General features: G+C 45.7%; 1 protein-coding gene across 5 annotated transcripts; it reads right to left on the reverse strand.

Annotated features, from left to right (window-relative positions):
• Positions 1–1,102: 1,102 nt before the first annotated feature.
• Positions 1,103–90,760, reverse strand: als2a (alsin Rho guanine nucleotide exchange factor ALS2 a). 5 transcript variants are annotated; one of them, XM_090216342.1, is made up of 34 exons: positions 90,683–90,760; positions 90,096–90,244; positions 89,562–89,827; positions 87,365–87,535; positions 82,921–84,172; positions 74,727–74,980; positions 74,334–74,411; positions 72,178–72,285; positions 68,123–68,236; positions 62,029–62,200; positions 56,321–56,510; positions 55,917–55,982; positions 50,585–50,747; positions 50,292–50,423; positions 49,380–49,508; positions 41,561–41,628; positions 40,573–40,639; positions 39,965–40,137; positions 39,505–39,570; positions 39,285–39,383; positions 37,569–37,733; positions 36,130–36,241; positions 35,658–35,735; positions 34,004–34,140; positions 32,756–32,914; positions 30,357–30,474; positions 29,334–29,491; positions 15,256–15,336; positions 14,065–14,241; positions 7,412–7,457; positions 6,707–6,768; positions 4,721–4,870; positions 2,495–2,591; positions 1,103–2,334 (listed from the first exon to the last, which is right to left on the reverse strand). In XM_090216342.1, the coding sequence occupies exons 1-34, from the start codon at positions 90,700–90,702 to the stop codon at positions 2,296–2,298; spliced, it is 5,316 nt and encodes a 1,771-aa protein (XP_090072468.1). In that variant the 5' UTR covers positions 90,703–90,760; the 3' UTR covers positions 1,103–2,295. The 5 variants fall into 5 exon arrangements, 4 of the variants coding, with proteins under 4 accessions (XP_090072468.1, XP_090072467.1, XP_090072469.1 ...); XM_090216341.1 differs by having other exon boundaries at positions 2,252–2,591; XR_016490705.1 differs by lacking the exons at positions 1,103–2,334; positions 2,495–2,591; positions 4,721–4,870; ... (7 more) ...; positions 34,004–34,140; positions 35,658–35,735 and having other exon boundaries at positions 36,133–36,241; positions 41,561–41,788.
• Between the last annotated feature and the right edge of the window lie 53,419 nt (positions 90,761–144,179).

Below are 144,179 nucleotides of genomic sequence, written 5' to 3' on the forward strand. Positions count from 1 at the left end.
CAACTCCTGGACAGTCTGTGGTGGATGGAGCGAGACATGATGTCCCAGATGTGCTCAATTGGATTCAGGTCTGGGGAAAGAGCGCGCCAGTCCATAGCATCAAAGCCTTCCTCTTGCAGGAATTGCTGACACACTCCAGCCACATGAGGTCTAGCATTGTCTTGCATTAGGAGGAACCCAGGGCCAACCGCACCAGGATATGGTCTCACAAGGGGTCTGAGGATCTCATCTCGGTACCTAATGGCAGTCAGGCTACCTCTGGCGAGCACATGGAGGGCTGTGCGGCCCCCCCAATGAAATGCCACCCCACACCATGACTGATCCACCGCCAAACCGGTCATGCTGAAGGATGTTGCAGGCAGCAGAACGTTCTCCACGGTGTCTCCAGACTCTGTCACGTGCTCAGTGTGAACCTGCTTTCATCTGTGAAGAGCACAGGGCGCCAGTGGCGAATTTGCCAATCTTGGTCTTCTCTGGCAAATGCCAAACGTCCTGCACGGTGTTGGGCTGTACATGCACATTTGTGGCCTGCTGGAGGTCATTTTGCAAGGCTCTGGCAGTGCTCCTCCTGCTCCTCCTTGCACAAAGGCGGAGGTAGCAGTCCTGCTGCTGGGTTGTTGCCCTCCTACGGCCTCCTCCACATCTCCTGATGTACTGGCCTGTCTCCTGGTAGCGCCTCCATGCTCTGGACACTACGCTGACAGACACAGCAAACCTTCTTGCCACAGCTCGCATTGATGTGCCATCCTGGATGAGCTGCACTACCTGAGCCACTTGTGTGGGTTGTAGATTCCGTATCATGCTACCACTAGAGTGAAAGCACCGCCAGCATTCAAAAGTGACCAAAACATCGGCCAGGAAGCATAGGAACTGAGAAGTGGTCTGTGGTCACCAACTGCAGAACCACTCCTTTATTGGGGGTGTCTTGCTAATTGCCTATAATTTCCACCTGTTGTCTATTCCATTTGCACAACAGCATGTGAAATGTATTGTCAATCAGTGTTGCTTCCTAAGTGGACAGTTTGATTTCACAGAAGTGTGATTGACTTGGAGTCACATTGTGTTGTTTAAATGCTCCCTTTATTTTTTTGAGCAGTGTATATTTTTTCTATTGGAAGAATTTAATCATTTGCAAAAATGTCTACTTATGATAAGGTAAAAGGTTTCTGTTTCTGTCTCCATATATGGTAAATATAGCCAACGCAAAAATAATCTACATTGAAATGGTATTAATATAAATTTGCATATATTTTCATTAATTCCCATATTTTCCCGTTAATTCCCACGTGAAGTTTCCACCTCTGAATATTCCCCAAAAAGTGCAACCCTAATCAGGATTAAAGTTAGTCAGGATTAAAGTTAGTCAGGCTTAAAGATAGTCAGGATTAAAGATAGTCAGTCAGGATTAAAGATAGTCAGTCAGGATTAAAGATAGTCAGTCAGGATTAAAGTTAGTCAGGATTAAAGTTAGTCAGGCTTAAAGATAGTTAGTCAGGCTTAAAGATAGTCAGGATTAAAGATAGTCAGTCAGGATTAAAGATAGTCAGTCAGGATTAAAGATAGTCAGTCAGGATTAAACATAGTCAGGATTAAACAGTCAGGCTTAAAGATAGTCAGTCAGGATTAAAGATAGTCAGTCAGGTTTAAAGATAGTCAGTCAGGATTAAACATAGTCAGGATTAAACAGTCAGGCTTAAAGATAGTCAGTCAGGATTAAAGATAGTCAGTCAGGATTAAAGATAGTCAGTCAGGATTAAACATAGTCAGGATTAAACAGTCAGGATTAAAGATAGTCAGTCAGGATTAAAGATAGTCAGTCAGGATTAAAGATAGTCAGTCAGGATTAAAGATAGTCAGTCAGGATTAAAGATAGTCAGGATTAAAGATAGTCAGGATAAAACACAAAAAGGCAGTGATTCTTCAATCTTCTCAGGGTGGTTGCATAAAAGTTCCCTTTGTCATAAAGCAGCAGTACCTGAAATCTAGAAATCTCTTAAACCTTTAGTATATATTTTTCTAATTGTATTTCTCATGCGCCGGCCTTTGATTGTTATAAGTGTTTCACAAATTCCCTTTGTGTACTTTTTATTGTTTTGTTACTTTTTGTGAAGCAGGGTTCCCTTGCAAAAGAGACGTCGGTCTCAATGGGACTTCCCTGTATAAATAATGGTAAAAAAATAATAATGTCTTTAGCCAGGGGATAATCCATCTATAGACGGTCAGGTCGTCTGGAGTCGACGGTATGAAAAATGGGACCCTCCGTCGACCTCCATTGTAGAAGGCACCTCCTCTTCCCTATGTGGTCTTCTCCTGTTGGATCTGAAAACAGCAAGCCTAGACAAGGACATGTCGAGAAAATCAATCAATCAATGGATCCCTCATAACAAATTCAGAAACGCTAATCAATAAATCCACTTTCCAAACTAGAAAAGGAATATGTTCTTGAAGAAAAATTGTTTGTTTGCTTCAGCTGCGGGAAAGTACTGAGTGTTACCTTGAGTGTGGTGAACATGAGTCCCAGCTCTCCGTGCTGCAGAGAGGGGTCCATTAGATCTTCTATAAAACTAACCTCAGCAGCCAGGTTCCTCATCCTAAAACAGGGACAAAGCTATCTGCACCTTGACTGGGACTGCAATGTAGGAAACTAGCTTTAAAACATAGAAATGTTGTCTCTGCAGCCTGTTGTCAGTAGGAGTAATGACTCCTGTCCTCAGTAGTAATGCCTCCTGTCCTCAGTAGTAATGCCTCCTGTCCTCAGTAGTAATGCCTCCTGTCCTCAGTAGTAACAGTAGTAATGCCTCCTGTCCTCAGTAGTAATGCCTCCTGTCCTCAGTAGTAATGCCTCCTGTCCTCAGTAGTAATGCCTCCTGTCCTCAGTAGTAAGGCCTCCTGTCCTCAGTAGTAAGGCCTCCTGTCCTCAGTAGTAACAGTAGTAATGTCTCCTGCCCTCAGTAGTAATGCCTCCTGTCCTCAGTAGTTACAGTAGTAATGTCTCCTGTCCTCAGTAGTAATGCCTCCTGTCCTCAGTAGTAATGCCTCCTGTCCTCAGTAGTAATGCCTCCTGTCCTCAGTAGTAACAGTAGTAATGCCGCCTGTCCTCAGTAGTAATGCCTCCTGTCCTCAGTAGTAATGCCTCCTGTCCTCAGTAGTAATGCCTCCTGTCCTCAGTAGTAACAGTAGTAATGCCTCCTGTCCTCAGTAGTAATGCCTCCTGTCCTCAGTAGTAATGCCTCCTGTCCTCAGTAGTAATGCCTCCTGTCCTCAGTAGTAATGCCTCCTGTCCTCAGTAGTAATGCATCCTGTCCTCAGTAGTAACGGTAGTAATGCCTCCTGTCCTCAGTAGTAACAGTAGTAATGCATCCTGTCCTCAGTAGTAACGGTAGTAATGCATCCTGTCCTCAGTAGTAACAGTAGTAATGCATCCTGTCCTCAGTAGTAACAGTAGTAATGCATCCTGTCCTCAGTAGTAATACCTCCTGTCCTCAGTAGTAACGGTAGTAATGCCTCCTGTCCTCAGTAGTAACAGTAGTAATGCATCCTGTCCTCAGTAGTAACGGTAGTAATGCCTCCTGTCCTCAGTAGTAACGGTAGTAATGCCTCCTGTCCTCAGTAGTAACAGTAGTAATGCATCCTGTCCTCAGTAGTAACGGTAGTAATGCATCCTGTCCTCAGTAGTAACAGTAGTAATGCATCCTGTCCTCAGTAGTAACAGTAGTAATGCATCCTGTCCTCAGTAGTAATACCTCCTGTCCTCAGTAGTAACGGTAGTAATGCCTCCTGTCCTCAGTAGTAACAGTAGTAATGCCTCCTGTCCTCAGTAGTAACGGTAGTAATACCTCCTGTCCTCAGTAGTAACAGTAGTAATGCCTCCTGTCCTCAGTAGTAACGGTAGTAATACCTCCTGTCCTCAGTAGTAACAGTAGTAATGCCTCCTGTCCTCAGTAGTAACGGTAGTAATACCTCCTGTCCTCAGTAGTAACGGTAGTAATGCCTCCTGTCCTCAGTAGTAACGGTAGTAATGCCTCCTGTCCTCAGTAGTAACAGTAGTAATGCCTCCTGTCCTCAGTAGTAACGGTAGTAATGCCTCCTGTCCTCAGTAGTAACAGTAGTAATGCCTCCTGTCCTCAGTAGTAACGGTAGTAATGCATCCTGTCCTCAGTAGTAATGCCTCCTGTCCTCAGTAGTAACAGTAGTAATGCCTCCTGTCCTCAGTAGTAACAGTAGTAATGCCTCCTGTCCTCAGTAGTAATTGTAGTAATGGTAGTAACGGTAGTAACGGTAATAATGGTAGTAATGGCAATAATGGCAGTAATGGTAGTAATGGTAGTAATGGTAGTAATGCCTCCTGTCCTCAGTAGTAACGGTAGTAATGCCTCCTGTCCTCAGTAGTAACGGTAGTAATGCCTCCTGTCCTCAGTAGTAACGGTAGTAATGCCTCCTGTCCTCAGTAGTAACAGTAGTAATGCCTCCTGTCCTCAGTAGTAACAGTAGTAATACCTCCTGTCCTCAGTAGTAACAGTAGTAATGCCTCCTGTCCTCAGTAGTAATTGTAGTAATGGTAGTAACGGTAGTAACGGTAATAATGGTAGTAATGGCAATAATGGCAGTAATGGTAGTAATGGTAGTAATGGTAGTAATGGTAGTAACGGTAGTAACGGTAGTAACGGTAATAACGGTAATAATGGTAGTAATGGTAGTAACGGTAGTAATGCCTCCTTACCGTGCTCTAAGCACCACGTAGAGAAACAGAGGTAAGAGGTCATCCATGGACAACAGGAAGTTCCCCTCTAGCAGGGCTTGTACTTCCTGGTTCAGCTCCTCAAAGGTACGCTGGATCACCTGCAGCTTGTCTGATGGGGTGAAGGTGTTGCTGCGAGAGGTAAACAAACAAACATACAAACACACACAAATCAAAGTTTATTTGTCACGTGCGCCAAATACAACAGGTGTAGTAGACCTCACAGTGAAATGCTGAATACAACAGGTGTAGTAGACCTGACAGTGAAATGCCAAATACAACAGGTGTAGTAGACCTTACAGTGAAATGCTGAATACAACAGGTGTAGTAGACCTTACAGTGAAATGCTGAATACAACAGGTGTAGTAGACCTTACAGTGAAATGCCAAATACAACAGGTGTAGTAGACCTCACAGTGAAATGCTGAATACAACAGGTGTAGTAGACCTCACAGTGAAATGCTGAATAGAACAGGTGTTGTAGACCTCACAGTGAAATGCTGAATACAACAGGTGTAGTAGACCTCACAGTGAAATGCTGAATACAACAGGTGTAGTAGACCTCACAGTGAAATGCTGAATACAACAGGTGTAGGTAGACCTTACAGTGAAATGCTGAATACAACAGGTGTAGTAGACCTCAGTGAAATGCTGAATACAACAGGTGTAGTAGACCTTACAGTGAAATGCTGAATACAACAGGTGTAGTAGACCTCACAGTGAAATGCTGAATACAACAGGTGTAGTAGACCTCACAGTGAAATGCTGAATACAACAGGTGTAGTAGACCTTACAGTGAAATGCCGAATACAACAGGTGTAGTAGACCTTACAGTGAAATGCTGAATACAACAGGTGTAGTAGACCTCACAGTGAAATGCTGAATAAAACAGGTGTAGTAGACCTTACAGTGAAATGCTGAATACAACAGGTGTAGTAGACCTTACAGTGAAATGCTGAATACAACAGGTGTAGTAGACCTTACAGTGAAATGCTGAATACAACAGGTGTAGTAGACCTTACAGTGAAATGCTGAATACAACAGGTGTAGTAGACCTCAGTGAAATGCTGAATACAACAGGTGTAGTAGACCTTACAGTGAAATGCTGAATACAACAGGTGTAGTAGACCTCACAGTGAAATGCTGAATACAACAGGTGTAGTAGACCTCACAGTGAAATGCTGAATACAACAGGTGTAGTAGACCTTACAGTGAAATGCCGAATACAACAGGTGTAGTAGACCTTACAGTGAAATGCTGAATACAACAGGTGTAGTAGACCTCACAGTGAAATGCTGAATAAAACAGGTGTAGTAGACCTTACAGTGAAATGCTGAATACAACAGGTGTAGTAGACCTTACAGTGAAATGCTGAATACAACAGGTGTAGTAGACCTTACAGTGAAATGCTGAATACAACAGGTGTAGTAGACCTTACAGTGAAATGCTGAATACAACAGGTGTAGTAGACCTGACAGTGAAATGCTGAATACAACAGGTGCAGTAGACCTTACAGTGAAATGCTTACTTACAGGCTCTAACCAATAGTGCCCAAAAAAAAGTATGTGTCTGGGTAAGTAAAGAAATAAAACAACAGTACAAAGATTTGAAAATAAGAGTAGCGAGGCTATATACAGACACCTGTTAGTCAGGCTGATTGAGGTAGTATGTACATGTAGATATGGTTAAAGTGACTGTGCGTATATGATGAACAGAGAGTAGCAGCAGCGTAAAAGAGGGGTTGGCGGGTGGTGGGACACAATGCAGATAGCCCGGTTAGCCACTGTACGGGAGCACTGGTTGGTCGGCCCAATGAAAGAGAGAAAAGACATGCATGATACAAGACTATATCTGCCTCCCAAATGGGCCCCGGATCAAAAGCAGTCACCTATAAAGGGAATGAGGGTCCATTTGGGAGGTTGCCTGAGGGATATGACACTGTAATACATGACACTGGAGCATCCCTTACCTGATCTGTTGTAAAGTCTTCACTGCAGAAGCAAAGCAGGCATTTTTGGTGCTGGGAAGGACCTAATCGCAGAAATATATCAGAGGTTTGAGTAACAGATATTTATCAAGTGGACGACATTGATGGAAAAAGGTATAGGACATGAAATATCAAGAGGAGGAAAAGTCTCTGGGGGAAAATAGGGTACTATAACATCCCCTGTAGTAATACCGTAACAAGGTTTGTTTGATATTAATCTCATGAAATCAAGCTGCCCCGGGGGGTTCAAGCTACCTCGGGAGAGCCAAGCTACCTCGGGAGAGCCAAGCTACCTCGGGAGAGCCAAGCTACCTCGGGAGAGCCAAGCTACCTCGGGAGATCCAAGCTACCTCGGGAGATCCAAGCTACCTCGGGAGATCCAAGCTACCTCGGGAGATCCAAGCTACCTCGGGAGATCCAAGCTACCTCAGGAGATCCAAGCTACCAAGCTACCTCAGGAGATCCAAGCTACCTCAGGAGATCCAAGCTACCTCAGGAGATCAAAGATCACAGATTTCCTAGAAGAGCTAAAGAGGGTCAACTGCATGAGGACAAAGGCTACATAGTACAGAAAGAGTTACATATACATACAAAGCAAGATGGATTCTAAGATATGGCTCAAAAGACCGGAGAGAAGCAGGAAAGACCTGTCACATAAGAAGAAGAGAGTAGATATCTAGAGCCCACCTGCTGCTTCTCTCCCAACACGGAGACGGAGACCGGCCAGAACTTCCTGAGAGGTAATCACAGAGGGTCGACATTAATAATCACAGAGGGTCGACATGAATAATAGAGGGTCGACATTAATAATCACAGAGGGTCGACATTAATAATCCCAGAGGGTCGACATTAATAATCCCAGAGGGTCGACATTAATAATCCCAGAGGGTCGACATTAATAATCCCAGAGGGTTCAGATAATCACAGAGGGTCGACATTAATAATCACAGAAAGTAGGCAGAACACATCAGAGTAGGATTCTATTGTGCACTACTCAGCCCGTACTCTACACAGACGGTGCGGCATATGCAAATAGACCATTGCCATATATGGATCTGCCCCATTCACTTTGAACTGGACTGTGTTTACAGCATGAGCGGCCGTGAGTAGAAGAACTGGACTGTGTTTACAGCATGAGCGGTCGTGAGTAGAAGAACTTGTTTTGAGATCAAAGCAAGTGCTGCATGTAGCCAAGCGTGAACATTTGTTCATATCCTTTACTAGTTATTGAGTTATCTATTACTGGGATAATTATTTGTAGTCAACAATGGGGGAGTGATTGCTCCCTACAAGAGCACAAAATGTGTACATTTCTAGACATCTTTGAAAAGTGAAGCAGGCAAATAGCTTTTTTTTTTTTGTCTTAAAGTGGCAGTGTTGTATTTTGAGACAGGCTTGAATAAGCTCAGTAGCCAATAGGCAGGGGGGAGCATAACTTGTCTGATTCTCTGTAATATTGGTATTGGAATAATAATACATTTTTATTTTGTAAAGTGGTTTCTTTACATCAAACAACACAACAACATGTTCAGTGGATAAACAGGTTAATGTCAAGCATGTTTGTTTCTCATGGAATGTAGACCTACAGTGCCTTGCGAAAGTATTCGGCCCCCTTGAACTTTGCGACCTTTTGCCACATTTCAGGCTTCAAACATAAAGATGTCAAGATATAAAACTGTATTTTTTTGTGAAAAATCAACAACAAGTGGGACACAATCATGAAGTGGAACGAACGTTTTTTAACAAATCAAAAACTGAAAAATTGGGCGTGCAAAATTATTCAGCCCCCTTAAGTTAATACTTTGTAGCGCCACCTTTTGCTGTGATTACAGCTGTAAGTCGCTTGGGGTATGTCTCTATCAGTTTTGCACATCGAGAGACTGACATTTTTTCCCATTCCTCCTTGCAAAACAGCTCGAGCTCAGTGAGGTTGGATGGAGAGCATTTGTGAACAGCAGTTTTCAGTTCTTTCCACAGATTCTCGATTGGATTCAAGTCTGGACTTTGACTTGGCCATTCTAACACCTGTTTATTTTTGAACCATTCCATTGTAGATTTTGCTTTATGTTTTGGATTATTGTCTTGTTGGAAGACAAATCTCCGTCCCAGTCTCATTCTTCCAGAATGGTCCTGTATTTGGCTCCCCATCAATTTTAACCATCTTCCCTGTCCCTGCTGAAGAAAAGCAGGCCCAAACCATGATGCTGCCACCACCATGTTTGACAGTGGGGATGGTCTGTGTTGCTTTTACGCCAAACATAACGTTTTGCATTGTTGCCAAAAAGTTCAATTTTGGTTTCATCTGACCAGAGCACCTCCCACCTTCCAACTTCCTGATGAACTCAGTCACCGTATCAGTGTATACATCAATGTTGTGTTGTTCTCAGAGGCAACCCGGAACATCCCAGTCCGCGTGATCAAAACAATCTTGAAACATGGATTCCGATTGGTCAGACCAGCGTTGAACAGTCCTTACCACAGGTATTTCCTCTTTGAGTTTCTCCGGCGGTAAAGCGGACGGCACTCAATTTGTTTTTCTACAAGCACTGACTTTGTTGATAACTTTTGTGATGTATTGATAACACGATGTATTGATAATACGATTGTGATGTATTGTTGTCTCACCTAGCTATCTGTAGATGAACGCACTAATTGTAAGTCGCTCTGGATAAGAGTGTTAGAGAGCTAAATGACTAAAATGTATTCGGAAAGAATTGAGACCCTTTGCAATGAGACTCTAAATTGAGCTCAGGTGCATCCTGTTTCCATTGATCATCCTTGAGATGTTTCTACAACTTGATTGGAGTCCACCTGTGGTAAATTAAATTGATTGGACATGATTTAGAAAGGCACACACCTGTCTATATTAGGTCCCACAGTTGACAGTGCATGTCAGGCCAAAAACCAAGCCATGAGGTCAAAGGAATTGTCCGTAGAGCTCCGAGACAGGATTGTGTTGAGGCACAGATCTGGGGAAGGGTACCAAAACATTTCTGAAGCATTGAAGGTCCCCAAGAACACAGTGGCCTCCATCATTCTTAACCTGTTGAGTGTAGGGGGCAGTATTTTAATGTTTGGATGAAAAATGTACCCAAATTAAACTGCCTATTTCTCAGGCCCAGAATCTAGAATATGGATATAATTGTCAGATTAGGATAGAAAACACTGATATTGCAGGGGAAAACATGAGGAAAATCCAACCCGGCAGTGCTGTTTTTCCTGAAAGCTCTCTGTTCCATTGCCTGCCTTCGCTCCATTTAAAGGGATATCATTTAAAGGGATATCAACCAGATTCATTTTCCTATGGCTTTCCCATGGTGTGAACAGTCTTTAGACATAGTTTCAGTCTTTTATTTTGAAAAATGAGCGAGAAAGATCACATTGCGTCAGTGGATGGCTGGGTGAAGCAGAGTTTTGTTTGCGCAACAGCTTGGAGCAGACATTTTCTCTCTCTCTCCTATTGAAGAAGCTACAGTCCCGGTTGAAATATTATAGATTATATGTTGTAAAAAACAACCCGAGGATTGATTATAAAAAAGGTTTGACATGTTTCTACGAACTTTACGGATACTATTTGGAATTTTCGTCTGCGATGTCGTGACCGCTCGAGCCTGTGGATTTTCTGAATGCGCCAACCAAATGGAGGTATTTTGGATATGAAAATAATCTTTATGGAACAAAAGGAACATTTATTGTGTAACTGGGAGTCTCGTGAGTGCAAACATCCGAAGATCATCAAAGGTAAGCAATTTAATTTATTGCTTTTCTGACTTTCGTGACCAATCTACTTGGCTGCTAGCTGTTTGTAATGTTTTGTATGCTGAGAGAGATGTCCTTCCATAAACACTTGGTATGCTTTCACCGAAAAGCTTTATTGAAATCTGACACACCAGGTGGATGAACAACAAGCTAAGCTGTGTTTTGCTATATTGCACTTGTGATTTCATGAAAAATAAATATTTGTAGTAATTTAATTTGAATTTGGCGCTCTGCAATTTGAAAATGATCAGTGCGCCAAGAAGTTAAACGGAAAAAGTTTGGAACCACTATGGTGGAAATTACAACATTATTCTCTACTCTACTCTACTCTAGTCTACTCTAGTCTACTAGAATAGCAGCATACCACCCTGCATCCCATACCACATTGATTTATATTAGAATGTATTCTTAATTGTACTTATTAGTAGTATTTATAGCCAGCACCATACCACCCTGCATCCCACTGCTGGCTTGCTTCTGAAGCTAAGCAGGGTTGGTCCTGTTCAGTCACTGGATGGGAGACCAGATGCTGCTGGAAGTGGCGTTGGAGGGCCAGTAGGAGGCTCTCTTCCCTCTGGTCGAAAAAAAATATCCCAATGCCCCAGGGCAGTGATTAGGGATATTGCCCTGTGTTGGATGCTGTCTTTCAGATGGGACGTTAAACGGGTGTCCTGACTCTCTGTGGTCACTAAAGACCCCATGGCACTTATCGTAATAGCAACAGTTGATTGAGACAATGGTGATAAAACCTAAAGACTGAAGTGTTGGCCTGTCTGCCAGTCCCTCCAGTTTATTTCTCCCACATCGCAGAGTGAACACTGGGCTTTATCATTTTGAGGAAAGGACCTAGTTGGTATTTCTGGATAACGAAGTAGTAATTTGGCACCATGTACATCTTGCTGTCTGTTGCGTGACCCTTTTATGATATTACATATCTGTTCTTTGTCACAGGGTTAACTCTAAAAAGAAGGCAACCTAACCCTGCTTGTTTGAGCTCTCTGCATCACACTTCAGAATGTGGTGGGGGGGGGGTCGACCAGCTTCATTATTGCAATAATTAATCGATATTAAAGTATGAATATTTGAAGAAATCTAAAAGTCTCTTTCCTTTGAATCAGAAATATTCCACGACACCCCCCGAGACTCTTCCTAGAGCCGTCCGGCCAAACTGAACAATCAGGAGAGAAGGGCCTCAGGGAGGTGACCAAGAACCTGATGGTCACTCTGACAGAGCGCAGGAGTTCCTCCGTGGAGATGGGAGAACCTTCCAGAAGGACAACCATCTCTGCAGCACTTCACCAATCAGCGTCACCTGGCACTATCCCTACGGTGAAGCATGGTGGTGGCAGCATCATGCTGTGGTGATGTAGAATGGAACAAAGTACAGAGAGATCCTTAATGAAAACCTGCTCCAGAGCGCTCAGGACCTCAGACTGGGGTGAAGTTTCACCTTCCAACAGGACAACGACCCTAAGCACACAGCCAAGACAACGCAGGAGTGGCTTTGGGACAAGTCTCTGAATGTCTTTGAGTGGCCCAGCCAGAACCTGGACTTGAACCTGATCGAACATCTCTGGAGAGACCTGACAAAAGCTGTGCAGCGATGCTCCCCATCCAACCTGACAGAGCTTGAGAGGATCTGCAGAGAAGAATGGGAGAAACTCCCCAAAATACAGATTTGCCAAGCGTGTAGCGTCATACCCAAGAAGACTCGAGGCTGTAATCGCTGCCAAATGTGCTTCAACAAAGTACTGAGTAAAGGGTCTGAATGTTTATATAAATGTTATATTTCAGTATTTTTTATTTATTTGCAAAAATGTCTAAAAACCTGTTTTTGCTTTGTTATTATGGGGTATTGTGATGTCATTATGGGCTTTTTTGTGATGTCATTATGGGGTATTGTGATGTCATTATGGGGTATTGTGATGTCATTATGGGCTTTTTTGTGATGTCATTATGGGGTATTGTGATGTCATTATGGGGTATTGTGATGTCATTATGGGGTATTGTGATGTCATTATGTGGTATTGTGATGTCATTATGGGGTATTGTGTTGTCATTATGGGGTATTGTGATGTCATTATGGGGTATTGTGATGTCATTATGGGGTATTGTGATGTCATTATGGGCTTTTTTGTGATGTCATTATGGGGTATTGTGATGTCATTATGGGGTATTGTGATGTCATTATGGGCTTTTTTGTGATGTCATTATGGGGTATTGTGATGTCATTATGGGGTATTGTGATGTCGTTATGGGGTATTGTGATGTCATTATGGGGTATTGTGATGTCATTATGGGGTATTGTGTTGTCATTATGGGGTATTGTGATGTCATTATGGGGTATTGTGATGTCATTATGGGGTATTGTGATGTCATTATGGGGTATTGTGATGTCATTATGGGGTATTGTGATGTCATTATGGGGTATTGTGATGTCATTATGGGCTTTTTTGTGATGTCATTATGGGGTATTGTGATGTCATTATGGGGTATTGTGATGTCATTATGGGCTTTTTTGTGATGTCATTATGGGGTATTGTGATGTCATTATGGGGTATTGTGATGTCATTATGGGGTATTGTGATGTCATTATGGGCTTTTTTGTGATGTCATTATGGGGTATTGTGATGTCATTATGGGGTATTGTGTTGTCATTATGGGGTATTGTGATGTCATTATGGGGTATTGTGATGTCATTATGGGGTATTGTGATGTCATTATGGGGTATTGTGATGTCATTATGGGGTATTGTGATGTCATTATGGGGTATTGTGATGTCATTATGGGGTATTGTGATGTCATTATGGGGTATTGTGATGTCATTATGGGGTTTTGTGATGTCATTATGGGGTATTGTGATGTCATTATGGGGTATTGTGTTGTCATTATGGGGTATTGTGATGTCATTATGGGGTATTGTGTTGTCATTATGGGGTATTGTGATGTCATTATGGGGTATTGTGTGTAGATTGATGAGGGGGAAAAAAAACAATGTAATCCATTTTAGAATAAGGCTGTAACATAACAAAATGTGTAAAAAGTCAAGGGGTCTGAATACTTTCCAAATGTAAATTTAAACTGGCGAACTACGGTAAACTTCATAATGTAAAAGAATGTGAAAGGTGACATGAAGAACGTGCTCTGCTTTATCTCCTTCACCACCATGGTCTATTTATTGCCTTACTTCTCTTATCTCACCTCATTTGCACTCACTGTATATAGACTTTTTCTACTGTGTTATTGACTGTATGTTTGTTTATTTCATGTGTAACTCTGTTTGTGTCGCGCTGCTTTGCTTTATCTTGGCCAGATCGCAGTTGTGAAATGAGAACTTGTTCTCAACTGGCCTACCTGGTTAAATAAAGGTGAAATAAAAAATGAAAATAAATCATGAATTGCACAAGTTGACTCCAGGAATTAACTTAAAAAGCAGATACAAATATTAACATGTATTGAAAAACTTCAGATAAATAGTTTCAACGATATTGAAAAAACATCCAGTTTCCAAATACCCCGGTATATACGGTATACCGCCCAAGCCTAGTGTGTCTGTGTGTGTGCCTCCGTATTTAACTTACTGTAGGACCCCCAGGAAGGCCAACAGGCCCAGGTCAGGCTGTTTGTTGAGCCTCAGGACACAGTCCCAGTACACCTCCTCCTCCCTCTCCTTGTCCAGGGCATACAGGGTGAACAGAGGAGGGTACAGCCTGGGCAGCAGGACTGGTAGTAGGAGAGTGGAGCTACTCACCATCAAGCTACCATAAAGGACAGGAGGTAGGGAGTGACACACAACGCAGACAGACAGAAACACAGACAGACACGCAGACAGACAGGCAGACAGGCAGACAGACAGACAGACAGGCATACAGGCCGACAGGCAGACACACACGCAGACAGACAGACAGGCAGACAGACACGCAGACAGACAAGCAGACAGATACGCAGACAGACATGCAGACAGGCACACAGACAGACACACAGACAGACACACACACACAGACAGACAGACAGACAGACAGACAGACAGACAGACAGACAGACAGACGGTGGAAAGGAGGGATTCACACAGAGGAAGGGGACTAATTATATTATATTAATATACAGAAGTAAAAAGTCTGAATACAGGAAGCTGATCTGATCAAGGCAGGCTGATCTGACCAAGGCAGACTCAACTGACCAAGGCAGACTCATCTGATCAAGGCAGGCTGATCTGACCAAGGCAGGCTGATCTGACCAAGGCAGGCTGATCTGACCAAGGCAGACTGATCTGACCAAGGCAGACTGATCTGACCAAGACAGACTCATCTGATCAAGGCAGGCTGATCTGACCAAGGAAGGCTGATCTGAAGGCTGATCTGACCAAGGCAGGCTGATCTGACCAAGACAGACTGATCTGACCAAGACAGACTGATCTGACCAAGACAGACTGATCTGACCAAGACAGACTGATCTGACCAAGACAGACTAACCTGACCAAGACAGACTAATCTGACCAAGACCCCAGGCAGACTGATCTGACTAATGCAGACTGATCTGACAAAGACAGACTGATCTGACCAAGACAGACACCCTATTCTAGCCAGTCACGCCCAACATGGTGTTTGATGGAACTTTGATGGTCCAAAAATATTACTGTGTGTGTGACAATAAACACTAACAAAGCCCTGCACTATATACAGTAATATAACGTCTATCATGTTGGAATGCAGTACCATGACTGGGACTGTAGAGGGCGTATGAAGTATATAAAGTATAAAGTGTAGACTCACCCTTGCTGGTCTGTTTCTGAGGATCCTTTGGGGTCAGGGTGAATAATACCTCCCTCGTCAGGGAGGTCAGGGAACAGAAACCTGGACAACACAGAGAGGATGAGGTGAGACAGAAATCTGGACAACACCGAGAGGATGAGGGGAGACAGAAACCTAGACAACAGAGAGAGGATGAGGTGAGACAGAAATCTGGACAACACCGAGAGGATGAGGGGAGACAGAAATCTGGACAACACCGAGAGGATGAGGGGAGACAGAAACCTAGACAACAGAGAGAGGATGAGGTGAGACAGAAATCTGGACAACACCGAGAGGATGAGGGGAGACAGAAACCTAGACAACAGAGAGAGGATGAGGTGAGACAGAAATCTGGACAACACCGAGAGGATGAGGGGAGACAGAAACCTGGACAACACAGAGAGGATGAGGTGAGACAGAAATCTGGACAACACCGAGAGGATGAGGGGAGACAGAAACCTAGACAACAGAGAGAGGATGAGGGGAGACAGAAATCTGGACAACACCGAGAGGATGAGGGGAGACAGAAACCTGGACAACAGAGAGGATGAGGTGAGACAGAAATCTGGACAACACCGAGAGGATGAGGGGAGACAGAAACCTGGACAACAGAGAGGATGAGGTGAGACAGAAACCTGGACAACACAGAGAGGATGAGGGGAGACAGAAACCTGGACAACACAGAGAGGATGAGGGGAGACAGAAACCTGGACAACACAGAGAGGATGAGGGGAGACAGAAACCTGGACAACACAGAGAGGATGAGGTGAGACAGAAACCTGGACAACAGAGAGGATGAGGGGGGACAGAAACCTGGACAACAGAGAGGATGAGGGGAGAGAGAAACCTGGACAACACAGAGAGAATGAGGGGAGACAGAAACCTGGACAACACAGAGAGGATGAGGGGAGACAGAAACCTGGACAACAGAGAGGATGAGGGGGGACAGAAACCTGGACAACACAGAGAGGATGAGGTGAGACAGAAACCTGGACAACAGAGAGGATGAGGGGGGACAGAAACCTGGACAACAGAGAGGATGAGGGGAGAGAGAAACCTGGACAACAGAGAGGATGAGGGGAGACAGAAACCTGGACAACACAGAGAGGATGAGGGGAGAGAGAAACCTGGACAACAGAGAGGATGAGGGGAGACAGAAACCTGGACAACACAGAGAGGATGAGGTGAGACAGAAACCTGGACAACAGAGAGGATGAGGGGGGACAGAAACCTGGACAACAGAGAGGATGAGGGGAGAGAGAAACCTGGACAACAGAGAGGATGAGGGGAGAGAGAAACCTGGACAACAGAGAGGATGAGGGGAGAACATGTCACTCAGGTGCTGTGGAACATATCCCTGTAATTAGACAACAGGTGCTGTGGAACATATCCCTGTAATTAGACAACAGGTGCTGTGGAACATATCCCTGTAATTAGACAACAGGTGTTGTGGAACATATCCCTGTAATTAGACAACAGGTGCTGTGGAACATATCCCTGTAATTAGACAACAGGTGCTGTGGAACATATCCCTGTAATTAGACAACAGGTGCTGTGGAACATATCCCTGTAATTAGACAACAGGTGCTGTGGAACATATCCCTGTAATTAGACAACAGGTGCTGTGGAACATATCCCTGTAATTAGACAACAGGTGCTGTGGAACATATCCCTGTAATTAGACAACAGGTGCTGTGGAACATATCCCTGTAATTAGACAACAGGTGCTGTGGAACATATCCCTGTAATTAGACAACAGGTGCTGTGGAACATATCCCTGTAATTAGACAACAGGTGCTGTGGAACATATCCCTGTAATTAGACAACAGGTGCTGTGGAACATATCCCTGTAATTAGACAACAGGTGCTGTGGAACATATCCCTGTAATTAGACAACAGGTGCTGTGGAACATATCCCTGTAATTAGACAACAGGTGCTGTGGAACATATCCCTGTAATTAGACAACAGGTGCTGTGGAACATATCCCTGTAATTAGACAACAGGTGCTGTGGAACATATCCCTGTAATTAGACAACAGGTGCTGTGGAACATATCCCTGTAATTAGACAACAGGTGCTGTGGAACATATCCCTGTAATTAGACAACAGGTGCTGTGGAACATATCCCTGTAATTAGACAACAGGTGCTGTGGAACATATCCCTGTAATTAGACAACAGGTGCTGTGGAACATATCCCTGTAATTAGACAACAGGTGCTGTGGAACATATCCCTGTAATTAGACAACAGGTGCTGTGGAACATATCCCTGTAATTAGACAACAGGTGCTGTGGAACATATCCCTGTAAATAGACAACAGGTGTTGTGGAACATATCCCTGTAATTAGACAGCAGGTGCTGTGGAACATATCCCTGTAATTAGACAACAGGTGCTGTGGAACATATCCCTGTAATTAGACAACAGGTGCTGTGGAACATATCCCTGTAATTAGACAACAGGTGCTGTGGAACATATCCCTGTAATTAGACAACAGGTGCTGTGGAACATATCCCTGTAATTAGACAACAGGTGCTGTGGAACATATCCCTGTAATTAGACAACAGGTGCTGTGGAACATATCCCTGTAATTAGACAACAGGTGCTGTGGAACATATCCCTGTAATTAGACAACAGGTGCTGTGGAACATATCCCTGTAATTAGACAACAGGTGCTGTGGAACATATCCCTGTAATTAGACAACAGGTGCTGTGGAACATATCCCTGTAATTAGACAACAGGTGCTGTGGAACATATCCCTGTAATTAGACAACAGGTGCTGTGGAACATATCCCTGTAATTAGACAACAGGTGCTGTGGAACATATCCCTGTAATTAGACAACAGGTGCTGTGGAACATATCCCTGTAATTAGACAACAGGTGCTGTGGAACATATCCCTGTAATTAGACAACAGGTGCTGTGGAACATATCCCTGTAATTAGACAACAGGTGCTGTGGAACATATCCCTGTAATTAGACAACAGGTGCTGTGGAACATATCCCTGTAATTAGACAACAGGTGCTGTGGAACATATCCCTGTAATTAGACAACAGGTGCTGTGGAACATATCCCTGTAATTAGACAACAGGTGTTGTGGAACATATCCCTGTAATTAGACAACAGGTGCTGTGGAACATATCCCTGTAATTAGACAACAGGTGTTGTGGAACATATCCCTGTAATTAGACAACAGGTGCTGTGGAACATATCCCTGTAATTAGACAACAGGTGTTGTGGAACATATCCCTGTAATTAGACAACAGGTGCTGTGGAACATATCCCTGTAATTAGACAACAGGTGTTGTGGAACATATCCCTGTAATTAGACAACAGGTGCTGTGGAACATATCCCTGTAATTAGACAACAGGTGTTGTGGAACATATCCCTGTAATTAGACAACAGGTGCTGTGGAACATATCCCTGTAATTAGACAACAGGTGCTGTGGAACATATCCCTGTAATTAGACAACAGGTGCTGTGGAACATATCCCTGTAATTAGACAACAGGTGCTGTGGAACATATCCCTGTAATTAGACAACAGGTGCTGTGGAACATATCCCTGTAATTAGACAACAGGTGCTGTGGAACATATCCCTGTAATTAGACAACAGGTGCTGTGGAACATATCCCTGTAATTAGACAACAGGTGTTGTGGAACATATCCCTGTAATTAGACAACAGGTGCTGTGGAACATATCCCTGTAATTAGACAACAGGTGCTGTGGAACATATCCCTGTAATTAGACAACAGGTGCTGTGGAACATATCCCTGTAATTAGACAACAGGTGCTGTGGAACATATCCCTGTAATTAGACAACAGGTGCTGTGGAACATATCCCTGTAATTAGACAACAGGTGCTGTGGAACATATCCCTGTAATTAGACAACAGGTGCTGTGGAACATATCCCTGTAATTAGACAACAGGTGCTGTGGAACATATCCCTGTAATTAGACAACAGGTGTTGTGGAACATATCCCTGTAATTAGACAACAGGTGCTGTGGAACATATCCCTGTAATTAGACAACAGGTGCTGTGGAACATATCCCTGTAATTAGACAACAGGTGCTGTGGAACATATCCCTGTAATTAGACAACAGGTGCTGTGGAACATATCCCTGTAATTAGACAACAGGTGCTGTGGAACATATCCCTGTAATTAGACAACAGGTGTTGTGGAACATATCCCTGTAATTAGACAACAGGTGCTGTGGAACATATCCCTGTAATTAGACAACAGGTGCTGTGGAACATATCCCTGTAATTAGACAACAGGTGCTGTGGAACATATCCCTGTAATTAGACAACAGGTGCTGTGGAACATATCCCTGTAATTAGACAACAGGTGCTGTGGAACATATCCCTGTAATTAGACAACAGGTGCTGTGGAACATATCCCTGTAATTAGACAACAGGTGCTGTGGAACATATCCCTGTAATTAGACAACAGGTGCTGTGGAACATATCCCTGTAATTAGACAACAGGTGTTGTGGAACATATCCCTGTAATTAGACAACAGGTGCTGTGGAACATATCCCTGTAATTAGACAACAGGTGTTGTGGAACATATCCCTGTAATTAGACAACAGGTGCTGTGGAACATATCCCTGTAATTAGACAACAGGTGTTGTGGAACATATCCCTGTAATTAGACAACAGGTGCTGTGGAACATATCCCTGTAATTAGACAACAGGTGTTGTGGAACATATCCCTGTAATTAGACAACAGGTGCTGTGGAACATATCCCTGTAATTAGACAACAGGTGCTGTGGAACATATCCCTGTAATTAGACAACAGGTGCTGTGGAACATATCCCTGTAATTAGACAACAGGTGCTGTGGAACATATCCCTGTAATTAGACAACAGGTGCTGTGGAACATATCCCTGTAATTAGACAACAGGTGCTGTGGAACATATCCCTGTAATTAGACAACAGGTGCTGTGGAACATATCCCTGTAATTAGACAACAGGTGTTGTGGAACATATCCCTGTAATTAGACAACAGGTGCTGTGGAACATATCCCTGTAATTAGACAACAGGTGCTGTGGAACATATCCCTGTAATTAGACAACAGGTGCTGTGGAACATATCCCTGTAATTAGACAACAGGTGCTGTGGAACATATCCCTGTAATTAGACAACAGGTGCTGTGGAACATATCCCTGTAATTAGACAACAGGTGCTGTGGAACATATCCCTGTAATTAGACAACAGGTGCTGTGGAACATATCCCTGTAATTAGACAACAGGTGCTGTGGAACATATCCCTGTAATTAGACAACAGGTGTTGTGGAACATATCCCTGTAATTAGACAACAGGTGCTGTGGAACATATCCCTGTAATTAGACAACAGGTGCTGTGGAACATATCCCTGTAATTAGACAACAGGTGCTGTGGAACATATCCCTGTAATTAGACAACAGGTGCTGTGGAACATATCCCTGTAATTAGACAACAGGTGCTGTGGAACATATCCCTGTAATTAGACAACAGGTGTTGTGGAACATATCCCTGTAATTAGACAACAGGTGCTGTGGAACATATCCCTGTAATTAGACAACAGGTGCTGTGGAACATATCCCTGTAATTAGACAACAGGTGCTGTGGAACATATCCCTGTAATTAGACAACAGGTGCTGTGGAACATATCCCTGTAATTAGACAACAGGTGCTGTGGAACATATCCCTGTAATTAGACAACAGGTGCTGTGGAACATATCCCTGTAATTAGACAACAGGTGCTGTGGAACATATCCCTGTAATTAGACAACAGGTGCTGTGGAACATATCCCTGTAATTAGAGAACAGGTGCTGTGGAACATATCCCTGTAATTAGACAACAGGTGCTGTGGAACATATCCCTGTAATTAGACAACAGGTGCTGTGGAACATATCCCTGTAATTAGACAACAGGTGCTGTGGAACATATCCCTGTAATTAGACAACAGGTGCTGTGGAACATATCCCTGTAATTAGACAACAGGTGTTGTGGAATATATCCCTGTAATTAGACAACAGGTGTTGTGGAACATATCCCTGTAATTAGACAACAGGTGCTGTGGAACATATCCCTGTAATTAGAGAACAGGTGCTGTGGAACATATCCCTGTAATTAGACAACAGGTGCTGTGGAACATATCCCTGTAATTAGACAACAGGTGTTGTGGAACATATCCCTGTAATTAGACAACAGGTGCTGTGGAACATATCCCTGTAATTAGACAACAGGTGTTGTGGAACATATCCCTGTAATTAGACAACAGGTGCTGTGGAACATATCCCTGTAATTAGACAACAGGTGTTGTGGAACATATCCCTGTAATTAGACAACAGGTGCTGTGGAACATATCCCTGTAATTAGACAACAGGTGTTGTGGAACATATCCCTGTAATTAGACAACAGGTGCTGTGGAACATATCCCTGTAATTAGACAACAGGTGCTGTGGAACATATCCCTGTAATTAGACAACAGGTGCTGTGGAACATATCCCTGTAATTAGACAACAGGTGCTGTGGAACATATCCCTGTAATTAGACAACAGGTGCTGTGGAACATATCCCTGTAATTAGACAACAGGTGCTGTGGAACATATCCCTGTAATTAGACAACAGGTGCTGTGGAACATATCCCTGTAATTAGACAACAGGTGCTGTGGAACATATCCCTGTAATTAGACAACAGGTGCTGTGGAACATATCCCTGTAATTAGACAACAGGTGCTGTGGAACATATCCCTGTAATTAGACAACAGGTGTTGTGGAACATATCCCTGTAATTAGACAACAGGTGCTGTGGAACATATCCCTGTAATTAGACAACAGGTGCTGTGGAACATATCCCTGTAATTAGACAACAGGTGCTGTGGAACATATCCCTGTAATTAGACAACAGGTGCTGTGGAACATATCCCTGTAATTAGACAACAGGTGCTGTGGAACATATCCCTGTAATTAGACAACAGGTGCTGTGGAACATATCCCTGTAATTAGACAACAGGTGCTGTGGAACATATCCCTGTAATTAGACAACAGGTGCTGTGGAACATATCCCTGTAATTAGACAACAGGTGCTGTGGAACATATCCCTGTAATTAGACAACAGGTGCTGTGGAACATATCCCTGTAATTAGACAACAGGTGCTGTGGAACATATCCCTGTAATTAGACAACAGGTGCTGTGGAACATATCCCTGTAATTAGACAACAGGTGCTGTGGAACATATCCCTGTAATTAGACAACAGGTTCTGTGGAACATATCCCTGTAATTAGACAACAGGTGTTGTGGAATATATCCCTGTAATTAGACAACAGGTGCTGTGGAACATATCCCTGTAATTAGACAACAGGTGCTGTGGAACATATCCCTGTAATTAGACAACAGGTGCTGTGGAACATATCCCTGTAATTAGACAACAGGTGCTGTGGAACATATCCCTGTAATTAGACAACAGGTGCTGTGGAACATATCCCTGTAATTAGAGAACAGGTGTTGTGGAACATATCCCTGTAATTAGACAACAGGTGCTGTGGAACATATCCCTGTAATTAGACAACAGGTGCTGTGGAACATATCCCTGTAATTAGACAACAGGTGCTGTGGAACATATCCCTGTAATTAGACAACAGGTGCTGTGGAACATATCCCTGTAATTAGACAACAGGTGCTGTGGAACATATCCCTGTAATTAGACAACAGGTGCTGTGGAACATATCCCTGTAATTAGACAACAGGTGCTGTGGAACATATCCCTGTAATTAGACAACAGGTGCTGTGGAACATATCCCTGTAATTAGACAACAGGTGCTGTGGAACATATCCCTGTAATTAGACAACAGGTGCTGTGGAACATATCCCTGTAATTAGACAACAGGTGTTGTGGAACATATCCCTGTAATTAGACAACAGGTGCTGTGGAACATATCCCTGTAATTAGACAACAGGTGCTGTGGAACATATCCCTGTAATTAGACAACAGGTGCTGTGGAACATATCCCTGTAATTAGACAACAGGTGCTGTGGAACATATCCCTGTAATTAGACAACAGGTGCTGTGGAACATATCCCTGTAATTAGACAACAGGTGCTGTGGAACATATCCCTGTAATTAGACAACAGGTGCTGTGGAACATATCCCTGTAATTAGACAACAGGTGTTGTGGAACATATCCCTGTAATTAGACAACAGGTGCTGTGGAACATATCCCTGTAATTAGACAACAGGTGCTGTGGAACATATCCCTGTAATTAGACAACAGGTGCTGTGGAACATATCCCTGTAATTAGACAACAGGTGCTGTGGAACATATCCCTGTAATTAGACAACAGGTGCTGTGGAACATATCCCTGTAATTAGACAACAGGTGCTGTGGAACATATCCCTGTAATTAGACAACAGGTGCTGTGGAACATATCCCTGTAATTAGACAACAGGTGCTGTGGAACATATCCCTGTAATTAGACAACAGGTGCTGTGGAACATATCCCTGTAATTAGACAACAGGTGCTGTGGAACATATCCCTGTAATTAGACAACAGGTGCTGTGGAACATATCCCTGTAATTAGACAACAGGTGCTGTGGAACATATCCCTGTAATTAGACAACAGGTGCTGTGGAACATATCCCTGTAATTAGACAACAGGTGCTGTATCTCTACATCTAGTGTACTGTACCTGTACCTGTAGTATCTCTACATCTAGTGTACTGTACCTGTACCTGTAGCATCTCTACATCTAGTGTACTGTACCTGTACCTGTAGTATCTCTAGATCTAGTGTACTGTACCTGTAGCATCTCTACATCTAGTGTACTGTACCTGTAGCATCTCTACATCTAGTGTACTGTACCTGTACCTGTAGTATCTCTACATCTAGTGTACTGTACCTGTACCTGTAGTATCTCTACATCTAGTGTACTGTACCTGTACCTGTAGTATCTCTACATCTAGTGTACTGTACCTGTAGCATCTCTACATCTAGTGTACTGTACCTGTAGCATCTCTACATCTAGTGTACTGTACTGTACCTGTAGCATCTCTACATCTAGTGTACTGTACTGTACCTGTAGCATCTCTACATCTAGTGTACTGTACCTGTACCTGTAGCATCTCTACATCTAGTGTACTGTACCTGTAGCATCTCTACATCTAGTGTCCTGTGCCTGTAGCATCTCTACATCTAGTGTCCTGTACCTGTAGCATCTCTACATCTAGTGTCCTGTACCTGTAGCATCTCTACATCTAGTGTACTGTACCTGTACCTGTAGCATCTCTACATCTAGTGTACTGTACCTGTAGTATCTCTACATCTAGTGTACTGTACCTGTAGCATCTCTACATCTAGTGTACTGTACCTGTACCTGTAGCATCTCTACATCTAGTGTACTGTACCTGTAGCATCTCTACATCTAGTGTACTGTACCTGTACTATCTCTACATCTAGTGTACTGTACCTGTAGTATCTCTACATCTAGTGTACTGTACCTGTAGCATCTCTACATCTAGTGTACTGTACCTGTAGTATCTCTACATCTAGTGTACTGTACCTGTAGTATCTCTACATCTAGTGTACTGTACCTGTAGTATCTCTACATCTAGTGTACTGTACCTGTAGCATCTCTACATCTAGTGTCCTGTACCTGTAGTATCTCTACATCTAGTGTACTGTACCTGTAGTATCTCTACATCTAGTGTACTGTACCTGTAGTATCTCTACATCTAGTGTACTGTACCTGTAGCATCTCTACATCTAGTGTACTGTACCTGTACCTGTAGCATCTCTACATCTAGTGTACTGTACCTGTAGTATCTCTACATCTAGTGTACTGTACCTGTAGCATCTCTACATCTAGTGTACTGTACCTGTACCTGTAGCATCTCTACATCTAGTGTCCTGTACCTGTAGTATCTCTACATCTAGTGTCCTGTACCTGTAGTATCTGTACATCTAGTGTACTGTACCTGTAGTATCTCTACATCTAGGGTCCTGTACCTGTAGCATCTCTACATCTAGTGTACTGTACCTGTAGTATCTCTACATCTAGTGTACTGTACCTGTAGTATCTCTACATCTAGTGTCCTGTACCTGTAGTATCTCTACATCTAGTGTACTGTACCTGTAGTATCTCTACATCTAGTGTCCTGTACCTGTAGTATCTCTACATCTAGTGTACTGTACCTGTAGTATCTCTACATCTAGTGTCCTGTACCTGTAGTATCTCTACATCTAGTGTACTGTACCTGTAGTATCTCTACATCTAGTGTCCTGTACCTGTAGCATCTCTACATCTAGTGTACTGTACCTGTAGTATCTCTACATCTAGTGTACTGTACCTGTACCTGTAGCATCTCTACATCTAGTGTACTGTACCTGTAGTATCTCTACATCTAGTGTACTGTACCTGTACCTGTAGCATCTCTACATCTAGTGTACTGTACCTGTAGTATCTCTGCATCTAGTGTACTGTACCTGTAGTATCTCTACATCTAGTGTACTGTACCTGTACCTGTAGCATCTCTACATCTAGTGTACTGTACCTGTAGTATCTCTGCATCTAGTGTCCTGTACCTGTAGTATCTCTACATCTAGTGTACTGTACCTGTAGTATCTCTACATCTAGTGTCCTGTACCTGTAGCATCTCTACATCTAGTGTACTGTACCTGTAGTATCTCTACATCTAGTGTACTGTACCTGTACCTGTAGCATCTCTACATCTAGTGTACTGTACCTGTAGTATCTCTGCATCTAGTGTCCTGTACCTGTAGTATCTCTACATCTAGTGTACTGTACCTGTAGTATCTCTACATCTAGTGTCCTGTACCTGTAGCATCTCTACATCTAGTGTACTGTACCTGTAGTATCTCTACATCTAGTGTACTGTACCTGTACCTGTAGCATCTCTACATCTAGTGTAATGTAGCTGTAGCATCTCTACATCTAGTGTACTGTACCTGTACCTGTAGTATCTCTACATCTAGTGTACTGTACCTGTAGCATCCCTGCATCTAGTGTACTGTACCTGTAGTATCTCTACATCTAGTGTACTGTACCTGTACCTGTAGTATCTCTACATCTAGTGTCCTGTACCTGTAGTATCTCTACATCTAGTGTACTGTACCTGTAGTATCTCTACATCTAGTGTACTGTACCTGTAGCATCCCTACATCTAGTGTACTGTACCTGTACCTGTAGTATCTCTACATCTAGTGTACTGTACCTGTAGTATCTCTACATCTAGTGTACTGTACCTGTACCTGTAGCATCTCTACATCTAGTGTACTGTACCTGTACCTGTAGCATCTCTACATCTAGTGTCCTGTACCTGTAGCATCTCTACATCTAGTGTACTGTACCTGTACCTGTAGCATCTCTACATCTAGTGTACTGTACCTGTACCTGTAGTATCTCTACATCTTGTGTCCTGTACCTGAAGCATCTCTACATCTAGTGTACTGTACCTGTAGCATCTCTACATCTAGTGTACTGTACCTGTACCTGTAGCATCTCTACATCTAGTGTACTGTACCTGTACCTGTAGCATCTCTACATCTAGTGTACTGTACCTGTAGCATCTCTACATCTAGTGTACTGTACCTGTAGTATCTCTACATCTAGTGTCCTGTACCTGTAGTATCTCTACATCTAGTGTACTGTACTGTACCTGTACCTGTAGTATCTCTACATCTAGTGTCCTGTACCTGTAGTATCTCTACATCTAGTGTCCTGTACCTGTACCTGTAGTATCTTTACATCTAGTGTACTGTACCTGTACCTGTAGTATCTCTACATCTAGTGTCCTGTACCTGTACCTGTGGCATCTCTACATCTTGTGTCCTGTACCTGTACCTGTAGTATCTTTACATCTAGTGTACTGTACCTGTACCTGTAGTATCTCTACATCTAGTGTCCTGTACCTGTAGCATCTCTACATCTAGTGTCCTGTACCTGTAGTATCTCTACATCTAGTGTCCTGTACCTGTAGTATCTCTACATCTAGTGTACTGTACTGTACCTGTACCTGTAGTATCTCTGCATATAGTGTCCTGTACCTGTAGTATCTCTACATCTAGTGTACTGTACCTGTAGTATCTCTACATCTAGTGTACTGTACCTGTAGTATCTCTACATCTAGTGTACTGTACCTGTAGTATCTCTACATCTAGTGTATTGTACCTGTACCTGTAGCATCTCTACATCTAGTGTACTGTACCTGTAGTATCTCTACATCTAGTGTCCTGTACCTGTAGTATCTCTACATCTAGTGTACTGTACCTGTAGCATCTCTACATCTAGTGTACTGTACCTGTAGCATCTCTACATCTAGTGAACTGTACCTGTACCTGTAGTATCTCTACATCTAGTGTACTGTACCTGTAGTATCTCTACATCTAGTGTACTGTACCTGTACCTGTAGTATCTCTACATCTAGTGTACTGTACCTGTAGCATCCCTACATCTAGTGTACTGTACCTGTACCTGTAGCATCTCTACATCTAGTGTACTGTACCTGTAGTATCTCTACATCTAGTGTACTGTACCTGTACCTGTAGTATCTCTACATCTAGTGTACTGTACCTGTACCTGTAGCATCCCTACATCTAGTGTACTGTACCTGTACCTGTAGTATCTCTACATCTAATGTACTGTACCTGTAGTATCTCTACATCTAGTGTACTGTACCTGTAGTATCTCTACATCTAGTGTACTGTACCTGTAGCATCTCTACATCTAGTGTACTGTACCTGTAGTATCTCTACATCTAGTGTACTGTACCTGTACCTGTAGTATCTCTACATCTAGTGTACTGTACCTGTACCTGTAGCATCCCTACATCTAGTGTACTGTACCTGTACCTGTAGCATCTCTACATCTAATGTACTGTACCTGTAGTATCTCTACATCTAGTGTACTGTACCTGTAGCATCTCTACATCTAGTGTACTGTACCTGTAGTATCTCTACATCTAGTGTACTGTACCTGTAGTATCTCTACATCTAGTGTACTGTACCTGTACCTGTAGCATCTCTACATCTAGTGTCCTGTACCTGTACCTGTAGCATCTCTAAATCTAATGTACTGTACCTGTACCTGTAGCATCTCTACATCTAGTGTACTGTACCTGTAGTATCTCTACATCTAGTGTCCTGTACCTGTAGCATCTCTACATCTAGTGTACTGTACCTGTACCTGTAGCATCTCTACATCTAGTGTACTGTACCTGTAGTATCTCTACATCTAGTGTACTGTACCTGTAGCATCTCTACATCTAGTGTACTGTACCTGTAGCATCTCTACATCTAGTGTACTGTACCTGTAGCATCTCTACATCTAGTGTACTGTACCTGTAGCATCTCTACATCTAGTGTACTGTACCTGTAGCATCTCTACATCTAGTGTACTGTACCTGTAGCATCTCTACATCTAGTGTACAGTACCTGTAGTATCTCTACATCTAGTGTACTGTACCTGTACCTGTAGTATCTCTACATCTAGTGTACTGTACCTGTAGTATCTCTGCATCTAGTGTACAGTACCTGTAGTATCTCTACATCTAGTGTACTGTACCTGTACCTGTAGTATCTCTACATCTAGTGTACTGTACCTGTAGTATCTCTGCATCTAGTGTACTGTACCTGTAGCATCTCTACATCTAGTGTACTGTACCTGTAGCATCTCTACATCTAGTGTACAGTACCTGTAGTATCTCTACATCTAGTGTACTGTACCTGTACCTGTAGCATCTCTACATCTAGTGTCCTGTACCTGTAGTATCTCTACATCTAGTGTACTGTACCTGTAGCATCTCTACATCTAGTGTACTGTACCTGTAGCATCTCTACATCTAGTGTACTGTACCTGTAGCATCTCTACATCTAGTGTACAGTACCTGTAGTATCTCTACATCTAGTGTACTGTACCTGTACCTGTAGTATCTCTACATCTAGTGTACTGTACCTGTAGCATCTCTACATCTAGTGTACTGTACCTGTAGCATCTCTCTATACTGGGGCATCAGTTTAGACAGTGGTACAACATCTAGTGTACTGTACCTGACCAGCTGGAAGATCCGTATGAGGTAGGACCTGATCTCTTCCACAGCCTGTTGTAGCAACCTTCTGTTAGATCCTACCCCTATATAGGTAATCCTGTACACAGTCACTAGGGTCTCCAGTAACCCCCCCAAAGGGTGGAGGGGTGTTTCGCAGGCCTGGAGAAGGACAGGGGAGGGTGAGGGGAGGAGGAGGATGATGATGGAGAAGAGATGTGCAATGAGGGGAAGAAGAAGAATCATCTACAGACAAATCATCTAGCAAGCACAAAGTCTTACGCAACAACAGCCCCAATCTGTTAGCGTATCATGTCGAAACACAACTAGGTATACTGGGAATATCAGTCTGCTATCAGTCTGCTACCCTTGACAGTTGTTGACCCTATCAGTCTGCTACCCTTGACAGCTGTTGATCTTATCAGTCTGCTACCCTTGACAGCTGTTGATCATATCAGTCTGCTACCCTTGACAACTGTTGATCATATCAGTCTGCTACCCTTGACAGTTGTTGACCCTATCAGTCTGCTACCCTTGACAGTTGTTGACCCTATCAGTCTGCTACCCTTGACAGTTGTTGACCCTATCAATCTGCTACCCTTGGCAGTTGTTGACCATATCAGTCTGCTATCCTTGACAGCTGTTGACCATATCAGTCTGCTACCCTTGACAGCTGTTGACCATATCAGTCTGCTACCCTTGACAGCTGTTGATCATACCAGTCTGCTACTCCTGACAGTTGTTGACCCCATCAGTCTGCTACCCTTGACAGCTGTTGATCATATCAGTCTGCTACCCTTGACAGTTGTTGACCCCATCAGTCTTCTACCCTTGACAGCTGTTGACCATATCAGTCTGCTACCCTTGACAGCTGTTGACCCTATCAGTCTGCTACCCTGTTGACCTTATCAGTCTGCTACCCTGTTGACCCTATCAGTCTGCTACTCTGTTGACCCTATCAGTCTGCTACTCTGTCGACCCGATCAGTCTGCTACCCTGTTGACCTACAGTACGGTGTGTTATTCACCTTGGTGAGGTATCGTCGGATGCCGTCATACACCCCAGCAGTAACTGGACCTGTGTGTTGAGGAATCACCTCCAGCTTCTCCAGGACTCGACTCTGAGACCTGCTCAGCAGCTCTGGACTGGAGACAGACATCATACATCCATCACTATAGAAACCAGTCATCGTGAGTGTTTGTTCAGGTGTATATCCAGGTGTGTAAATTAACATAATACAAAAATCCCCATAAAGCAAGAGGCATATTTTTTTGCATGGTCTGGGTGGTCTCGGTCCACCGCATCCGCAGATGTCGCACTTTCACATTTGAGGTGAAAGGTGACCGAGTTAGAGAGGTGTTTGTCAGACCAGGAGACATCCCATCTGAGGTGAAAGGTAACAGAACTAGAGAGGTGTTTATCAGACCAGGAGACATCCCATCTGAGGTGAAAGGTGACAGAACTAGAGAGGTGTTTATCAGACCAGGAGACATCCCATCTGAGGTGAAAGGTGATAGAACTAGAGAGGTGTTTATCAGACCAGGAGACATCCCATCTGAGGTGAAAGGTGACAGAACTAGAGAGGTGTTTGTCAGACCAGGAGACTTCCCATCTGAGGTGAAAGGTGACAGAGCTAGAGAGGTGTTTGTCAGACCAGGAGACATCCCATCTGAGGTGAAAGGTGACAGAACTAGAATGGTGTTTGTCAGACCAGGAGACTTCCCATCTGAGGTGAAAGGTGACAGAGCTAGAGAGGTGTTTGTCAGACCAGGAGACTTCCCATCTGAGGTGAAAGGTGACCGAGTTAGAGAGGTGTTTGTCAGACCAGGAGACATCCCATCTGAGGTGAAAGGTGACAGAACTAGAGAGGTGTTTATCAGACCAGGAGACATCCCATCTGAGGTGAAAGGTGATAGAACTAGAGAGGTGTTTATCAGACCAGGAGACATCCCATCTGAGGTGAAAGGTGACAGAACTAGAGAGGTGTTTGTCAGACCAGGAGACTTCCCATCTGAGGTGAAAGGTGACAGAGCTAGAGAGGTGTTTGTCAGACCAGGAGACATCCCATCTGAGGTGAAAGGTGACAGAACTAGAATGGTGTTTGTCAGACCAGGAGACTTCCCATCTGAGGTGAAAGGTGACAGAGCTAGAGAGGTGTTTGTCAGACCAGGAGACAGCTTGGCCTACAAACTATTAGACAGGTCCTCACCCCGGGGTTAGACAGGTCCTCACCCCGGGGTTAGACAGGTCCTCACCCCGGGGTTAGACAGGTCCTCACCCCGGGGTTAGACAGGTCCTCACCCCGGGGTTAGACAGGTCCTCACCCCGGGGTTAGACAGGTCCTCACCCCGGGGTTAGACAGGGCCTTACCCCGGGGTTAGACAGGGCCTTACCCCGGGGTTAGACAGGTCATTACCCCGGGGTTAGACAGGTCATTACCCCGGGGTTGGACAGGTCATTACCCCGGGGTTAGACAGGTCATTACCCCGGGGTTAGACAGGGCCTTACCCCGGGGTTAGACAGGTCATTACCCTAAGACTACTAAGAACAGCCGATCTGCCAACTTCTGTCTGTCGGGTCCCAACAGTTCAGGCTACGCACTAATATGACCCCTCTGTGGAAAGGTGAGACTCTCACGAACACGTTCATGTTGGTTGTTTTGCTTTAGGATCCCAACAGGACTTACAAAGACTCGTCTGATTGGTACCCGTTAAAACATTCTATGAAAGTATAATGAACAAAAAATATAAAAAGTCACATGTAAAGTGTATATAACACAACAGATGTGTCAAGTTATGAGGTTGTGTGCAATTGGCTTGCTTGACTGCAGGAATGTCCACCAGAGCTGTTGGGCGGAGAATGTAATGTTCATTTCTCTACCATAAGCCGCCTCCAACGTCATTTTAGATAATTTGTCAGTACGTCCAACCGGCCTCAAAACCACAGACCAGGTGTAACTATGTCAGCCCTACAGACCACATTTAGCCATGCCAGCCCAAGACCTCCACATCTGGCTTCTTCACCTGAGGGATCGTCTGAGACCAGCCACCCGGACAGCTGATGTAACTGAGGAGTATTTCTGTCTGTAATAAAGCCCTTTTGTGGGGAAAAACTCATTCTGATTGGCTGGGCCTGGCTCCCCAGTGGGTGGGCCCATGCCTTCCCAGGCCCACCTATGGCTGAGCCCCTGCCCAGTCATGTGAAATCCATAGATTAGGGCCTAATGAATTTATTTCAATTGACTGATTTCCTTAAATGAACTGGAACTCAGTAAACTCTTTGAAAATGTTTATATTTTTGTTCAGTATATATAAAATTGCAGTTTAAACGTTAAGCAAAATTGTCAAGGTGTGTGTGTGTGTGTGTGTGTGTGTGTGTGTGTGTGTGTGTGTGTGTGTGTGTGTGTGTGTGTGTGTGTGTGTGTACCTGTCTCTGCGTCCTGTGGTGAGTGTAACAGCGATGTTTTCCCAGGCCCTCGTTCTCTCCTCAGGCTGTCCCGGGGCCTCACAGCCCAGCCTGCTCCAACACTCTGAGAACACTGCCTTCCACTTCTGCTCTGGGGATACGGCTAGACGGCCCAACTCACTGTAGAGAAACACAGACAGCCTCACTGTAGAGAAACACAGACAGCCTCACTGTAGAGAAAACACAGACAGCCTCACTGTAGAGAAACACAGACAGCCTCACTGTAGAGAAACACAGACAGCCCACCTCACTGTAGAGAAACACAGACAGCCCACCTCACTGTAGAGAAAACACAGACAGCCTAATTGTAGAGAAAACACAGACAGCCTCACTGTAGAGAAACACAGACAGACAGGCAGAGAGACACACACAGACAGTCAGAGAGACACAGACAGACAAGCACAGACAGACAGGCAGAGAGGCACAGACAGACAGGTAGAGAGACACAGACAGGCAGACAGACAGGCAGAGAGACACAGACAGACAGACAGACAGGCAGAGAGACACAGACAGACAGACAGACAGGCAGAGAGACACAGACAGACAGACAGACAGGCAGAGAGACACAGACAGACAGACAGACAGGCAGAGAGACACAGACAGACAGACAGACAGGCAGAGAGACACAGACAGACAGACAGGCAGAGAGACACAGACAGACAGACAGGCAGAGAGACACAGACAGACAGACAGGCAGAGAGACACAGACAGACAGGCAGAGAGACACAGACAGACAGACAGACAGACAGGCAGAGAGACACAGACAGACAGACAGGCAGAGAGACACAGACAGACAGACAGACAGACAGGCAGAGAGACACAGACAGACAGACAGGCAGAGAGACACAGACAGACAGACAGGCAGAGAGACACAGACAGACAGGCAGAGAGACACAGACAGACAGGCAGAGAGACACAGACAGACAGGCAGAGAGACACAGACAGACAGGCAGAGAGCCACAGACAGACAGGCAGAGAGACACAGACAGACAGGCAGAGAGACACAGACAGACAGGCAGAGAGACACAGACAGACAGGCAGAGAGACACAGACAGACAGGCAGAGAGCCACAGACAGACAGGCAGAGAGCCACAGACAGACAGGCAGAGAGCCACAGACAGACAGTCAGAGAGAGAGACGCGCAGGAAGAGATGAAAGCTCACACCAAATGATATTAGATTTCTAGAGTATAAAGAAGACCATCCTTACAGCACCCTGGTTGATTGCGTCTTGTCAGGTTCATAGAGGTTAGGCTTCATGTAGGTTCCCGTGATCTTCAGCCCCGAGGTCCACTCTCCACTAAACAGACCCTCTATGGAGTCTCCATTGGACATGGACAGGTAACCCTGTGGACAGACGGCAACACAAGATGAGTGTTGAATGCAGTGTCTTCTGACAGAGGGCGTCAATTCTGACGACTAACGTCTCACGTAATTGGTCAGCTGCTCGAAAAGTGATCTAACGAGGCTAGTCAGTTAAGAACAAATTCTTATTTTCTATGACGGCCTAGGAACAGTGGGTTAACTGGTCTAGGAACAGTGGGTTAACTGGTCTAGGAACAGTGGGTTAACTGGTCTAGGAACAGTGGGTTAACTGGCCTAGGAACAGTGGGTTAACTGGTCTAGGAACAGTGGGTTAACTGGTCTAGGAACAGTGGGTTAACTGGTCTAGGAACAGTGGGTTAACTGGTCTAGGAACAGTGGGTTAACTGGCCTAGGAACAGTGGGTTAACTGGTCTAGGAACAGTGGGTTAACTGGTCTAGGAACAGTGGGTTAACTGGTCTAGGAACAGTGGGTTAACTGGTCTAGGAACAGTGGGTTAACTGGCCTAGGAACAGTGGGTTAACTGGTCTAGGAACAGTGGGTTAACTGGTCTAGGAACAGTGGGTTAACTGGCCTAGGAACAGTGGGTTAACTGGTCTAGGAACAGTGGGTTAACTGGTCTAGGAACAGTGGGTTAACTGGTCTAGGAACAGTGGGTTAACTGGCCTAGGAACAGTGGGTTAACTGGTCTAGGAACAGTGGGTTAACTGGTCTAGGAACAGTGGGTTAACTGGTCTAGGAACAGTGGGTTAACTGGTCTAGGAACAGTGGGTTAACTGGCCTAGGAACAGTGGGTTAACTGGTCTAGGAACAGTGGGTTAACTGGTCTAGGAACAGTGGGTTAACTGGCCTAGGAACAGTGGGTTAACTGGTCTAGGAACAGTGGGTTAACTGGCCTAGGAACAGTGGGTTAACTGGTCTAGGAACAGTGGGTTAACTGGTCTAGGAACAGTGGGTTAACTGGTCTAGGAACAGTGGGTTAACTGGTCTAGGAACAGTGGGTTAACTGGTCTAGGAACAGTGGGTTAACTGGCCTAGGAACAGTGGGTTAACTGGTCTAGGAACAGTGGGTTAACTGGTCTAGGAACATTGGGTTAACTGGTCTAGGAAAAGTGGGTTAACTGGCCTAGGAACAGTGGGTTAACTGGCCTAGGAACAGTGCGTTAACTGGTCTAGGAACAGTGGGTTAACTGGTCTAGGAACAGTGGGTTAACTGGCCTAGGAACAGTGGGTTAACTGGCCTAGGAACAGTGGGTTAACTGGTCTAGGAACAGTGGGGTTAACTGGTCTAGGAACAGTGGGTTAACTGGCCTAGGAACAGTGGGTTAACTGGTCTAGGAACAGTGGGTTAACTGGTCTAGGAACAGTGGGTTAACTGGTCTAGGAACAGTGGTTTAACTGCCTTGTTCAGGGGGCAGAAGGACAGATTTTTTACCTTGTCAGCTCAGGGATTCGAGCCACCAACCTTTCGGTTACTGGCCCAACACTCTAACCACTAGGCTACCCTGCTGCCCCGCATCCCTCTCTATCTATACCTTACCTTGCCATTAGGGGTCCAGTCTTCTGAGAACTCTCCCTCAAAGGCTGTGTCATCATCAGATACTAGCAGACCAGTACCCTAACAGAGAAAATATTACATTCAACATTGAGATCAAGTTAGATAGGAAGGGTTGAGGGTAGCTGAAGAATGGAATTAAAAACAAACATATAACTCTGGTAAACTAGGTTGTGACAGTAAAATGTATATAGTATGTATAAACAGGAAGTAGAAGCCCAAGTGTTGTTGTTTATTAGTTTACTCCAATTAGGAGAGGGATGGTAGGGTTAAGGGACAATAATAAAGGAACATATATTTACATATATATACAGTATATTTATATATATTTACCCACCCCCCCCCCCCCAAATATATATGAGGGATTGGAAATAATGCAGATAATTACATTGATAGAAATCACAATCCATTTGCAATATTAAAGCTGATCTACAGCCTAAAAGATTTAATGACTCACCACCATCTTGTTGTTGCTGAAGGTCCCTTCATAGTAAAGGCCAAACTGAGTGACTACCACACCACTGCCCTGTCGCTGGTCATCAGTCCACAGGCCCATGTACTTCTCTCCTCTGAAACGAGACAGACACATAGACTGGAGCAAAGCAGAGCAGCAACCACAGATCTGAGACCAGGCTATTCAACCACAGATCTGAGACCAGGCTATTCAACCACAGACCTGAGACCAAGCTATTCAACCACAGACCTGAGACCAGGCTATTCAACCACAGACCTGAGACCAAGCTATTCAACCACAGATCTGAGAACAGGCTATTCAACCACAGATCTGAGACCAGGCTATTCAACCACAGATCTGAGACCAGTCTATTCAACCACAGAACTGAGAACTTTTCAACTACAGCTGTACGTTTGTATCAACAGATCTGAGACCAGGCTATTCAACCACAGACCAGGCTATTCATCCACAGATCTGAGAACAGGCTATTCAACCACAGATCTGAGACCAGTCTATTCAACCACAGAACTGAGAACTTTTCAACTACAGCTGTACGTTTGTATCAACAGATCTGAGACCAGGCTAAGAAACCACAGATTAACGTTTTCATCAACCACAGACCAGGCTATTCAACCACAGATCTGAGACCAGGCTATTCAACCACAGATCTGAGACCAGGCTATTCAACCACAGATCTGAGACCAGGCTATTCAACCACAGATCTGAGACCAAGCTATTCAACCACAGATCTGAGACCAGGCTATTCAACCACAGATGAACGTTTTCATCAACCACAGACCAGTCTATTCAACCACAGATCTGAGACCAGGCTATTCAACCACAGATCTGAGAACATGCTATTCAACCACAGATCTGAGACCAGTCTATTCAACCACAGAACTGAGAACTTTTCAACTACAGCTGTACGTTTGTATCAACAGATCTGAGACCAGGCTATTCAACCACAGATTAACGTTTTCATCAACCACAGACCAGGCTATTCAACCACAGATCTGAGACCAGGCTATTCAACCACAGATCTGAGACCAGGCTATTCAACCACAGATCTGAGACCAGGCTATTCAACCACAGATCTGAGACCAAGCTATTCAACCACAGATCTGAGACCAGGCTATTCAACCACAGATGAACGTTTTCATCAACCACAGACCAGTCTATTCAACCACAGATCTGAGACCAGGCTATTCAACCACAGATCTGAGACCAGGCTATTCAACCACAGATCTGAGACCAGGCTATTCAACCACAGATCTGAGAACAGGCTATTCAACCACAGATCTGAGACCAGTCTATTCAACCACAGAACTGAGAACTTTTCAACTACAGCTGTACGTTTGTATCAACAGATCTGAGACCAGGCTAAGAAACCACAGATGTACGTTTTCGATGACAAATCAAGTCAATCAAGGGCTGTACTATACCTAGTGATGTCATCAAACACTCCATATCCCATCTTCTTGTCTTGAAGCCACTGGCCAACGAACACACTGGAAGAAGAGCCAAGCAGCTTCCCAGAGCTCAGCATCCCATGGCCCTGACGGATGTTCTCATGGAAGGATCCCTCATACACCTGACCTGTAGCATACCTGGAGAGAACTACAATCATACCTGGAGAGAACTACAATCATACCTGGAGAGTACTACAATCATACCTGGAGAGAGCTACAATCATACCTCGAGAGAACTACAATCATACCTTGAGAGAACTACAATCATTCACCTGTAACATACCTGGAGAGAACTACAATCATTCACCTGTAACATACCTGGAGAGAACTACAATCATTCACCTGCAACAAACCTGGAGAGAACTACAATCATACACCTGACCTGTAGCATACCTGGAGAAAACTACAATCATACCTGGAGAGAACTACAATCATACACCTGACCTGTAGCATACCTGGAGAAAACTACAATCATACCTGGAGAGAACTACAATCATTCACCTGTAACATACCTGGAGAGAACTACAATCATTCACCTGTAACATACCTGGAGAGAACTACAATCATTCACCTGTAACAAACCTGGAGAGAACTACAATCATACACCTGACCTGTAGCATACCTGGAGAGAACTACAATCATTCACCTGTAGCATACCTGGAGAGAACTACAATCATACACCTGTAGCATACCTAGAGAGAACTACAATCATACACCTGTAGCATACCTAGAGAGAACTACAATCATACACCTGACCTGTAGCATACCTGGAGAGAACTACAATCATTCACCTGTAGCATACCTAGAGAGAACTACAATCATACACCTGACCTGTAGCATACCTGGAGAGAACTACAATCATTCACCTGTAGCATACCTGGAGAGAACTACAATCATACACCTGTAGCATACCTAGAGAGAACTACAATCATACACCTGTAGCATACCTAGAGAGAACTATAATCATACACCTGACCTGTAGCATACCTGGAGAGAACTACAATCATACCTGGAGAGAACTACAATCATACACCTGACCTGTAGCATACCTGGAGAGAACTACAATCATACCTGGAGAGAACTACAATCATACACCTGTAGCATACCTGGAGATAACTACAATCATACACCTGACCTGAACACAGTAACTCCCTTACTGTAGTATATACAGGTGAACACAGTAACTCCCTTACTGTAGTATATACAGGTGAACACAGTAACTCCCTTACTGTAGTATATACAGGTGAACACAGTAACTCCCTTACTGTAGTATATACAGGTGAACACAGTAACTCCCTTACTGTAGTATATACAGGTGAACACAGTAACTCCCTTACTGTAGTATATACAGGTGAACACAGTAACTCCCTTACTGTAGTATATACAGGTGAACACAGTAACTCCCTTACTGTAGTATATACAGGTGAACACAGTAACTCCCTTACTGTAGTATATACAGGTGAACACAGTAACTCCCTTACTGTAGTATATACAGGTGAACACAGTAACTCCCTTACTGTAGTATATACAGGTGAACACAGTAACTCCCTTACTGTAGTATATACAGGTGAACACAGTAACTCCCTTACTGTAGTATATACAGGTGAACACAGTAACTCCCTTACTGTAGTATATACAGGTAAACACAGTAACTCCCTGTAGTATATACAGGTGAACACAGTAACTCACCTGTATGTCCCAAAGCCATGCATCTTCCCATCTTTCCAGTGGCCCTGGTAACGATCACTATTGTTGAGGATCTTGTTTGGCATTATACAGTCTCCATAGCTACAGGCACAAGAGACAAAAACACAGTGGTTACAACATCTGCATGTTGACCATGCCTCTCACACTGCCTGGTTTAACCACTGTGAACTCTGAACTCTGCATTAATCGGGCTAACACTGACCCGTCCTCCAGTCCTTGTTTAAAGGTCCCCGTGAACTTTCTTCCATCTGGCCATTTCATGATCCCTCTGTTCGAAAAAGAAGAAGACAATCTGTCAACACAAACAAAACAAAAAAAGTGTACTTTGGCCTTATTATACAATAGTGCAGAATTGTATGTTAAGGATAGACCTACTAGAAAGTGTAAATAATCTAGCTAATACAAACGACTGGTCTTAGAACACCTTCAGTTCCCTGTTTTCTGTAAAGTGTTCTGTAAAGTTCTCTGTAAAGTTATCTGTAAAGTTATCTGTAAAGTTATCTGTAAAGTTCAACGTAAAGTTTCCTGTAAAGTTCTATGTAAAGTTTCCTGTAAAGTTCGTTGTAAAGTTATATGTAAAGTTATCTGTGAAGTTATACGTAAAGTTCTCTGTAAAGTTCTCTGTAAAGTTCTCTGCAAACCCGTCCCTCCTTTAGACTCACTTGCCGTGGGGTTTGCCAGACAGCCAGCGGCCTGAGTAGGAGGCATCCTTCAGACGTAGGTCTTTGTAGAAGATGTAGGAGGCGGTACGAGAGACAGCGGGGACCCCAGGACCGCTCCCCTCTCCGGTCAACACCGCCTCCACGGCCTGGTTAATAGCCCTCAGCCACTTAGCCTAGAGGGACAGAGGGAAACAGTGGGATAACACGTCAACCTTAAGAGTCAAAGACAGCTGTGGTTAGTCTGATGTGGATATCCTGGGAGAGTTGGGATTATGAGGTGTGTCAACCAGACTGAGAGCTGTACCTTCTCCTGAGGAGAGGATGCTATCAGAGTTGGGATTATGAGGTGTGTCAACCAGACACTGGACTGAGAGCTGTACCTTCTCCTGAGGAGAGGATGCTATCAGAGTTGGGATTATGAGGTGTGTCAACCAGACACTAGACTGAGAGCTGTACCTTCTCCTGAGTTGAGGATGCTATCAGAGTTGGGATTATGAGGTGTGTCAACCAGACACTACACTGAGAGCTGTACCTTCTCCTGAGCTGAGGATGCTATCAGAGTTGGGATTATGAGGTGTGTCAACCAGACACTAGACTGAGAGCTGTACCTTCTCCTGAGCTGAGGATGCTATCAGAGTGAAGCTCTCCTCTGGAGTTGTCACCTTAATTCCATACCTGGGGGCAGAAGAAGACAACATTAAATAGAACAGTAGGAGATTTAAAAACAAGCTTTCTAGGGGTGTTGGTCGGATTCGCGTTTATCGTCAAAGGAATGAGCATTTCACCGAGGCCTGTACTCTGGAGCGGGATCGATTTGGAGGTGGAGGGTCCGTCATGGTCTGGGGCTGTGTGTCACAGCATCATCGGACTGAGCCTGTTGTCATTGCAGGCAATCTCAACGCTGTGCGTTACAGGGAAGACATCCTCCTCCCTCATGTGGTACCCTTCCTGCAGGCTCATCCTGACATGACCCTCCAGCATGACAATGCCACCAGCCATACTGCTCGTTCTGTGCGTGATTTCTTGCATGTCAGGAATGTCAGTGTTCTGCCATGGCCAGTGACGAGCCCGGATCTCAATCCCATTGAGCACGTTTGGGACCTGTTGGATCGGAGGGTGAGGGCTAGGGCCATTCCCCCCAGAAATGTCTGGGAACTTGCAGGTGCCTTGGTGGAACAGTGGGGTAACATCTCACAGCAAGAACCGGCAAATCTGGTGCAGTCCATGAGGAGGAGATGCACTGCAGTACTTAATGCAGCTGGTGGCCACACCAGATACTGACTGTTAGTTTAGATTTTGACCCCCCCCCCCTTTTGTTCAGGGACACATTCAATTTCTGTTAGTCACATGTTTGTGTAAGTTGTTCAGTTTATGTCTCAGTTGTTGAATCTTGTTATGTTCATACAAATATTTACACATGTTAAGTCTGCTGAATATAAACTCAGTTGACAGTGAAAGGACGTTTATTTTTTAGCTGAGTTTACATTAGTTATTGATTAGTCTGGTGTTACCAGACCTCAACCCCATACTCTCCCTTGCTAGAACAGGCTAGTCAGTTATTGGTTGACAGAAGGATAGCAGGTAGACTAAACTTACAGGTTTCTGCTGGCAGTGATGGGTTCCACCCAGAGAGTGGCCAGGGAGTAGACATGATGAGATGAGAACTGAAGGGAGACAGAACAGTGATGTCAGTGATTGGTTCCACCCAGAGAGTAGCCAGGGAGTAGACATGATGAGATGAGAACTGAAGGGAGACAGAACAGTGATGTCAGTGATTGGTTCCACCCAGAGAGTGGCCAGGGAGTAGACATGATGAGATGAGAACTGAAGGGAGACAGAACAGTGATGTCAGTGATTGGTTCCACCCAGAGAGTAGCCAGGGAGTAGACATGATGAGATGAGAACTGAAGGGAGACAGAACAGTGATGTTAGTGATGGGTTCCACCCAGAGAGTAGCCAGGGAGTAGACATGATGAGATGAGAACTGAAGGGAGACAGAACAGTGATGAACAAGCAGAACAAGCAGAACAAGTAGAACAAGCAGAACAAGCAGAAGTCAAGCAGAACAAGCAGAAGTCAAGCAGAAGTCAAGCAGAACAAGCAGAATTCAAGCAGAAGTCAAGCAGAACAAGCAGAAGTCAAGCAGAACAAGCAGAAGTCAAGCAGAAGTCAAGCAGAACAAGCAGAAGTCAAGCAGAAGTCAAGCAGAACAAGCAGAAGTCAAGCAGAAGTCAAGCAGAACAAGCAGAAGTCAAGCAGAACAAGCAGAATTCCACGTGTTACAGGATGACTTGCCTCTGGTAACACAAAACTACACTGAGTGCACAAAACATTAGGAACACCTTCATAATATTGAGTTGCACCCCCTTTTCCCCCCTTTTCCCCTAAGAACAGCCTCAATTCGTCGGGGACATGGACTCTACAAGGTGTCTACAGCGTTCCACAGGGATGCTGGTCCATGTTGACTCTACAAGGTGTCTAAAGCGTTCCACAGGGATGCTGGTCCATGTTGACTCTACAAGGTGTCTAAAGCGTTCCACAGGGATGCTGGTCCATGTTGACTCTACAAGGTGTCTAAAGCGTTCCACAGGGATGCTGGTCCATGTTGACTCTACAAGGTGTTGAAAGCGTTCCACAGGGATGCTGGTCCATGTTGACTCTACAAGGTGTCTAAAGCGTTCCACAGGGATGCTGGTCCATGTTGACTCTACAAGGTGTCTAAAGCGTTCCACAGGGATGCTGGTCCATGTTGACTCTACAAGGTGTCTAAAAGCGTTCCACAGGGATGCTGGTCCATGTTGACTCTACAAGGTGTCTAAAGCGTTCCACAGGGATGCTGGTCCATGTTGACTCTACAAGGTGTTGAAAGCGTTCCACAGGGATGCTGGTCCATGTTGACTCTACAAGGTGTCTAAAGCGTTCCACAGGGATGCTGGTCCATGTTGACTCTACAAGGTGTGGAACGACCTCCACAGGGATGCTGGTCCATGTTGACTCTACAAGGTGTCTAAAGCGTTCCACAGGGATGCTGGTCCATGTTGACTCTACAAGGTGTCTAAAGCGTTCCACAGGGATGCTGGTCCATGTTGACTCTACAAGGTGTCTAAAGCGTTCCACAGGGATGCTGGTCCATGTTGACTCTACAAGGTGTCTAAAGCGTTCCACAGGGATGCTGGTCCATGTTGACTCTACAAGGTGTTGAAAGCGTTCCACAGGGATGCTGGTCCATGTTGACTCTACAAGGTGTCTAAAGCGTTCCACAGGGATGCTGGTCCATGTTGTCTCTACAAGGTGTCTAAAAGCGTTCCACAGGGATGCTGGTCCATGTTGACTCTACAAGGTGTCTAAAAGCGTTCCACAGGGATGCTGGCCCATGTTGACTCTACAAGGTGTCTAAAAGCGTTCCACAGGGATGCTGGTCCATGTTGACTTCACAAGGTGTTGAAAACGTTCCACAGGGATGCTGGTCCATGTTGACTCCGATGCTTCCCACAGTTGTGTCCAGTTGGCTGGATGTCCTTTGGGTGGTGGACCGTTCACAAAGGAAACTGTTGAACGTTAAAAACCCAGCAGCGTTGTAGTTCTTTGACACAAACCTCCCCTTCATCTACACTGATTGATGACATCAATAAGGGATCATATCTTTCACCTGGATTCACCTGGTCAGTCAGTCACTGTCATGGAAAGAGCAGGTGTTCCTAATGTTTTGTACACTCAGTGTACATTGTAGATATTATTTTTAACCACGTTATGCAACTTTAAAATAAATGTCATTGTTTATATTGTGAGAATTTATAGATTGTTTCATTTCTGTATTTCTTCGGTTTATGTTACTGTACATGTAGAGTCATTTTTCAGTATCTGCTGAATCAATAGCTTTCTGGACGAGTCTCTTCCCCTTCTGCAGTGTGTGTGTGTGTGTGTGTGTGTGTGTGTGTGTGTGTGTGTGTGTGTGTGTGTGTGTGTGTGTGTGTGTGTGTGTGTGTGTGTGTGTGTGTGTGTGTGTGATCAAGAGACAAAGAGGAGAAGGACATTCTGGGAACTCTAATGACACCGTCAAAAAGTCAAATGAGAGAAAATGACAAAACACACAGAGAGCAGTAGTCTATAGCAGTCACCACAGCTCCAACAGAGAGAGCAGTAGTCTATAGCAGTCACCACAGCTCCAACAGAGAGAGCAGTAGCCTATAGCAGTCACCACAGCTCCAACAGAGAGAGCAGTAGCCTATAGCAGTCACCACAGCTCCAACAGAGAGAGCAGTAGCCTATAGCAGTCACCACAGCTCCAACAGAGAGAGCAGTAGTCTATAGCAGTCACCACAGCTCCAACAGAGAGAGCAGTAGTCTATAGCAGTCACCACAGCTCCAACAGAGAGAGCAGTAGTCTATAGCAGTCACCACAGCTCCAACAGAGAGAGCAGTAGTCTATAGCAGTCACCACAGCTCCAACAGAGAGAGCAGTAGCCTATAGCAGTCACCACAGCTCCAACAGAGAGAGCAGTAGCCTATAGCAGTCACCACAGCTCCAACAGAGAGAGCAGTAGCCTATAGCAGTCACCACACCTCCAACAGAGAGAGCAGTAGCCAATAGCAGTCACCACAGCTCCAACAGAGAGAGCAGTAGCCAATAGCAGTCACCACAGCTCCAACAGAGAGAGCAGTAGCCTATAGCAGCTCCAACAGAGAGAGCAGTAGCCTATAGCAGCTCCAACAGAGAGAGCAGTAGCCTATAGCAGCTCCAACATAGGCAGTTCATCAACTGTCAACAAACCAGAATAAAGGACAACAGTGTTCATTGAAAATGACCTTCTCAAAGGACAGTGTTGCAATGTTATAGCCAGGTTACAACAGGGTAAGTTGTACTGTAAGTCACTGCTGATAAGGCTCTGTGCTGTGTAAATACAACAGGAGGACAAGGCCTGGTGTCCCTCCAGGACACCTACACCACCCGATGTCACAGGAAGGCCATAAAGATCATCAAGGACATCAACCACCCGAGCCACTGCCTGTTCACCCCGCTATCATCCAGAAGGCGAGGTCAGTACAGGTGCATCAAAGCTGGGACCGAGAGACTGAAAAACAGCTTCTATCTCAAGGCCATCAGACTGTTAAACAGCCACCACTAACATTGAGTGGCTGCTGCCAACACACTGACACTGACTCAACTCCAGCCACTTTAATAATGGGAATTGATGGGAAATGATGTAAATATATCACTAGCCACTTTAAACAATGCTACCTTATATAAATGTTACTTACCCTACATTATTCATCTCATACGCATACGTATATACTGTACTCTATATCATCGACGGTATCCTTATGTAATACATGTATCACTAGCCACTTTATACTATACTATGCCACTTTGTTTACATACTCATCTCATTTGTACATACTGTACCCGATACCATCTACTGTATCTTGCCTATGCTGCTCTGTACCATCACTCATTCATATATCCTTATGTACATATTCTTTATCCCCTTACACTGTGTACAAGACAGTAGTTTGGAATTGTTAGTTAGATTACTTGTTATTACTGCATTGTCGGAACTAGAAGCACAAGCATTTCGCTACACTCGCATTAACATCTGCTAACCATGTGTATGTGACAAATAAAATTTGATTTGATTTGATTTGATTTGATTTGAAATCTCCTAACCCAGGCCATTGTTCCACAATCACACCCAAAACAGACATACAGGCAGCCAAGGACAGCCCCTGGCCTGGGAGTCTCAGTTCAGTAGCTTGTATGTATGACAAGCTTTCTCAAGCAGAGCCACAAGAACCCAGGAGATACAATACCAGGAGAGGACAGGTTCAATCCCAAGACAACAGCACACAGTGTATACTTACAAAGCTCTTAGAGGGGATGGTACCCTGATGGAATAAAGACACAATATCAGCCTTATAGAATCAAATCTTACCAACACATTCATTGGTTTCAATAGTCCCTTACCAACTCTTTCATTGGTTTCAATAGTTCCTTACCAACTCTTTCATTGGTTTCAATAGTTCCTTACCAACTCTTTCATTGGTTTCAATAGTTCCTTGCCAACTCTTTCATTGGTTTCAATAGTCCCTTACCAACTCTTTCATTGGTTTCAATAGTCCATTACCAACTCTTTCATTGGTTTCAATAGTCCCTTGCCAACTCTTTCATTGGTTTCATTAGTCCCTTACCAACTCTTTCATTGGTTTCAATAGTCCCTTACCAACTCTTTCATTGGTTTCAATAGTCCCTTACCAACTCTTTCATTGGTTTCAATAGTCCCTTACCAACTCTTTCATTGGTTTCAATAGTTCCTTACCCACTCTTTCATTGGTTTCAATAGTTCCTTACCAACTATGTCATTGGAGTTTCAATAGTTCCTTACCAACTCTTTCATTGGGGTTTCAATAGCTGTTTAGTAAAGGCCTTTGCGGCCTGTGTGATTATAGCCATCTTATGCCACGATTTTGCCCAGACAGTAATCCCCAGTTCAGTGTAACAGGGTCTAGGGCTGCTGATTCAGTACCACTAGGTCTTGGCTGGTTCAGTGAGACAGGGTCTAGTTCTGTTGGTTCAGTGAGACAGGGTCTAGGTCTGCTGATTCAGTGAGACAGGGTCTAGGTCTGCTGATTCAGTGAGACAGGGTCTAGGTCTGCTGATTCAGTGAGACAGGGTCTAGGTCTGTTGATTCAGTGAGACAGGGTCTAGGTCTGTTGATTCAGTGAGACAGGGTCTAGGTCTGTTGGTTCAGTGAGACAGGGTCTAGGTCTGTTGGTTCAGTGAGACATGGTCTAGGTCTGCTGATTCAGTGAGACAGGGTCTAGGTCTGTTGGTTCAGTGAGACAGGGTCTAGGTCTGCTGGTTCAGTGAGACAGGGTCTAGGTCTGCTGATTCAGTGAGACAGGGTCTAGGTCTGCTGATTCAGTGAGACAGGGTCTAGGTCTGCTGGTTCAGTGAGACAGGGTCTAGTTCTGTTGGTTCAGTGAGACAGGGTCTAGGTCTGCTGATTCAGTGAGACAGGGTCTAGGTCTGCTGATTCAGTGAGACAGGGTCTAGGTCTGCTGGTTCAGTGAGACAAGGTCTAGGTCTGTTGATTCAGTGAGGTGAGACAGGGTCTAGTTCTGTTGGTTCAGTGAGACAGATCTAGGTCTGCTGATTCAGTGAGACAGGGTCTAGGTCTGTTGATTCAGTGAGACAGGGTCTAGGTCTGTTGATTCAGTGAGACAGGGTCTAGGTCTGTTGGTTCAGTGAGACAGGGTCTAGGTCTGTTGGTTCAGTGAGACAGGGTCTAGGTCTGTTGATTCAGTGAGACAGGGTCTAGGTCCGCTGATTCAGTGTAACAGGGTCTAGATCTGCTGAGATCGTCGACTCAGATCAGACCTCTACAGTCGATGTGGCCTACGTCGACTCAGATCAGACCTCTACAGTCGATGTGGCCTACGTCGGCACAGATCAAACCTCTACAGTAGATGTGGCCTACGTCGGCTCAGATCAGACCTCTACAGTAGATGTGGCCTACGTCGGCTCAGATCAGACCTCTACAGTAGATGTGGCCTACGTCGACTCAGATCAAACCTCTACAGTCGATGTGGCCTACGTCGGCACAGATCAAACCTCTACAGTCGATGTGGCCTACGTCGACTCAGATCAGACCTCTACAGTCGATGTGGCCTACGTCGGCACAGATCAAACCTCTACAGTAGATGTGGCCTACGTCGGCTCAGATCAGACCTCTACAGTCGATGTGGCCTACGTCGGCTCAGATCAGACCTCTACAGTAGATGTGGCCTACGTCGGCTCAGATCAGACCTCTACAGTAGATGTGGCCTACGTCGGCACAGATCAGACCTCTACAGTCGATGTGGCCTACGTCGGCTCAGATCAAACCTCTACAGTCGATGTGGCCTACGTCGGCTCAGATCAAACCTCTACAGTCGATGTGGCCTACGTCGGCTCAGATCAAACCTCTACAGTCGATGTGGCCTACGTCGGCACAGATCAGACCTCTACAGTCGATGTGGCCTACGTCGGCTCAGATCAAACCTCTACAGTCGATGTGGCCTACGTCGACTCAGATCAGACCTCTACAGTCGATGTGGCCTACGTCGGCTCAGATCAAACCTCTACAGTCGATGTGGCCTACGTCGGCTCAGATCAAACCTCTACAGTCGATGTGGCCTACGTCGGCACAGATCAGACCTCTACAGTCGATGTGGCCTACGTCGACTCAGATCAGACCTCTACAGTCGATGTGGCCTACGTCGGCTCAGATCAGACCTCTACAGTCGATGTGGCCTACGTCGACTCAGATCAGACCTCTACAGTCGATGTGGCCTACGTCGACTCAGATCAGACCTCTACAGTAGATGTGGCCTACGTCGGCTCAGATCAAACCTCTACAGTAGATGTGGCCTACGTCGGCTCAGATCAAACCTCTACAGTAGATGTGGCCTACGTCGACTCAGATCAGACCTCTACAGTAGATGTGGCCTACGTCGACTCAGATCAAACCTCTACAGTCGATGTGGCCTACGTCGGCACAGATCAAACCTCTACAGTCGATGTGGCCTACGTCGGCTCAGATCAGACCTCTACAGTCGATGTGGCCTACGTCGACTCAGATCAGACCTCTACAGTAGATGTGGCCTACGTCGGCTCAGATCAAACCTCTACAGTAGATGTGGCCTACGTCGGCTCAGATCAAACCTCTACAGTAGATGTGGCCTACGTCGACTCAGATCAGACCTCTACAGTAGATGTGGCCTACGTCGACTCAGATCAAACCTCTACAGTCGATGTGGCCTACGTCGGCACAGATCAAACCTCTACAGTAGATGTGGCCTACGTCGGCACAGATCAAACCTCTACAGTCGATGTGGCCTACGTCGACTCAGATCAAACCTCTACAGTCGATGTGGCCTACGTCGACTCAGATCAAACCTCTACAGTCGATGTGGCCTACGTCGACTCAGATCAAACCTCTACAGTCGATGTGGCCTACGTCGACTCAGATCAAACCTCTACAGTAGATGTGGCCTACGTCGGCACAGATCAAACCTCTACAGTCGATGTGGCCTACGTCGACTCAGATCAAACCTCTACAGTCGATGTGGCCTACGTCGACTCAGATCAGACCTCTACAGTTGATGTGGCCTACGTCGGCTGACGTAGCCTCGCAAGCCAATCGTAGAATGCGACGACGAAACTGAAGCAAATCGTACAATCTGGCCAGGTTGATATCAATATTTTAAATCTGGTAACATCGCACAGTGTGACGTGATAATTGTAACAGATTAGTCTGCTAAAGGCCTTAAATGCCTGATTCAGAGTCGAGATCAACGTGTGCTACCCAGCCCTTCACTAGCCTTATCGATGTTGATGTGTGCCTACTGTTTACAGATTATGGTTATAGACTCTTACCTGTGCATGAATCAGAGCGTCGTTGAACAGGATGAACCAGTTAACAGAGAACCTCCTGGCGTTCTGGAGGGTCAGGCTCTTGTTGCTACTCTCATACACCAGCCTGCGCTGGGGATTACGGAGGACATCCTGGGAGCAGAGCAGAGCACTACTGTATTTAGAGAGTAACTTATTCTCTACACAGCAGCCTGGGGCTTCTGAAGGAAATCCTGCAGACTAGCAGGACCTAACACAGTATAAACACATCTGAGACCAGTACTAGATCTATAGACAGGATAACTAGTGAGATCTACAGACAGGATAACTAGTGGGATCTATAGACAGGGTAACTAGTGAGATCTACAGACAGGATAACTAGTGAGATCTACAGACAGGATAACTCGTGGGATCTACAGACAGGATAACTAGTGAGATCTACAGACAGGATAACTAGTGAGATCTACAGACAGGATAACTAGTGAGATCTACAGACAGGATAACTAGTGAGATCTACAGACAGGATAACTAGTGGGATCTATAGACAGGATAACTAGTGAGATCTACAGACAGGATAACTAGTGGGATCTATAGACAGGATAACTAGTGAGATCTACAGACAGGATAACTAGTGGGATCTACAGACAGGATAACTAGTGGGATCTACAGACAGGATAACTAGTGGGATCTACAGACAGGATAACTCGTGGGATCTACAGACAGGATAACTAGTGAGATCTACAGACAGGATAACTCGTGGGATCTACAGACAGGATAACTAGTGAGATCTACAGACAGGATAACTAGTGGGATCTACAGACAGGATAACTAGTGGGATCTACAGACAGGATAACTAGTGAGATCTACAGACAGGATAACTAGCACAACAAAATGTCTCTGGTTCTGTAACATCTGTAACAGGACCACTCTACTCACAGTAGTTTTCCCAGAATATGTCCTCCAGAATTGGTTCGTTGTCTCTGCCTCCTTCCTCTTCCTCCCCAGGCTGAGAGACAGTGCCTCATACTTGGAGCAGCCCTCCTGCAGCCTCTGGTATTCCACTGTACTCTGAGATTACCAGGAGAAAGGCTTTAAATGTGATTGATTGATTGATTGATTGATTGATTGATTGATTGAGAAGAAAAGAGAAGAGAAGCGAAGATATAGTGACAACATTCCACAAAGACTTCAGAACCTGTTAGAAGTACTGATAGATGGAAGGTACGTACCACATCGAAACAGGTGGCCAGTTTGAGCAGCAGCCTGGCGTACTCGTGGATGTGTTGCATAGGAGAGTAGAACAGCAACACCAACAAGTCCAACAGAGGAACCTTGTCTTCACTGGACTCTGACAGCTGACGCAAAACCTCAAACTTCTTACCAAAACACTCCCTGGAGAGGACATCAAGGGGAGTTGTATTGGGAATGTGAATGTACTATGAAGCCTATATGAACTCAGCAAAAAAAATTATAATAAACGTCCTCTCACTGAGTTTATATTCAGCAAACTTGACATGTGTAAATATTTCTATGAACATAACAAGATTCAACAACTGAGACGTAAACTGAACAAATTCCACAGACATGTGACTAACAGAAATTGAATAATGTGTCCCTGAACAAAGGGAGGGGGTCAAAATCAAAAGTAACAGTCAGTATCTGGTGTGGCCACCAGCTGCATTAAGTACTGCCGTGCATCTCCTCCTCATGGACTGCATCAGATTTGCCAGTTCTTGCTGTGAGATGTTAACCCACTCTTCCACCAAGGCACCTGCAATTTCCTGGACATTTCTGGGGGGGATTGGCCCAAACCCTAGATCAGTTCCTCCGATCACCAGTCAGTTCCACTGATCACCAGTCAGTTCCTCCGTTCACCAGCCGGTTCCACTGATCACCAGTCTGTTCCTCCGATCACCAAATCCGTTCACCAGCCGGTTCCTCCGATCACCAGCCGGTTCCTCCATTCACCAGTCAGTTCCTCCGTTCACCAGTCCGTTCACCAGACGGTTCCTCCATTCACCAGTCAGTTCCTCCGTTCACCAGTCCGTTCACCAGCCGGTTCCTCCGTTCACCAGCCGGTTCCTCCGATCACCAGCCGGTTCCTCCGTTCACCAGTCAGTTCCTCCGATCACCAGCCAGTTCCTCCGATCACCAGCCAGTTCCTCCGATCACCAGTCCGTTCACCAGCCGGTTCCTCCGATCACCAGCCGGTTCCTCCGTTCACCAGCCGGTTCCTCCATTCACCAGCCGGTTCCTCCATTCACCAGTCGGTTCCTCCATTCACCAGTCAGTTCCTCCGTTCACCAGTCCGATCACCAGCCGGTTCCTCCGTTCACCAGCCAGTTCCTCCGTTCACCAGCCGGTTCCTCCGTTCACCAGTCAGTTCCTCCGATCACCAGCCAGTTCCTCCGATCACCAGCCAGTTCCTCCGATCACCAGTCCGTTCACCAGCCGGTTCCTCCGATCACCAGCCGGTTCCTCCGTTCACCAGCCGGTTCCTCCATTCACCAGCCGGTTCCTCCATTCACCAGCCGGTTCCTCCATTCACCAGTCAGTTCCTCCGTTCACCAGTCCGATCACCTGCCGGTTCCTCCGTTCACCAGCCAGTTCCTCTGTTCACCAGTCGGTTCCTCCGATCACCAGGCGGTTCCTCCGATCACCAGGCGGTTCCTCCGATCACCAGGCGGTTCCTCCGATCACCAGCCAGTTCTTCCGAGCACCAGTCCGTTCACCCGCCGGTTCCTCCGATCACCAGTCGGTTCTTCCGTTCACCAGTCCGTTCCTCCGATCACCAGTCCGTTCCTCCGATCACCAGTCCGTTCCTCCGATCACCAGTCCGTTCCTCCGTTCACCAGTCAGTTCCTCCGATCACCAGTCAGTTCCTCCGATCACCAGTCCGTTCACCAGCCGGTTCCTCCGATCACCAGCCAGTTCCTCCGATCACCAGCCAGTTCCTCCGATCACCAGTCAGTTCCTCGGTTCACCAGTCCGTTCACCAGCCGGTTCCTCCGATCACCAGCCGTTCCTCCGATCACCAGTCGGTTCCTCCGTTCACCAGTCCGTTCCTCCGTTCACCAGTCCGTTCACCAGTCCGTTCCTCCGATCACCAGTCCGTTCCTCCGATCAGCAGTCCGTTCCTCCGATCACCAGTCCGTTCCTCCGATCACCAGTCCGTTCCTCCGATCACCAGTCCGTTCCTCCGATCACCAGTCCGATCACCAGTCCGATCACCAGTCCGATCACCAGTCCGTTCCTCCGATCACCAGTCCGATCACCAGTCCGATCACCAGTCCGATCACCAGTCCGATCACCAGTCCGATCACCAGTCCGTTCCTCTGATCACCAGTCCGATCACCAGTCCGATCACCAGTCCGTTCACCAGTCCGATCACCAGTCCGATCACCAGTCCGATCACCAGTCCGATCACCAGTCCGATCACCAGTCCGGTCACCAGTCCGGTCACCAGTCGGTTCCTCCGGTCACCAGTCGGTTCCTCCGGTCACCAGTCCGTTCCTCCGATCACCAGTCCGTTCCTCTGATCACCAGTCCGGTCACCAGTCCGTTCCTCCGGTCACCAGTCCGTTCCTCCGGTCACCAGTCCGTTCCTCCGATCACCAGTCCGTTCCTCCGATCACCAGTCCGTTCCTCCGATCACCAGTCGTTCCTCCGATCACCAGTCGGTTCCTCCGTTCACCAGTCCGTTCCTCCGTTCACCAGTCCGTTCCTCCGTTCACCAGTCCGTTCACCAGTCCGTTCCTCCGATCACCAGTCCGTTCCTCCGATCACCAGTCCGTTCCTCCGATCACCAGTCCGTTCCTCCGATCACCAGTCCGTTCCTCCGATCACCAGTCCGTTCCTCCGATCACCAGTCCGTTCACCAGTCCGTTCCTCCGTTCACCAGTCCGTTCACCAGTCAGTTCCTCCGATCACCAGTCAGTTCCTCCGATCACCAGTCCGTTCACCAGCCGGTTCCTCCGATCACCAGCCGGTTCCTCCGTTCACCAGCCAGTTCCTCCGATCACCAGCCAGTTCCTCCGATCACCAGCCAGTTCCTCTGTTCACGAGTCCGTTCACCAGCCGGTTCCTCCGATCACCAGCCGGTTCCTCCGATCACCAGCCGGTTCCTCCGATCACCAGCCGGTTCCTCCGTTTACCAGTCCGTTCCTCCGATCACCAGTCCGTTCACCAGTCCCTTCCTCCGATCACCAGCCAGTTCCTCCGATCACCAGCCAGTTCCTCTGTTCACGAGTCCGTTCACCAGCCGGTTCCTCCGATCACCAGCCAGTTCCTCCGATCACCAGCCGGTTCCTCCGATCACCAGCCGGTTCCTCCGTTTACCAGTCCGTTCCTCCGATCACCAGTCCGTTCACCAGTCCCTTCCTCCGATCACCAGTCCGTTCCTCCGATCACCAGTCCGGTCACCAGTCCGTTCCTCCGATCCCCAGTCGGTTCCTCCGTTCACCAGTCCGTTCCTCCGATCACCAGTCCGTTCCTCCGATCACCAGTCCGTTCCTCCGTTCACCAGTCCGATCACCAGTCCAATCACCAGTCCGATCACCAGTCCGTTCCTCCGATCACCAGTCCGTTCCTCCGATCACCAGTCCGTTCCTCCGATCACAAGTCCGTTCCTCCGATCACCAGTCGGTTCCTCCGATCACCAGTCCGTTCCTCCGATCACCAGTCCGTTCCTCCGATCACCAGTCCGTTCCTCCGGTCACCAGTCCGTTCCTCCGGTCACCAGTCCGTTCCTCCGGTCACCAGTCCGTTCCTCCAGTCACCAGTCCGTTCCTCCAGTCACCAGTCCCGTCACCAGTCGGTTCCTCCGGTCACCAGTCGGTTCCTCCGGTCACCAGTCGGTTCCTCCGGTCACCAGTCGGTTCCTCCGATCACCAGTCGGTTCCTCCGATCACCAGTCCTTTCCTCCGATCACCAGTCCTTTCCTCCGATCACCAGTCCTTTCCTCCGATCACCAGTCCGTTCACCAGTCCGTTCCTCCGATCACCAGTCAGTTCCTCCGTTCACCAGTCAATTCCTCCGATCACCAGTCCGTTCCTCCAATCACCAGTCAGTTCCTCCGATCACCAGTCCGTTCACCAGTCAATTCCTCCGATCACCAGTCAATTCCTCCGATCACCAGTCAGTTCCTCCGATCACCAGTCAATTCCTCCGATCACCAGTCAGTTCCTCCGATCACCAGTCCGTTCACCAGTCGGTTCCTCCGATCACCAGTCGGTTCCTCCAATCACCAGTCCGTTCACCAGTCGGTTCCTCCGTTCACCAGTCGGTTCCTCCGTTCACCAGTCGGTTCCTCCGTTCACCAGTCGGTTCCTCCGATCACCAGTCGGTTCCTCCGATCACCAGTCGGTTCCTCCGATCACCAGTCAGTTCCTCCAATCACCAGTCAGTTCCTCCAATCACCAATCCGTTCCTCTGATCACCAGTCCGTTCACCAGTCCGTTCCTCCGATCACCAGTCCGTTCCTCCGATCACCAGTCCGTTCCTCCGATCACCAGTCCGTTCCTCCGATCACCAGTCAGTTCCTCCGATCACCAGTCCGTTCCTCTGATCACCAGTCTAGCGGTGATAGAGCTGCCAACGGAGCTAATGCAGTCACTCTACAGCTGAAGGTGGGGGACCAGGTCTTCATACGCCCAATGGCTAACATACCTGTATGGGACTCCGTGAACCTCCGTGAACCTCACGGTCCTCTACAGGTCAGTTGGTAGAGCATGGTGCTTGCTACCGGCAGCATAGTGGGTTTGATTCCAGGGACCACATGGCAATAAGTGGATTTGGATAAAAACCATCTGCTAAATTGCATATTACTATTTGTTAATATTATTTTTGTAAACAGTGACTCTTTCCCACATAACTGGAACACCTGTATTGGATGCATCCAGATGGGCATCGTTGGGAGAAATACATTGGTTGGCTAGCTGTCCTCTACTGTCTAGGTAGAGTCACATTACCACGTTATCTTGTCGTTACACTCTTGCTCAACACCAAGACAAATTTCTCTCACCACTGCTGCACATTGCAAAAGCAATGCATTCTTTAAGAGAAGTAGAGTTTCTACCTGATCAATACACAGTTAGTGATGAGGAAGTCAATATGGTTAGTGATGAGGAAGTCAATATGGTTAGTGATGAGGAAGTCAATGTGGTTAGTGTAACTGGGGTGAGTTACAGTACAATACACAGTTAGTGATGAGGAAGTCAATGTGGTTAGTGATGAGGAAGTCAATGTGGTTAGTGATGAGGAAGTCAATGTGGTTAGTGATGAGGAAGTCAATGTGGTTAGTGATGAGGAAGGAAGTCAATGTGGTTAGTGATGAGGAAGTCAATGTAGTTAGTGATGAGGAAGTCAATGTGGTTAGTGATGAGGAAGTCAATGTAGTTAGTGATGAGGAAGTCAATGTGGTTAGTGATGAGGAAGTCAATGTGGTTAGTGATGAGGAAGTCAATGTGGTTAATGTAACTGGAGTGATGTACAGTACAATAGACAGTAAGAGTTTACACAAAAGATAGTGTAACTGGGATAAGGTAAAATAGAAGGACTTACACAGAGGGCTTCATGAGGGCTTGGAATCCCCCCATAACCAGGAAATTACCCACTGAGCCACAGTACCTGCAGAGAGAGAGAGCGAGAGCTTGAGAAAACAGATGGTGAGAACACTTGGGCGGGGGAGGAGGGAACACTCGGGCGGGGGAGAAGGGAACACTCGGGCGGGGGAGAAGGGAACACTCGGGCGGGGGAGAAGGGAACACTCGGGCGGGGGAGAAGGGAACACTCGGGCGGGGGAGAAGGGAACACTCAGGAGGGGGAGAAGGGAACACTCAGGAGGGGGAGAAGGGAACACCCAGGTGGAGGACAAGGGAACACTCAGGCAGAGGCCATTTGACAGTGTAACTACTACAGAAGAAACAACACTAAAACAGACATCTCCCTAGTAATTGTGTACTTGCTCTTTATACATGTCCAGGAAGGTGTTAGCGTGTTTCAGGATGACCAGTCCCTTGACGTCCCGGTCAGTATGGAGGAAGGCTGTAAGGGAGACGGAGTGTTGTCCTGTCAGGTGGCAGAGCCTGCTGTAGCTACTAGCCAGGGACTGGAACAGCAGGCTGGACGTCTGGCCCAACACCGTGCACAAAGACTCTAGAGGAAACACAGAGAGTACACAGATCAATTCACCACCCTCTCTACAACACATAGATCAGCCAGAAGAGGACTGGCCACCCCTCATAGCCTGGTTCCTCTCTAGGTTTCTTTGTAGTTTCCTGCCTTTCTATTGAGTTTTTCCTAGCCACCGTGCTTCTACACCTGCATTGCTTGCTGTTTGGGGTTTTAGGCTGGGTTTCTGTACAGCACTTTGTGACATCAGCTGATGTAAGAAGGGCTTTATAAATACATTTGGTTGATTGATTGAGATCAGTCCACCACACTCTTTACCACTGTTGTGTCATCAGCAAACTTAATGATTGAGTTGGAGACGTGCGTGGCCACACAGTCATGGGTGAACAGGGAGTATAGGAGGGGGCTGGGCACCCACCCCTGTGGGGCCCCTGTGTTGAGGACAAGTGTGGCGGAGGTGTTGTTGCATACAACACAGGGAATGTCAGTGAAGACATTCACCACCTGGGGTAGACCCGTCAGGAAGCTTAGTGATGAGCATGGAGGGCACTATGGTGTTGAAGGCTGTGCTTTAGTCCATTAACAACATTTTTACCAAAGTATTTATCTAGTCCAGCTGGGAAAGGGCAGTGTGCAGTCAAATCAAATGTTATTTGTCACATATGCCGAATAAAACAGGTGTAGACCGTGGAACTTACAAGCTCTTAACCAACAATGCAATTAAGAAAATATTTACTTAATAAAATAAAGTAAAAACATTTAAATAAACAATAAAGAGGTGGGGGGTTACAGGTCATTTGTGGGGGGGGGGGGGGGGGGGTCGTTGCAATTAGTCTGGGTGGCCATTTGATTAAATGTTCAGCAGTCTCATGGCTTGGGGGTAGAAGCTGTTAAGGAGCTTTTTGGACCTAGACTTGGCGCTCAGGTACCGCTTGCCGTGCGGTAGCAGAGAGAACAGTCTATGACTTGGGTGGCTGGCGTATTTGACAAATTTTTAGGGATTCCCCTGACACCGCCTGGTATAGAGGTCCTGGATGGCAGGAAACTTGGCCCCAGTGATGTACTGGGCAGTACACAATACCCTCTGTAGTGCCTTATGGTCGGATGCTGAGCAGTTGCCATACCAGGTGGTGATGCAACCAGTCAGGATGTTCGATGGTGGAGCTGTAGAACCTTTTGAGGATCTGAGGACCAATGCCACATCTTTTTAGTTTCCTGAGGGGGAATAGGTTTTGTCGTGCCCTCTTCACGACTGTCTTGGTGTGTTCGGACCATTCTAGTTTGTTGGTGATGTGGACACCAAGAACTTGAAGCTCTCAACTTGTTCCACTACAGCCCTGTCCATGTGAATGGGGGTGTGCTTGGCCCTCCTTTTCCTGTAGTGAACGATCATCTCCTTTGTCTTGCTCACGTTGAGGGAGATGTTGTTTTCCTGGTACCACACTGCCAGGTCTCTGACCTCCTCCCTATAGGCGGTCTCATCATTGTTGATCAGGTCTACCACCATTGTATCGTCAGCAGCTTAATGATGGTGTTGGAGTCGTGCTTGGCCACGCAGTCGTGGGTGAACAGGGAGTACAGGAGGGGCCTAAGCACACACCCCTGAGGGGCCCCTGTGTTGAGTATCAATGTGGCAGATGTTTTTGCCATTTAGGCAGGTTACCTTCTCTTTCAGGGACTATGGTGGTCTGCTTGAAACATGTAAGTATTAAAGACTCGGTCAGGGAGCGGTTGAAAATGTCAGTGAAGATACTTGCCAGTTGGTCCGAGCATGCTCTGAGTACACGTCCTGGTAGTCCGTCTGGCCCTACGGCCTTGTGAATGTTGACCGGTTTAAAGATCTTGCTCACATTGGCTACAGAGAGCGTGATCACACAGTTGTCCAGAACAGCTGGTGCTCTCATGCATGCTTCAGTGTTGCTTGCCTTGAAGCAAACATAAAAAAAGCATTTAGCCCGTCTGGTAGGCTCGCATCACTGGGCAGCTCACGGCTGGGTTTCCCTTTGTAGTAATTAACCGTTTGCAAGCTCTGCCACATCCGACGACTGTCAGAGCCGGTGTAGTAGGATTCAAACTTAGTCCTGTATTGACGCTTTGCCTGTTTGATAGTTCGTCTGAGGGCATAGCGAGATTTATAAACGTCCATTTTAGTGTCCCGCTCCTTGAAAGAGGCAGCCCCTGCCTTTAGCTCAGTGTGGATGTTTCTTGTAATCCATGGCTTCTGGTTAGGATATGTACGTATGGTCACTGTGGGGACGACGTTGTTGATACACTTATTGATGAAGCCGGTGACTGAGGTGGTATACTCCTCAATGCCTTGGGTGAATCACGGAACATATTCCAGTCTGTGCTGGAGTTTTTGCTTGTAAGCATGAATCAGGAGGATAGAATTATGGACAGATTTAACAAATGGAGGGTGGGGGAGAGCATTGTACGTGTCTCTGTGTGTGGAGTAAAGGTGGTCTATATTTATTTTCCTCAGGTTGCACATGATACATGCTGATAGAAATGAGGTAAAACGGATTTAAGTTTGCCTGCATTAAAGTCCCCGGCCACTAGGAGCGCTGCTTCTGGATGAGCACTTTCTTGTTTGCTTAAGGCCTATTACAGCTCGTTGAGTGGCCTTATACAGCTCGCTGAGTGGCCTTATACAGATTGTTGAGTGCGGTCTTAGTGCCAGCATCGGTCTGTGGTGGTAAATAGACGGCTACGAATAATATAGACGAGAACTCTCTTGGTAGATAGTGTGGTCTACAGTTTATCATGAGGCACTCTACCTCAGACGAGCAATACCTTGAGATGACCTTAATATTAGACATTGCGCATCAGCTGTTATTGACAAATAGACCTATTATCAGCTGTTATTGACAAACCTCCACCTCTCCTCTTGCCGGACATAGCTGTTCTGTCCTGCCGATGCACGGAAAACCCAGCCAACTGTATGGGTTAGGGTTAGGGAAAACCAACTGTATATTATCCATGTCGTAGTTCAGCCACGACTTGGTGAAACATAAGATATCACAGGTTTTGATGTCACGTTGGTAGGATAGTCTTAAACGGAGAACATCCAGTTTATTCAAAATCAAATCAATGTTTATTGGTCACATACACATGGTTAGCAGATGTTAATGTGAGTGTAGCGAAATGCTTGTGCTTCTAGTTCTGACAGTGCAGTAATATCTAACAAGTAATCTAACACTTTCACAACAACTACCTAATACACACATCTAAAGGGGGGAATGAGAATATGTACATATAAATATATGGATGACTGAGTGGCATAGGCAAGGTGCAATAGATGGTAAAAAATATAGTATATACATGTGATATGAGTAATGTAAGATGTGTAAACTAGAGGTTGACCGATTAATCGGAATGGCCGATTAATTAGGGCCGATTTCAAGTTTTCATAACAATCGGAAATCTGTATTTTTGGGAGACGATTTTCAATTTTTTTTAAATATATTTTTTTACACCTTTATTTAATCTTTATTTAACTAGGCAAGTCAGTTAAGAACACATTCTTATTTTCAACGACGGCCTAGGAACAGTGGGTTAACTGCCTGTTCAGGGGAAGAAAGACAGATTTTTACCTTGTCAGCTCGGGGGATCCAATCTTGCAACCTTACAGTTAACTAGTCCCACGCAATAACGACCTGCCTCTCTCTCGTTGCACTCCACAAGGGACTGCCTGTTACGCAAATGCAGTAAGCCAAGTTAAGTTCCTAGCTAGCATTAAACTTATCTTATAAAAAACGATCAATTATAATCACTAGTTAACTACACATGGTTGATGATATTATCTAGCGTGTCCTGTGTTGCATATAATCTGACTGAGCATACAAGTATCTAAGTATCTGTCTGAGCGGTGGTAGGCAGAACCAGGCGCGTAAACATTCATTCAAACAACACTTTCGTGCGTTTTGCCAGCAGCTCTTCGTTGTGCGTCAAGCATTGCACTGTTTATGACTTCAAACCTATCAACTCCCGAGATGAGGCTGGTGTGACCGAAGTGAAATGGCTGGCTAGTTAGCGCGCCCTAATAGTGTTTCAAACTTCACTCGCTCTGAGCCTTGGGGTGGTTGTTTCCCTTGCTCTGCATGGGTAACGCTGCTTACGGAGGCTATACTGTTACACTGGCAATACTAAAGTGCCTATAAGTACATCCAATAGTCAAAGGTTAATGAAATTGTATAAAGGGAAATTGTATAGAGGGAAATAGTCCTATAATAACTACAACCGAAAACTTCTTACCTGGGAATATTGAAGACTCATGTTAAAAGGAACCACCAGCTTTCATATGTTCTCATGTTCTGAGCAAGGAACTGAAACGTTATCTTTCTTACATAGCACATATTGCACTTTTACGTTCTTGACAATGATCCCAAACACACCGCCCGGGCAACGAAGGAGTGGCTTCGTAAGAAGGATTTCAAGGTCCTGGAGTGGCCTAGCCAGTCTCCATAGAAAATCTTTGGAGGGAGTTGAAAGTCTGTGTTGCCCAGCAACAGCCCCAAAACATCACTGTTCTAGAGGAGATCTGCATGGAGGAATGGACCAAAATACCAGCAACAGTGTGTGAACCTTGTGAAGACTTACAGAAAACGTTTGACCTCTGTCATTGCCAACAAAGGGTATATAACAAAGTATTGAGATAAACTTTTGTTATTGACCAAATACTTATTTTCCACCATAATTTGCAAATAAATTCATAAAAAATCCTACAATGTGATTTTCTGGATTTTTTTTCTCATTTTGTCTGTCACAGTTGAATTGTACCTATGACAAAAATTACAGGCCTCTCTCATCTTTTTAAGTGGGAGAACTTGCACAAATGGTGTCTGACTAAATACTTTTTTCCCCCACTGTATGTTGAACACACATCCTCAGCCTTTGCCACCTTCTATAGGAATTGAACGACTGCATAGGGCTATGTTCAGTCAGGTCAGTCAGTCAGGACAGTCAGTCAGGTTCAGTCAGTCAGGTTTAGTCAGGCCAGTCAGTCAGATGTTGAACACACATCCTCCGCCTTTGCCACCTTCTATAGGAATTGAACGACTGCATAGGGCTATGTTCAGTCAGGTCAGTCAGTCAGGACAGTCAGTCAGGTTCAGTCAGTCAGGTTTAGTCAGGCCAGTCAGTCAGATGTTGAACACACATCCTCCGCCTTTGCCACCTTCTATAGGAATTTAACGACTGCATAGGGCTATGTTCAGTCAGGTCAGTCAGTCAGGACAGTCAGTCAGGTTCAGTCAGTCAGGTTTAGTCAGGCCAGTCAGTCAGATGTTGAACACACATCCTCCGCCTTTGCCACCTTCTATAGGAATTGAACGACTGCATAGGGCTATGTTCAGTCAGGTCAGTCAGTCAGGTCAGTCAGTCAGGCCAGTCAGTCAGGTTCAGTCAGTCAGGTTCTAGGGCTGTGTTTTGGCTGCAAATGTTTATTGAATTGTTTTATTTCTGCCTTTTCTATTCCAGACATTCTGAAGCATCCCACGTATGTAACTTTAGTCTTTCACTTTCCGTTTGTCTTTCGTCTCACCTTTCCTCAGTAGAGGGCTGACCACCCGCTTGTTGACGTCTCTGAGCCTGCAGTAATACTTCCTGTCTGCTGCAGCCAGCTCGTGAAGAGCAGAGATGAACCCCATCACGTTGAGGTCAGCCTGGGCTAGACAGGACTGTCCTCCGCCATACACACTGCTGATGTAGCCCATCTAGACGGGAAGACACCAACACATTACATAGCAATATTTTATGTGGCATGTTATGATATTGCCCAGATACATGACTGTAGGCTCTTACGGAGTTAGCCTACGAATCTACAGTCAAGTCTCAGGGGACAAGTTACTGGTAGGAGTCTACAGCCAAGTCTCAGGGACAAGTTACTGGTAGGAGTCTACAGTCAAGTCTCAGGGGACAAGTTACTGGTAGGAGTCTACAGTCAAGTCTCAGGGGACAAGTTACTGGTAGGAGTCTACAGCCAAGTCTCAGGGACAAGTTACTGGTAGGAGTCTACAGCCAAGTCTCAGGGGACAAGTTACTGGTAGGAGTCTACAGTCAAGTCTCAGGGACAAGTTACTGGTAGGAGTCTACAGTCAAGTCTCAGGGGACAAGTTACTGGTAGGAGTCTACAGTCAAGTCTCAGGGGACAAGTTACTGGTAGGAGTCTACAGCCAAGTCTCAGGGACAAGTTACTGGTAGGAGTCTACAGTCAAGTCTCAGGGGACAGGTTATTGGTAGGAGTCTACAGCCAAGTCTCAGGGACAAGTTACTGGTAGGAGTCTACAGCCAAGTCTCAGGGACAAGTTACTGGTAGGAGTCTACAGCCAAGTCTCCTACCAGTCCAAGATGGCGTAGCAGTAGGACGTGTCGTGTTGTCGTGTCCCTTGTATATATCGTTTGTTTTCGTTTCGTTTTCGGTTTTTTTCTTCACATATCTTTAAAACTTTTTGCTGAACCTCAACTTCTTCTAAATACTCTCCTGCAACCCGCCTCACCCAACGTAGCTTTTTTCCTAAAGTATTTATATTTACTTCGGATCTGGAACCCTTCAACTGAAGCTAGCCAACTAGCCAACTAACTACCAGCTTCAGCAAAACATTGCTAGCGGTCTTCAGCTAACCGGTCATCAGCTAACCTTTAGCTCGGAAAGCTCTCGCCAGTTCGAACAACGCGACTCTAACCAGAGCATAACGGACCTATCTATTATTTTATTTTTATTTTTCACCCCCGGATTCCCATCGCAAACGGAACATTTTGAGCTCCTGGGCTACAATATCCAGACCCACGACCGGGCCATTGATGTCACCGCATGAAGAGGAATAAACAGACTCCCCCCATCGCGACGTCCCCAAAGGCTAACTCTCTAGCCCTTGCTATCGCCTTGCTTGCAAATTCGGCCTGCTAACTGCTAGCTTGTTTAGCCCGGTCCGCTAACTGCTACCGTGTTTAGCACCGTCTACTAACTGTTAGCTTGTTAGCACAGGCCTGCTAACCATCTGAATCGCCGCGTCCCAAACACTCACTGAACCCATATTTACTTTCTATCCCTTTTCGATTTTTAATTTGTTTATACCTTCCGGTAACCTGCCTCACCCAATGTGATACGGAACCGCTATTATCTTTACATTTTTAGAACACACTCAAGAACCTTCAGAAGCTAACCAGCTAACTGGCTACAAGCTATTTAGTCATTGTTAGTTTTCTAACCTGGATAACACTCGCCAGTCCAGCTTCCCTGCCCCATCCACCGCTGCCCCTTGGACACTGATCACTTGGCTACATAGCTGATGCATGCTGGACTGTCCATTAATTCACGGTAATCCATTCTGCTTGTTTATGTTTTATCTGTCGGCCCCAGCCGCACTTAGGCTCTGTGTGTAGTTAATCCGACCCTCTGCCTAATCAATCGCCATTCTACCTGCTGTTGTTGTGCTAGCTGATTAGCTGTTGTTGTCTCACCTACTGTTTTAGCTAGCTCTCCCAATTCAACACCTGTGATTACTGTATGCCTTGCTGTATGTCTCTCTCAAATGTCAATACGCCTTGTATACTGTTGTGCAGGTTAGTTATCATTGTTTTAGTTTACAATGGAGCCCCTAGTTCCACTCTTTATACCCCTGATACCTCCTTTGTCCCACCCCCCACACATGCGGTGACCTCACCCATTACAACCAGCATGTCCAGAGATACAACCTCTCTCATCATCACCCAGTGCCTGGGCTTACCTCCGCTGTACCCGCACCCCACCATACCCCTGTTTGCGCATTATGCCCTGAATATATTCTACCATGCCCAGAAACCTGCTCCTCTTATTCTCTGTCCCCAACGCCCTAGGCGACCAGTTTTGATAGCCTTCAGCCGCACCCTCATACTACTCCTTCTCTGTTCCGCGGGTGATGTGGAGGTAAACCCAGGCCCTGCATGTCCCCAGGCACCCTCATTTGTTGACTTCTGTGATCGAAAAAGCCTTGGTTTCATGCATGTCAACATCAGAAGCCTCCTCCCTAAGTGTGTCTTACTCACTGCTCTAGCACACTCTGCTAACCCTGATGTCCTTGCCGTGTCTGAATCCTGGCTCAGGAAGGCCACCAAAAATTCTGAGATTTCCATACCCAAGTATAACATCTTCCGTCAAGATAGAACTGCCAAAGGGGGAGGAGTTGCAGTCTACTGCAGAGATAGCCTGCAAAGTAATGTCATACTCTCCAGGTCCATACCCAAACAGTTCGAACTACTAATTTTGAAAATTACTCTCTCCAGAAATAAGTCTCTCACTGTTGCCGCCTGCTACCGACCCCCCTCAGCTCCCAGCTGTGCCCTGGACACCATTTGTGAATTGATCGCCCCCCATCTAGCTTCAGAGTTTGTTCTGTTAGGTGACCTAAACTGGGATATGCTTAACACCCCGGCAGTCCTACAATCTAAGCTAGATGCCCTCAATCTCACTCAAATCATCAAGGAACCCACCAGGTACAACCCTAACTCTGTAAACAAGGGCACCCTCATTGACGTCATCCTGACCAACTGGCCCTCCAAATACACCTCCGCTGTCTACAACCAGGATCTCAGCGATCACTGCCTCATTGCCTGTATCCGCTACGGAGCCGCAGTCAAACGACCACCCCTCATCACTGTCAAACGCTCCCTAAAACACTTCTGTGAGCAGGCCTTTCTAATCGACCTGGCCCGGGTATCCTGGAAGGACATTGACCTCATCCCGTCAGTTGAGGATGCCTGGTCTTTCTTTAAAAGTAACTTCCTCACCATTTTAGATAAGCATGCTCCGTTCAAAAAATGCAGAACTAAGAACAGAGATAGCCCCTGGTTCACTCCAGACCTGACTGCCCTCGACCAGCACAAAAACATCCTGTGGCGGACTGCGCTAACATCGAATAGTCCCCGCGATATGCAACTGTTCAGGGAAGTCAGGAACCAATACACACAGTCAGTCAGGAAAGCTAAAGCCAACTTCTTCAGGCAGAAGTTTGCATCCTGTAGCTCCAACTCCAAAAAGTTCTGGGACACTGTGAAGTCCATGGAGAACAAGAGCACCTCCTCCCAGCTGCCCACTGCACTGAGACTAGGTAACATGGTCACCACCGATAAATCCATGATTATCGAAAACTTCAACAAGCATTTCTCAACGGCTGGCCATGCCTTCCGCCTGGCTACTCCAACCTCGGACAACAGCTCCCCCCCCCCCGCAGCTACTCGCCCAAGCCTCTCCAGGTTCTCCTTTACCCAAATCCAGATAGCAGATGTCCTGAAAGAGCTGCAAAACCTGGACCCGTACAAATCAGCTGGGCTGGACAATCTGGACCCTCTATTCCTGAAACTATCCGCCGCCATTGTCGCAACCCCTATTACCAGCCTGTTCAACCTCTCTTTCATATCGTCTGAGATCCCCAAGGATTGGAAAGCTGCCGCAGTCATCCCCCTCTTCAAAGGGGGCGACACCCTGGACCCAAACTGTTACAGACCTATATCCATCCTGCCCTGCCTAGCTAAGGTCTTCGAAAGCCAAGTCAACAAACAGGTCACTGACCATCTTGAATCCCACCGTACCTTCTCCGCTGTGCAATCTGGTTTCCGAGCCGGTCACGGGTGTACCTCAGCCACGCTCAAGGTACTAAACGATATCATAACCGCCATCGATAAAAGACAGTACTGTGCAGCGGTCTTCATAGACCTTGCCAAGGCTTTCGACTCTGTCAATCACCGTACTCTTATCGGCAGACTCAGTAGCCTCGGTTTTTCGGATGACTGCCTTGCCTGGTTCACCAATTACTTTGCAGACAGAGTTCAGTGTGTCAAATCGGAGGGCATGCTGTCCGGTCCTCTGGCAGTCTCTATGGGGGTGCCACAGGGTTCAATTCTCGGGCCGACTCTTTTCTCTGTATATATCAATGATGTTTCTCATGCTGCGGGCGATTCCCTGATCCACCTCTATGCAGACGACACCATTCTATATACTTCCGGCCCGTCCTTGGACACTGTGCTATCTAACCTCCAAACGAGCTTCAATGCCATACAGCACTCCTTCCGTGGCCTCCAACTGCTCTTAAACGCTAGTAAAACCAAATACATGCTTTTCAACCGTTCGCTGCCTGCACCCGCACGCCTGACCAGCATCACCACCCTGGATGGTTCCGACCTTGAATATGTGGACATCTATAAGTACCTAGGTGTCTGGCTAGACTCTAAACTCTCCTTCCAGACCCATATCAAACATCTCCAATCGAAAATCAAATCAAGAGTCGGCTTTCTATTCCGCAACAAAGCCTCCTTCACTCACGCCGCCAAACTTACCCTAGTAAAACTGACTATCCTACCGATCCTCGACTTCGGCGACGTCATCTACAAAATTGCTTCCAACACTCTACTCAGCAAACTGGATGCAGTTTATCACAGTGCCATCCGCTTTGTCACTAAAGCACCTTATACCACCCACCACTGCGACTTGTATGCTCTAGTCGGCTGGCCCTCGCTACATATTCGTCGCCAGACCCACTGGCTCCAGGTCATCTACAAGTCCATGCTAGGTAAAGCTCCGCCTTATCTCAGTTCACTGGTTACGATGGCAACACCCATCCGTAGCACGCGCTCCAGCAGGTGTATCTCACTGATCATCCCTAAAGCCAACACCTCATTTGGCCGCCTTTCGTTCCAGTTCTCTGCTGCCTGTGACTGGAACGAATTGCAAAAATCGCTGAAGTTGGAGACTTTTATCTCCCTCACCAACTTCAAACATCTGCTATCTGAGCAGCTAACCGATCGCTGCAGCTGTACATAGTCTATTGGTAAATAGCCCACCCATTTTCACCTACCTCATCCCCATACTGTTTTTATTTATTTATTTTTATTTTTCTGCTCTTTTGCACACCAATATCTCTACCTGTACATAACCATCTGATCATTTATCACTCCAGTGTTAATCTGCATAATTGTAATTATTTGCCTACCTTCTCATGCCTTTTGCACACAATGTATATATAGACTCCCCTTTTTTCTACTGTGTTATTGACTTGCTAATTGTTTACTTCATGTGTAACTCTGTGTTGTCTGTTCACACTGCTATGCCTTATCTTGGCCAGGTCGCAGTTGTAAATGAGAACTTGTTCTCAACTAGCCTACCTGGTTAAATAAAGGTGAAATAAAAAAAATAAATAAAAAAGGGACAAGTTACTGGTAGGAGTCTACAGCCAAGTCTCAGGGGACAGGTTACTGGTAGGAGTCTACAGCCAAGTCTCAGGGACAAGTTACTGGTAGGAGTCTACAGCCAAGTCTCAGGGGACAAGTTACTGGTAGGAGTCTACAGCCAAGTCTCAGGGGACAAGTTACTGGTATGTTTAAGAAGTTATAATAAATTATAAAATCAAGAAAAAGTAGCACTCTGTTTCCGCATAGATGTGATTGATTTATTAACAGGGGAAACTAACAGACAGTATCTAAACAGAGTGCTCTTTTTCCACTCTCCTGGATAGTCACCTGTCGAAGTGTTCTGGGGTAAAGGAATGTTGTGGGATTTTACTCAGTTCCTCAGTCGAGGACCCTTTCGTTCAAGCTGGGCCGAAGCGCGTTTGGGTAAAAACGTTCTTCCTACATATTATAGAGAGGCATTATGTTCTACTCACATTCATACAGAAGGGCAGTAGGACAGGTCTGAGGGTGTACGTGTCAGTTCTAGAGGGAGAGCTCTCAGTTGACCCTGTCCCAGGTATGTGGTTCTCGGGTGTGGTCTCCATCACCTGAATTAATTCATTAATACTTTATTGTTCCATAGGGAAATTTGTTCACCAACTATAAAGGCATTCCTGTCATACATTCACTGACTATACAAACACACACACACACACACACGCACGCACACACTGCAGAAGGGGAAGAGACTCCTCCAGAAAGCTATTGATTCAGCAGATACTGAAAAATGACTCTACATGTACAGTAACATAAACTGAAGAAATACAGAAATGAAACAATCTATAAGTTCTCACAATATAAACAACGACAGGTTGCGTAACATGTTTAAAAAATATATCTTTACGCTCGACAGTTTCCCGTGTCAAGAATGATCCACCACCCAAAGGACATCCAGTCAACTGGACACAACTGTGGGAAGCATTGGAGTCAAGATGGACCAGCATCCCTGTGGAACGCTTTCAACACCTTGTAGAGTCAACATGGACCAGCATCCCTGTGGAACGCTTTCAACACCTTGTAGAGTCAACATGGGGCCAGCATCCCTGTGGAACGCTTTAGACACCTTGTAGAGTCAACATGGACCAGCATCCCTGTGGAACTCTTTAGACACCTTGTAGAGTCAACATGGACCAGCATCCCTGTGGAACGCTTTCAACACCTTGTAGAGTCAACATGGACCAGCATCCCTGTGGAACGCTTTCAACACCTTGTAGAGTCAACATGGACCAGCATCCCTGTGGAACGCTTTCAACACCTTGTAGAGTCAACATGGACCAGCATCCCTGTGGAACGCTTTCAACACCTTGTAGAGTCAACATGGACCAGCATCCCTGTGGAACGCTTTCAACACCTTGTAGAGTCAACATGGACCAGCATCCCTGTGGAGGTCGTTCAACACCTTGTAGAGTCCATGACCCCGACGAATTGAGGCTGTTCTGAACACCTTCCTAACTCAATATTAGAAAGATGCTCCTAATGTTTTGTACACTCAGTGTATTTAGCATCACAAGACACAACACATAACTTATACAGTACACAACACATGTAAAATCCGGTTCAGATGCATTAGCCAACATAAGACGAGACACAAAACTATCCCGTTTTAGAATTTGGGGTTGTAGAACAGCTGACTAAAGACCAGGCATTCACATTAATTTTGTTTTATTTTATTAATTTAACCTTTATTTCACTAGGTAAGTCAGTTAAGAACAAATTATTTTTTACAATGACGGCCTACCCCGGCCAAACCTGGACGACGCTCGGCCAATTGTGCGCCACCTTATGGGACTCCCAATTATGGCCCGGTCGTGATACAGCCTGGAATCGAACCAGGGTGTCTGTAGTGACGCCTCTATCACTGAGATGCAGTGCCTTAGACCGCTGCGCCTCTCGGGAGCCCAGAGTAAGAAGACCAGCTGTGCAGTTGAGACCGTTTCCACAGTAACGGTGCCTCTGTGATGACAGTTTGAAACAAAGCTATCCTATGTTGTAACAAACTGAATACATGCACTTTGTAGTGAAATATCAGCAAGCTAGGCTAGCTACTACTGCAGCTATACAGCTAGCTAGGTGTCCGCTTGGCTAGCTACTACTGCAGCTATACAGCTAGCTAGGTGTCCGCTTGGCTAGCTACTACTGCAGCTATACAGCTAGCTAGGTGTCCGCTTGGCTAGCTACTACTGCAGCTATACAGCTAGCTAGGTGTCCGCTTGGCTAGCTACTACTGCAGCTATACAGCTAGCTAGGTGTTCGCTTGGCTAGCTACTACTACAGCAATACAGCTAGCTAGGTGTTCGCTTGGCTAGCTACTACTGCAGCAATACAGCTAGCTAGGTGTTCGCTTGGCTAGCTACTACTGCAGCTATACAGCTAGCTAGATGAACGCTTGGCTAGCTACTACTGCAGCTATACAGCTAGCTAGATGTCCGCTTGGCTAGCTACTACTGCAGCTATACAGCTAGCTAGGTGAACACTTGGCTAGCTACTACTACAGCAATACAGCTAGCTAGGTGTCCGCTTGGCTAGCTACTACTGCAGCTATACAGCTAGCTAGGTGAACACTTGGCTAGCTACTACTACAGCAATACAGCTAGCTAGGTGTCCGCTTGGCTAGCTACTACTACAGCTAGCTAGGTGTCCGCTTGGCTAGCTACTACTGCAGCTATACAGCTAGCTAGGTGTCCGCTAGGCTAGCTACTACTGCAGCTATACAGCTAGCTAGGTGTCCGCTTGGCTAGCTACTACTGCAGCTATACAGCTAGCTAGGTGTCCGCTTGGCTAGCTACTACTGCAGCTATACAGCTAGCTAGGTGTCCGCTTGGCTAGCTACTACTACAGCTAGCTAGGTGTCCGCTTGGCTAGCTACTACTACAGCTAGCTAGGTGTCCGCTTGGCTAGCTACTACTGCAGCTATACAGCTAGCTAGGTGTCCGCTAGGCTAGCTACTACTGCAGCTATACAGCTAGCTAGGTGTCCGCTTGGCTAGCTACTACTGCAGCAATACAGCTAGCTAGGTGTCCGCTTGGCTAGCTACTACTGCAGCAATACAGCTAGCTAGGTGTTCGCTTGGCTAGCTACTACTGCAGCTATACAGCTAGCTAGATGAACGCTTGGCTAGCTACTACTGCAGCTATACAGCTAGCTAGGTGTCCGCTTGGCTAGCTACTACTGCAGCTATACAGCTAGCTAGATGTCCGCTTGGCTAGCTACTACTGCAGCTATACAGCTAGCTAGGTGAACGCTTGGCTAGCTACTACTGCAGCAATACAGCTAGCTAGGTGTCCGCTTGGCTAGCTACTACTGCAGCTATACAGCTAGCTAGGTGAACACTTGGCTAGCTACTACTACAGCAATACAGCTAGCTAGGTGTCCGCTTGGCTAGCTACTACTACAGCTAGCTAGGTGTCCGCTTGGCTAGCTACTACTGCAGCTATACAGCTAGCTAGGTGTCCGCTTGGCTATCTACTACTGCAGCAATACAGCTAGCTAGGTGTCCGCTTGGCTAGCTACTACTGCAGCAATACAGCTAGCTAGGTGTCCGCTTGGCTAGCTACTACTGCAGCTATACAGCTAGCTAGGTGTCCGCTTGGCTAGCTAGCAAGCTAGCTGCTTGGCTGAACACAGAACGTCAGCGCGCTGTTCTCTGATTGGCCAAAGGGACCCGTCTCGCCGTAAGTCTTCGGTCAAGATTTGACAAAGGGCGGCAGATAGCATAGTGTTTAAGAGTGTTGGGCCAAAAACCGAATGATCGCTGGTTCAAACCCCGGGCCGACTAGGTGAAAAATATGTCGATGTACCCCTGAGCAGGGCACTTACCTCTAATTGCTCCTGTAAGTCTGCAAAATTACTCAAATGTAATACTGTATTTTGGAAACTTCAGCAGCCGACGTGAGACGTTCTAAAACGACATCGTTCAGACGAAGCAAACTGTTGTAGAACGAACTCATTACGAACGTTGTGTCACGTCTCGTCTACTGTATCTGAACTGGGCTTTACAGGACATACTGACCTGTTGACCTCTGTAGCAGGGGACATTCTGACCTGTTGACCTCTGTAGCAGGGGACATACTGACCTGTTGACCTCTGTAACAGAGGACATACTGACCTGTTGACCTCTGTAACAGAGGACATACTGACCTGTTGACCTCTGTAACAGAGGACATACTGACCTGTTGACCTCTGTAACAGAGGACATACTGACCTGTTGACCTCTGTAACAGAGGACATACTGACCTGTTGACCTCTGTAGCAGGGGACATACTGACCTGTTGACCTCTGTAGCAGGGGACATACTGACCTGTTGACCTCTGTAGCAGGGGACATACTGACCTGTTGACCTCTGTAGCAGGGGACATACTGACCTGTTGACCTCTGTAGCAGGGGACATACTGACCTGTTGACCTCTGTAGCAGGGGACATACTGACCTGTTGACCTCTGTAGCAGGGGACATACTGACCTGTTGACCTCTGTAGCAGGGGACATACTGACCTGTTGACCGCTGTAACAGAGGATGGGCTGGCAGCAGTCACCATCAGCCAGGAAAACACTGTGGCTCTGCCCAGCTGCCAGGTCCCACACACGCAGACCCTCTGACATCTGAGAGGAGATCAAAACACACACACACACAAACAAACACAGATCAGCAAGGAACACACTGTGGCTCTGCCCTACCACCAGGTCCCACAAAAACAGACGCTCTGACATATGAGTGTGATTTGACAGGCCAAATATAATGCATGACAACAACAGTAGTAATTGGCTTTACAGCAGATAACAGATCTGGGACCACCAAGCTAGACCTGCAGGCTAGACCACCAGACCAGCAGGCTAGACCACCAGACCAGCAGGCTAGACCACCAGACCTGCAGGCTAGACCACCAGACCTGCAGGCTAGACCACCAGACCTGCAGGCTAGACCACCAGACCTGCAGGCTAGACCACCAGACCAGCAGCGCAGTATAACCATGAAGAACTAAAGACAAGGACATACAGTGCCTTGCGAAAGTATTCAGCCCCCTTGAACTTTGCAACCTTTTGCCACATTTCAGGCTTCAAACATAAAGATATAAAACTGTATTTTTTTGTGAAGAATCAACAACAAGTGGGACACAATCATGAAGTGGAACGACATTTATTGGATATTTCAAACTTTTTTAACAAATCAAAAACTGAAAAATTGGGCGTGCAAAATTATTCAGCCCCTTTACTTTCAGTGCAGCAAACTCTCTCCAGAAGTTCAGTGAGGATCTCTGAATGACCCAATGTTGACCTAAATGACTAATGATGATAAATACAATCCACCTGTGTGTAATCAAGTCTCCGTATAAATGCACCTGCACTGTGATAGTCTCAGAGGTCCGTTAAAAGCGCAGAGGGCATCATGAAGAACAAGGAACACACCAGGCAGGTCCGAGATACTGTTGTGAAGAAGTTTAAAGCCGGATTTGGATACAAAAAGATTTCCCAAGCTTTAAACATCCCAAGGAGCACTGTGCAAGCGATAATATTGAAATGGAAGGAGTATCAGACCACTGCAAATCTACCAAGACCTGGCCGTCCCTCTAAACTTTCAGCTCATACAAGGAGAAGACTGATCAGAGATGCAGCCAAGAGGCCCATGATCACTCTGGATGAACTGCAGATATCTACAGCTGAGGTGGGAGACTCTGTCCATAGGACAACAATCAGTCGTATATTGCACAAATCTGGCCTTTATGGAAGAGTGGCAAGAAGAAAGCCATTTCTTAAAGATATCCATAAAAAGTGTTGTTTAAAGTTTGCCACAAACCACCTGGGAGACACACCAAACATGTGGAAGAAGGTGCTCTGGTCAGATGAAACCAAAATTGAACTTTTTGGCAACAATGCAAGACGTTATGTTTGGCGTAAAAGCAACACAGCTCATCACCCTGAACACACCATCCCCACTGTCAAACATGGTGGTGGCAGCATCATGGTTTGGGCCTGCTTTTCTTCACCAGGGACAGGGAAGATGGTTAAAATTGGATGGAGCCAAATACAGGGCCATTCTGGAAGAAAACCTGATGGAGTCTGCAAAAGACCTGAGACTGGGACGGAGATTTGTCTTCCAACAAGACAATGATCCAAAACATAAAGCAAAATATACAATGGAATGGTTCAAAAATAAACATATCCAGGTGTTAGAATGGCCAAGTCAAAGTCCAGACCTGAATCCAATCGAGAATCTGTGGAAAGAACTGAAAACTGCTGTTCACAAATGCTCTCCATCCAACCTCACTGAGCTCGAGCTGTTTTGCAAGGAGGAATGGGAAAAAATTTCAGTCTCTCGATGTGCAAAACTGATAGAGACATACCCCAAGCGACTTACAGCTGTAATCGCAGCAAAAGGTGGCGCTACAAAGTATTAACTTAAGGGGGCTGAATAATTTTGCACGCCCAATTTTTCAGTTTTTGATTTGTTAAAAAAGTTTGAAATATCCAATAAATGTCGTTCCACTTCATGATTGTGTCCCACTTGTTGTTGATTCTTCACAAAAAAATACAGTTTTATATCTTTATGTTTGAAGCCTGAAATGTGGCAAAAGGTCGCAAAGTTCAAGGGGGCCGAATACTTTCGCAAGGCACTGTATGCCCTCCATAGTAGGTAAATGTAGGTAGAGTACCTTGGCCTGTTGAGGCATGGTAGTGGGGCTGTTCATGTGTCCCAACTGGCCGGATCTGTTGCTGCCCCACGAAAACACCTGGGGTGATAGAGCCGGGTTATATTACACACCAGTCTCTCCATTTATAGGACGCTACAATATTAGCTATGTTGCGCTACATTTGCTCACACCATAACAACTTCTTAACAGTCTCTCCTCTAAATTCAAAAGAAGCGAGGCAATCAAATAAATACAATGCTAAAATGGCTAATGACTTTGCAATAGGATAAGGCGATAGGATAGGGCGATGGGATAGGGCGATGGGATAGGGCGATGGGATAAGGCGATGGGATAAGGCGATGGGATAAGGATAGGATAAGGGTACTGTGAGTGTGATGGGGACTGTGTTTTTACCTGACACTGTGCAGAAAGGGCCAGAGAGTGGTGTGTTCCTGCCACTACCTTCACTACCTCCTCTCCATTCAGGCTCTTGATACACAGCGGCTGGAGCCTGGGTAGCTGGTCTCCGTGGCCCAGCTGTCCCTCTTGCCCCCGTCCCCAGCTCCACACCTCTGTGTTCAGGGAGGGCAGAGACTCCACTACCTCCTCCTTCCTTGGCACATTGGGCCTGGAGCGGGAGCTCCTCCTGCCGGGAAACTCAGGGGATGCTGGAAGGAAAAACAAAAGGCACCAAAATGTTATTTGACATATGACTTACCGTATAATGAGTAATATAAATGAGTTAGAATTGAGTTATAGAGAGAGGGGGTGCTGGAAAACCCAGCTTCGGACATACAACATAGTTGATACAGCTATTTCAACACGGTTCTAATCTCAAGGGTCTTTCTGGGTTAAATAAAGGACGGATCGCACATTATAATATGAAAGTGCTGTAAAAACCAGCAGACAATATGACAGAAATAGAAACTGCTGGAATGCAATTTTAAACTTCTAAAAAACCAGAAGTCTATCAGGGTTGACCATGGGACTGAACACATCCCTCTGCAACTGGATCCTGGACTGGCAAGGGGACTGGGAATATGGTTGAACACAAACAGTCCAGTTATGTCCACCGTAAGGCAATCCAACACGCTGTCAGTACATCTCCAAAGTGGAGATGAAATTCAACGACTCAGACACAAGACGTATGTGGCAGGGTCTACAGACAATCACGTCGCTGACACCGATGTCTTGCTCCCGGACAAGCTAAACACCTTCTTCACCGGCTTTGAAGATAACACAGTGCCATGGAAGCAGGCTGCTCCCGAGTACCGTGGGCTCTCGTTCTCCGTGACCGACGTAAGACATTTAAGCATGTTAACCCTTGCAAGGCTGTCGGCCCATACGTCAACCCTAGCCACGCCCAGCTGGCTGGTGTGTTTACGGACGTTTTCAATCTCTCCCTATCCCAGTCTGCTGTCCCCACTTGCTTCAAGATGGACACCATTGTTCATGTACCCAAGAAAGCGAAGGTAACTTAACTAAATGACTATCACCCAGAAGCACTCACTTCTGTCATCATAAAGTGCTTTGAGAGACTAGGATCAAGGATCATATCACCTCTACCTTACATGACACCCTAAACCAAAGGGGGGCAAAGCACGGCCCGTGGGCCATAACCGGCCCGTCGGGCACTTCAACGAGACATTTTACCCATTTTTATCTCCCCAATTTCATGGTATCCAATTGGTAGTTACAGTCTTGTTCCCTCAACTGCAACTCCCGTAAGGAGTCAGGAGAGGCAAAAGTCGAGAGCCGTGCGTCCCCCGAAACACGACCCAACCAGGCCGCACTGCTTCTTGACACAATGCCCGCTTAACCCGGAAGCCAGTCGCGCCAATGTGTCAGAGGAAACACTGTACACCTGGCGACCGTGTCAGCGTACATGCTCCTGGCCTGCCACAGGAGTCGCTAGAGCGCGACGGGACAAGGAAATTTCGGCCCGCCAAACCCTCTCCTAACCCAGACGACGCTGGGCCCATTGTGCGCAGTCTCGGGGGTCTCCCAGTCACGGCCAGCTGTGACACAGCCACAGGTCTGTAGTGACGCCTCAAGCACTGCGATGCCTTACACCGCTGCGCCACTCGGGAAGCCCCCGCAAATTGATTTTACCAAACAATTGGTTGCCCAAAAAATGCATCCCTCAGTTGAATGACAAAATCCCGATGTGGCCCTCGAGCCAAAAGGTATGCCCACATCTGCCCTACACCCACTTCAGTTTGCAAACCGCCACAATAGTTCCACAGACGATACAATCGCCATCTCACCTGGACAAGAGGAAGAATGCTGTTCATTGACTACAGAACAGCCTTCAACACCATAACCCTCCAAGCTCATCATTAAGCTCGGGAACCTGGGTCTGTACCCCGCCCTGTCCAACTGGGTCTTGGACCCCAGGTGGTGAAGGTAGGAAACAACACCTCCACTATGCTGATCCTCAACACATGGGCACCACAAGGGTGCGTGCTCAGCCCCCTCCTGTACTCCCTGTTCACCCATGACTGCGTGGCCACGCAAGCCTCCAACTCAATCATGAAGTTTGTAGACGACCCAACAGTAGTAGGCCTGATTACCAACAATGACAAGACAGCCTACAGGGAGGAGGTGAGGGCACTCGGAGTGTGGTGTCAGGAAAACAACCTCTCACTCAACGTCAACACAACAAAGGAGATGATCGGGGACTACAGGAGAGAGCAGACGCCCCCTACCCTACAGGAGACGCCCCCTACCCACATTGACGGGACCGCAATGGAGAAAGTGAAAAGCTTCAAGATCCTCGGCGTACACATCACTGACAATCTGAAATGATCCACCCACAGAGATGCAACAGCTCCTCTTCAACCTCAGGAGGCTGAAGAAATTTGTCTTGGCCCCTAAGACCCTCACCTTTTACAGATGCACAATTGAGAGCATCCTGTCAGGCTGTATCACCGCCTGGTACGACAACTGCACCGGCAGCAACCACAGGGCTCTCTAGACAGTGGTGCGTTCTGCCCAACGGATCACCAGCGGGCACACTGCCTGCCCTCCAAGATAACCTACAGCACCCAATGTCACAGGAAGGCCAAAAAGGTCATCATGGACATCAACAACCTGAGCCAATGCCTGTTCACCCCGCGACCATCCAGAAGGCGAGGTCAGTACAGGTGCATCAAAGCTGGGGCCGAGAGACTAAAAAACAGCTTCTATCTCAAGGCCATCAGACTGTTAAATAGACATCACTAGCCGGCCTCCACCCAGTACCCTACCCTGAACTTAGTCACTGTCCCTAGCCGGCTACCACCTGGTGCTCTACCCTGAACTTAGTCACTGTCACTAGCCGGCTACCACCTGGTGCTCTACCCTGAACTTAGTCACTGTCCCTAGCCGGCTACCACCTGGTGCTCTACCATGAACTTAGTCACGGTCACTAGCCGGCTACCACCTGGTGCTCTACCCTGAACTTAGTCACTTTCACTAGCCGGCCTCCAACCAGTACCCTACCCTGAACTTAGTCACTGTCCCTAGCCGGCTACCACCTGGTGCTCTACCCTGAACTTAGTCACTGTCACTAGCCGGCTACCACCTGGTGCTCTACCCTGAACTTAGTCACTGTCCCTAGCCGGCTACCACCTGGTGCTCTACCCTGAACTTAGTCACTGTCACTAGCCGGCTACCACCTGGTGCTCTACCCTGAACTTAGTCACTGTCACTAGCCGGCTACCACCTGGTGCTCTACCCTGAACTTAGTCACTGTCACTAGCCGGCTACCACCTGGTGCTCTACCCTGAACTTAGTCACTGTCACTAGCCGGCTACCACCTGGTGCTCTACCCTGAACTTAGTCACTGTCCCTAGCTGGCTACCACCTGGTGCTCTACCCTGCACCTTAGAGGCTGCTGCCCCTAGCCGGCTACCACCTGGTGCTCTACCCTGCACCTTAGAGGCTGCTGCCCCTAGCCGGCTACCACCTGGTGCTCTACCCTGCACCTTAGAGGCTGCTGCCCCTAGCCGGCTACCACCTGGTGCTCTACCCTGCACCTTAGAGGCTGCTGCCCCTAGCCGGCTACCACCTGGTGCTCTACCCTGCACCTTAGAGGCTGCTGCCCCTAGCCGGCTACCACCTGGTGCTCTACCCTGCACCTTAGAGGCTGCTGCCCCTAGCCGGCTACCACCTGGTGCTCTACCCTGAACTTAGAGGCTGCTGCCCCTAGCCGGCTACCACCTGGTGCTCTACCCTGCACCTGAGAGGCTGCTGCCCCTAGCCGGCTACCACCTGGTGCTCTACCCTGCACCTTAGAGGCTGCTGCCCCTAGCCGGCTACCACCTGGTGCTCTACCCTGCACCTTAGAGTCTGCTGCCCCTAGCCGGCTACCACCTGGTGCTCTACCCTGCACCTTAGAGGCTGCTGCCCCTAGCCGGCTACCACCTGGTGCTCTACCCTGCACCTTAGAGGCTGCTGCCCCTAGCCGGCTACCACCTGGTGCTCTACCCTGCACCTTAGAGGCTGCTGCCCCTAGCCGGCTACCACCTGGTGCTCTACCCTGCACCTTAGAGGCTGCTGCCCCTAGCCGGCTACCACCTGGTGCTCTACCCTGCACCTTAGAGGCTGCTGCCCCTAGCCGGCTACCACCTGGTGCTCTACCCTGCACCTTAGAGGCTGCTGCCCCTAGCCGGCTACCACCTGGTGCTCTACCCTGCACCTTAGAGGCTGCTGCCCCTAGCCGGCTACCACCTGGTGCTCTACCCTGCACCTTAGAGGCTGCTGCCCCTAGCCGGCTACCACCTGGTGCTCTACCCTGCACCTTAGAGTCTGCTGCCCCTAGCCGGCTACCACCTGGTGCTCTACCCTGCACCTTAGAGGCTGCTGCCCCTAGCCGGCTACCACCTGGTGCTCTACCCTGCACCTTAGAGGCTGCTGCCCCTAGCCGGCTACCACCTGGTGCTCTACCCTGCACCTTAGAGGCTGCTGCCCCTAGCCGGCTACCACCTGGTGCTCTACCCTGAACTTAGTCACTGTCACTAGCCGGCTACCACCTGGTGCTCTACCCTGAACTTAGTCACTGTCCCTAGCTGGCTACCACCTGGTGCTCTACCCTGCACCTTAGAGGCTGCTGCCCCTAGCCGGCTACCACCTGGTGCTCTACCCTGCACCTTAGAGGCTGCTGCCCCTAGCCGGCTACCACCTGGTGCTCTACCCTGCACCTTAGAGGCTGCTGCCCCTAGCCGGCTACCACCTGGTGCTCTACCCTGCACCTTAGAGGCTGCTGCCCCTAGCCGGCTACCACCTGGTGCTCTACCCTGCACCTTAGAGGCTGCTGCCCCTAGCCGGCTACCACCTGGTGCTCTACCCTGCACCTTAGAGGCTGCTGCCCCTAGCCGGCTACCACCTGGTGCTCTACCCTGCACCTTAGAGGCTGCTGCCCTATATACATCACTGGTTACTTTAATAATGGAACATTATTTAATAACGTTTACATACTGTTTTACTCATTTTATATGTATTTGCTGTATTCTAGTCAATTACCATCCTATTCAACTATAGCTCTATATACTATTCTACCCTACGTATTCTACAGATATACCTCATATTCTATACACATACTGTCCATAATGTCTATACATCCCATCACACATATATATACACACACATATATATATGTATATATATATATATATATATATATATATATATATATATATAGTCTGGACACACCTACTCATTCAAGTTTTTTATTTTTATTATTTGTACTGTTTTCTATACTGTAGAATAATAGTGAAGACATCAAAACTATGAAATAACACATATGGAATCATGTAGTGTCCAAACATTGGACTGGTACTGTATATGTACATACAGCGGGCTCCAAAATGACTGGTACCCCTGACTGGCAATGCACTAATAATACTTTAAAAATATATAAACAATATAATTATAGAGAAAATCAAAATACCAACATGTGACAAATGCTGTGCTTTATTAATGATTCAATGGAACTTATTGATTTAATTTTTTTTTTAAATCAATCTCCGCCAAATCAAGGTTTCCCAATTAAATTGTGAATAACAAAATTAAAGATGATTGTAAATAACATCTACCAAAATTAAACCAGGAATTACATACCACTTAATTAAGTGTATCTAAGTCTTAGGGAACTATATTGAGCCATTACATCACTTCCTGTTTCACTAGATTATAAAAATGAGGTCACACCAATGCAATATCCCTTTGTCGTCCAACACCATGAAGAAAACAAAAGAACTGGTTCTCTCCAGACCTGACTGCCCTTGACGAGCACAAAGACATTCTGTGGTGTTCTGCATTAGCATCGAATAGCCCCCGTGATATGCAACTTCTCAGGGAAGTTAGGAACAAATATACACAGGCAGTTAGGAAAGCAAAGGCTAGCTTTTTCAAACAGAAATTTGCATCGTGTTGCACAAACTCCAAAAAGTTCTGGGACACTGTAAAGTCCATGGAAAACAAGAGCACCTCCTCCCAGCTGCCCACTGCACTGAAGCTAGGAAACACTGTCACCACCAATAAATCTGCGATAATTGAGAATTTCAATAAGCATTTTTCTACGGCTGGCCATGCTTTCCACGTGGTTACCCCTACCACGGTCAAAAGCCCTGCGCCCCCCACAGCAACTTGCCCAAGCCACCCCCATTTCTCTTTCATCCAAATCCAGAAACAATACTGTGCAGCTGTATTCATCGACCTGGCCAAGGCTTTCGACTCTGTCAATCACCACATTCTCATTGGCAGACTCGACAGCCTTGGTTTCTCAAATGACTGCTTCGTCTGGTTCACCAACTACTTCTCAGACAGAGTTCAGTGTGTCAAATAGGAGGGCCTGCTGGTCAGACCTCTGGCAGTCTCTATGGGGGTGCCACAGGGTTCAATCCTCGGGCCGACTCTTTTCTCTGTATACATCAATGATGTTGCTCTCGCTGCTGGTGATTCTCTGATATACCTCTACGCAGACAACACCATTCTGTATACTTCTGGCCCTTCTTTGGACACTGTTAACAACTCTCCAGGCAAGCTTCAATGCCATACAACTCTCCTTCCGTGGCCTCCAACTGCTCTTAAATGCAAGTAAAACTAAATGCATGCTCTTCAACCGATCGCTGCCTGCACCTGCCCGCCTGTCCAGCATGACTACCCTGGACGGTTCTGACTTAGAATATGTGGACAACTACAAATAACTAGGTGTCTGGTTAGACTGTAAACTCTCTTTACAGACTCACATTAAGCATCTCCAATCCAAAATTAAATCTAGAATCGGCTTCCTATTTCGCAACAAAGCCTCCTTTACTCATGCTGCCAAACATACCCTGGTAAAACTGACCATCCTACTGATCCTTGACTTTGGTTATGCAATTTACAAAATAGCCTCCAACACTCTACTCAGCAAATTGGATGCAGTCTATCACAGTGCCATCCGTTTTGTCACCAAAGCCCCATACACTACCCACCATTGAGGCCTGTACCTTCTCGTTGGCTGGCCCTCGCTTCATACTCGTCGCCAAACCCACTCGCTCCAGGACATCTATAAGTCTTTGCTAGGTAAAGCCCCGCCTTATCTCAGTTCACTGGTCACCATAGCAGCACCCACTTGTAGCACGCACTCCAGCAGGTATATCTGACTGGTCACCCCCAAAGCCAATTCCTCCTTCGGCCGCCTTTCCTTCCAGTTCTTTGCTGCCACTGACTGGAACGAACTGCAAAAATCACTGAAACTGGAAACACTTATCTCCCTCACTAGCTTTACGCACCAGCTGTCAGAGCAGCTCACAGATTACTGCACCTGTACATAGCTCATCTGCATACTATTAATTATTTTGATAGGGTTATATATAGGGTAGGGGACGGATAGGGTTATATATAGGTAGGGATAGGGTTATATATAGGTAGGGATAGGGTTATATATAGGTAGGGGACGGATAGGGTTATATATAGGTGGGGACGGATAGGGTTATATATAGGTAGAGGACGGATAGGGTTATATATAGGTGGGGACGGATAGGGTTATATATAGGATAGGATGGTGAGAGAAGCAACAAAACCCCCAAGAATCACTGTGACAGAATTGCTGGCCTTGGTGGTGTCTTGGGATCACCAGGTTTCAAACCACACCTACCATGAGAGAGGAGAGGAGGTAGTGACCACACCTACCATGAGAGAGGAGAGGAGGTAGTGACCACACCTACCATGAGAGAGGAGAGGAGGTAGTGACCACACCTACCATGAGAGAGGAGAGGAGGTAGTGACCACACCTACCATGAGAGAGGAGAGGAGGTAGTGACCACACCTACCATGAGAGAGGAGAGGAGGTAGTGACCACACCTACCATGAGAGAGGAGGAGGTAGTGACCACACCTACCATGAGAGAGGAGAGGAGGTAGTGACCACACCTACCATGAGAGAGGAGGTAGTGACCACACCTACCATGAGAGAGGAGAGGAGGTAGTGACCACACCTATCATGAGAGAGGAGAGGAGGTAGTGACCACACCTACCATGGGAGAGGAGAGGAGGTAGTGACCACACCTACCATGAGAGAGGAGAGGAGGTAGTGACCACACCTACCATGAGAGAGGAGAGGAGGTAGTGACCACACCTACCATGAGAGAGGAGAGGAGGTAGTGAGTGCCGTCTACTCCCCTCTGTGACCTCCTCCAGCAGGATATCAGTCAGACTGGAGCATTTCTTCCCTTGCAAGGAGTCCTCCTCCATACAGAGACGCACTTCCTGGTTGGTCTTCCTGTATGCCATGACAGGCCCAGACAGAGCCTCGCACAGCCCTGCGACTGGGATACACCCTTCACTCTTAGATGAGTCACAGAGGCTGCTGGTGGAGCCGATGCCTAAAGGGGTGTTTACCTCGAAGGGTGAGGCTGAGGCAGCACGGCCCGTTAAGGCTAAGGTATGTTCCATACCTAAGGCACCCGTGTAGTTCTCTAGTAGTGAACATGATAGGCTGGATGCCATGGTGGTGTCGTCTGTAGATTGTGGTAGAAGATATGGTGTTAAGGTAGAAGGTTGGTCTTGATCAGGTAGGTCACCGTTTAGGCACTGTCCTGGGACATGACTTACCAGGGTGAGTAGATCTCCTGAGCTATGACTGGCTAAGGTGAGTGAATCCTCTGCTGTTTCATTGGCTAAGGTGAGTGAATCCCCTGTTGTCTGATTGGCTAAGGTGAGCGAATCCCCTGTTGTCTGATTGGCTAAGGTGATTGGATTCCCTGTGTTGTTATTGTCATTCTGTTCAGACAGGATGTGATCAGACGTTCTCTTGAGGTATTCCTTCAGTTCCTTCTCGTCGGTTGGAGATGAGGTTTTCCTCCTCGCCTGTGTTCGAGCCGAGTTACTGTCTGTCTCTGTCAGAGTCCCAGGGCCTTGTCTTTGAAGGTCAGAGGTACCAGTATCCTCTTGGTTAGTTTGTTCTTTGGAGCCAGACTCTCTGAGAGAACTGTCAGTGTCACCAGGAAATAGGTATTCTGGGCCTATAATGGGGTCTGGGTCTTGGGCTAGGTCTGGGTCAAGGCCCAGATCAAGGCTGACTGTCTGAGAGAGCGGGCAGGCTGAGGCTCTGTGTCTCTGGGATAGAGAGGCCTGTCTAGATTGGGAGGCCTGTCTGGCTGGGGAGGCCTGTCTGGATCTCGAGCAGCTCCCTGGTTTGCTATCAGCCATCTCAATCCCTAGGGGGCAATAGTGGCTGTGGCTGATGATGACATGGTCATCTTTATCCACCATAGAGAAGAGCAGCTGGTTGCACTGGGCACACTTTTCAATAGCTGTCGGCCGGGGGAACTGAGAGTCTTGTGCAGGGAAGCGTCGTACCAGGGCCAGGCTGTGGTATCCTCCACACGCCACCTGGACCACAACGGAAACAAGTCAGTCAGACTTCATTATATTGGCTTTTAAATCCTCCATTTTTTTTTATGTACAGTATGTATTGTTGAACTGACAGATGTATTGTTGAACTGACAGAGATGTATTGTTGAACTGACAGATGTATTGTTGAACTGACAGATGTATTGTTGAACTGACAGATGTATTGTTGAACTGACAGATGTATTGTTGAACTGACAGATGTATTGTTGAACTGACAGATGTATTGTTGAACTGACAGATGTATTGTTGAACTGACAGATGTATTGTTGAACTGACAGATGTATTGTTGAACTGACAGATGTATTGTTGAACTGACAGATGTATTGTTGAACTGACTGAGGTGTATTGTTGAACTGACTGAGATAGATATGACTGAGAGATATATAACCCTATCCGTCCCGTTCTACAGCTGCACCATCGAGAGCATCTTGATTGGCTGCATCACCGCCTGGTATGGCAACTGCTCAGCCTCCGACCGCAAGGCACTACAGAGGGTAGTGCCAAGTACATCACTGGGGCCAAGCTTCCTGCCATACAGGACTTCTATACAGGACTTCTATACCAGGCGGTGTCAGAGGAAGGCCCGAAAAATGGTCGAAGACTCCAGCCACTGAGACGTATTGTTGAACTGACTGAGACGTATTGTTGAACTGACTGAGACGTATTGTTGAACTGACAGATGTATTGTTGAACTGACTGAGATGTATTGTTGAACTGACTGAGGTGTATTGTTGAACTGACTGAGACGTATTGTTGAACTGACTGAGATGTATTGTTGAAATGACTGAGGTGTATTGTTGAAATGACTGAGACGTATTGTTGAACTGACTGAGACGTATTGTTGAACTGACTGAGACGTATTGTTGAAATGACTGAGACGTATTGTTGAAATGACTGAGGTGTATTGTTGAACTGACTGAGGTGTATTGTTGAAATGACTGAGACGTATTGTTGAACTGACTGAGGTGTATTGTTGAACTGACAGATGTATTGTTGAACTGACTGAGGTGTATTGTTGAACTGACTGAGACGTATTGTTGAAATGACTGAGACGTATTGTTGAACTGACAGATGTATTGTTGAAATGACTGAGGTGTATTGTTGAAATGACTGAGACGTATTGTTGAAATGACTGAGATGTATTGTTGAACTGACTGAGGTGTATTGTTGAAATGACTGAGATGTATTGTTGAAATGACTGAGATGTATTGTTGAACTGACTTAGGTGTATTGTTGAACTGACTGAGATGTATTGTTGAACTGACTGAGATGTATTGTTGAACTGACTGAGATGTATTGTTGAACTGACTGAGGTGTATTGTTGAACTGACTGAGGTGTATTGTTGAACTGACTGAGGTGTATTGTTGAACTGACTGAGATGTATTGTTGAACTGACTGAGATGTATTGTTGAACTGACTGAGGTGTATTGTTGAACTGACTGAGGTGTATTGTTGAACTGACTGAGACGTATTGTTGAAATGACTGAGGTGTATTGTTGAACTGACAGATGTATTGTTGAACTGACTGAGGTGTATTGTTGAAATGACTGAGACGTATTGTTGAACTGACTGAGACGTATTGTTGAACTGACAGATGTATTGTTGAACTGACTGAGATGTATTGTTGAACTGACTGAGGTGTATTGTTGAACTGACTGAGACGTATTGTTGAAATGACTGAGACGTATTGTTGGAATGACTGAGACGTATTGTTGAACTGACTGAGACGTATTGTTGAACTGACTGAGACGTATTGTTGAACTGACAGATGTATTGTTGAACTGACTGAGATGTATTGTTGAACTGACTGAGGTGTATTGTTGAACTGACTGAGACGTATTGTTGAACTGACTGAGGTGTATTGTTGAACTGACAGATGTATTGTTGAACTGACTGAGATGTATTGTTGAAATGACTGAGACGTATTGTTGAACTGACTGAGGTGTATTGTTGAACTGACAGATGTATTGTTGAACTGACTGAGGTGTATTGTTGAACTGACTGAGGTGTATTGTTGAAATGACTGAGGTGTATTGTTGAACTGACTGAGGTGTATTGTTGAACTGACTGAGACGTATTGTTGAACTGACTGAGGTGTATTGTTGAACTGACTGATGTATTGTTGAAATGACTGAGGTGTATTGTTGAAATGACTGAGGTGTATTGTTGAACTGACTGAGGTGTATTGTTGAACTGACTGAGGTGTATTGTTGAACTGACTGAGGTGTATTGTTGAACTGACTGAGGTGTATTGTTGAAATGACTGAGGTGTATTGTTGAACTGACTGAGGTGTATTGTTGAACTGACTGAGGTGTATTGTTGAACTGACTGAGGTGTATTGTTGAACTGACTGATGTGTATTGTTGAACTGACTGAGATGTATTGTTGAACTGACTGATGTATTGTTGAAATGACTGAGGTGTATTGTTGAACTGACTGAGGTGTATTGTTGAAATGACTGAGGTGTATTGTTGAACTGACTGAGATGTATTGTTGAACTGACTGAGATGTATTGTTGAACTGACAGAGGTGTATTGTTGAACTGACAGAGGTGTATTGTTGAAATGACAGATGTATTGTTGAAATGACTGAGATGTATTGTTGAAATGACTGAGGTGTATTGTTGAACTGACTGAGATGTATTGTTGAACTGACTGAGATGTATTGTTGAACTGACTGAGGTGTATTGTTGAAATGACTGAGGTGTATTGTTGAACTGACTGAGGTGTATTGTTGAAATGACTGAGGTGTATTGTTGAACTGACTGAGGTGTATTGTTGAACTGACAGATGTATTGTTGAAATGACTGAGATGTATTGTTGAACTGACAGATGTATTGTTGAAATGACTGAGATGTATTGTTGAACTGACAGATGTATTGTTGAAATGACTGAGATGTATTGTTGAACTGACAGATGTATTGTTGAAATGACTGAGGTGTATTGTTGAACTGACTGAGGTGTATTGTTGAAATGACTGAGGTGTATTGTTGAACTGACTGAGGTGTATTGTTGAACTGACAGATGTATTGTTGAAATGACTGAGATGTATTGTTGAACTGACAGATGTATTGTTGAAATGACTGAGATGTATTGTTGAACTGACAGATGTATTGTTGAAATGACTGAGGTAACTCTAGATGTATGTCTAATGAGAAGCACTCACTCACCTGAACTACGTGCCTCCCAGCCAGGTGCTCCACTTTCTGGGGTCTCCACACAGGGAACACACTGGTGACCAGACCCAGCTGGCAGCCGCTGCCCCAGGCCCACACCTCATGCTGGGCAGACAGAGCCAGAGTGTGCTGCTCCCCACAGGTTACCTCCAGGATCCTGATGATCTGTTGGGAGGGACAGAATCACAATTACCAAGTCTGTTTACATGTACAGGGGATTTGACCTGGTGAAGTGGTGGTGTCATCGTCTAACAATAAATATAAAAATGGGTTGTTTGGATTCTGGATGCTGATTGGTTCATAGCAGGGATATATAGCACCACAATCCCACAGCCCAGCCAGTCAATTTATAATCTCCCTTGGAATTTGGAATTAGGCAGGAATTTGGTTTGGAACAGTTGGGGTTTCTATAAACCTTGCTGTCTGCCTCTCCGACCAGTGGAACAATATTGCAGTTTGTTTGGTGATCTGCACTGTCCCATGCATATGAATGTGACAAGACAGACTGCTTCTCTGATCCAGGCCAATTCATTTATCAGGATCATTATAATGGATATATCCAGCGAAATTAAAACAAACTAAAGTGCACTTTGTTTGCTGTCCTTTCAGCTGCTTGACGTGATTGTGTATTAGCTTTAGTAGGGCTAGCTAGCAAAGGAGAAGTAGCTAGCCTGCATAGCTACATGCCACTGTTTTGTTTAGCATAGCAACCATTTGGCAAACAACTACAGAATCTCAGAATGAACGACCAGCCCATTTGGCTAGCAACTACAGAATCTCAGAATGAACGACCAGCCCATTTGGCTAGCAACTTCAGAATCTCAGAATGAACGACCAGCCCATTTGGCTAGCAAATACAGAATCTCAGAATGAACGACTAGCCCATTTGGCTAGCAACTTCAGAATCTCAGAATGAACGACCAGCCCATTTGGCTAGCAACTACAGAATCTAAGAATGAACGACCAGCCCATTTGGCTAGCAACTACAGAATCTCAGAATGACCGACCAGCCCATTTGGCTGGCAACTTCAGAATCTCAGAATGAACGACTAGCCCATTTGGCTAGCAACTTCAGAATCTCAGAATGAACGACCAGCCCATTTGGCCAAACTATTTTGTATGGTGGTTAAATAAAACAAATGTACTTATTAAAATACATTTTAATGAAAACATGTTGTTAATCTTCTTTTAATATGTTACCAACCGTTTTATAAAAGCAATAAGGCACTTAAACCCGGGAATTATCGTGAATAACTCCTCCGGCCCTTGGCTTCGCCTCAGGCCTAACAACAGCACTTTGTCCGAAGTTATTCACGCGACAATCCCCGCGTTATCATGCCTTATTGCTTCACCAGAATAGACCGACATAATACCGGGATGGGCGGCAGGTAGCCTAGTGGTTAGAGCTTTCGGCCAATAACTGAAAGGTTATTGCTAGATCGAATCCCCGAGCTGACAAGGTACAAATCTGTCGTTCTGCCCCTGAACAAGGCAGTTAACCCACTGTTCCTAGGCCGTTATTGAAAATAAGAATTTGTTCTTAACTGACTTGCCTAGTTAAATAAAGGTAAAATTTAGACAGAAGAATACATAATTTACAGACAGAACTTTAACCAGGTTTCCAGCCAGCCTTTTTATGCGAGTACATGTCGGATAAACATTTTACGACAGGCCTGATGGAAACCGCTAATTTGTCGTTAAACTTACAAATGTCAACAAAACAAAATACGCTAAATAAGGATCTTCTTGTGGAAAATGTACTATGTGAGAAATGGCAAAGGAAACACTTTTATGCGGCAGGAAGCCTAGTGGTTAGAGCGTTGGGCCAGTAACCGAAAGGTTGTTGGATCGAATCCCCGAGCTGACAAGGTACAAATCTGTTGTTCTGCCCCCTGAACAGGCAGTTAACCCACTGTTCCTAGGCTGTCATTGTAAGTAATAATTTGTTCTTAACTGACCTGCCTAGATAAATAAAGGTTAATTTAAAAAAAATATGGAAACACATTACTGGTGGGAATATGCGCATATTATTTATATGCAGATTTTTTAAATATTTGTGTGAAAATCGGTCCCCAATTGGATGGAAACTCAGCTATTGTCATTGTTCTATCTGTTGTTTTCAAAGATGTCTAAAATGTTTTCTATAATTTTGGTGTTTCGTAATGAAAATAAGACAAAACAGATACATCACCTGTGGAGGGACAGCCTCAGAGTCCACCATACTGACGAGGCTAGGATCTGGGACCAGGCCTCTCTCTGACAGACCACACTGCCCCGAGGAGTTCTCTCCCCACATGTACACAGCCCCTTCCCGTGTGACGGCGCCACAGTGGAAGGAGCCTGCAGCTACAGACACAACACATTGACCAGAGAGGACAGACTCAAGGAGAGGGTAAGTAGGAGGAATCCTCAGGCCCTGGCGCCATGTCAGGTCCCCGAAGCTGTACACCAGCCCACCTGGAGATAGATAGGATGGTGAAGAGAGCAGGTATACAGTAATCTTCATCAGGTTATCCCAAACGGTATAAATTACACCTTTTCAAGTATATTTTCTATGTGTAACGGATTAAATACAGTGGAAATCTGACTCAATATTCAAATCTATACGCTACGTATTGGAGGCTTAGTCATCGTTATAACTCATTATAAAAAAAAAAAGCATTATGCATTTAAAAGGTCGTAGAAAGAGCTGTTTATCTTATTAGAATCCAAAGAGAAGTCTCACCTTCGGCCAGGAGGATACCATGGCTGATGCCGAGGGCAGCCTGGAGGACTGGCCGGGACAGAAGCACCCGTTCGGGGGTAACACTACTGCTGTAGCCTCTCCATAAGTGGAGCAGGCCTCGTTCTCTGGAGCTCTCCTCCTTCACGGGGCTGAAGGGGAGGGACAGACAGACAGACAGACAGACAGACAGACAGACAGACAGACAGACAACTCTGTCACTACAGTCGCAGAACCAGAGACAGACCCTTGGCCTTGTAACCGCACCATAGAGTGTGGTGTGAGTGTGAGTGTGGAGTGTGAGTGTGTGGTGTGTGTGTGTGTGTGTGTGTGTGTGTGTGTGGTGTGTGTGAGTGTGGTGTGTGTGTGTGGGTGGGTGTGAGTGTGAGTGTGGTGTGTGTGAGTGTGTGGTGTGTGAGTGTGTGTGTGGTGTGTGAGTGTGTGGTGTTTGAGTGTGTGGTGTTTGAGTGTGTGAGTGTGTGAGTGTGTGAGTGTGTGTGTGGGTGTGAGTGTGTGTGGTGTGTGTGAGTGTGTGTGTGTGTGTGGTGTGTGAGTGTGTGAGTGTGTGTGTGTGTGTGAGGTTACAGTACCTCTTCTGGTCCTCCATCATCACTGGGGCGTCTCCATTTTAAGGCATCTATTGTAAATTACTGTCAATATCCAATCTAGGAGGAAGAAATTGTTTTTGCAATGATCAGGTTCACGTCTTTGTTCCCCAGGTATATTTCATATAACTCAGATTTGCAGTATAAAGTACAACTAGCTATGATGCAAAAGCAAATATGCATTTAACGGTATAGGATACAGTTACAGTAGTAACGTTATACCTACTCGATAACAAAAAATACATGGTTTGCTATTACATTTAACAAAAGCACGACATGTAGCTTGCTAATGTAGCAGATGTGAAATGGCTAGCTAGTTTGCGGTGGTGCGCGCTAGTGGCGTTTCAATGGGTCACGTCACTCGCTCTGAGACCTGCAAGGGCCGCGGCTTTTGTGGAGCGATGGGTAACGATGCTTCGTGGGTGTCAGTTGTTGATGTGTGCAGAGGGTCCCTGGTTCGAGCCAGGGTCGGGGCGAGGGGACGGACGTAAAGTCGATACTGTTACACTAACGTTAGCTGTCCCATCCAGAAGCACACTACTCTCTAGCTAACTCCCGTTAGCTAAGCCTAGCTAACTAGTGAATCGACAACAAAAAAATGAAGTTACTTACGAAGTTTTTGAAAGTAGTTCTCCATTACCCATGGGATTTACAGCCGTATTCTTTCTTTAATTATACAAAACTATGGCTGTCACTGTCATGTTTGTATAAACAAAGCTAGCTAGCATGTTAGCTTATATAATCACTGCAGTGAAGTGGAGAACTTTCGTTTTGTCATTCAACTCTGTGACAGCTGAGTTTGTTTTGGGACCAGCCCTCCGATGGAAAGCGTCGAGGGTCAAAAAAACAGTTTTTCACCGCACAACAGTTGTGCTGTGGAATTTGCTCTAATTTCAACGCGCTAGAGGAAAAAACATGTATTTATATATATATATTTATTTTTTATTCCCAGTTTGTGTTTTCGGGAACTGTTTGCAACAAAAATTGTCCAAGGTATTATGGTTGAAGATGTTTTAGCTTTTAAATGACTGATCAGATCATTGCAAAATATTACTCCAGAGGTATCATAACACTGTATTGAAAGGGCTCTGTGTGTAATAACTGACTCAATCACTGACAGCATAGGCTGTTTATTAGGGTTTGGGAATCATTAGTGGCATTTGGAGCTGTCATATCTGTGGATAAACCAACAGCAGAGACATGTCGGCTTCAGGCCAGACATCATTACTTCCCTTCATAGAAATATATATATATATATATACATACTCTCTCTCTCCTCTTACCTCTCTCCTCTTACCTCTCTCTCTCACACTCTCTCTCTCAATTCAATTCAATTCAATTCAAGGGGCTTTATTAGCATGGGAAACATGTGTTAACATTGCCAAAGCAAGTGAGGTAGATAATATATAAAGTGAATATATAAAGTGAAATAAACAATACAAATTAACAGTAAACATTACACATACAGAAGTTTCAAAACAATAAAGACAATCCAAATGTCATATTATATGTATCTATAGAGTGTTGTAACAATGTACAAATGGTTAAAGGACACAATATAAAATAAATAAGCATAAATATGGGTTGTATTTACAATGGTGTTTGTTTTTCACTGGTTGCCCTTTTCTTGTGGCAACAGGTCACAAATCTTGCTGCTGTGATGGTACACTGTGGCATTTCACCCAGTAGATATGGGAGTTTATCAAAATTGAATTTGTTTTCGAATTCTTTGTGGATCTGTGTAATCTGAGGGAAATATGTCTCTCTAATATGGTCATACGTTGGACAGGAGGTTAAGAAGTGCAGCTCAGTTTCCACCTCATTTTGTGGGCAGTGAGCACATAGCCTGTCTTCTCTTGAGAGCCATGTCTGCCTATGGCGGCCTTTCTCAATAGCAAGGCTATGCTCACTGAGTCTGTACATAGTCAAAGCTTTCCTTAATTTTGGGTCAGTCACAGTGGTCAGGTATTCTGCCGCTGTGTAGTCTCTGTTTAGGGCCAAATAGCATTCTAGTTTGCTCTGTTTTTTTGTTAATTCTTTCCAATGTGTCAAGTAATTATCTATGTTTTTCTCATGATCTGGTTGGGTCTAATTGTGCTGCTGTCCTGGGGCTCTGTAGGGTGTGTTTGTGTTTGTGAACAGAGCCCCAGGACCATCTCTCTGTAGGTGATGGCTTTGTTATGGAAGGTTTGGGAATCGCTTCCTTTTAGGTGGTTATAGAATTTAACTGCTCATTTCTGGATTTTGATAATTAGTGGGTATCGGCCTAATTCTGCTCTGCATGCATTATTTGGTGTTCTACGTTGTACACGGAGGATATTTTTGCAGAATTCTGCGTGCAGTCCATTTGGTGTTTGTCCTATTTTGTGAAGTCTTGGTTGGTGAGCGGACCCCAGACCTCACAACCATAAAGGGCAATGAGCTCTATGACTGATTCAAGTATTTTTAGCCAAATCCTAATTGTTATGTTGAAATTTATGTTCCTTTTGATGGCATAGAATGCCCTTCTTGCCTTGTCTCTCAGATCTCTCTCTCTCCACTTTTCTCTTACCTCTCTCTCTCTCCCTCTCTGTCAAACATCATACACTTTTTGTTCATGTACATTACTTGTGTCTTTCTGAGCCCGCTGTCTGACCCTTTCTGGGGCTGTGTGTAGATGCCTAGATGCCATCCAGCAGGGACTTTCTCTCTTATTCTCTCATAGACATGAGTTTGCTTCCCTCTGCTGGAAGTAGAGGGTACAGCAACATGGAATAAACAGGGGTGTAGATTAAACTCACTTTATTTAACCGGCCAAATGGGACTCCGCCCTATGGGACTCCGCCCTATGGGACTCCAAATACAGCCTGGATTCGAACTGTAATGACGCCTCTTGCAGTGCCTTAGACCAAATCAGTGATCTCTCTCTATTTTATTTTGCCTTTATTTAACTAGGCAAGTCAGTTAAGAACAAATTCTTATTTTCAATGACGGAACAGTGCCTGTTCAGGGGCAGAACGACAAATTTGTACCTTGTCAGCTCGGGGATTTGAACTTGCAACCTTTCGGTTACTAGTCCAACACTCTAGGCTACCCTGCCGCCTCTACACTCTAACCACTAGGCTACTCTACCACCTCTACACTCTAACCACTAGGCTACCCTGCCGCCTCTACACTCTAACCACTAGGCTACCCTACCACCTCTACACTCTAACCACTAGGCTACCCTGCCGCCTCAGGATACACGTATGTCACTGTACTCTCAGTCAATTGCAATTACTAAAAGAGACAAGAAAAGAGAAGTTATAATTTAGACCTTCCATCTCTCTCTCTACAGTTCCATTCCATTTGGTAGTTTGATTGATGATAATCATATTTGACAGGCACCATAAACTTTTGAGGAAACCACTTTCTGAATTCTCATGTGTACGTCTTAGCGTATATGCTGTACGTTGGTAATATATAACATACAGTCGTGGCCAAAAGTTTTGAGAATGACACAAATATTAATTTTCACACAGTCTGCTGCCTCAGTTCGTATGATGGAAATTTGCTTATACTCCAGAATGTTATGAAGAGTGATCAGATGAATTGCAATTAATTGCAAAGTCCCTCTTTGCCATGCAAATTAACTGAATCCCCAAAAATATTTCCACTGCATTTCAGCCCTGCCACAAAAGGACAAGCTGACATCATGTCAGTGATTATCTCGTTAACATAGGTGTGAGTGTTGATGAGGACAACGCTGGAGATCACTCTGTCATGCTGATTAAATTCAAATACAGTGCCTTGCGAAAGTATTCGGCCCCCTTGAACTTTGCGACCTTTTGCCACATTTCAGGCTTCAAACATAAAGATATAAAACTGTATTTTTTTGTGAAGAATCAACAACAAGTGGGACACAATCATGAAGTGGAACGACATTTATTGGATATTTCAAACTTTTTTAACAAATCAAAAACTGAAAAATTGGGCGTGCAAAATTATTCAGCCCCTTTACTTTCAGTGCAGCAAACTCTCTCCAGAAGTTCAGTGAGGATCTCTGAATTATCCAATGTTGACCTAAATGACTAATGATGATAAATACAATCCACCTGTGTGTAATCAAGTCTCCGTATAAATGCACCTGCACTGTGATAGTCTCAGAGGTCCGTTAAAAGCGCAGAGAGCATCATGAAGAACAAGGAACACACCAGGCAGGTCCGAGATACTGTTGTGAAGAAGTTTAAAGCCGGATTTGGATACAAAAAGATTTCCCAAGCTTTAAACATCCCAAGGAGCACTGTGCAAGCGATAATATTGAAATGGAAGGAGTATCAGACCACTGCAAATCTACCAAGACCTGGCCGTCCCTCTAAACTTTCAGCTCATACAAGGAGAAGACTGATCAGAGATGCAGCCAAGAGGCCCATGACCACTCTGGATGAACTGCAGAGATCTACAGCTGAGGTGGGAGACTCTGTCCATAGGACAACAATCAGTCGTAAATTGCACAAATCTGGCCTTTATGTAAGAGTGGCAAGAAGAAAGCCGTTTCTTAAAGATATCCATAAAAAGTGTCGTTTAAAGTTTGCCACAAGCCACCTGGGAGACACACCAAACGTGTGGAAGAAGGTGCTCTGGTCAGATGAAACCAAAATTGAACTTTTTGGCAACAATGCAAAACGTTATGTTTGGCATAAAAGCAACACAGCTGAACACACCATCCCCACTGTCAAACATGGTGGTGGCAGCATCATGGTTTGGGCCTGCTTTTCTTCAGCAGGGACAGGGAAGATGGTTAAAATTGATGGGAAGATGGATGGAGCCAAATACAGGACCATTCTGGAAGAAAACCTAATGGAGTCTGCAAAAGACCTGAGACTGGGACGGAGATGTGTCTTCCAACAAGACAATGATCCAAAACATAAAGCAAAATCTACAATGGAATGGTTCAAAAATAAACATATCCAGGTGTAAGAATGGCCAAGTCAAAGTCCAGACCTGAATCCAATCGAGAATCTGTGGAAAGAACTGAAAACTGCTGTTCACAAATGCTCTCCATCCAACCTCACTGAGCTCGAACTGTTTTGCAAGGAGGAATGGGAAAAAATGTCAGTCTCTGGATGTGCAAAACTGATAGAGACATACCCCAAGCGACTTACAGCTGTAATCGCAGCAAAAGGTGGCGCTACAAAGTATTAACTTAAGGGGGCTGAATAATTTTGCACGCCCAATTTTTCAGTTTTTGATTTGTTAAAAAAGTTTGAAATATCCAATAAATGTTGTTCCACTTCATGATTGTGTCCCACTTGTTGTTGATTCTTCACAAAAAAATACAGTTTTATATCTTTATGTTTGAAGCCTGAAATGTGGCAAAGGGTCGCAAAGTTCAAGGGGGCCGAATACTTTCGCAAGGCACTGTAACATACTGGAAGCTTCAAAAGGAGGGTGGTGCTTGGAATCATTGTTCTTCCTCTGTCAACCATGGTTACATGCAAGGAAACACGTGCCATCTTCATTGCTTTGCACAAAAAAGGGCTTCACTGGCAAGGATATTGCTGCCAGTAAGATTGCACCTAAATCAACCATTTATCGGATCATCAAGAACCTAAAGGAGAACGGTTCGATTGTTGTGAAGAAGGCCTCAGGGCGCCCAAGAAAGTCCAGCAAGCACCAGGACCGTCTCCTAAAGTTGATTCAGCTGTGGGATCAGGGCACCACCAGTACAGAGCTGACTCAGGAATGGCAGCAGGCAGGTGTGAGTGCATCTGCACGCACAGTGAGGCGAAGACTTTTGGAGGATGGCCTGGTGTCAAGAAGGGCAGCAAAGAAGCCACTTCTCTCCAGGAAAAACACCAGGGACAGACTGATATTCTGCAAATGGTACAGGGATTGGACTGCTGAGGACTGGGGTAGTCATTTTTTCTGATGAATCCCCTTTCCGATTGTTTGGGTCATCTGGAAAAAAGCTTGTCCGGAGAAGATAAGGTGATGAACAATGCCTTTTCCAGCACGATGGAGCACCTTGCCATAAGTCAAAAGTGATAACTAAGTGGCTCAGAACAAAACATCGATATTTTGGGTCCATGGCCAGGAAACTCCCCAGACCTTAATCCCATTGAGAACTTGTGGTCAATCCTCAAGAGGCGGGTGGACAAACAAAAACCCACAAATTCTGACAAACTCCAAGCATTGATTATGCAAGAATGGGCTGCCATCAGTCAGGATGTGGCCCAGAAGTTAATTGACAGTATGCCAGGGCGGATTGCAGAGGTTTTGAAAAAGAAGAGTCAACACTGCAAATATTGACTCTTTGCATCAACTAAATGTAATTGTCAATAAAAGCCTTTGACACATGAAATGCTTGTAATTATACTTCAGTATTCCATAGTAACATCTGACAAAAATATCTAAAGACACTGAAACAGCAAATGTTGTGGAAATTAATATTTGTGTCATTCTCAAAACTTTTGGCCACGACTGTACAATAGTGATTTATGCTATACATTAGTGATATATAATATACAATAGTGATTTATGCTATATGTGAAAATAATTAACAAGAAAGAGACGGTTTTGGTTTTGGTTAGAGAAAACCCATAAACTATAAAAGAGCCAGCTAACGATTGGCATTTATACGATATCTCTGCAGGACTCTGGGTACGACCCAACCTCTCCCCATAGTGTGTGTGTGTGTGTGTGTGTGTGTGTGTGTGTGTGTGTCAGGGCTCCACGTTCGTGATCCCAGCTAGTTTTCTCTTTTAGTGTTTTCTATATAAAACACACTGTGGAGTTTGGCCTGGCATTTTAGTGTGTTATAAACAAGACATTGATCAGGGGTTGAGTAAGAAAGTTACAGACGGTCAAAAGTCATTCCCCAATACATGCTAATCTCCCCTGCTTTTGGTAATGGTGAGAGGTTAGCATGTCTGACATTTGACCCTCTGTAACTTTTTCACTCATTCACGATTCCTTCAGGGTTATCCGTAATCACGGTAACATTATTGTAGAAGTGTTTAGAAACAATGTTCTATTCTTCTTTATAATAAAAAGATAGATAATAGACAGTAGCAGCAGTATACTGTAGGTAGGGGTAAAGGATAGATAGTAGACAGTAACAGCAGTATACTGTAGGTAGGGGTAAAGGATAGATACTAGACAGTAACAGCAGTATACTGTAGGTAGGGATAAAGGATAGATAATAGACAGTAACAGCAGTATACTGTAGGTAGGGGTAAAGGATAGATAGTAGACAGTAACAACAGTATACTGTAGGTAGGGGTAAAGGATAGATAATAGACAGTAACAGCAGTATACTGTAGGTAGGGATAAAGGATAGATAATAGACAGTAACAGCAGTATACTGTAGGTTGGGGTAAAGGATAGATAGTAGACAGTAACAACAGTATACTGTAGGTAGGGGTAAAGGATAGATAATAGACAGTAACAGCAGTATACTGTAGGTAGGGATAAAGGATAGATAATAGACAGTAACAGCAGTATACTGTAGGTTGGGGTAAAGGATAGATAATAGACAGTAGCAGCAGTATACTGTAGGTAGGGGTAAAGGATAGATAATAGACAGTAACAGCAGTATACTGTAGGTAGGGGTAAAGGATAGATAATAGACAGTAACAGCAGTATACTGTAGGTAGGGGTAAAGGATAGATAATAGACAGTAACAGCAGTATACTGTAGGTAGGGGTAAAGGATAGATAATAGACAGTAACAGCAGTATACTGTAGGTAGGGGTAAAGGATAGATAATAGACAGTAACAGCAGTATACTGTAGGTAGGGATAAAGGATAGATAATAGACAGTAACAGCAGTATACTGTAGGTAGGGGTAAAGGATAGATAATAGACAGTAACAGCAGTATACTGTAGGTAGGGGTAAAGGATAGATAATAGACAGTAGCAGCAGGGTATGTGATGAGTGAAAAGAGTATGTGCCAAAAGTGTCGATGCAGATAGTCCGGGTAGCTATTGGTTAACTATTTAATTAACTATTTAGCAGTCAGTGAGCCTTATGGCTTGGTGGTGGAAGCTGTTCAGGGTCCTGCTGGTTCCATCGGTACTACTTGCCGTGCGGTATCAGTGAGAACAGTCTATGACTTGGGTGGCTGGAGTCTTCGACCATTTTTCGGGCCTTCCTCTGACACCGCCTGGTATAGAAGTCCTGTATAGAAGTCCTGTATGGCAGGAAGCTTGGCCCCAGTGATGTACTTGGCAGTACCCCCTGTAATGCCTTGCGGTCGGAGGCTGAGCAGTTGCCATACCAGGCGGTGATGCAGCCAATCAAGATGCTCTCGATGGTGCAGCTGTAGAACTGTTTGAGGATCTGAGGACCCATGGCAAATCTTTTCAGCCTCCTGTGGGGGAAGAGGCGTTGTCGTGCTCTCTTCATGACTGTGTTGATGTGTGTGGACCATGATCATTTGTTGGTGATTGTGGACACCGATGAACTTGAAGCTCTCTACCCTCTTCACTGTCAGCCCCATCGATGTGGATGTGGGGCTCGGCCCTCCGTTTCCTGTAGTCCACGATCACCTCCTTTCTCGTTTCTGACGTTGAGGGAGATGTTGTTGTCCTGTTACCACACTGCCAGGTAATTGACCTCCTCCATACACTCGATACACATCGCTGTCAGTGATCAGAAAACATAATGATGGTGTTGACACCGTGTCTTCAGAAACCTTAATGATGGTGTTGACACCGTGTCTTCAGAAACCTTAATGATGGTGTTGACACCACCGTGTCTTCAGAAACCTTAATGATGGTGTTGACACCACCGTGTCATCAGAAACCTTAATGATGGTGTTGACACCATGTCATCAGAAACCTTAATGATGGTGTTGACACCGTGTCTTCAGAAACCTTAATGATGGTGTTGACACCGTGTCTTCAGAAACCTTAATGATGGTGTTGACACCGTGTCTTCAGAAACCTTAATGATGGTGTTGACACCGTGTCTTCAGAAACCTTAATGATGGTGTTGACACCACCGTGTCTTCAGAAACCTTAATGATGGTGTTGACACCACCGTGTCTTCAGAAACCTTAATGATGGTGTTGACACCGTGTCTTCAGAAACCTTAATGATGGTGTTGACACCGTGTCTTCAGAAACCTTAATGATGGTGTTGACACCGTGTCTTCAGAAACCTTAATGATGGTGTTGACACCACCGTGTCTTCAGAAACCTTAATGATGGTGTTGACACCGTGTCTTCAGAAACCTTAATGATGGTGTTGACACCGTGTCTTCAGAAACCTTAATGATGGTGTTGACACCGTGTCTTCAGAAACCTTAATGATGGTGTTGACACCGTGTCTTCAGAAACCTTAATGATGGTGTTGACACCGTGTCTTCAGAAACCTTAATGATGGTGTTGACACCGTGTCTTCAGAAACCTTAATGATGGTGTTGACACCGTGTCTTCAGAAACCTTAATGATGGTGTTGACACCACCGTGTCATCAGAAACCTTAATGATGGTGTTGACACCGTGTCTTCAGAAACCTTAATGATGGTGTTGACACCGTGTCTTCAGAAACCTTAATGATGGTGTTGACACCGTGTCTTCAGAAACCTTAATGATGGTGTTGACACCGTGTCTTCAGAAACCTTAATGATGGTGTTGACACCGTGTCTTCAGAAACCTTAATGATGGTGTTGACACCGTGTCTTCAGAAACCTTAATGATGGTGTTGACACCGTGTCTTCAGAAACCTTAATGATGGTGTTGACACCGTGTCTTCAGAAACCTTAATGATGGTGTTGACACCGTGTCTTCAGAAACCTTAATGATGGTGTTGACACCACCGTGTCTTCAGAAACCTTAATGATGGTGTTGACACCGTGTCTTCAGAAACCTTAATGATGGTGTTGACACCGTGTCTTCAGAAACCTTAATGATGGTGTTGACACCGTGTCATCAGAAACCTTAATGATGGTGTTGACACCGTGTCTTCAGAAACCTTAATGATGGTGTTGACACCGTGTCATCAGAAACCTTAATGATGGTGTTGACACCGTGTCTTCAGAAACCTTAATGATGGTGTTGACACCGTGTCTTCAGAAACCTTAATGATGGTGTTGACACCGTGTCATCAGAAACCTTAATGATGGTGTTGACACCGTGTCTTCAGAAACCTTAATGATGGTGTTGACACCGTGTCTTCAGAAACCTTAATGATGGTGTTGACACCGTGTCTTCAGAAACCTTAATGATGGTGTTGACACCGTGTCTTCAGAAACCTTAATGATGGTGTTGACACCACCGTGTCATCAGAAATCTTAATGATGGTGTTGACACCGTGTCTTCAGAAACCTTAATGATGGTGTTGACACCGTGTCTTCAGAAACCTTAATGATGGTGTTGACACCACCGTGTCTTCAGAAACCTTAATGATGGTGTTGACACCACCGTGTCATCAGAAACCTTAATGATGGTGTTGACACCACCGTGTCATCAGAAACCTTAATGATGGTGTTGACACCGTGTCTTCAGAAACCTTAATGATGGTGTTGACACCGTGTCTTCAGAAACCTTAATGATGGTGTTGACACCGTGTCTTCAGAAACCTTAATGATGGTGTTGACACCGTGTCTTCAGAAACCTTAATGATGGTGTTGACACCGTGTCTTCAGAAACCTTAATGATGGTGTTGACACCGTGTCTTCAGAAACCTTAATGATGGTGTTGACACCGTGTCTTCAGAAACCTTAATGATGGTGTTGACACCGTGTCTTCAGAAACCTTAATGATGGTGTTGACACCGTGTCATCAGAAACCTTAATGATGGTGTTGACACCGTGTCTTCAGAAACCTTAATGATGGTGTTGACACCGTGTCTTCAGAAACCTTAATGATGGTGTTGACACCGTGTCTTCAGAAACCTTAATGATGGTGTTGACACCATGTCATCAGAAACCTTAATGATGGTGTTGACACCGTGTCATCAGAAACCTTAATGATGGTGTTGACACCGTGTCTTCAGAAACCTTAATGATGGTGTTGACACCGTGTCTTCAGAAACCTTAATGATGGTGTTGACACCGTGTCTTCAGAAACCTTAATGATGGTGTTGACACCGTGTCTTCAGAAACCTTAATGATGGTGTTGACACCGTGTCTTCAGAAACCTTAATGATGGTGTTGACACCACCGTGTCTTCAGAAACCTTAATGATGGTGTTGACACCGTGTCTTCAGAAACCTTAATGATGGTGTTGACACCGTGTCATCAGAAACCTTAATGATGGTGTTGACACCACCGTGTCTTCAGAAACCTTAATGATGGTGTTGACACCACCGTGTCTTCAGAAACCTTAATGATGGTGTTGACACCGTGTCTTCAGAAACCTTAATGATGGTGTTGACACCGTGTCTTCAGAAACCTTAATGATGGTGTTGACACCGTGTCTTCAGAAACCTTAATGATGGTGTTGACACCGTGTCTTCAGAAACCTTAATGATGGTGTTGACACCGTGTCTTCAGAAACCTTAATGATGGTGTTGACACCGTGTCTTCAGAAACCTTAATGATGGTGTTGACACCGTGTCTTCAGAAACCTTAATGATGGTGTTGACACCGTGTCATCAGAAACCTTAATGATGGTGTTGACACCGTGTCTTCAGAAACCTTAATGATGGTGTTGACACCGTGTCTTCAGAAACCTTAATGATGGTGTTGACACCGTGTCTTCAGAAACCTTAATGATGGTGTTGACACCGTGTCTTCAGAAACCTTAATGATGGTGTTGACACCGTGTCTTCAGAAACCTTAATGATGGTGTTGACACCGTGTCTTCAGAAACCTTAATGATGGTGTTGACACCGTGTCTTCAGAAACCTTAATGATGGTGTTGACACCGTGTCTTCAGAAACCTTAATGATGGTGTTGACACCGTGTCATCAGAAACCTCAATGATGGTGTTGACACCGTGTCTTCAGAAACCTTAATGATGGTGTTGACACCACCGTGTCTTCAGAAACCTTAATGATGGTGTTGACACCGTGTCTTCAGAAACCTTAATGATGGTGTTGACACCGTGTCTTCAGAAACCTTAATGATGGTGTTGACACCGTGTCTTCAGAAACCTTAATGATGGTGTTGACACCGTGTCTTCAGAAACCTTAATGATGGTGTTGACACCACCGTGTCATCAGAAACCTTAATGATGGTGTTGACACCGTGTCTTCAGAAACCTTAATGATGGTGTTGACACCGTGTCTTCAGAAACCTTAATGATGGTGTTGACACCACCGTGTCTTCAGAAACCTTAATGATGGTGTTGACACCGTGTCTTCAGAAACCTTAATGATGGTGTTGACACCGTGTCTGGTGTTGGAGATATGTGCTTTTACCACCTGACTACATTTAACATGACTTAACAATGACTACCTCATCTCTGTAGCCCATACATACAGGTCCCTCAGTGGAAACAGTGAATTTAAAACTCAGATTCAACCACAAAGACCAGGGAGGATTCCCAATGCCTAAATAAGAAGGGCACCTATTGGTAGATGGGGTAAAAAAAGATATATATATATATATATATATTTAAAAAAAAGTGAAATATCCCTTTAAGTTTTGTGAAATAATTTACACTTTGGATGGTGTATCAATACACCCAGTCACTACAAAGATACAGGTGTATCAATACACCCAGTCACTACAAAGATACAGGTGTATCAATACACCCAGTCACTACAAAGATACAGGTGTATCAATACACCCAGTCACTACAAAGATGCAGGTGTATCAATACACCCAGTCACTACAAAGATACAGGTGTATCAATACACCCAGTCACTACAAAGATACAGGTGTATCAATACACCCAGTCACTACAAAGATACAGGTGTATCAATACACCCAGTCACTAGAAAGATACAGGTGTATCAATACACCCAGTCACTACAAAGATACAGGTGTATCAATACACCCAGTCACTACAAAGATACAGGTGTATCAATACACCCAGTCACTACAAAGATACAGGTGTATCAATACACCCAGTCACTACAAAGATACAGGTGTATCAATACACCCAGTCACTAGAAAGATACAGACGTATCAATACACCCAGTCACTACAAAGATGCAGGTGTATCAATACACCCAGTCACTACAAAGATACAGGTGTATCAATACACCCAGTCACTACAAAGATACAGGTGTATCAATACACCCAGTCACTACAAAGATACAGGTGTATCAATACACCCATTCACTACAAAGATACAGGTGTATCAATACACCCAGTCACTACAAAGATGCAGGTGTATCAATACACCCAGTCACTACAAAGATACAGGTGTATCAATACACCCAGTCACTACAAAGATACAGGTGTATCAATACACCCAGTCACTACAAAGATACAGGTGTATCAATACACCCAGTCACTAGAAAGATACAGGTGTATCAATACACCCAGTCACTACAAAGATACAGGTGTATCAATACACCCAGTCACTACAAAGATACAGGTGTATCAATACACCCAGTCACTACAAAGATACAGGTGTATCAATACACCCAGTCACTACAAAGATACAGGTGTATCAATACACCCAGTCACTAGAAAGATACAGACGTATCAATACACCCAGTCACTACAAAGATACAGGTGTATCAATACACCCAGTCACTACAAAGATACAGGTGTATCAATACACCCAGTCACTACAAAGATACAGACGTATCAATACACCCAGTCACTACAAAGATACAGACGTCCTTCCTAACTCAGTGTATCAATACACCCAGTCACTACAAAGATACAGGTGTATCAATACACCCAGTCACTACAAAGATACAGACGTCCTTCCTAACTCAGTGTATCAATACACCCAGTCACTACAAAGATACAGGCGTCCTTCCTAACTCAGTGTATCAATACACCCAGTCACTACAAGGATACAGACGTCCTTCCTAACTCAGTGTATCAATACACCCAGTCACTACAAAGATACAGGTGTATCAATACACCCAGTCACTACAAAGATACAGACGTCCTTCCTAACTCAGTGTATCAATACACCCAGTCACTATAAAGATACAGGTGTATCAATACACCCAGTCAGTACAAAGATACAGACGTCCTTCCTAACTCAGTGTATCAATACACCCAGTCACTACAAAGATACAGGTGTATCAATACACCCAGTCACTACAAAGATACAGGTGTATCAATACACCCAGTCACTAGAAAGATACAGGTGTATCAATACACCCAGTCACTACAAAGATACAGGTGTATCAATACACCCAGTCACTACAAAGATACAGGTGTATCAATACACCCAGTCACTACAAAGATACAGGTGTATCAATACACCCAGTCACTACAAAGATACAGGTGTATCAATACACCCAGTCACTAGAAAGATACAGACGTATCAATACACCCAGTCACTACAAAGATACAGGTGTATCAATACACCCAGTCACTACAAAGATACAGGTGTATCAATACACCCAGTCACTACAAAGATACAGGTGTATCAATACACCCAGTCACTACAAAGATACAGACGTATCAATACACCCAGTCACTACAAAGATACAGACGTCCTTCCTAACTCAGTGTATCAATACACCCAGTCACTACAAAGATACAGGTGTATCAATACACCCAGTCACTACAAAGATACAGACGTCCTTCCTAACTCAGTGTATCAATACACCCAGTCACTACAAAGATACAGGTGTATCAATACACCCAGTCACTACAAAGATACAGACGTCCTTCCTAACTCAGTGTATCAATACACCCAGTCACTACAAAGATACAGGCGTCCTTCCTAACTCAGTGTATCAATACACCCAGTCACTACAAAGATACAGGTGTATCAATACACCCAGTCACTACAAAGATACAGACGTCCTTCCTAACTCAGTGTATCAATACACCCAGTCACTACAAAGATACAGGCGTCCTTCCTAACTCAGTGTATCAATACACCCAGTCACTACAAGGATACAGACGTCCTTCCTAACTCAGTGTATCAATACACCCAGTCACTACAAAGATACAGGTGTATCAATACACCCAGTCACTACAAAGATACAGACGTCCTTCCTAACTCAGTGTATCAATACACCCAGTCACTACAAAGATACCGGCGTCCTTCCTAACTCAGTGTATCAATACACCCAGTCACTACAAAGATGCAGGTGTATCAATACACCCAGTCACTACAAAGATACAGGTGTATCAATACACCCAGTCACTACAAAGATACAGACGTATCAATACACCCAGTCACTACAAAGATACAGACGTCCTTCCTAACTCAGTGTATCAATACACCCAGTCACTACAAAGATACAGGTGTATCAATACACCCAGTCACTACAAAGATACAGACGTCCTTCCTAACTCAGTGTATCAATACACCCAGTCACTACAAAGATACAGGTGTATCAATACACCCAGTCACTACAAAGATACAGACGTCCTTCCTAACTCAGTGTATCAATACACCCAGTCACTACAAAGATACAGGCGTCCTTCCTAACTCAGTGTATCAATACACCCAGTCACTACAAAGATACAGGTGTATCAATACACCCAGTCACTACAAAGATACAGACGTCCTTCCTAACTCAGTGTATCAATACACCCAGTCACTACAAAGATACAGGCGTCCTTCCTAACTTAGTGTATCAATACACCCAGTCACTACAAGGATACAGACGTCCTTCCTAACTCAGTGTATCAATACACCCAGTCACTACAAAGATACAGGTGTATCAATACACCCAGTCACTACAAAGATACAGGCGTCCTTCCTAACTCAGTGTATCAATACACCCAGTCACTACAAAGATACAGACGTCCTTCCTAACTCAGTGTATCAATACACCCAGTCACTACAAAGATACAGGTGTATCAATACACCCAGTCACTACAAAGATACAGACGTCCTTCCTAACTCAGTGTATCAATACACCCAGTCACTACAAAGATACAGGTGTATCAATACACCCAGTCACTACAAAGATACAGACGTCCTTCCTAACTCAGTGTATCAATACACCCAGTCACTACAAAGATACCGGCGTCCTTCCTAACTCAGTGTATCAATACACCCAGTCACTACAAAGATGCAGGTGTATCAATACACCCAGTCACTACAAAGATACAGGTGTATCAATACACCCAGTCACTACAAAGATACAGGTGTATCAATACACCCAGTCACTACAAAGATACAGACGTCCTTCCTAACTCAGTGTATCAATACACCCAGTCACTACAAAGATACAGGTGTATCAATACACCCAGTCACTACAAAGATACAGACGTATCAGTACACCCAGTCACTACAAAGATACAGGTGTATCAATACACCCAGTCACTACAAAGATACAGACGTATCAATACACCCAGTCACTACAAAGATACAGGTGTATCAATACACCCAGTCACTACAAAGATACAGACGTCCTTCCTAACTCAGTGTATCAATACACCCAGTCACTACAAAGATACAGGCGTCCTTCCTAACTCAGTGTATCAATACACCCAGTCACTACAAAGATACAGACGTCCTTCCTAACTCAGTGTATCAATACACCCAGTCACTACAAAGATACAGGTGTATCAATACACCCAGTCACTACAAAGATACAGGCGTCCTTCCTAACTCAGTGTATCAATACACCCAGTCACTACAAAGATACAGACGTCCTTCCTAACTCAGTGTATCAATACACCCAGTCACTACAAAGATACAGGTGTATCAATACACCCAGTCACTACAAAGATACAGGTGTATCAATACACCCAGTCACTACAAAGATACAGGTGTATCAATACACCCAGTCACTACAAAGATACAGGTGTATCAATACACCCAGTCACTACAAAGATACAGGTGTATCAATACACCCAGTCACTACAAAGATACAGGCGTCCTTCCTAACTCAGTTGCAGGAGAGGAAGGAAACTGCTCAAAGATTTCACCATGAGGCCAATGGTGAATTTAAAACAGTTACAGAGTTTAATGGCTGTGATGGGAGGAAACTGAGGATAGATCAACAACATTGTAGTTACTCCACAATACCAACCTAATGACAGAGTGAAAAGAAGGAAGCCTGTAAAGAATACAAATATTCCAAAACATATATCCTGTTTGTTACAAGGAATTAAGGTAAAACTGCATCAAAATTGTGGCAAAGAAAGTAACTTTATAGCCTGAATACAAAGTGTTGTGTTTGGGGCAAATCCAACATAACTGAGTATCACACTCCATATTTTCAAGCATAGTGGTGGCTGCATCATGTTGTTTTACTCAGATACTCTTATCCAGAGTGACAATTAGGGTTAAGTGCATTGATCAAGGGCACATCGGTAGATTTTTTTCACCTAGGGGATTCAAACCAGCAACCTTTTACTTACTGACCCAACACGCTTAACCGCTAGGCTACCTGTCATCTACATGGAATATTTTGGGTGGCTGGAGTTTTTGACAATTTTTTGGGGTGGCTGGAGTCTTTAACCTGAGTTTATTGGGGGATAAAAGGAAATGAAACGGAGCTAAGCACAGCCAAAAATCCTGGAGGAAAACCTGGTTCAGTCTGCTTTCCACTAGACACTGGGATATGAATTCACCTTTCAGCAGGACAATAACCTAAAAACACAAGGCCAAATCTACACTGGAGTTGCTTATCAAGAAGACAGTGAATGTTCCTGAGTGGCCGAGTTACAGTTTTGACTTAAATCTGCTTGAAAATCTATGGCAAGACTTGAAAATGGATGTCTAGTAATGATCAACAATCAACTTGACAGAGCTTGAAGAATTTCTTAAAGAAAACAAAGAAATATTGTACAATCCAGGTGTGCAAAGGGTTAGGGTTAGAAAAAGCTCTTAGAGACTTTCCCAGAAAGACTCACAGTTGTAACTGACAGAGGTGATTCTAACGTTGACTCAGTGGTGGAAACACTTATTTAAATTAATATTTCTGTATTTCATTTTTAATAAATGTGCAAAAATGTCTGAAAACATGTTTTCACTTTGTCATTATGGGGTATTGTGTGTAGGGTGAGAAACAAAAAATATTTAATCCATTTTGAATTCAGGCTGTAACACAACAAAATGTGGAATAAGTCTCGGGGTATGAATACTTTCTGAAGGCACTGTATATGGTTGTCTGCTAAATGACTAAAAATGTCAATGTAAAATGACACACACACACCTGAGACGCCCAGCCCTCAGAAGGTGGAGATCTGATGGTTCACGGTGTTGAAGGCAGTGGAGAGATGAGAGGATGATGGTTCACGGTGTTGAAGGCAGCGGAGAGATGAGAGGATGATGGTTCACGGTGTTGAAGGCAGTGGAGAGATGAGAGGATGATGGTTCACGGTGTTGAAGGCAGTGGAGAGATGAGAGGATGATGGTGCACGGTGTTGAAGGCAGTGGAGAGATGAGAGGATGATGGTTCACGGTGTTGAAGGCAGTGGAGAGATGAGAGGATGATGGTTCACGGTGTTGAAGGCAGCGGAGAGATGAGAGGATGATGGTTCACGGTGTTGAAGGCAGCGGAGAGAGGAGAGGATGATGGTTCACGGTGTTGAAGGCAGTGGAGAGATGAGAGGATGATGGTTCACGGTGTTGAAGGCAGTGGAGAGATGAGAGGATGATGGTTCACGGTGTTGAAGGCAGTGGAGAGATGAGAGGATGATGGTTCACGGTGTTGAAGGCAGTGGAGAGATGAGAGGATGATGGTGCACGGTGTTGAAGGCAGTGGAGAGATGAGAGGATGATGGTTCACGGTGTTGAAGGCAGTGGAGAGATGAGAGGATGATGGTTCACGGTGTTGAAGGCAGTGGAGAGAGGAGAGGATGATGGTTCACGGTGTTGAAGGCAGTGGAGAGATGAGAGGATGATGGTTCACGGTGTTGAAGGCAGCGGAGAGATGAGAGGATGATGGTTCATGGTGTTGAAGGCAGTGGAGAGAGGAGAGGATGATGGTTCACGGTGTTGAAGGCAGCGGAGAGATGAGAGGATGATGGTTCACGGTGTTGAAGGCAGTGGAGAGATGAGAGGATGATGTTTCACGGTGTTGAAGGCAGTGGAGAGATGAGAGGATGATGTTTCACGGTGTTGAAGGCAGTGGAGAGAGGAGAGGATGATGGTTCACGGTGTTGAAGGCAGTGGAGAGATGAGAGGATGATGGTTCACGGTGTTGAAGGCAGTGGAGAGATGAGAGGATGATGGTTCACGGTGTTGAAGGCAGTGGAGAGAGGAGAGGATGATGGTTCACGGTGTTGAAGGCAGTGGAGAGATGAGAGGATGATGGTTCACGGTGTTGAAGGCAGCGGAGAGATGAGAGGATGATGGTTCACGGTGTTGAAGGCAGTGGAGAGATGAGAGGATGATGGTTCACGGTGTTGAAGGCAGTGGAGAGATGAGAGGATGATGGTTCACGGTGTTGAAGGCAGTGGAGAGATGAGAGGATGATGGTTCACGGTGTTGAAGGCAGCGGAGAGATGAGAGGATGATGGTTCACGGTGTTGAAGGCAGCGGAGAGATGAGAGGATGATGGTTCACGGTGTTGAAGGCAGTGGAGAGATGAGAGGATGATGTTTCACGGTGTTGAAGGCAGTGGAGAGATGAGAGGATGATGTTTCACGGTGTTGAAGGCAGTGGAGAGATGAGAGGATGATGGTTCACGGTGTTGAAGGCAGTGGAGAGATGAGAGGATGATGGTTCACGGTGTTGAAGGCAGTGGAGAGATGAGAGGATGATGGTTCACGGTGTTGAAGGCAGTGGAGAGATGAGAGGATGATGGTTCACGGTGTTGAAGGCAGTGGAGAGATGAGAGGATGATGGTTCACGGTGTTGAAGGCAGTGGAGAGATGAGAGGATGATGGTTCACGGTGTTGAAGGCAGTGGAGAGATGAGAGGATGATGTTCACGGTGTTGAAGGCAGTGGAGAGATGAGAGGATGATGGTTCACGGTGTTGAAGGCAGTGGAGAGAGGAGAGGATGATGGTTCACGGTGTTGAAGGCAGTGGAGAGATGAGAGGATGATGGTTCACGGTGTTGAAGGCAGTGGAGAGATGAGAGGATGATGGTTCACGGTGTTGAAGGCAGTGGAGAGATGAGAGGATGATGTTCACGGTGTTGAAGGCAGTGGAGAGATGAGAGGATGATGGGGGAGGGAGGAGGGGATGGGGGAGGGAGGAGGGGATGGGGGAGGGAGGAGGGGATGGAGGAGGGAGGAGGGGATGGGGGAGGGAGGAGGGGATGGAGGAGGGAGGAGGGGATGGGGGAGGGAGGAGGGGATGGAGGAGGGAGGAGGGGATGGGGGAGGGAGGAGGGGATGGAGGAGGGAGGAGGGGATGGGGGAGGGAGGAGAGGATGGGGGAGGGAGGAGGGGATGGGGGAGGGAGGAGGGGATGGAGGAGGGAGGAGGGGATGTAGGAGGGAGGAGGGGATGGGGGAGGGAGGAGGGGATGGGGGAGGGAGGAGGGGATGGGGGAGGGAGGAGGGGATGGGGGAGGGAGGAGGGGATGGGGGAGGGAGGAGGGGATGGGGGAGGAGGGAGGGGATGGGGAGGGAGGAGAGGATGGGGGAGGGAGGAGGGGATGGGGGAGGGAGGAGGGGATGGAGGAGGGAGGAGGGGATGGGGGAGGGAGGGGTGGAGGATTAAGGAGGGAGAAGAAGGTAGAAAATGGTTTCCTAGGGTTAGAGGCAGAAGCTTGAAATTTAGAGTGGTAGAACGTAGCTTTAACAGCGGATACAGAGGAAGAGAAGGTAGAGGGGAGGAAGTGAAAGGATGATAGGTCCTCCAGAAGTTTAGTTTTCGCTCATTTTCACTCAGTTTCCCGCAGCCCTGTTCTGTCAGCTCGCAATGAGTCACTCAGCCACGGAGCAGGAGGGGAGGGTAGAGCCGGCAGGGAAGAAATGGGACAGTGCGAGTCATAAGATGCGGAAAGGGAGGAGAGTAGGGTTGAAGATTCAGAATCAGGTGAGAGGAGGGATAAGGTTTTAGTAGAAGGGAGACATGATAGGATAGAAGAGGAGAGAGTAGTGGGGGAGAGAGAGAGAGTAGTGAGAGAGTAGTGAGAGAGAGCATGGAATTCAAATGAGGAGCTGGATAGGTGAGTGAGTGAGTGAGTGAGTGAGTGAGTGAGTGAGTGAGTGAGTGAGTGAGTGAGTGAGTGAGTGAGTGAGTTGACTTTAAAGAACCACTGCCCCTAAAAAGCAACTTCTCCTTGTGAAAACAGACAATGTCTCACCGGATAGTCAGAAGAGTTGCATTGTATTTTTGGTGTTAAAATTCACTACAAAGTGTAAATAGGATAACGTTGGTCATAAAGTCAGACTCGTCCAAAACTGAGATTTGGAAGATGATAGGAAAGAAATGTATGTCACAGAATGAAGGATTCCCCCCCCAAAGAGACACTCACATTAACCCCCCCCCCCAAAGAGACACTCACATTAACCACCCCCAAAGAGACACTCACATTAACCCCCCCCCCCCCCCCCCCCAAAGAGACACTCACATTAACCCCCCCCCCCCCAAAGAGACACTCACATTAACCCCCCCCCCAAAGAGACACTCACATTAACCCCTCCCCCAAAGAGACACTCACATTTACCCCCCTCCCACCCCAAAGAGACACTCACATTAACCCCCCCCCAAAGAGACACTCACATTAACCCCCCTCCCACCCCAAAGAGACACTCACATTAAAGCCCCCTAGCTGTGGAACTACAGACACATTCTCTTCTTACCTCTCTCTCCTCCTCTTTTCTCTTACCTCCCTCTCTCTCTCTCTCTCTCTCTCTCTCCTCTTTTCTCTTACCTCCCTCTCTCTCTCCTCTTTTCTCTCACCTCCCTCTCTGTCTCTCTCCTCTTTTCTCTCACCTCCCTCTCTGTCTCTCTCCTCTTTTCTCTTACCTCCCTCTCTCTCTCTCTCTCTCTCTCCTCTTTTCTCTTACCTCTCTCTCTCTCTCTCCTCCTCTTTTCTCTTACCGCTCTCTCTCTCTCACTCTCTCTTCTTATTTTAACACTATTTATTTTAACACTCATTATTAGTTTAAGAAAATCCCAAACTATTTCATGACGCAAGTGTCTGGAACTCTGATGTCATCCCAAGAGAACTCAAACACATCGAGCACAGAACGCTCTCTCTCTCTAACCCGCAGTGACTACCCATCATCCTCCAGTCAGACTCACAGGAAGCAGCTGCACAGAGAAAACTGCTCTGCTCTCATGGTGAGGTAGGGGGAGAAGGAGAGAGGAAGAGGGAGATAAATGTTTGAGGAATCAGGATGCATCATGGTCCCATAGCAGTTTAGCACTGATCAAAGACCAGACCTGTCAGGCTGAGGTAGAGTGAGGGACTCCGAGAGAGAAGGGGGCTGGAATGGAGGGATGCCCAGGTGGAGGTCCAGGGAGAGAGGGAGATTGGGGTGGAAGGCAGCGTGTTGACCCTAACAGTGAGAGGCTTGTGCAGGGTGTTCGCGAACGAGCTGTGTCAAGGCGGAGGAGAAGAGAGGCGAAGAGAGAGAGAGGGAGATAAAAAAGGAGGATGCAGAGAAGGGTGAGAGGAGAGGCAGAGAGGGAGAGGAGGAGAGGCAGAGAGGGGGAGAGGAGAGGCAGAGAGGCAGAGAGGAGAGGAGGAGAGGCAGAGAGGGGGAGAGGAGAGGCAGAGAGGGGGAGAGGAGAGGCAGAGAGGGGGAGAGGAGAGGCAGAGAGGCAGAGAGGCAGAGAGGGAGAGAGGAGGAGAGGCAGAGAGGGGGAGAGGAGGAGAGGCAGAGAGGGGGAGAGGAGAGGCAGAGAGGGGAGGGATAGAGGCAGAGAGGAGAGGGAGAGAGGCAGAGAGGAGAGGGAGAGAGGAGGAGAGGGAGAGAGGAGGAGAGGCAGAGAGGTGGAGAGGAGAGGCAGAGAGGGGGAGAGGAGAAGCAGAGAGGGGAGGGATAGAGGCAGAGAGGAGAGGGAGAGAGGAGGAGAGGCAGCGAGGTGGAGAGAAGAGGCAGAGAGGGGAGAGGAGAGGCAGAGAGGGGAGGGATAGAGGCAGGGAGGAGAGGGAGAGAGGAGGAGAGGCAGAGAGGGGAGGGATAGAGGCAGAGAGGAGGAGAGGCAGAGAGGGGAGGGATAGAGGCCGAGAGGAGAGGCAGAGAGGGGAGGGATAGAGGCAGAGAGAAGAGGGAGAGAGGAGGAGAGGCAGAGAGGGGAGGGACAGAGGCAGAGAGGAGAGGGAGAGAGGAGGAGAGGCAGAGATGTGGAGAGGAGAGGCAGAGAGGGGGAGAGGAGAGGCAGAGAGGGGAGGGATAGAGGCAGAGAGGAGAGGGAGAGAGGAGGAGAGGCAGAGAGGAGAGGGAGAGAGGGGGAGAGGCAGAGAGGTGCAGGCCTCAAAACTGAACACGCAAGGAGACTGCAAGCTGCTGCTGCTAGATGGTAATAACATGTGTAGAGGGGTGAGGGGCAGGCAGGGGTGTGTGTGTGAGTGTGTGACAGGCCTGTTTGAAGTGGCCGAACGGTCCACAGCTGCGGATGAGGTGATGGATAGGAAGGGGAGGGAGAGAATGATCTGACTGGTCTTTGGGGAACAGGAGAGAGAGCTAAGAGACCAGAGTGAGGGGTGAAGGAGGGAAAGCAGGAAAGGGAGAATAGGAGAGAGAGAGTAGGAGAGAGGGAGAGTAGGAGAGAGAGAGAGAGAGAGAGAGAGAGAGAGAGAGATAGAGAGAGCAGGAGAGAGTGTAGAGAGAGAAGAGCGAGGGAGAGTAGAAGAGAGAGGAGAGAGAGAGAGTAGAGAGAGAGCAGGAGAGAGTGTAGAGAGAGAAGAGAGAGCGTAGAGAGAGAAGAGAGAGCGAGTATAGAGAGAGAGCAAGGGAGATTAATTTCAACTTAATATTTGGTTGAGATGTTTATCAATGAGATTTCAAACTCAAAAAGACAGCCAGAAGTTTTTTGAATTCTCAACGTGTTATCACTGTGCTTTCAACCATTTAAAAGCACAACCAAGTTCAAGAGGCAATACATTGTCAGATATTTGGTATTTATAGAACAACGTAATGTTGTTCTATAATGTTGAACGCTGTGCTTCATCTAACAGCAGAACCAAATGTCCTGGTTTGCATTTGAGATGACATTAAAAGTAAATAGTGCAGATTGTTTACAGCACTGTGAATATCTCCACAGACTTGCATATTATCTTGAAAAATGTTTTCTACGCTAAACTCAAAATGTGGGTTAGGGTTAGGCCACTCCAGGACCTTGAGATGCTTCTTACGAAGCCACTCCTTAGTTGCCCTGGCTGTGTGTTTTGGGTCGTTGTCATGCTGGAAGACCCAGACACGACCCATCTTCAATGCTCTTACTGAGGGAAGGAGGTTGTTGGCCAAGATCTCGATATACATGGCCCCATCCATGTTCCCCTCAATGGGTGCAGTCGTCCTGTCCCCTTTGCAGAAAAGCATCCCCAAAGAATGATGTTTTCACCTCCATGCTTCACGGTTGAGATGGTGTTCTTGGGGTTTTACTCGTCCTTCTTCTTCCTCCAAACACGGCGAGTGGAGTTTAGACCAAAAAGCTCTATTTTTGTCTCATCAGACCACATGACCTTCTCCCATTCCTCCTCTGGATCATCCAGATGGTCATTGGCAAACTTCAGACGGGCCTGGACATGCGCTGGCTTGAGCAGGGGGACCCTGAGTGCGCTGCAGGATTTTAATCCATGACGGCGTAGTGTGTTACTAATGGTTTTCTTTGAGACTGTGGTCCCAGCTCTCTTCAGGTCATTGACCAGGTCCTGCCGTGTAGTTCTGGGCTGATCCCTCACCTTCCTCATGATCATTGATGCCCTACGAGGTGAGATCTTGCATGGAGCCCCAGACCGAGGGTGATTGACCGTCATCTTGAGCTTTTTCCATTTTCTAATAATTGCGCCAACACTTGTTGCCTTCTCACCAAGCTGCTTGCCTATGGTCCTGTAGCCCATCCCAGCCTTGTGCAGGTCTACGATTTTATCCCTGATGTCCTTACACAGCTCTCTGGTCTTGGCCATTGTGGAGAGGTTGGCGTCTGTTTGATTGAGTGTGTGGACAGGTGTCTTTTATACAGGTAACAAGTTCAAACAGGTGCAGTTAATACAGGTAATGAGTGGAGAACAGGAGGGCTTCTTAAAGAAAAACTAACAGGTCTGTGAGAGCCGGAATTCTTACTGGTTGGTAGGTGATCAAATACTCATGTCATGCAATAAAATGCAAATTAATTACTTAAAAATCATACAATGTGATTTTCTGGATTTTTATTTAAGATTCTGTCTCACACAGTTGAAGTGTACCTATGATAAAAATTACAGACCTCTACATGCTTTGTAAGTAGGAAAACCTGCAAAATCGGCAGTGTATCAAATACTTGTTCTCCCCACTGTATTTAGCAGATGTTATTGGTCACATACACATATTTATATGTGAGGGTGTATATGTGGGTATGTGAGGGTATATATGTGGGTATGTGAGGGTGTATATGTGGGTATGTGAGGGTGTATATATGGGTATGTAAGGGTGTATATGTGGATATGTGAGGGTGTATATGTGGGTATGTGAGGGTGTATATGTGGGTATGTGAGGGTGTATATGTGGGTATGTGAGGGTGTATATGTGGATATGTGAGGGTGTATATATGGGTATGTGAGGGCGTATATATGGGTATGTGAGGGTGTATATGTGGGTATGTGAGGGTGTATATGTGGGTATGTGAGGGTGTATATATGGTTATGTGAGGGTGTATATGTGGGTATGTGAGGGTGTATATATGGGTATGTGAGGGTATATATATGGGTATGTGAGGGTGTATATGTGGGTATGTGAGGGTGTATATGTGGGTATGTGAGGGTATATATGTGGGTATGTGAGGGTGTATATGTGGGTATGTGAGGGTGTATATGTGGGTATGTGAGGGTGTATATGTGGGTATGTGAGGGTGTATATGTGGATATGTGAGGATGTATATATGGGTATGTGAGGGTGTATATGTGGGTATGTGAGGGTGTATATGTGGGTATGTGAGGGTATATATGTGGGTATGTGAGGGTGTATATGTGGGTATGTGAGGGTGTATATATGGGTATGTGAGGGTGTATATGTGGGTATGTGAGGGTGTATATGTGGGTATGTGAGGGTGTATGTGACCAACCACCCATCCTTTAAAGATTCACCATGTGGCTGTTGGTTGTTTACATTCCAGACATGCAGCTAGAGACAACCTTATCTTAATGCCTCCCTTCATCATTCACTATCTATCATCCCACACCCCTACTCCTGTCAGTTATCACTCCTTTCTTCATCCCCCTTCCTTCATTCCACACAACAAAACAAAAAAATGATAGGCTAAAAACAACCCAATTTGGGTTATTTGTTAACCCAGTGGACAGAGCACATTAGGTTATTTTGATCCAGCCAGTTGGGTCGTTTGGATTACCCAAACATGGGTTAATTTAACCATCAGTTGTTTTTTTTCTTGTTTAAGTGGATGGGTCTCTACAGAAGGAGTAAACGGTACAGTGAAATAGTTACTTGCATAGTAGCAGTGTGAGAATTAGATAGTGTCAATATAAAGAATATTATATACATATGTACAAGAACAACATCAAAAACGATTTCAGTGATAGATGCCCTGGGAGTGTAAGTGCCAGGAAAATAACCTCTCACTCAATGTCAACAAAACAAAGGAGCTGATCGTGGACTTCAGGAAACAGCAGAGGGAGCAGCCCCCCTATCCACATCGATGGGACAGCAGTGGAGAAGGTGGAAAGTTTCAAGTTCCTTGGCGTACACATCACTGACAAATTGAAATGGTCCACACAGTCAGTGGTGAAAAAGGCGCAACAGCGCCTCTTCAACTTCAGGAGGCTGAAGAAATTTGGCTTGGCACCTAAAACCCTCACAAACTTTTACAGATGCACATTTGAGAGCATCCTGTCGGGCTATATCACTGCCTGGTACGGCAACTGCACCGCCCTCAACCGCAGGGCTCTCCAGAAGGTGGTGCAGTCTGCCCAACGCATCAGTGGGGGCAAACGACCTGCCCTCCAGGACACCTACAACACCCAATGTCACAGGAAGTACAAAAATATCATGAGGACAACAACCACCTGAGCCACTGCCTGTTCACCCCGCTATCATCCAGAAGGTGAGCTCAGTACAGGTGCTGGGACAAGGAGACTGGGACGAGGAGACTGAAAAACAGCTTCTATCTCAAGGCCATCAGACTGTTAAATAGCCATCACTAGCACATTAGAGGTTGCTGGCCACTTTAATAATGGAACACTAGTCACTTTAATAATGTTTACATATCTTGTATTACTAATCTCATGTGTATATACTGTATTCTATTCTACTGTATCTTAGTCTATGCCGCTCTGACAATGCTCATCCAAATATTTATATATTCTTAATTCCATTCCTTTACTTAGATTTGTGTGTATTGTTGTGAAATTGTTAGATATTACTTGTTAGATATTACTGCACTGTTGGACCTAGAAACACAAGCATTTCGCTACACCTGCAATAACATTGCTAAACCTGTGTATACCTGTCACAGTGCTGTTCTTCACAACACCAGTAATCTCAGACAAAGTGTTCACTCTGGTCTTTCTGAAGCGCTGCTTGATGGGGCTGGAGCAGGCAGTCTTGGTGTGGCCTGTGATCAGGAATAACCCCCGCTGAGGACACACACAAGCCACAGATTGTACTCCTTACAAAACACCCAGTGCTCCTTATAGACTGAAATGGGAAATACGTGAATGAGAAAACAAAGTGGCAAAACTATTGTGCCCAAACACTAGGCGTGCCCTGGAGCTGCTGTCAGAGGACCGACTAGGAAAGCCACAGCACCCAAGGGAGTGATTGAAAATGCTTTGCCGTGTCTTTGGCTATACCGGAGTAAGTGATATGACATATGGCTTTAAACATCTATAAAGTTGTTTCTCTGTAATAATATTACCTGATTGAGCTAATCATGTAAATGTAATTAACTACTAAGTCGGGGCACCATGAAAGAATATAGAGCTGTTATCTTCCGAATAAACTCTTAAAGACCTAGTAATATTTTACATCAATTTTACATCAATAGCAGTCAATATTAATCGTTCAGTCTCATCTGAAAGTTGTAAATTCTTGGTTATCTTCACGAACTCTAGCTAACAAGTTGAATCAGCAATATAAAATTGGCTTTAATTATTTATTTACTAAATACCCAACTAATCACACAGAATTACATATACACAGAATGAATCATACCTTGATTACAAATTATGTCATAAAGGAAAATGTCCCTAGTGGACGGAACAGATATGACAGCTCGTTACACAAAGAAAAGGGGGCTGGGTTTGAGTGAAAGAGCGGGAAGACTGAGGAACAAAGGGAGAAGCTGTGCTACCTAACCCTAACCCTATCTTAAATATTTGGAAAAAGAAAATGCAATCGATATTTACTCTGAGCTGCGCTTCGGTAGGTTGGTGGTAGATGGAAGGCCGTGTTGCCCAACAGAGTCTATATATATATATATATATATATATCATTCTGTTATGGCAAGAATTTTATATAATTTAAATTGAAAAACTCAGTGTTGAATCAAGTGTTGTGTTTTGTACCGGTTCATCAACCGGGTGCCATGGAAACGGAACATCGAACATTATTTTGCAACCTGCACGGCGCAGCTGGCAACATGTTGGTCCTCAAATGAAACGGGTTACATTTTTCTATTTAATCCCAGTTCCTTTCAGCCAATTAGTATCTTTAATATATGGCAGGCAAACAAGTTCCCTGTAATACTGCAACCAGTTGGTTTAAAGTGTGGATTGAGCAGATATTTTCGGAAGCTGCATATGTGACATAACTCCACCGTTAATATTTATAATATCATTACTAAATGTAATAACATTTTAAAACATTTTATCCATAAAGAATGTTTTTTTAATTAAGGGCTTGTAAGTAAGCATGTCACGGTAAGTTGTTGTATTCGGAGCATGTGACAAATACAATTTGATTTGATTCGCCTGGTCGGTCTAAGACATGGAAAGAGCAGGTGTCCTTATTGCTTTGTACAGTCTATATTTCCACACTATGACATTGGAATAATCCTGTGAAATGGTGATAATACCCTTTTAGTGTAAGAGCTGTTTGAAAAGGCGCCTGGAATTTCAGCCTGTTTCGGTGGGATGGAGTTTTGGCCTGTCTGGTGACTAAATTAGTTCATGTAGATTTGGCCTTGTGTTTTAGGTTATTGTCCTGCTGAAAGGTGACTTCATCTCCCAGTGTCTGGTGGAAAGCAGACTGAACCAGGTTTTCTTCAAGGATTTTGCTTGTGCTTAGCTACAAACCATTATTTTTTTTTATCTTAAGAAGACTTTAACAATTACAAGCATACCCATAACATGATGCAGCCACCACTATGCTTGAAAATATGGAGAGTGGTACTCAGTAATGTGTTGTATTGGAGAGTGGTACTCAGTAATGTGTTTTATTGGAGAGTGGTACTCAGTAATGTGTTGTATTGGAGAGTGGTACTCAGTAATGTGTTGTATTGGAGAGTGGTACTCAGTAATGTGTTGTGTTGGAGAGTGGTACTCAGTAATGTGTTGTATTGGAGAGTGGTACTCAGTAATGTGTTGTGTTGGAGAGTGGTACTCAGTAATGTGTTGTATTGGAGAGGGGTACTCAGTAATGTGTTGTATTGGAGAGTGATACTCAGTAATGTGTTGTATTGGAGAGTGGTACTCAGTAATGTGTTCTATTGGAGAGTGGTACTCAGTAATGTGTTGTATTGGAGAGTGGTACTCAGTAATGTGTTCTATTGGAGAGTGGTACTCAGTAATGTGTTGGATTGGAGAGTGGTACTCAGTAATGTGTTGTGTTGGAGAGTGGTACTCAGTAATGTGTTGTATTGGAGAGTGGTACTCAGTAATGTGTTGTGTTGGAGAGTGGTACTCAGTAATGTGTTGTATTGGAGAGTGGTACTCAGTAATGTGTTGTATTGGATTTGCCCCAAACATAAGACTTTGTATTCAGGACAAAAAGTAAATTGCTTTGCCACATTTTTGGCAGAATGACTTTAGTGCCTTGCTGCAAACAGGATGTTTTATTCTCTACAAGCTTCCTTCTTTCACTCTGTCATTTGTTTTACCCATCCACCAATAGGAGCTCGTCTTTGCGAGGCATTGGAAAATCGTTCTGGTCTTTTGAGGTTGAATCTGTGTTTGAAATTCACTGCACAACTGAAGAGCCTTATAAGATAATCATATGCGTGGGGTACAGAGATGAGGTAGTCATTCAAAAATCATGTTAAACACTATTATTGTACACAGAGTGAGTCCATGCAACTTATTATGTGACTTGTTAAGCACATTTTTTGACATAACAAAAGGTTTGAATACTTGACTTTTAAGCTTTTCATTCTTAATCCATTAGGAAAAGAAAATGGATAAAACATATTTCCACTTAGACATGATGAGGTATTGTGTGTAGGCCAGTGACACAACATCTCCGTTGTATCCATTTAACACATTTGGAGAAAAGTCAATGGGTCCACTGATGAACCACTAATGTTCAGTGGAACCCACCCAAGCATGAGAAATCATCCTAACTCCTCCTAACCCTTACACCAACCCAAAGCTTCACCCCCCCCCCCCCCCCCCCCCCCAACCCCACCGCTTTTGACTAAAATAATACCCCGTTTTCTATCACCTTCTATTCATAGTGTTCATTATCCCTCCTTCTACTACCTCCTTCGAGAAGAGTGGCGAAGGGAATACTAGATAAAACTGCTGCCAGTGATCTGCTGACCCTGTTCTAGATAATACTGCTGACCCTGTTCTAGATAATACTGCTGCCCCTGTTCTAGATAATACTGCTGACCCTGTTCTAGATAATACCCTGTTCTAGATAATACTGCTGCCCCTGTTCTAGATAATACTGCTACCAGTGATCTGCTGACCCTGTTCTAGATAATACTGCTGACCCTGTTCTAGATAATACTGCTGACCCTGTTCTAGATAATACTGCTGACCCTGTTCTAGATAATACTGCTGACCCTGTTCTAGATAATACTGCTGCCCCTGTTCTAGATAATACTGCTGACCCTGTTCTAGATAATACTGCTGACCCTGTTCTAGATAATACTGCTGACCCTGTTCTAGATAATACTGCTGCCCCTGTTCTAGATAATACTGCTACCAGTGATCTGCTGACCCTGTTCTAGATAATACTGCTGACCCTGTTCTAGATAATACTGCTGACCCTGTTCTAGATAATACTGCTGCCAGTGATCTGCTGACCCTGTTCTAGATAATACTGCTGACCCTGTTCTAGATAATACTGCTGATCCTGTTCTAGATAATACTGCTGCCAGTGATCTGCTGACCCTGTTCTAGATAATACTGCTGACCCTGTTCTAGATAATACTGCTGACCCTGTTCTAGATAATACTGCTGCCGGTGATCTGCTGACCCTGTTCTAGATAATACTGCTGACCCTGTTCTAGATAACACTGCTGCCAGTGATCTGCTGACCCTGTTCTAGATAATACTGCTGACCCTGTTCTAGATAATACTGCTGACCCTGTTCTAGATAATACTGCTGACCCTGTTCTAGATAACACTGCTGCCGGTGATCTGATGACCCTGTTCTGTATGGCCTGTCTCCTGCCTCTTCTTGAACTACAGGCAGACTCACCAAATTGTCTGGAGTATATCTAGCTGTGTACTGTGAAAGCGCTATTTTAACAGCTAGCTATAGTTAACGGTGTTGTAATAGGAAAGAGAGCACGACCACCCATCTTTATTTTTTTTGGGGGGGGGGGGGCATGTTTCTCCTCCTCCGTGTGTTTAGTTTAACAGTCTATTATATGTTATTTGATGTTTTATAAACAGGCACGTCTCTGGACCACTAACAGCACTGTCCCAAATGGACCCCTATATAGTGTACCGCCATACGGCTCTGGTCAAAAGGAGTGCACTAGCTAAAGAATAGGGTGTCGTTTGGAACGCAATCCACGTTCTGTTTCTGTGTGTTGCTCTAACAGCAGATAACATCATGCCAGTCAGCCTCCCGCCCTGCTCTCTGTTTACACCGTCTGATGTGGATACATGGAAAAATGTCTGTCTGATCACAACTACAGACCACAGGCACTTCCCCCGCTGTGTTTGTGTGTGTGTGTGTGTGTTCGTGTGTGTATCTGTGTGTTCATGTGTGTGTGTTCGTGTGTGTTCATGTGTGTGTGTTCGTGTGTGTTCATGTGTGTGTGTTCATGTGTGTGTGTTCGTGTGTGTGTTTTGTGTGTTCGTATGTGTGTGTGTGTGTGTGTGTGTGTGTGTGTGTGTGTGTGTGTGTGTGTGTGTGTGTGTGTGTGCATCAGACTGTGGGTGGCCTAATCACTTAATTACATAGGCCGGATGGTTGGTGAGAGATCACAGTGTCCGTTCTCCCAGTCCCATAAACACCCCTGGAGTGATGCCAAACCAACAGGGTCTGTTCTCCCCTGGTCCTGGGGAGTGATGCCAAACCAACAGGGTCTGTTCTCCCCTGGTCCTGGGGAGTGATGCCAAACCAACAGGGTCTGTTCTCCCATGGTCCTGGGGAGTGATGCCAAACCAACAGGGTCTGTTCTCCCCTGGTCCTGGGGAGTGATGCCAAACCAACAGGGTCTGTTCTCCCCTGGTCCTGGGGAGTGATGCCAAACCAACAGGGTTTGTTCTCCCCTGGTCCTGGGGAGTGATGCCAAACCAACAGGGTCTGTTCTCCCCTGGTCCTGGGGAGTGATGCCAAACCAACAGGGTCTGTTCTCCCCTGGTCCTGGGGAGTGATGCCAAACCAACAGGGTCTGTTCTCCCCTGGTCCTGGGGAGTGATGCCAAACCAACAGGGTTTGTTCTCCCCTGGTCCCGGGGAGTGATGCCAAACCAACAGGTTCCCCATGGTCCTGGGGAGTGATGCCAAACCAACAGGGTCTGTTCTCCCCTGGTCCTGGGGAGTGATGCCAAACCAACAGGGTTTGTTCTCCCCTGGTCCCGGGGAGTGATGCCAAACCAACAGGTTCCCCATGGTCCTGGGGAGTGATGCCAAACCAACAGGGTCTGTTCTCCCCTGGTCCTGGGGAGTGATGCCAAACCAACAGGGTCTGTTCTCCCCTGGTCCTGGGGAGTGATGCCAAACCAACAGGGTTTGTTCTCCCCTGGTCCCGGGGAGTGATGCCAAACCAACAGGTTCCCCATGGTCCTGGGGAGTGATGCCAAACCAACAGGGTCTGTTCTCCCCTGGTCCTGGGGAGTGATGCCAAACCAACAGGGTCTGTTCTCCCATGGTCCTGGGGAGTGATGCCAAACCAACAGGGTTTGTTCTCCCCTGGTCCTGGGGAGTGATGCCAAACCAACAGGTTCCCCATGGTCCTAGGGAGTGATGCCAAACCAACAGGTTCCCCATGGTCCTGGGGAGTGATGCCAAACCAACAGGGAGGGTCCCATGGTCACTCTACTATGTTTCCCCCAACCCTCTACTCTGCTGCACCACCAGCCATCACTACACATTTTCCACTATACTGGTGTTCCAAAGGATGGGCCTAATATTGTCATATTGTTTTGTAGTGATTCCTATGTTGTTGATGTATATTTGTTTGTCCGAGGAGCAACCAGATGCTGCATTTGACACATTAATGAACTACTTATTCCAGTTACTAATAAGCACCCATTCAGAAAATGACTGTAAAAACTGCTAAATCCCCTTGGATTGATGAGAAATGGCAAATAGATCTGGCTGCACAACCGATTGGCAAAACGACACAACCGATTGGCTGTACTGCAAACTGAGAAATCATGTGACTTAACAGAATAAAAAGAAGGATAAACTATGAAACAAAGATAAATGACATAAAGAATGATAGTAAAAAGCTTTGGAGCACCTTCAATGACATTTTTTGGAAAAAGCAAACATCATTCATTTTAATCAGATTCATCACAAAACCAGCTGATACTGCCAACTACTTTAATGATTTTGTTCATTGGCAAGATTAGCAATTTACAGATGATATGCCAGCAAATAACAATGACTCTACACATGCAGGTATAACTGATCACATTATGAAAGACAAGCGTTGTCATTTTGAATTATGCAAACTGAGTGTGGAAAAGGTGAAAAAATGATTGCTGCCTATCAACAATGACAAGCCACCGGGGTCTGACAACTTGGATGGAAAATGACTGAGGAAAATAGCAGACGATGTGGCCACTCATATTTGCGATATCTTCATTCTAAGCCTACTAGAAAGTGTGTGGCCCTCAGGCCTGGAGGGAGGCAAAAGTAATTTCGCTACCTAAGAATAGTAAAGCCCCCTTCACTGGCTCAAATAGCCTTCACTGTAAATAACGGGCCTATCCCGAAACATCAAATCAAATTGTATTGGTCTATACACATGTTTAGCAGATGTTATTGCGGGTGTAGCAAAATGCTTGTGTTCCTAGCTCTAACAGTGCAGTAATATCTAACTAAATGCTTGTATTCCTAGCTCCAACAGTACAGTAGTATCTAACTAAATGCTTGTGTTTCTAGCTCCAACAGTAATATCTAACTAAATGCTTGTGTTCCTAGCTCCAACAGTGCAGTAGTATCTAACTAAATGCTTGTGTTTCTAGCTCCAACAGTGCAGTAGTATCTAACTAAATGCTTGTGTTTCTAGCTCCAACAGTGCAGTAGTATCTAACTAAATGCTTGTGTTCCTAGCTCCAACAGTGCAGTAATATCTAACTAAATGCTTGTGTTCCTAGCTCCAACAGTGCAGTAGTATCTAACTAAATGCTTGTGTTCCTAGCTCCAACAGTGCAGTAGTATCTAACTAAATGCTTGTGTTTCTAGCTCCAACAGTGCAGTAGTATCTAACTAAATGCTTGTGTTCCTACTGTAGCTCCAACAGTGCAGTAATACCTAACTAAATGCTTGTGTTCCCAGCTCTAACAGTAATATCTAACTAAATGCTTGTGTTCCTAGCTCCAACAGTGCAGTAGTATCTAACTAAATGCTTGTGTTCCCAGCTCTAACAGTAATATCTAACTAAATGCTTGTGTCCGTAGCTCCAACAGTGCAGTAGTATCTAACTAAATGCTTGTGTTCCTAGCTCCAACAGTGCAGTAATATCTAAATAAATGCTTGTGTTCCCAGCTCCAACAGTGCAGTAATATCTAACTAAATGCTTGTGTTCCTAGCTCCAACAGTGCAGTAGTATCTAACTAAATGCTTGTGTTCCCAGCTCCAACAGTGCAGTAATATCTAAATAAATGCTTGTGTTCCTAGCTCCAACAGTGCAGTAATATCTAACTAAATGTTTGTGTTCCTAGCTCCAACAGTACAGTAGTATCTAACTAAATGCTTGTGTTCCCAGCTCCAACAGTGCAGTAATATCTAACTAAATGCTTGTGTTTCTAGCTCCAACAGTGCAGTAATATCTAACTAAATGCCTGTGTTCCTAGCTCCAACAGTGCAGTAGTATCTAACTAAATGCGTGTGTTCCTAGCTCCAACAGTGCAGTAATATCTAACTAAATGCTTGTGTTCCTAGCTCCAACAGTGCAGTAGTATCTAACTAAATGCTTGTGTTCCCAGCTCCAACAGTGCAGTAATACCTAACTAAATGCTTGTGTTCCCAGCTCCAACAGTAATATCTAACTAAATGCTTGTGTTTCTAGCTCCAACAGTGCAGTAATATCTAACTAAATGCTTGTGGTCCTAGGTCCAACAGTGCAGTAATATCTAACTAAATGCTTGTGTTTCTAGCTCCAACAGTAATATCTAACTAAATGCTTGTGTTTCTAGCTCCAACAGTGCAGTAGTATCTAACTAAATGCTTGTGTTTCTAGCTCCAACAGTGCAGTAGTATCTAACTAAATGCTTGTGTTCCTAGCTCCAACAGTACAGTAATACCTAACTAAATGCTTGTGTTCCTAGCTCCAACAGTACAGTAATACCTAACTAAATGCTTGTGTTCCTAGCTCCAACAGTGCAGTAATATCTAACTAAATGCTTGTGTTTCTAGCTCCAACAGTACAGTAGTATCTAACTAAATGCTTGTGTTCCTAGCTCCAACAGTACAGTAATACCTAACTAAATGCTTGTGTTCCTAGCTCCAACAGTGCAGTAATATCTAACTAAATGCTTGTGTTTCTAGCTCCAACAGTACAGTAGTATCTAACTAAATGCTTGTGTTCCTAGCTCCAACAGTAATATCTAACTAAATGCTTGTGTTCCCAGCTCCAACAGTAATATCTAACTAAATGCTTGTGTTTCTAGCTCCAACTGTGCAGTAGTATCTAACTAAATGCTTGTGTTCCTAGCTCCAACAGTACAGTAATACCTAACTAAATGCTTGTGTTCCTAGCTCCAACAGTGCAGTAATATCTAACTAAATGCTTGTGTTCCCAGCTCCAACAGTGCAGTAATATCTAACTAAATGTTTGTGTTCCTAGCTCCAACAGTACAGTAGTATCTAACTAAATGCTTGTGTTCCCAGCTCCAACAGTGCAGTAATATCTAACTAAATGCTTGTGTTTCTAGCTCCAACAGTGCAGTAATATCTAACTAAATGCCTGTGTTCCTAGCTCCAACAGTGCAGTAGTATCTAACTAAATGCGTGTGTTCCTAGCTCCAACAGTGCAGTAATATCTAACTAAATGCTTGTGTTCCTAGCTCCAACAGTGCAGTAGTATCTAACTAAATGCTTGTGTTCCCAGCTCCAACAGTGCAGTAATACCTAACTAAATGCTTGTGTTCCCAGCTCCAACAGTAATATCTAACTAAATGCTTGTGTTTCTAGCTCCAACAGTGCAGTAATATCTAACTAAATGCTTGTGGTCCTAGCTCCAACAGTAATATCTAACTAAATGCTTGTGTTTCTAGCTCCAACAGTGCAGTAGTATCTAACTAAATGCTTGTGTTTCTAGCTCCAACAGTGCAGTAGTATCTAACTAAATGCTTGTGTTCCTAGCTCCAACAGTACAGTAATACCTAACTAAATGCTTGTGTTCCTAGCTCCAACAGTACAGTAATACCTAACTAAATGCTTGTGTTCCTAGCTCCAACAGTGCAGTAATATCTAACTAAATGCTTGTGTTTCTAGCTCCAACAGTACAGTAGTATCTAACTAAATGCTTGTGTTCCTAGCTCCAACAGTACAGTAATACCTAACTAAATGCTTGTGTTCCTAGCTCCAACAGTGCAGTAATATCTAACTAAATGCTTGTGTTTCTAGCTCCAACAGTACAGTAGTATCTAACTAAATGCTTGTGTTCCTAGCTCCAACAGTACAGTAATACCTAACTAAATGCTTGTGTTCCTAGCTCCAACAGTGCAGTAATATCTAACTAAATGCTTGTGTTTCTAGCTCCAACAGTACAGTAGTATCTAACTAAATGCTTGTGTTCCTAGCTCCAACAGTAATATCTAACTAAATGCTTGTGTTCCCAGCTCCAACAGTAATATCTAACTAAATGCTTGTGTTTCTAGCTCCAACTGTGCAGTAGTATCTAACTAAATGCTTGTGTTCCTAGCTCCAACAGTACAGTAATACCTAACTAAATGCTTGTGTTCCTAGCTCCAACAGTGCAGTAATATCTAACTAAATGCTTGTGTTCCCAGCTCCAACAGTGCAGTAATATCTAACTAAATGTTTGTGTTCCTAGCTCCAACAGTACAGTAGTATCTAACTAAATGCTTGTGTTCCCAGCTCCAACAGTGCAGTAATATCTAACTAAATGCTTGTGTTTCTAGCTCCAACAGTGCAGTAATATCTAACTAAATGCCTGTGTTCCTAGCTCCAACAGTGCAGTAGTATCTAACTAAATGCGTGTGTTCCTAGCTCCAACAGTGCAGTAATATCTAACTAAATGCTTGTGTTCCTAGCTCCAACAGTGCAGTAGTATCTAACTAAATGCTTGTGTTCCCAGCTCCAACAGTGCAGTAATACCTAACTAAATGCTTGTGTTCCCAGCTCCAACAGTAATATCTAACTAAATGCTTGTGTTTCTAGCTCCAACAGTGCAGTAATATCTAACTAAATGCTTGTGGTCCTAGGTCCAACAGTGCAGTAATATCTAACTAAATGCTTGTGTTTCTAGCTCCAACAGTAATATCTAACTAAATGCTTGTGTTTCTAGCTCCAACAGTGCAGTAGTATCTAACTAAATGCTTGTGTTTCTAGCTCCAACAGTGCAGTAGTATCTAACTAAATGCTTGTGTTCCTAGCTCCAACAGTACAGTAATACCTAACTAAATGCTTGTGTTCCTAGCTCCAACAGTACAGTAATACCTAACTAAATGCTTGTGTTCCTAGCTCCAACAGTGCAGTAATATCTAACTAAATGCTTGTGTTTCTAGCTCCAACAGTACAGTAGTATCTAACTAAATGCTTGTGTTCCTAGCTCCAACAGTACAGTAATACCTAACTAAATGCTTGTGTTCCTAGCTCCAACAGTGCAGTAATATCTAACTAAATGCTTGTGTTTCTAGCTCCAACAGTACAGTAGTATCTAACTAAATGCTTGTGTTCCTAGCTCCAACAGTAATATCTAACTAAATGCTTGTGTTCCCAGCTCCAACAGTAATATCTAACTAAATGCTTGTGTTTCTAGCTCCAACTGTGCAGTAGTATCTAACTAAATGCTTGTGTTCCTAGCTCCAACAGTACAGTAATACCTAACTAAATGCTTGTGTTCCTAGCTCCAACAGTGCAGTAATATCTAACTAAATGCTTGTGTTCCCAGCTCCAACAGTGCAGTAATATCTAACTAAAGGACTTGAGTTACTGTATGTTATCACAATCACACCATGAGTAGTTAATCATTAAACACACACCTCTGCTTTTCTTCTTCCCGGAGAGTTCTTTATTCCTATAAAAAAAAAAAAAAATATCTGGGATAATAATGTGAGAAATAACACACACAAAAACAAAATACTGCAAATTTGTCATCAAATCATGTCCGTCATGTCTGAGGAGCTAGAAGCAGAGCTGTCATGTCTGTCATGTCTTAGGAGCTACAAGCAGAGCTGTCATGTCTGAGGAGCTACAAGCAGAGCTGTCATGTCTGAGGAGCTACAAGCAGAGCTGTCATGTCTGTCATGTCTTAGGAGCTACAAGCAGAGCTGTCATGTCTTAGGAGCTAGAAGCAGAGCTGTCATGTCTTAGGAGCTACAAGCAGAGCTGTCATGTCTGTCATGTCTTAGGAGCTACAAGCAGAGCTGTCATGTCTGAGGAGCTAGAAGCAGAGCTGTCATGTCTTAGGAGCTAGAAGCAGAGCTGTCATGTCTGTCATGTCTTAGGAGCTACAAGCAGAGCTGTCATGTCTTAGGAGCTAGAAGCAGAGCTGTCATGTCTTAGGAGCTACAAGCAGAGCTGTCATGTCTGTCATGTCTTAGGAGCTACAAGCAGAGCTGTCATGTCTTAGGAGCTACAAGCAGAGCTGTCATGTCTGTCATGTCTTAGGAGCTACAAGCAGAGCTGTCATGTCTTAGGAGCTACAAGCAGAGCTGTCATGTCTGTCATGTCTTAGGAGCTACAAGCAGAGCTGTCATGTCTGTCATGTCTTAGGAGCTAGAAGCAGAGCTGTCATGTCTTAGGAGCTAGAAGCAGAGCTGTCATGTCTTAGGAGCTAGAAGCAGAGCTGTCATGTCTTAGGAGCTACAAGCAGAGCTGTCATGTCTTAGGAGCTACAAGCAGAGCTGTCATGTCTGTCATGTCTTAGGAGCTACAAGCAGAGCTGTCATGTCTGTCATGTCTTAGGAGCTAGAAGCAGAGCTGTCATGTCTTAGGAGCTACAAGCAGAGCTGTCATGTCTGTCATGTCTTAGGAGCTACAAGCAGAGCTGTCATGTCTGTCATGTCTTAGGAGCTAGAAGCAGAGCTGTCATGTCTTAGGAGCTACAAGCAGAGCTGTCATGTCTGTCATGTCTTAGGAGCTACAAGCAGAGCTGTCATGTCTGTCATGTCTTAGGAGCTAGAAGCAGAGCTGTCATGTCTTAGGAGCTACAAGCAGAGCTGTCATGTCTGTCATGTCTTAGGAGCTACAAGCAGAGCTGTCATGTCTGTCATGTCTTAGGAGCTAGAAGCAGAGCTGTCATGTCTTAGGAGCTACAAGCAGAGCTGTCATGTCTGTCATGTCTTAGGAGCTACAAGCAGAGCTGTCATGTCTGTCATGTCTTAGGAGCTCCAAGCAGAGCTGTCATGTCTGTCATGTCTTAGGAGCTACAAGCAGAGCTGTCATGTCTGTCATGTCTTAGGAGCTACAAGCAGAGCTGTCATGTCTGTCATGTCTTAGGAGCTACAAGCAGAGCTGTCATGTCTGTCATGTCTTAGGAGCTACAAGCAGAGCTGTCATGTCTGTCATGTCTGAGGAGCTACAAGCAGAGCTGTCATGTCTGAGGAGCTACAAGCAGAGCTGTCATGTCTTAGTAGCTACAAGCAGAGCTGTCATGTCTTAGGAGCCACAAGCAGAGCTGTCATGTCTTAGGAGCTACAAGCAGAGCTGTCATGTCTTAGGAGCTACAAGCAGAGCTGTCATGTCTGTCATGTCTTAGGAGCTACAAGCAGAGCTGTCATGTCTGTCATGTCTTAGGAGCTACAAGCAGAGCTGCCCTGTCTGTCATGTCTGTCATGTCATCTTACATCTATGAGAATGTACAGGTAGCATTCTCCTGGTATCCGCCAAACCCAGATTTATCAGTTGGAATGCCAGATGGTGAATCGCATCTCCACTGCTCCAGAGTCAAATGTTGGCGAGCTTTACACACCACTCCAGCCTACGCTTGGCATTGCTCACGGTGATCTTAGGCTTTACACACCACTCCAGCCTACGCTTGGCATTGCTCACGGTGATCGTAGGCCTGTGAAGCTCCCGACCAACAGTTCTTGTGTTGACGTTGCTTCCAGATGCAGTTTGGAACTCAGTAGTGAGTGTTGCTTCCAGAGGCAGTTTGGAACTCAGTAGTGAGTGTTGCTTCCAGAGGCAGTTTGGAACTCAGTAGTGAGTGTTGCTTCCAGAGGCAGTTTGGAACTCAGTAGTGAGTGTTGCTTCCAGAGGCAGTTTGGAACTCTGTAGTGAGTGTTGCTTCCAGAGGCAGTTTGGAACTCAGTAGTGAGTGTTGCTTCCAGAGGCAGTTTGGAACTTAGTAGTGAGTGTTGCTTCCAGAGGCAGTTTGGAACTCGGTAGTGAGTGTTGCTCCCAGAGGCAGTTTGGAACTCTGTAGTGAGTGTTGCTTCCAGAGGCAGTTTGAAACTCGGTAGTGAGTGTTGCTTCCAGAGGCCGTTTGGAACTCAGTAGTGAGTGTTGCTTCCAGAGTCAGTTTGGAACTCAGTAGTGAGTGTTGCTTCCAGAAGCAGTTTGGAACTCAGTAGTGAGTGTTGCTTCCAGAGGCAGTTTGGAACTCTGTAGTGAGTGTTGCTTCCAGAGGCAGTTTGGAACTCAGTAGTGAGTGTTGCTTCCAGAGGCAGTTTGGAACTCAGTAGTGAGTGTTGCTTCCAGAGGCAGTTTGGAACTCAGTAGTGAGTGTTGCTTCCAGAGGCAGTTTGGAACTCTGTAGTGAGTGTTGCTTCCAGAGGCAGTTTGGAACTCAGTAGTGAGTGTTGCTTCCAGAGGCAGTTTGGAACTCAGTAGTGAGTGTTGCTTCCAGAGGCAGTTTGGAACTCAGTAGTGAGTGTTGCTTCCAGAGGCAGTTTGGAACTCGGTAGTGAGTGTTGCTTCCAGAGGCAGTTTGAAACTCGGTAGTGAGTGTTGCTTCCAGAAGCAGTTTGGAACTCAGTAGTGAGTCTTACAATCGAGGACAGACAATTTTTTGTTGTTGTTGCTCCTTGACGTTTCCACTTCACAATAAAAGGCACTTACAGTTGACCAGGGCAGCTACTGCCAATGTTTGTCTATGGAGATTGCACGGCTGTGTGCTTGATTTTTATACACCTGTCAGCAATGGGTGTGGCTGAAATAGTCGAATCCACTAATTTTGGGTCACCATGTTGTACTGAGGGTCACCATGTTGTACTGAGGGTCACCATGTTGTACTGAGGGTCACCATGTTGTACTGAGGGTCACCGTGTTGTACTGGTGGAACCTGGTACTGGTGGAACCTTGGTACTGGTGGAACCTGGTCCTGGTGGAACATGGTCCTGGTGGAACCTGGTCCTGGTGGAACCTGGTACTGTTAGGGCTGGTCAGGCAGGCTGTATTCCTCACACACAACAGAGGCTTGGCAGTAGAGGTCTTCACAGATCCAACTGTACCCGAATACCGAGACCCAATCCGTAACCAGAGTGGGTCCGCATCCAGAATTATAAATAATGTCACGGGTCTGAGTCGGTTATGATATGATTTTCACGGGTCTCGAGTATGTGTAATTTTAACTGACTTGCCCGTAGGCCACAAATCCAAACATGACTGCTGCAGTAGAGAGAGTATCACTTTATGATGCCTTTTCACCAGAGTGGAGCATCCAGTTTGTTGTTGTTGGCCAATCAGAAGTCATCAAAGCGGCAACAGGCTAAAGTCATGAAGCCTCTGTGTGGGGAGAAAGCTAGGAGATACACTACATGATCAAAAGTAAGTGGACTCCTGCTCATCGAACATCTCATTCCAGTCATGGGCATTAATATGGAGTTGGTCCCCCCCTTTGCTGCTATAACAGCCTCCACTCTTCTGGGAAGGCTTTCCACTAGATGTTGGAACATTGCTGCTATAACAGCCTCTACTCTTCTGGGAAGGCTTTCCACTAGATGTTGGAACATTGCTGCATGGACTTGCTTCCATTCAGCCACAAGAACATTAATGAGGTCGGGCATTGATGTTGGGCGATTAGACCTAGCTCACAGTCGGCGTTCCAATTCATCCAAAAGGTGTTAGATGGGGTTAAGGTTAGGGCTCTGTGCAGGCCAGTCAAGTTCTTCCACACATCTCAACATAACATTTCTGTATGGACCTCTCTTTGTGCACGAGGGCATTGTCATGCTGAAACAGGAAAGGGCCTTCCCCAAACTGTTTACCACAAAGTTGGAAGCACAGAATCTTCTAGAATGTCATTGTAGCGTTACGATTTTCCTTCACTCTAATTAAGAGGCCCGAACCATGAGAAACAGCCCCAGACCATTATTCCTCCTCCACCAAACTTTACAGTTGACACTATGCATTGGGGCAGGTAGCGTTATCCCGGCATCCGCCAATCCCAGATTCGTCCCTCGGACTGTCAGATGGTGAAGCGTGATTCATTACTCCAGAGAACGACTGGCTAGCTCAGCTAACATGGACATTTCAGTATTGTCAGCTTGCTGTTAGCTAGCCAGTCGTTGGCACTAAATTGGCAGCAAGTTTGCTGTGAACCAACTAACCAAATTATACACATTCATCATCGCTACCGACACACAAACAGAGTTAGTGAGTAAGCTATATATCGACAATTACATTTTTAGAGATGGAGTGTTTCTCCAGACAAAGGTGGAATAGATGGAGATACTCTTATTTCCTGACTAGCTTACGTCAGTCAAAGACAGAATGATCAAACAAACATGTTAACTCTGCTGAAGGTAGCTACCAGTCTAGCAGTGACTAGCATGGCATCGGGCCAAATTGATTGACAGTGTTGGCTAGCTGTACGATTTAGTTGACGGCTTTCGGAGTTCAGGAAGGAGATAAAAGTACCACACGAATTGGTCACATGACACCTCTGTTCCATTAATGACACCTCTGTTCCATTATTGTCACAGCAGGGCTCCTCTCTATTCCTGAAGACACACACACACACACACACGCACGCACACACACCCACACACACGCACGCACACACACACACACACACACACACACACACACACACACACAGGATGACACACACACACAGGATGACACACACACACACACACACACACACACACACACACACACACACACACACACACACACACACACACACAGGATGACACACACGCACACATTACTATTGACCACACTCATTACCATACAGATGAAGAATGTCATCTGATATTAATTAATTAAATTATAATTATATTAATAATAAATATGAATGTATTTAGATTTAATCATCAACGTTGTGGCTCTTAGAGACAGATAGGGAGGCTCCTGCTTATTGTTATTCAGCTCCAGAGATGGGATACGTCCCAATTGACACCCTATTCCCTATGGGCCCTGGTCTAAAGTAGTGCACTATATAGGGAATAGGGTGCCATAGAGCCCTGGTCAAAAGTAGTGCACTACATAGGGAATAGGGTGCCATTTGAGATGCAGAATAGAGATTGGGACTTTGAGTTGACAGGCCGGCTCACATCAAGGCCAGGATGGAGATAGATAATGCTGTTTAAAGAAGTAAGTGTGTGTGTGTGTGTGTGTGTGTGTGTGTGTGTGTGTGTGTGTGTGTGTGTGTGTGTTCGTGGGTTTGTGCATGTGTGCGTGTGTGTGTACTCGTGGATGTGTGTGCGTGTGCATGTGTGTGTGTGTGCACGTGTGTGCATGTGTGTAGGGGGAATCAGCCAACACTTATCAACATGCTAGGCGCCTCGTTGAATTTACCCAACGTTGGTTGGTGCTACACATTCCCAGAGGCAGGGAAACAACAGCACAGCTATCAGCTATCACACTCTCTAGTACTCCACGTCTGTCTGCACACTAGTCCCTTGTACCTGTATACCAGTGGAGGCTCCTCGAGGAGGAAGTGGAGGACCACCCTCCTCAGTAAATTTAAAAAATAATTAATTATTGAAAAAGTTATCCTTTTTAGATAAAACTATGCTAAATACATTCACGTCACCAAATCATTGGTTAATAAACACTGTTTTGTAATGAATGTCTACAGTAGCCTCAACAGCACTCTGTAGGGTAGCACCATGGTGTAGCCTGGAGGACAGTTAGCTTCTGTCCACCTCTGGATACATTGACTTCAATACAAAACCTAGGAGGCTCATGGTTCTCACCCCCTTCCATAGACTTACACAGTAATTATGACAACTTCCAGAGGACGTCCTCCAACCTATCAGAGCTCTTGCACCATGAACTGACATGTTGCCCACCCAATGAAAGGATCAGAGAATGAATCTAGAGAATACGCTAGGAGTGCAGTGTATAAAATGTGGTGGGTAGTTGACACAAAGAGAGAGACAGAGAATAGTTTTAATAACAGTTTTGAACAAATTCATTTCTTCAAAAATGGAGGAACAAGCGAGAGAGAGAGAGAGAGAGAGAGAGAGAGAGAGAGAGAGAGAGAGAGAGAGAGAGAGAGAGAGAGAGAGAGAGAGAGAGAGAGAGAGAGAGAGAGAGAGAGAGCGAGAGAGAGAAAAGGTTTTGTAGTCTATGTATATGGGGCAGCAGCCTCTAAGGTGCAGGGTTACGTAACCGGGCGGAAGCCGCCTAGTGATGGCTATTTAACAGTCTGATGGCCTTGAGATAGAAGCTGTTTTCAGTCTCTCTGTCCCAGCTTTGACCTCACCTTCTGAACGATAGTCAAATCAAATTTTATTTGTCACATACACATGGTTAGCAGATGTTAATGCGAGTGTAGCGAAATGCTTGTGCTTCTAGTTCCGACAATGCAGTAATAACAAGTAATCTAACTAACAATTCCAAAACTACTGTCTTGTACACAGTGTAAGGGGATAAAGAATATGTACATAAGGATATATGAATGAGTGATGGTACAGAGCAGCATAGGCAAAATACAGTAGATGGTATCGAGTACAGTATGTACAAATGAGATGAGTATGTAAACAAAGTGGCATAGTTTAAAGTGGCTAGTGATACATGTATTACATAAGGATACAGTCGATGATAGAGTACAGTATATACGTATGCATATGAGATGAATAATGAGGGTAAGTAACATTATATAAGGTATGCTAGGCGCCTCGTTCCCAGAGGCAAGGAAACAACAGCACAGCTATCAGCTATCACACTCTCTAGTACTCCACGTCTGTCTGCACACTAGTCCCTTGTACCTGTATACCAGTGGAGGCTCCTCGAGGAGGAAGTGGAGGACGTTAGTGGGGTGAACAGGCCGTGGCCCGTGTGATTGATGTCCTTCCTGTGGCATCGGGTGCTGTAGGTGTCCTGGAGGGCAGGCAGTTTGCCCCCGGTGATCCATTGGGCAGAACGCACCACCCTCTGGAGAGCACTGCGGTTGCGGGTGGTGCAGTTGCCGTACCAGGTGGTGATACAGCCCGACACAATTGTGCATCTGTAAAAGTTTAAGGTGTCAAGCCAAATTTCCTCAGCCTCCTGAGGTGCTGTTGCACCTTCTTCCCCACACTGTCTGTGTGAGTGGACCATTTCAGTTTGTCCGTGATGTGTACACCGAGGAACTTGAAGCTTTCCACCTTCTCCACTACTGTCCTGTCGATGTTGATAGGGGGCTGCTCCCTCTGCTGTTTCCTGAAGTCCACGATCAGCTCCTTTATTTTGTTGACATTGAGGGAGAGGTTATTTTCCTGAACCTCACCTCCCTTCTGTAGGCTGTCTCGTCGTAGTTGGTAATCAAGCCTACCACTGTTGTGTCATCTGTGAACTCGATGATTGACTTATAGGTGTGCCTGGCCACGCAGTCATGGGTGAACAGGGAGTACAGGAGGGGGCTGAACACGCACCCCTGTGGGACCCCTGGGTTGAGTATCAGCGAAGTGGAGGTGTTGTTTCCTAGCTTCACCACCTAGGGGCGGCTCATTAGGAAGTCCAGGACCCAGTTGTACAGGGCGGGGTTCAGATCCAGGGTCCCAAGCTTAATGATGAGCTTGTAGGGTACAATGGTGTTGAATGCGGAGCTATTGTCAAATAACAGAATTCTCACATAGGTATTCCTCTTGTCCAGATGGGATAGGGCAGTGTGCAGTGTGGTTGAGATTGCATCGTCTGTGGACCTATTTGGGCGGTAAGCAAATTGGAGTGGGTCTAGGGTGTCAGGTAGGGTGGAGGTGATATGGTCCTTGACTAGTCTCTCAAAGCACTTCATGATGATGGAAGTGAGAGCTACGGGGCGTTAGTCATTTAGCTCAGTTACCTTAGCTTTCTTGGGTACTGAAACAATGGTGGACATCTTGAAGCAAGTGGACACAGCAGACGGGGATAGGGAGAGGTGGAATATGTCTGTAAACACTCCATCCAGTTGGTCTGCGCATGCTCTGAGGACGCTGATAGTAATGGAGTCTGGGCTGGCAGCCTTGCGATGGTTAACACGCTTAAATGTCTTACTCACAACGGCCACGGAGAAGGAGAACCCACAGTCCTTGGTAGCATGGTTATCCTCAAAGCGGGCGAAGAAGGTGTTTAGCTTGTCCGGAAGGAAGAGTCCGTGACGTGGCTGGTTTTCCCTTTATAGTCCATGATCGTCTGTAGACCCTGCCACATACGTCTCGTGTCTGAACCGTTGAATTGCGACTCCACTTTGTCTCTGTACTGATGTTTTGCCTGTTTGATTGCCTCACGGAGGGAATGACTACACTGTTTGTATTCAACCATATTCCCAGTCACCTTGTCATGGTTAAATGTGCTGGTTCGCTTTTTCAGTTTTGCACGAATGCTGTCATATACTGTAACCACGGTTTATGGATAGAGTAGGTTTAAATAGTCACAGTGGGTACAACATCTCCACTTCCTGATGAACTCAGTCACCGTATCCATGTATTCATCGATGTTGTTCTCAGAGGCAACCCGGGAACATATCCCAGTCCGCGTGATTAAAACAATCTTGAAGTGTGGATTCCGATTGGTCAGATCAGCGTTGAACAGTCCTTACCACAGGTACTTCCTGTTTGAGTTTCTGGGGTAGATTCCAGTGGTACCAAACTTGGTGCATCGGTACCGCTTGCCGTGCGGAAGCAGAGAGAACATTCTATGACTTCGGCGGGTGGAGTCTTTGATAATTTTTAGGGCCTCTGACACCACCTAGTATAGAGGTCCTGGATAGCAGGAAGCTCTGCCCCAGTGATGTACTGGGCCGTACGCACTACCCTCTCTAGCGCCTTGCAGTCAGAGGCCAATCAGTTGCCATACCAGGCGGTGATGCAGCCAGTCAAGATGCTCTTGATGGTGCAGCTGCTCTTGATGGTGCAGCCCCCCCCCCCCCCCCCCCCCCCCCCCCACACTGGGGAGTCGATGTGGATGTGGGGCTCGGCCCTCCATTTCCTGTAGTCCACGATCATCTCCTTGGTCTGACTGACATTGAGGGAGAGGTTGTTGTCTTGGCACCACACTGCCAGGTCTCTGACCTCCTCCCTGTAGTCTGTCTCATCGTTGTCGGTGATCAAGCCTACCACCGTCATGTCGTCGGCAAACTTGATGATGGTGTTTGAGCTTTTGGGTGAACAGGGAGTACAAGGAGGGGACTGTCGCCTACCCTCACCATCACCATCTGGGGGTCAGCCCGTCAGGAAGTCCAGGATCCAGTTGCAGAGGGAGGTGTTTACCCAGGGTCCTTAGCTTAGTGACTGTATGTTTGTTTATTCCATGTGTAACTCAGTGTGTTGTTTGTGTCGAACTGCTTTGCTTTATCTTGGCCAGGTTGCAGTTGTAAATGAGAACTTGTTCTCAACTAGTCTACCTGGTTAAATAAAGGTGAAATAAATAAAAAAATTATAGTTGTCACGATTGTCGTAGTGAGGAGACCAAAGCGCAGCGTGGTGTGAATACATCCTTTTAATGTAAGACGAATGAACACGAAGTACACTAAACAAACAAACAAAATGACAAAACGAATGTGACCGCTATCAACACTGAGTGCAAACATGCAACATCACATAGACAATCACCCACGAATTACCCAAGGAATACGGCTGCCTAAATATGGTTCCCAATCAGAGACAACGATAAACAGCTGCCTCTAATTGAGAACCAATTTGGGAAACCATAGACATACAAAAACACTAGACAATACAAAAACACAACCAACCACCCCTCGTCACACCCTGACCTAACCAAAATAATAAAGAAAACAGAGATAACTAAGGTCAGGGCGTGACACTGGCGTACCTGGTTAAATAAAAACATGCACAAAACCTCACATATTCCCCTCAGATTACACAGACACACAAATAATTCCCCCCCCAAAAATGTTTGGGATAAACTCTCATATCTACTGGGTGAAATACCACTGTGACATCACAGCAGCAAGATTTGTGACCTGTTGCCACGAGAAAAGGGCAACCAGTGAAGAACAAACAGCGTCGTCTGGGTTTGGTCGGTGTAGGCCATCATTGTAAATAACAATTTGTTCTTAACTGAATTGCCTGGTTAAATAAAGTTGAAATGAAATAAAAAATTAAACATATGTTTCCCATGCCAATAAAGCCTTTAGAGCGTTGGGTCAGTAACCAGAAGGTTGCTGGATCGAATCCCCAACTGACAGGGTAAATATCTGTCGCTCTGCCCCCTGAGCAAGGCACTTAACTCACTGTTTCACCGGGCGCCGAAGACGTGGATGTCGATTGTGGCAGCCCTCCCCGCACCTCTCTGATTCATAGGGGTTCATAGGGGTTGGGTTAAATGGGGAAGACACGCCTCTCTGATTCAGAGGGGTTGGGTTAAATGGGGAAGACACACCTCTCTGATTCAGAGGGGTTGGGTTAAATGGGGAAGACACGACTCTCTGATTCAGAGGGGTTGGGTTAAATGGGGAAGACACGCCTCTCTGATTCAGAGGGGTTGGGTTAAATGGGGAAGACACGCCTCTCTGATTCAGAGGGGTTGGGTTAAATGGGGAAGACACATTTCAGTTGAATACATTCAATTGGACAACTGACCAGGTATCCTGTTTTCCCTTTCCTTTCCCTTAAATTGAATTGAATAAAAAATGGAGAGCGAGGAAGGGAGGTAGGTGGAGCAGAGACTGAGAGAGAAAGAGAAAGAGAGGGAAGGGAGGGAAGGGAGGTAGGTGGAGCAGAGACTGAGAGAGAAAGAGAGGAAGGGAGGTAGGTGGAGCAGAGACAGAGAGAAAGAGAGGAAGGGAGGGAAGGGAGGGAGGTGGAGCAGAGACTGAGAGAGAACGAGAGGAAGGGAGGGAAGGGAGGTAGGTGGAGCAGAGACTGAGAGAGAAAGAGAGGAAGGGAGGGAAGGGAGGTAGGTGGAGCAGAGACTGAGAGAGAAAGAGAGGAAGGGAGGTAGGTGGAGCAGAGACTGAGCGAAAGAGAGGGAAGGGAGGGAGGTGGAGCAGAGACTGAGAGAGAAAGAGAGGAAGGGAGGGAAGGGAGGTAGGTGAAGCAGAGACAGAGAGAAAGAGAGGAAGGGAGGAAGGGAGGTAGGTGGAGCAGAGACTGAGAGAGAAAGAGAGGAAGGGAGGAAAGGGAGGTAGGTGAAGCAGAGACTGAGAGAGAAAGAGAGGAAGGGAGGAAGGGAGGTAGGTGGAGCAGAGACTGAGAGAGAAAGAGAGGAAGGAAGGAAAGGGAGGTAGGTGGAGCAGAGACTGAGAGAGAAAGAGAGGAAGGGAGGGAAGGGAGGGAGGTGGAGCAGAGACTGAGAGAAAGAGAGGGAAGGGAGGGAGGTGGAGCAGAGACAGAGAGAGAAAGAGAGGAAGGGAGGGAAGGCAGAGAAAGAAGCACCTGTTTAAGAGTAGAAGTGTAATGTGCTGAAGCAGAACAGTGAGTGTGTTTCCTCTGATGTGTTCTGGGGTTTGACAGGAAGAGAAAAGATGAGAAAACAAAGCAAAGATCAAGGTGGAGGAGAGGAGAGGAGCAGGAGCAGGAGAGGAGAGGAGAGGAGAGGAGAGGAGAGGAGAGGAGAGGAGAGGAGAGGAGAGGAGAGGAGATCCATTCCTATGATGTTTGGTTTGCTGTTTATCTTTCACACCCAGTGGCAATCCCTGGTTCCCGCCCCTCTCCCCAGCCCTGCCCAGCCCCAAGCAGATGGGTCTTTCAGGGGGAGGAGAATCTCATTCAGCTAGGTCTGGAGGATTCTGGATGATTTCCCAACAGCAAAGGCACTCTATCCACCCTCCACTCGTTATTTTTATTCCCCCTACCCTATACCCCTCACCCCTCACCCCTCACCCCTCCATCCCATGCTAGCATTACCTTCCAGAGGAGATTCAAACTCTATCCCTCTGTGGTTCTACCCTCCCCCCTCCGCTCCCCTCCTAGCTGACTAGTGACAGTGACTAAGTTCAGGGTAGAGTACCGGGTGGTAGCTGGCTAGTGACAGTGACTAAATTCATGGTTGAGTACCGGGTGGTAGCTGGCCAGTGACAGTGACTAAGTTCAGGGTAGAGTACTGGGTGGTAGCTGGCTAGTGACAGTGACTAAATTCATGGTTGAGTACCGGGTGGTAGCTGGCCAGTGACAGTGACTAAGTTCAGGGTAGAGTACCGGGTGGTAGCTGGCCAGTGACAGTGACTAAATTCATGGTTGAGTACCGGGTGGTAGCTGGCCAGTGACAGTGACTAAATTCATGGTTGAGTACCGGGTGGTAGCTGGCCAGTGACAGTGACTAAGTTCAGGGCAGGGAAGTTGGAAATGGAATGTGGCATCGTCACATTCTCCTCCGAAAGCTGATCAGCCATTTTCGTCCCATCTCATCATGTTCACCAACTAACTAGGCACCATTTCATGTCACTTAATTGAACTCAAAACTAAAAATGGAACCAGGACACAAAAACACAATGCATACAAACGTTTCATAACAGAGTTTCACGACGGGAAACAGAAAGTTTTGAGGTATTTATGGCAGAATAGTAAAGCACTTAAAATCCCTAGAAGCCTTTCTCACAGCATTTTAGGGCTTTTAGGGCTATAGGAAGAGATGATTAGGCTGACTGGAGAAGAAAGGCTGGAGAGGGGAGGCCGGGGGGGACATTAGACTGGGGAGAACAGGTTGAAAATCTACACTGATAAACATTAGGCTGGGGAGAACAGGCTGATCATCCATACTGATAAACACTAGGCTGGTGAGAACAGGCTGATCATCCATACTGATAAACACTAGGCTGGTGAGAACAGGCTGGCTGGGGAAGACAGGCTGATCATCCATACTGATAAACACTAGGCTGGTGAGAACAGGCTGATCATCCATACTGATAAACACTAGGCTGGTGAGAACAGGCTGGCTGGGGAAGACAGGCTGATCCTCCATACTGATAAACACTAGGCTGGTGAGAACAGGCTGATCATCCATACTGATAAACACTAGGCTGGTGAGAACAGGCTGGCTGGGAGGACAGGTTGATCATCCATACTGATAAACACTAGGCTGGTGAGAACAGGCTGGCTGGGACGACAGGCTGATCCTCCATACTGATAAACACTAGGCTGGTGAGAACAGGCTGGCTGGGTGGACAGGCTGATCATCCATACTGATAAACACTAGGCTGGTGAGAACAGGCTGGCTGGGGAGGACAGGCTGATCCTCCATACTGATAAACACTAGGCTGGTGAGAACAGGCTGGCTGGGACGACAGGCTGATCATCCATACTGATAAACACTAGGCTGGTGAGAACAGGCTGGCTGGGAGGACAGGCTGATCATCCATACTGATAAACACTAGGCTGGTGAGAACAGGCTGGCTGGGACGACAGGCTGATCCTCCATACTGATAAACACTAGGCTGGTGAGAACAGGCTGGCTGGGAGGACAGGCTGATCATCCATACTGATAAACACTAGGCTGGTGAGAACAGGCTGGCTGGGGAGGACAGGCTGATCCTCCATGCTGATAAACACTAGGCTGGTGAGAACAGGCTGATCATCCATACTGATAAACACTAGGCTGGGGAGGACAGGCTGATCCTCCATACTGATAAACACTAGGCTGGTGAGAACAGGCTGGCTGGGAGGACAGGCTGATCATCCATACTGATAAACACTAGGCTGGTGAGAACAGGCTGATCATCCGTACTGATAAACACTAGACTGGTGAGAACAGGCTGATCATCCATACTGATAAACACTAGGCTGGGGAGAACAGGCTGATCATTCATACTGATAAACACTAGGCTGGGGAGGACAGGCTGATCATCCATACTGATAAACACTAGGCTGGTGAGAACAGGCTGGCTGGGGAAGACAAGCTGATCATCCATACTGATAAACACTAGGCTGGTGAGAACAGGCTGATCATCCATACTGATAAACACTAGGCTGGTGAGAACAGGCTGGCTGGGGAAGACAGGCTGATCCTCCATACTGATAAACACTAGGCTGGTGAGAACAGGCTGATCATCCATACTGATAAACACTAGGCTGGTGAGAACAGGCTGGCTGGGAGGACAGGCTGATAATCCATACTGATAAACACTAGGCTGGTGAGAACAGGCTGGCTGGGAGGACAGGCTGATCCTCCATACTGATAAACACTAGGCTGGTGAGAACAGGCTGGCTGGGAGGACAGGCTGATCATCCATACTGATAAACACTAGGCTGGTGAGAACAGGCTGGCTGGGGAGGACAGGCTGATCCTCCATACTGATAAACACTAGGCTGGTGAGAACAGGCTGGCTGGGGAGGACAGGCTGATCCTCCATACTGATAAACACTAGGCTGGTGAGAACAGGCTGA

The sequence above is a fragment of the Oncorhynchus mykiss genome, chromosome 22, assembly GCF_057628025.1.
Source record: "Oncorhynchus mykiss isolate SJ-2025 chromosome 22, ASM5762802v1, whole genome shotgun sequence".
Lineage (NCBI taxonomy): Eukaryota > Metazoa > Chordata > Actinopteri > Salmoniformes > Salmonidae > Oncorhynchus > Oncorhynchus mykiss.

Bases quoted from the DNA above. Each gene is read 5' to 3' on its own strand.
- als2a (XM_090216341.1), bottom strand. From the start codon at position 90,702: ATGATGGAGGACCAGAAGAG. The intron at 90,245-90,682 runs GTACTGTAACCT...CCTCCCCTTCAG, and splicing joins ATGATGGAGGACCAGAAGAG to CCCCGTGAAGGAGGAGAGCT. The intron at 39,571-39,964 runs GTGAGTCTAAAG...TTTTTCGAACAG, and splicing joins TCTGGCAAACCCCACGGCAA to AGGGATCATGAAATGGCCAG.